At 46.5% G+C, this 141,956-nt stretch overlaps 5 protein-coding genes across 11 annotated transcripts in view; 3 read left to right on the forward strand and 2 right to left on the reverse strand.

The window, feature by feature from the left end:
* Positions 1–4,520, forward strand: part of TCF15 (transcription factor 15) — a 14,097-nt gene extending 9,577 nt beyond the window's left edge. The window contains exon 2 of the mRNA XM_081196768.1: positions 3,917–4,520. Coding sequence (XP_081052894.1) covers positions 3,917–3,994 — 78 coding nt within the window. The 3' untranslated portion in view covers positions 3,995–4,520. The remainder of the gene's footprint in view (positions 1–3,916) is intronic.
* A 36,856-nt stretch (positions 4,521–41,376) lies between these two features.
* CSNK2A1 (casein kinase 2 alpha 1) lies at positions 41,377–89,352 on the forward strand. 2 transcript variants are annotated; one of them, XM_081196541.1, is made up of 14 exons: positions 41,392–41,505; positions 49,939–49,980; positions 66,454–66,664; positions 67,209–67,320; positions 70,604–70,705; positions 72,402–72,452; positions 73,663–73,722; positions 75,827–75,910; positions 77,541–77,651; positions 81,254–81,355; positions 83,346–83,446; positions 83,931–84,079; positions 85,407–85,493; positions 86,338–89,352. In XM_081196541.1, exons 3-14 carry the CDS (start codon positions 66,564–66,566, stop codon positions 86,451–86,453), a joined length of 1,176 nt encoding a protein of 391 aa, XP_081052667.1. In that variant the 5' UTR covers positions 41,392–41,505; positions 49,939–49,980; positions 66,454–66,563; the 3' UTR covers positions 86,454–89,352. The 2 variants fall into 2 exon arrangements, with proteins under 2 accessions (XP_081052666.1, XP_081052667.1); XM_081196540.1 differs by lacking the exon at positions 49,939–49,980 and having other exon boundaries at positions 41,377–41,505.
* A 3,011-nt stretch (positions 89,353–92,363) lies between these two features.
* On the forward strand, positions 92,364–101,249 carry LOC308588081 (tigger transposable element-derived protein 1-like). 5 transcript variants are annotated; one of them, XM_081196320.1, is made up of 5 exons: positions 92,364–92,508; positions 95,025–95,135; positions 96,483–96,732; positions 96,836–96,943; positions 97,907–101,249. In XM_081196320.1, exon 5 carries the CDS (start codon positions 98,753–98,755, stop codon positions 100,376–100,378), a length of 1,626 nt encoding a protein of 541 aa, XP_081052446.1. In that variant the 5' UTR covers positions 92,364–92,508; positions 95,025–95,135; positions 96,483–96,732; positions 96,836–96,943; positions 97,907–98,752; the 3' UTR covers positions 100,379–101,249. The 5 variants fall into 5 exon arrangements, with proteins under 5 accessions (XP_081052446.1, XP_081052443.1, XP_081052444.1 ...); XM_081196317.1 differs by lacking the exon at positions 92,364–92,508 and adding an exon at positions 92,685–92,817; XM_081196318.1 differs by lacking the exon at positions 92,364–92,508 and adding an exon at positions 92,685–92,817 and having other exon boundaries at positions 97,916–101,249.
* Positions 101,250–101,689: 440 nt separating this feature from the next.
* LOC308588238 (immunoglobulin kappa light chain-like) lies at positions 101,690–115,331 on the reverse strand. 2 transcript variants are annotated; one of them, XM_081196668.1, is made up of 4 exons: positions 115,073–115,331; positions 111,709–112,065; positions 110,472–110,786; positions 101,690–103,842 (listed from the first exon to the last, which is right to left on the reverse strand). In XM_081196668.1, exons 1-4 carry the CDS (start codon positions 115,143–115,145, stop codon positions 103,721–103,723), a joined length of 867 nt encoding a protein of 288 aa, XP_081052794.1. In that variant the 5' UTR covers positions 115,146–115,331; the 3' UTR covers positions 101,690–103,720. The 2 variants fall into 2 exon arrangements, with proteins under 2 accessions (XP_081052794.1, XP_081052795.1); XM_081196669.1 differs by having other exon boundaries at positions 111,709–112,011; positions 115,073–115,330.
* A 6,773-nt stretch (positions 115,332–122,104) lies between these two features.
* Positions 122,105–141,956, reverse strand: part of LOC308587730 (signal-regulatory protein beta-1-like) — a gene marked incomplete at its 3' end in the record, with an annotated part of 22,841 nt that continues 2,989 nt past the window's right edge. The window contains exons 2-7 of the mRNA XM_081195498.1: positions 139,587–139,925; positions 137,890–138,204; positions 130,806–131,117; positions 129,180–129,313; positions 128,279–128,351; positions 122,105–122,190 (exon numbers count right to left, since the gene is read on the reverse strand). Coding sequence (XP_081051624.1) covers positions 122,105–122,190; positions 128,279–128,351; positions 129,180–129,313; positions 130,806–131,117; positions 137,890–138,204; positions 139,587–139,925 — 1,259 coding nt within the window. The remainder of the gene's footprint in view (positions 122,191–128,278; positions 128,352–129,179; positions 129,314–130,805; positions 131,118–137,889; positions 138,205–139,586; positions 139,926–141,956) is intronic.

Raw genomic sequence — 141,956 nt, forward strand, 5'->3', positions numbered from 1 at the left:
GTTGGTGAGTAGGGAGTTAATCCTGATCTCTGCAGGACTGCAGAGTGACAGCAACTGGTGGGCAGGTGGATGTGGTTTGAGAGGTGGGAATGGTCTCACCCAACCCCTGGCACAGATAATTATCTTTGCAGTGGCGTAGCGTGGGTTGTCAGCACCCGGGGCAAGGCAAGTAATTTGCGCCCCCTAACCCGTGGATTTGCGCCCCCTAACCCGTGGATTTGCGCCCCCTAACCCTAACCCCCAGATGTTGCGCCCGGTGCGGCCGGGCCCCCCTGCACCCCCCACGCTACGCCACTGTATCTTTGCATGCATTGGTTTGTAATTAGCTTTTTGCCTTTTTCTTTTCTTGCAGCTGCTGTTCATAAACGAAAGGAAATATTGCTAGGGGTTTTGGGGAGGGAGTGTCACAGTCAGGGGCGCGGACTTATAAAAAATATTGGGGGGGGGGCGGGAAAGCTCATGAATAATAAATAAGCTCATGAATATGCAGATAAAGTGGCGCCGCCTCCTCGTGAGCGAATAGGGGAGAGCGTGCTGCGCCTATTAATCAGCTCCGAAGGAAATTGGGTGGAGCTTTTGCTCGGGAGGGAGGGCAGGAGGCATGCAGCCCGACCCTGTGCATTTTGGGCTGGGGGAGGGGCGGCGGTGGCGCTCTGCTGGAGGGGTGCCCGAGATTATTGGGGGGGCGGAGCCCCCCAAACGAATTTTTGAGGGGGCTCGGGCCCCCTCAGGCCCCATGGAGTCGGCGCCTATGGTCACAGTACCAATCTGGATTGTCCCAAAATGTGACCCCTATTCAGAGTTCATTAGTTAAAAACCTCTTATGCAGTGCAACATGCAGCTTAGGGCTATATCTGCAGGAAGGTGAGCCTTAGCTGGGGGGGCAGGTGTAGCCCCCCCAGGCATATTTCTCTTGCCCCCAGGACTCTCCCCAGGTCACACCACCCTTTACCACCCCCATTTTGCCCCATCCTCAAGTGCTTTTCGCTTGCCTAAAAAGATGTTACGTCTTGCTTGCCTGGAAAGAGGATAAGTGAGTGTTGTGTGACGCCGCTTCTGTACAAAAGGCATTGATTGCCCTGCCCTCTTTGGCCCCTGGAACGTTACACAGATGGGAAGGTGGCCCTCCATCTAGATTATCCTCCACCAGGGCCAGGGCCTTCTCAGTGATGGCTCCGACCTAGTGGAATGCTCTGTCCCATGAGACCAGGGCCCTGCAGGATTTAACCTCCTTCCACAGGGCCTGTAAGGCAGAGCTATTCCGCCTGGCTTTCAATTTGAACTTAGTCTGATCTTCCCTCCCCCTCCCCATTTTATGAAGATTATCCTCTCTGGGATCCCACAACTAATTCTCCCCTGGTCTCCTTGCTGGCCCAAATAGGACTAATTTAGCCAGCTAGCCCTGGTGATCATCTAATGTTTATTGGATGGATTTCCCCCCTAAATTGATTTTTGAATTCTGAATTGATTGTTATTCATGTTTTATGCTGTTTTTTGTTGCAGCAATTAAGTGTTTAAAATTTGTTGTTAGCCACCCTGAGCCCGGTTTTTGAACCGGGAAGGGCGGGGTATAAATAAAAATTTATTCTTGTTATTATTGTCTGAAAAGAGTCCCCCACCCTGGCGTAGTGACTAAGAAGCTGAGGTTCAAATGGGGGAGCCTGCCGCAATTTCAGGCTTGTGAGTCCACCGGGTGAGTGGGTGACTTCAGGCCCCCTCCAACACGCGTCTAATAACATTGGCCTACCTTGGGGGGTTGTTGTGACTGTTGCAAGACAATGCAGGTGAATTGCTTTACTTGCTACGTTTCTGCTTCCTCTCCAGGGAGCTCAGTGTGGCATGGATGGTTCTCCCCACCCCCCACCCCCATTTAATCCGCACAACAACCCTGTGAGTTAGGTTAGGCTGAAGGGGAGTGATGCCCCTCCCCTCAGTCACTACCCATTGAGCTTCATGGCAGAGTGGGGGTGCAAACCCTGGTCATAGCTGTCAACTTACAGATTTGAAAATAAGGGACCAGCAGCCTCGAAAATAAGGGATAAGCAGCCAAAATAAGGGATCAACAATTACTTTGATAAAATACGTATTTTGTTGCGTGCAAATGGCTTTAGATACCTGTTAGTTCCATAAATTACCATATAGCATATATTCAACACAAAAAACACAGCAACAATTCGTTCTTGACAAAGCACAGCTGGACATAGAAAGGGCCCCATTACTTTCAGGAGCTTATTTAAGGGACATCACCAATAAGGGACAGCAGCGGGACATGGCGCTGGGATAAGGGGCTGTCCCGCCAAATAAGGGACGCTTGACAGCTATGACCCTGGTCTTCCACAGCTCCTAGTCTAGCACTCTAACTGAAACTGTTAGAAACTGAAATATAGAAGCTAATCGCCAAATAGCACCTTAGGTTACAGCTGCCACAACGGAATGTTTCCCGTTTTCCCCATTTTTCCTTGTTGAGATTTATTGCTATTATTATTCATTTCATTTCTATACAGCTTTGAATTTTAAGGGAAAAAATATTCAGTGCTGTTTACCTTAAAACATAACACAAAACAATCGAGAAACAACAAGCTTCAAGGAAAATATTTCAGATCCTTCTCTAAATGACAATTTGCTTTACCAATATTTATTTATATGGAACTCCTATTTGGGGACTTCCCTGGCTTTTTTCTGGCCCATGTAGGACCAGTCTGGATAGTTAGCCTTGGTGAAGACTTGACGTTTTCATCCCCAAAAAAGTTTTTGATTTGAGTTTCCACTGAAATGAGGCTGTGTTTTAATGTTGTATTTTAAACTTGTTTTTAAGTTGTATTTCAATCAATTGTTTTTATATTGGGTGTTAGCTGCCCTGAGCCCGGTCTTGGCTGGGGAGGAAAGGTAAAGGTACCCCTGCCCGTACGGGCCAGTCTTGACAGACTCTAGGGTTGTGCGCTCATCTCACTCTAGAGGCCGGGAGCCAGCGCTGTCCGCAGACACTTCCGGGTCACGTGGCCAGCGTGATGAAGCTGCTCCGGTGAACTGGCACCAGAGCAGCACACGGAAACGCCGTTTACCTTCCCGCTATAAAGCGGTACCTATTTATCTACTTGCACTTTGACGTACTTTCCAACTGCTAGGTGGGCAGGAGCTGGGACCGAACGATGGGAGCTCACCCCGCCGCGGGTATTCGAACCGCCGACCATGCGATCGGCAAGTCCTAGGCTCTGTGTTTTTACCCACAGCGCCACCCATTCACCCATTGCCTACTTCATTTATGTAGCTGCCACAGAGCAGAAGGACTCTAGGAAGGCAGTGTGGTGTAGTGATTAGAGTGTCAGACTTGGACCTGGGAGATTAGGGTCTTCGCCTACCTCACAGGGTTGTCGTAGGGATTAACTAAAGAGGAAAAGGCAGGGTATAAATTCAATAAATAAGCTTTTCCACTGACCTGCTTAAGAAAGCTAGAGGGGCCAGCCAGATGTCAGTCACTAGCCTGGCATCCAGAAATCTCCATGTGGTCACGATTGGGCCAGTGCCAGTCGCAAAATGCACCTGGTGCCTGGGGAATTTATTTTTTTATATATAATTTTTTATTAGTTTTTCAACGTATCATTTTCAACAGTAATTAAACATACTTTTACATCTTATTCAATTTTTTTGACTTCCACCAGCCCTGTCTGAAAATTTTCCAATCTAATCTCTTAGTATGCATTTCTTATTTCCCCTATTACATTTCAAACTCATAACCAATATGCCTATCTTTTCCTACTTTGTAACGCTTCGTATATTTCTTCTTCCAAAACTTCTTGTAGTCCTACTAGCGTAATTTGGTGTCTGGGGAATTCCTAGCACTGACTCCAACCACTGGACCCCACAGCCTTGGGCAGGTCCGGCACTTCTTTCAACGCTTTCTCTGCCTTCCTTCCAGGGCATCCGCCGGGATCTGGGCAGGGGCAACTGCCTGAAGGCAAGAGGCGTGAGCCACCTGAAGGTGCTGCGGAGATGAGACGAAGCAGAGACAACCGCCTGTCTGAGAAGCCATGGTGGGCTTGACGCCTGGGGCGGCTTGAGTTGGAAGTTCCTGACTGGGGCGAGAGGGTAGGGTGACTGGAACCAGGGTGGGCTCGGTGCTGGCGGGTGACAATCTCCAAGACGACGGGGAAGCTGGCCCTGCGGACTCGGGGGAGACGGGAGAGGGTGGGAACGAAACCTCCCCCCCCCCCGAACCGAGCTGCGGCGCAACGAGGGATTGTGGTTTGCCAAGGAGAGACGGACAAGCCATTCCTTGGACTTCCGCCCAGATCCAGGAGGAGTCACTCCGCCACCGGTGCTTTTCCAGTAGGGGAGAGGGCACGAGAACTTAGTGGATCCCGGGGGGGTGGCAGGGGCTCCTGAGACCTCTAGCCTACTTTCGAACGGACAACGTTGAAACAGAGCTTTATCCAAGATGATTGCTGGTCCGTATGATCGCTGTCGGTAGTTGTTGTTATTTCCTCATTCAGCAGGGCTCGAAAATAAAGTTATTTTTCACATCCTCGGGTGACTCTCTGTTTGCTGCTGCGTCCCGGAGTCTTCCTTTATTCTCAGAGGCTCATCCCACTAAGGAGAGCTTGGCTTGGCCCCCACCCCACTTACTAATAAAAATGAAATGGTTCTCAATAAAATAAAGCAAAGCTAAAGAGCAGAATGAACTGAAGCTGCAGCAAGCTGGAAGCAGCCTAAGATTGGGCGTTATCAGGGAACAGATTTCCGTAATGTTTCTAGCTGAGAACAATTCCAAAAGGGGTGAATGTGTGAAATCGTAGAACTACAGGGCTACAGGACTATGGCGGTCATCTAGTCCAACTCCCTGCAATTCAGGAATCTTTTGCCCAGTGTGGGGCTCGAACCCACGACCCACAGATTGAGATTCTAATACTCTACAGACCGAGACTCTGAAGCTCCACGTGATTCGAGCCTCAGGCTTACGAACTGAGCTATTTGATCCACATCTCCAACATTTATCCAAGCCTAACTTGCATATTAAAGGGACGCGGGTGGCGCTGTGGTCTAAACCACAGAGCCTAGGGCTTGCTGATCAGAAGGTCAGCGGTTTGAATCCCTGCGGCAGGGTGAGTTCCCGTTGTTCAGTCCCTGCTCCTGCCAACCTAGCAGTTCGAAAGCACCTCAAAGTGCAAGTAGATAAATAGGTACCGCTCCGGCGGGAAGGTAAACGGCGTTTCCATGCGCTGCTCTGGTTTGCCAGAAGCGGCTTAGTCATGCTGGCCACATGACTCGGAAGCTGTACGCCGGCTTCCTCGGCCAGTAAAGCGAGATGAGCGCCGCAACCCCAGAGTCGGTCACGACTGGACCTAATGGTCAGGGGTCCCTTTACCTTTACCTTTTAACTTGCATATTAACTTCACATTATAAGGTGTTAAATACCATTGATATAGGGCTTTTAAGTAGTCCTTTAAAGGTAAAGGGACCCCTGACCATTAGGTCCAGTCGCAAACAACTCTGGGGTTGCGGCGCTCATCTCGCTTTAAAGGCTGAGGGAGCCGGTGTTTGTCCACAGTTTTTCCGGGTCATGTGGTCAGCATGACTGAGCCGCTTCTGGCACAACACCATGGCAGAAACCAGAGCACACGGAAACGCCGTTTACCTTCCCGCCAGAGTGGTACCTATTTATCTACTTGCACTTTGATGTGCTTTCAAACTGCTAGGTTGGCAGGAGCTGGGACCGAACAATGGGAGCTCACTCCGTCACGGGAATTTGAACTGCCAACCATCGGCAAGCCCAAGCCATACAGTGGCTTAACCCACAGCGCCACCCGCGTCCCGTAGTAGTCCTTTAGGTCTGATGAAATTCTATTACGGTGGAAGTCATCCTGATTTTTTAAATAAAAACTCACAGCAGTGACCCTTTGCAGCAAATGATCCTTATGTTGACAGGTAGCACCGAGAGCTCAGGCAAATTTGCACACCGTGTCCCCTGGATTAGGGTACAATAGCTTGCAGTGGGGGACACCGCTGGAAACTCGCAACATGGGAAGGAGCATGCCTGATTTATCTGGTCTGGGAAAGGTGAAGGGTGTTGAGGGTGACTCTATGGCCCTGGATGACTCAGAGGCTGTCCAGCCCAGCTGTGGAGACAGGAAGCTTGGGATTCATTTCCTAATAGGCCTGCACAGATTCCCTTTTATAGACCGGAGCCTTCGTTGCCCAGCTTAAAGACCTTCCCTTCCCAGCCTCTTAAAATGGTCTTTATCACAAGGGTCAAGAAAGCTGCTTGGAGGTGCTCAGCAGAGCCAGCTTCGGAGGGTCAGGGACTGGCAGGAACCCCAGGTGTGGCCAACGGGAGCGGGCGCTGCCCCACCAGCACTGCTGCGCCCACAAAAGTCAGATAAAGCACATGAGAAGACAGGCTGCTCCACGTTTTTGCTGTGCTCAGGGACCCCCGAGCTACAGTTGCTGGTCAGGATGGGGTTAACCAGCTGATGGATATGCTTTGCTGTGAATCATGATGAGGTTTTGCTCAAGTTAAAGTTCCTTTTTTTCTTGCATGGACTCTCTCGGGCTTCTTTTAGGGCTGCCAGCCAATTTAAGGATGTTCAGCTTACTTTTGTTTGCTTGCTTGCTTGCTTGTTAAAATTTGTATGCTGCCCTTCATCTGTTGACCTCGAGGCAGTTCACACCATGAAAATGCAAGATAAAAAACACAAAATACATGACAAACCAATAATCCTCCCTCCCACAACACATTTTAAAGGGTATTGGATGTTAATCAGCCCAAGAAAGGCCTGGTTGAAAGAAACATATTTTTTTGCATTTCAAAGCTGTATAATGAAGGTGCCAGCAGAACCTCCCTGGGGAGAGTATTCCACAAACAGGGAGCTACTGCAGAAAAGGCCCCGTTCTTGTGTTGCCACCCTCCAGACCTTTGATCCTCCAATGAAGGAGACTCTACCCCCTTTCTGATCAACTAAAGGAGGGGCAGCCAACATGGTGCTGTCCAGCCAACATGCCCAATTGTCCGGGACGATGGGAAATGCAGAAGAACGTCTAGAGGACATTGTGTTGGCTACCCCTGACCTAAAGTGTCTTGGCCGCCTTCAGTGGCAATCTCACCTGCATTGCATCACACAGGAACATAGGAAAGTGACTATCTGTTTTCCTAGTCATACCTCAGGTTACAGACGCTTCAGGTTGCGTTTTTTCGGGTTACAGACCGCCGAAACCCGGAAGTACCGGAACGGGTTACAGTGGTACCTCAGTTTACATACGATTCAGGTTACAGACTCCGCTAACCCAGAAATAGTACCTCGGGTTAAGAACTTTGCTTCAGGATGAGAACAGAAATCGTGCGGCGGCGGCGGCAGCGGGAGGCCCCATTAGCTAAAGTGGTGCTTCAGGTTAAGAACAGACTCTGGAACGAATTAAGTGCTTAACCTGAGGTACCACTGTACTTGAGTTTTGGCAGTCGCGCATGCTTATAAGAGCTAAATTGCGCTTTGCACATGTGCAAAGCGCCAAATCGCAACCCGCGCATGCACAGACGCGCTGCTGTAGGTTGCAAACATGCAACCCGCACGGATCACGTTTGCAACCCGAGCGTCCATTGTATTATCTCCTGCAGGGACAGAGGAGCTGGGACTGTGCAGATGGACTGCAGCCCATCTCTTCCTTGACCCATTGGCCAGGATGGTTAGCAGGGGCTGATGAGAGCTGAGAGTCCCTCTACAGCGAGAGGATCACAGCTCTCCCAGCTAGCCTGCTCTGGCTGGCAGCTTGTCTCCAAGGTCTCCGGGTCTCCCTTTCCCATCCTCACTCAGCAAGGATGGAGCAGTCTGTTTGTTCCCTGATAGCATCTTCTCCACTTTTGGTCAATATGTTGTCCCGAGGAACGAAAAAGCTGCCAAAGCAAATTTGTCCCGGAAGAAGGAGGGTGTGAATCTGAGCGTGGTCCAAAAGAAACAATTGCTGGTCAAGCTGGATCTCTGATTTTTTTCCCTACAGCTCTGAATGTCTACTCAAAACGAACGTAAGGACAATAAGAAGAGCTCTGCTGGATCAGGCCAATCGCCCATCTACTCCAGCATCTTTTTCTCACGGTGACCAACTAGATCCCTCTGCTGGGATACTAATAATAATAATAATTCATTTATATGCCACCCATCGGACTGGGTTCCCCCAGCCACTCTGGGCGGCTTCCGACAAATTAAAGTTAGACATCAAACTTAAAAAAACTTCCCTAAACAGGGCTGCCTTCAGATGTCTTCTAAAAGTCAGATAGTTGTTTATTTCATTGACATCTGATGGGAGGGCGTTCCACAGGGAGGGTGTCACTACCGAGAAGGCCCTCTGCCTGTTTCCCCGCAACCCCACTTCTTGCAGGGAGGGAACCTCCAGAAGGCCCTCGGAGCTGGACCTCAGTGTCCGAGTTGAATGATGGGGGTGGAGATGCTCCTTCGAGTATACTGAACTGAGGCAGTTTAGGGCTTTAAAGGTCAGCACTTTGAATTGTGCTGGAAACCTACTGGGAGCCATGTCGATCCTTGAGACTGACTCAGAAACTCCAGCACGTGCAGAATGCCGTGGCGAGACTCCTTACGGGGTCCTCGCTGCGAGATCACATTCACCCGGTGCTATACCAGCTGCACTGGCTCCCGATGGAGTACAGGATCAGGTTTAAGGTGCTGGTTTTAACCTTTAAGGCCCTATATGGCCTAGGACCCTCGTAACTACAGGACCGTCTCTCCTGGTATGTCCTGCAGAGGACCTTAAGGTCCACAAATGACAACACTTTGGAGGTCCCAAGCCGCAAGGTGGTTAGATTGGTCTCAACTAGGGTCAGGGTCTTTTTGGCCATGGCCCTGATCTGGTGGACCTCTCTGTCCCAAGAGACTAGGGCCCTGCGGGACTTGACATCCTTCCGCAGAGCCTGCAAGACAGAGCTGTTCCACCAAACCTTTGGCCAAGGCACGGTCTGACCCCCTCCTTCAGCAATCCTCACAGAACTCTAGCCCAATGGTTGCCATTAATTTGATTCTGAATTGATTTTAGAATGAATTGATTTTAGAACGTATTTCAATTAATAGATTGTGATTTTATGTAAATTGTGTTACTTTTACTGTTGTTAGCTGCTCTGAGCCTGGCTTCGGCTGGGGAGGGCGGGATATAAATTATTATTATTATTATTATTATTATTATTATTATTATTATTATTATTATTATTATTATTAAGTCCTGGCAGCTGGCAAGCAGGACAAGGGCCCTCCACTCCTTCAGTTTCCAGTAACTGAAATTCAGAAGCATTTCTGCCTCCAACTACAGAAGCCCAGCATAGTCGTTGTGGCTAGCAGCCCTCTCTTTTAATTTATCTGATCATCTTGTAAAGCCGTCTGGGTCAGTGGCTGTGAGTTCCGTAGTTTAACTATGTGCTGCATGAAGCGAAACGGATTTTTAAAGTTCCCAGTACTTTTGCATGCAGCCTTTTGGGAGAAGTTCCCGTTTCCAGGCTGAAGTCAGTAGCAGCCAACCCCTTAGGAAAAAAAAGCATCTTATATTCCCATTGCCTCTGTTCTCCCAAAGAAAAACAAGCCCTGCTTTTAAAAGGGCTGGGGATATTTATTTACGGAACGCAGCGGCCATTCCCAGTCTCCCCAGTAAAGCCCAGTGGCCGGAATGCGGTGTTTTTTTAAGACTCTCACGGCTGTTTATTGGGGTCTGGGATGGATTAGACACAGTGAGAACAACTGCTCCCCACCCACCCTGGCCCCACCTGGGACTTTCGCTCACAGCTGCACAGAGCAATCAAGGACCATAAATCAAAACCCAGAGGGGGAGTTGTTGTGGAGGGGGAGGCAGGGAACTGGAAGGGAACCTTCAAGACCAAGGGTGCTGGGCTCCAGAGCGTGGGGCTGGGGGGGGGGAGGGAATTCCTTCTGGTTCTCTGTGGGGAACAGCAGGGATGGCGTTGCTCGTTCTTCTCCCACACAGCTTGTGAGTCAGCGTGGTTCGGGGTGGGCTGGACGCAAGGAGCAAAAGGAAGTTTTGTGGAGCACGGAGGGAGGCAGCTGTGCGCCGATTCCAGAATATAAAGGATGCAATGCTCTGGACATTTCTGGATTTTATTTCTCATAACCCTGGAGCTCGGGATCACCCTAACAAAACAGCCTTGGGTTAAATTCAGCCCAGAGAAAATAAAAAATGCACGTGGGACAGAATCGCACCTGGGCAAAAGCAACCTTCTTTTTCTTCTCTGATGCCTTCAAAGGCTCGGGATTTCCTCCTGGAATCACTGTCTGCCTCTTGAAATTACACACACACCTAAGCTCTTCCCTGCAAATGGAAAACTAGAGCAGCAGGCAGAAGACTGGCCTGAGCAGGTTGTGTACAATGGGTTAGCTTTCTTCTTGCAGGGAGTTTGCACTAGGAATGCAGGGCATTTTCACTCATTTCAATTTTGGGGACAAAAAAGGAGGGCCTTGGGTGTAATTTCCTGGACCTTTGAAGATCAACTTTATATATCTAATCTAAATTTATCAACCTTTCAGACAGTTACTTGTCTCCCAAAACAGCTCAATTAAAAAATGTTCTCTGTTTTCATTTTAAATCACGGTGAGGCAGGCAGAAGGTAGTTGGAGATTTATCTGGGCAATTTGCATCAAGGGTTTCTGACTTTCAACAATATACACAGGCACTCTCCATTTCAGTGTAGATTTAAACAATTGTACTCAGCAATGAGAAGTGCCCATCTCTGGGCTACAGGATTGGCCGTTTAAGAGACCCTTGTTCTCCAAAGATGGTGGAATTCGGAGAGGCAGACCGGGGACAGAGGCTCAGAAGGGCTCTGTTCACTTCCAGTCCTTGGAGGGACAAATTGCTCACTTTGCCTTTTGGTGCAAGTTGCTTTTCAGGAGCAAAACACGCCATGCAGTAATTCCAGTGTAGCACAAAACCCATCAATCACAGGAGTTTCTGTTGTTCCGGATCGAGGATGCTATGAAATCACGGATGTGTTCAAAAGAAAGTTTGTTTAAAAAAAGTGTTACAGTGGTACCTCGGGTTACATACGCTTCAGGTTACAGACTCCGTTAACCCAGAAATAGCACCTCGGGTTAAGAACTTTGTTTCAGGATGAGAACAGAAATCATGCAGTGGTGGCACGGCGGCAGCAGGAAGCCCCATTAGCTAAAGTGCTGCTTCAGGTTAAGAACAGTTTCAGGTTAAGAATGGACCTCCAGAATGAATTAAGTACTTAACCCGAGGTACCACTGTACATGGAAAAAATATATGAGAGAGAGACATTGCACATACCTTTGTAAATCAAGAAAATCTTTAATAAAAATACATTAAGAAAGAAAGAAAGTGTCTGCCACTTTCTCTCCCTCTGCCTATTTATTCATCGCATTTATATTTCACCTTTTTCTCCAGGGAGTTTGCCCCCTCCTCAATTAATCCCCACAACAACTAGCAACTCTACCAAAAGGAATTGTTGCGAATCACAGAATCTTAGAAGGGACCCAGGGGTCATCTAGTCCAACCTCCTGCGATGCAGGAATCTCAGCTAAAGCACCCATGACAGATGGCCACCCAACCTCTGCTTGAAAACCTCCAAGGAAGGAGAAATCCACCATCTCACAAGGGAGTCTGTTCCGCTGCTGAACAGCTCTTGCTTTTGGAAAACTCCTCCAAATGTTTAGTCGGAATCTCCTTTCTTGGAACTTGGAAATGAGAAATACCGTATTTTTTGCTCTATAAGACTCACTTTTTCCCTCCTAAAAAGTAAGGGGAAATGTGTGTGCATCTTATGGAGCGAATGCAGGCTGCGCAGCTATCCCAGAAGCCAGAACAGCAAGAGGGATTGTTGCTTTCACTGCGCAGCGATCCCTCTTGCTGTTCTGGCTTCTGAGATTCAGATTCCCCCCCCCCCTTGTTTTCCTCCTCCAAAAACTAGGTGCGTCTTGTGGTCTGGTTCGTCTTATAGAGCGAAAAATACGGTACTTAGGGACGGGGGCAGATTTTGTCCTCGCTCAGGGTGCCATGTTACCAAAGTCCACCCAGCAGCAACCCTGCGAGGTAGGTTAGGCTGAGAGGGGGCCAGGCTTCGCTGCTCAGAGTGCTGAGCTAAAATAATAAGGAGAGGGTGGGCACCAGTACAGGGCCCTGCCAGGGTTGGGGTCCTGGCCATCTGCCCCAGGATATCAGGTGTTGACGCCAAGGCTCCCCTTTCCCTCTGCATCTCTCCCCCCCCCCTCTCTTTCTTTCTCTCTCCCTCTTCCTGCTCTCAGAAACCCTCGGAACAACTCTTGGCTGCGTTCTCTGAGACAGGAAGGTGTCCCCAAGTCTCAGGAAGGAAAAACACTCCGTGCTGAACCCACAAAGACTGTCTCCGTGGGGCTGGGGTTGGCGGGGCTCCAATCCTGACATCACCTGGGAACTGGAACCCGGAGCACAGCTGCGTTCTTCGTCTTCATCTTCTTCTCTCCCGTTCTTTTCCTTTTTTTTGCAGTTGTGTTTTTCAGAATTCTTTTTATAGCTCTTTTCCCCTCCCAAATATTTCAGGCTCTTGAAAACATTTAACCCCCCCAAAAATCTAAGATGTTGAGCTGGAGAGAGAGAGAGAGAGAGAGAGAGAGAGAGAGAGAGAGAGAGAGAGAGAGAGATGAGGGTGGACCAGGCCTCTCTTGCCAGGAATCCACCAAGGCAAACCTTTTGCTGCTCCCCATTCTGCTGCAAAGGAAACAGCTCCCATTATAAAAACACAGCAATACTCAATTAAAAAAAGGGGGGATCCATAATGGTTGCATCCAACTTACAATGCCTTTAGAGCAGTGGCTGCCAAACTTTTGAGGGCTGCTGCCCCCTTGGTTCCACAAATTCGTCCCCAGTGCCCCCTATCCTATTAAAAGCATTATTCAGATAGTGGTTTGCATGACCTGCTAAGAAAAACAACAGCGTAATAAAGACCACTAACAATTCATTGCACATTTATCCAAAAATCCAGTTAAAGCTAATTTGTTTAATTCAACAAAATGTATAAACTTGAGTCCGCGAAACCAGCTTTTCAAAGTCTGATGCTTATTCACACCTCCTAGCACCCCCCCCCCCCGGTAATTCCACCCCCAACCCAGGGGCACTACCACCCACTAGGGAAGGAACCACTGCCCTAGTCCATCAGGAGGAATTCAAGTGAATACCGGGACTTTACAATTTTGCATTTAAAGTGATATTAAAATGTTCCGTCTCCCTAACGCAGTGGTTCTCCAAGGGTGTGACCCGCCATACTGGTGTGGCTGGGAAGGATGACAAGTGTGGCAGCAACATTCAAGGACAATCAAAGAAACATCTAAACATTTCAGTGTAGCATAGCATAGTATACTAGTTTGAATCCCTGTGACGGAGTGAGCTCCCATTGCTCTGTCCCTGCTCCTGCCAACCTAGCAGTTCGAAAGCATGCCAGCGCAAGTAGATAAATAGGTATGGTTGTGGCAGGAAGGTAAACGGCATTTCCATGCGCTCTGCACTTGTCACGATGTTCCGTTGCACCAGAAGCAGTTTAGTCCTGCTGGCCACATGACCCGGAAAGCTGCCTGTGGACAAACACTGGCTCCCTCGGCCTGAAAGCAAGATGAGCGCCGCAATCCCTTTGACTGGACTTAACCACCCAGGGGTCCTTTACCTTTGCCTCCCGGTGGTGTGCTATTTAAACAAGTCACTTCCAAAGAAAGCTGTGATTGTTGTTAAAACACAGGTATTCAAAAGTTACAATACAGCTGTGCCCACTGCCATAATATTACAGAATGATCACTGCAGTCCTCAATCCCTCATCACATTCACGCTGGCTCGTCCAGTACATTCAATAGGAACCCATTTTCCCCCCTTTCATTGAAGAAGAACATTTTAATGCCATCATATTCGCAGAGGTGTCAGTGCAGGGGATATATTAATTGAAAATGTCTAGTGAACCAGATCAGTAGAAAAGAAAGCAGTTTGGGGGGGCATCAGTGTATCTCCTTCTGCTCCATCAATGGCAGCTTACGAAAGAGACTCTCAGAAGGACCCAAAAGAAAGCAGGGAAAGTGCAACGATATTAATATATCCCCTATATTGGCTCCCAGTACCTTTCCGAGCACAATTCAAAGTGTTGGTGCTGACCTTTAAAGCCCTAAACAGCCTCAGCCCAGTATATCTGAAGGAGTGTCTCCACCGCCATCATTCTGCCCGGACACTGAGGTCCAGCACCGAGGGCCTTCTGGCGGTTCCCTCCCTGCGAGAAGCCAAGTTACAGGGAAGCAGGCAGAGGGCCTTCTCGGCAGTGGCACCCGCCTTGCGGAACGCCCTCCCTCCAAATGTCAAAGAGAACAACAACTACCAGACTTTTAGAAGACATCTGAAGGCAGCCTTCTTTAGGGAAGCTTTTAATGTTTGATGCATTAAGGTGTTTTAATATTTTGTTGGAAGCCGCCCAGAGTGGCTGGGGAAGCCCAGCCAGAGTGGCGGGGTGCTGTTGTTGTTTAGTCGTTTAGTCGTGTCCGACTCCTCGTGACCCTCTGGACCAGAGCATGCCAGGCACTCCTGTCTTCTACTGCCTCCCACAGTTTGGTCAAACTCATCTGGTAGCTTCGAGAACATTGTCCAACCATCTCGTCCTCTGTCGTCCCCTTCTCCTTGTGCCCGCCATCTTTCCCAACATCAGGGTCTTTTCCAGGGAGTCTTCTCTTCTCATGAGGTGGCCAAAGTCTTGGAGCCTCAGCTTCAGGATCTGTCCTTCCAGTGAGCACTCAGGGCTGATATCCTTCCAAATGGTTAGGTTTGATCTTCTTGCAGTCCATGGGACTCTCAAGAGTCTCCTCCAGCACCAGAATTCAAAAGCATCAATTCTTTGGCAGGGAATCAATCAATCAATCAATCAATCAATCAATCAATATTATTATTTTCCCCACTTTAATCTGCTTGCGTTGTTTTTCCTGCCGCGTTTAGATGCGGCCTGTTTTCCTCTCTGTTCTTGCGACTGGCCTGTGTTTCGATTTACCTGCTGTAAGGAGGAAAGAAGCGCAGCAGAAGCCAGCGGCCTCCCCTGACCTGGAGCCCATTCGTCATTTGGTGTTGAATCCTCTCTTTCCTGACGCAGCTTTCTGGAGCTCGGTGGCTCCTTCTGAGCCAAAAAGGGAGCCAGAGTTCTGCTCTGTCATTTTTGCTTACAGCTGGAGAAGCGGGGGGACCACAGGGAGAGGTGTTCTCTTAGACATCACAAGTGGAAGGCCATAGCTTTTGGGGAAGAAGGGCCATAGCTCAGCAGGTAGAGCATCTGCTCTGTATACAGAAGGTCCCAAGTTCAATCCTCAACATCTCCAGGTAGGGCTAGGAGAGATCCTTGCCTGAGATGCTGGAGAGGAGTGTCCCTGGAAAATATAATAATAATAATAATAATAATAATAATAATAATAATAATAATAATAATAATAATAATTCATTTATATGCCATCCATCTGACTGGGTTCCCCCAGCCACTCTGGGCGGCTTCCGACAAATTAAAACACATCAAACATTAAAAACTTCCTTGAACAGGGCTGCCTTCGATGTCTTTTAAAAGTTGGATAGTTGTTTATCTCCTTGACATCTGGTGGACGAGAAGAAGAAGAGTTTGGATTTGATATCCCGCTTTATCACTACCCGAAGGAGTCTCAAAACGGCTAACATGCTCCTTTCCCTTCCTCCCCCACAACAAACATTCTGTGAGGTGAGTGAGGCTGAGAGACTTCAGAGAAATGTGACTGGCCCAAGGTCACCCAGCAGCTGCATGTGGAGGAGCGGAGACGCGAACCCGGTTCACCAGATTACGAATCTACCACTCTTAACCACTACACCACACTGGCTCTCCACAGGGCTTTCCACAGGGCGGGTGCCACCACTGAGAAGGCCCTCTGCCTGGTTCCCTGTAACTTCACTTCTCGCAGGGAGGGAACCACCAGAAGGCCCTTGGAGCTGGACCTCAGTGTCCGGGCTGAATGATGGGGGTGGAGACACTCCTTCAAGTATACTGGGCCGAGGCTATTTAGGGCCTTGAAGATCAGCACCAACACTTTTAATTGTGCTCAGAAACGTCCTGGGAGCCAATGTAAGTCGTTCAGGACTGGTGTTATATGGTCTCGGCAGCCGCTCCCAGTCACCAGTCTAGCTGCCGCATTCTGGATTAGTTGCAGTTTCCGGGTCACCTTCAAAGGTAGCCCCACATAGAGTGCATGGCAGTAGTCCAAGCAGTAGATAACCAGAGCATGCACCACTCTGGCGAGACGGGGAGCTAGAAGAGACCCCTAACAAGACCTTTGAAACTTCTGCCCTTCAGTTTTGCCCACACAGGACTAGAGAGGTCCAACTCATTATAAGGCAACTTCCTAGGTTCCTATCATCAAACCTGCGCCTCTTGATCCTTCTTCATGTCTCACTTCCATTTTGCAGGAAAGAAAGGGAGATGAGGCCTTAGCACCTACTGACTTCACACTACTGTGCCTCTGTAATTGTACAACAGCCATTATTAGGTAGGCCATTATTAGCATCATTCCCATGATACCAGGAATGGAGACCAATTCACTTTGCATTTCTCAAAAATGTGCATATTAGGCAAAATCGCAGAGCAAGCTGTGAGCAGTGGGATAAATTCACACAAGAATGCTGACATGTTCTCACGAGAACTTGCACAAAAGGTACTACCCCAAATCTCTTTTCTGATGGGAGCAGCTTTTGCGTCTCATTTGGAAACCAAGGACCCAGAGTCTGGAGGAAGAATGGGGAGGCACACATTGCCAGATGCTTGAAGTCCAGTGTGAAGTTTCCACAGTCTGTGTTGATTTGGGGAGCCATGTCATCAGCTGGTGTTGGTCCACTGTGCTTCATTAAGTCCAGGGTCAACGCAGCCGTCTACCAGGAGATTTTGGAGCACTTCATGCTTCCTTCCGCAGACGAGCTTTATGGGGATGCTGACTTCATTTTCCAGCAGGACTTTGGCACCTGCCCACACTGCCAAAAGTACTAAAACCTGGTTCAATGCCCATGGGATTACTGTGCTTGATTGGCCAGCAAAGTCGCCTGACCTGAACCCCATAGAGAATCTATGGGGCATTGCCAAGAGAAAGATGAGAGACATGAGACCGAGCAATGCAGAAGAGCTGAAAGCTGCTATTGAAGCTCCCTGGTCTTCCATAACACCTCAGCAGTGCCACAGGCTGATAGCATCCATGCCACGCCGCATTGAGGCAGTAATGGATGCAAAAGGGGCCCAAACCAAGTACTGAGTACATATGCATGCTTCTACTTCTCAGAGGTCCAATATCGCTCTATTTGCAGTCCTTGTTTTGCTGATTTCATTTAATATTCTAATTTTCTGAGATTGTTAAGTTGGGGGTTTCATCAGCTGTACGCCGTGATCATCACAATTATAAAGGCTTGACATATCTCGCTTTGCATGTCACGAGTCTATCTCATATATTAGTTTCACCTTTTAAGTTGAATTACTGAAATAATAATAATAATAATAATAATAATAATAATAATAATAATTTATTATTTATACCCCGCCCATCTGGCTGGGCCTCCCCAGCCACTCTGGGCGGCTTCCATAAAAACCAAAAATACAATAAAATATCACACGTTAAAAACTTCCCTGAACAGGGCTGCCTTAAGATGTCTCCTGAATGTCAGGTAGTTGTTTATCGCTTTGACATCTGCTGGAAGGGCGTTCCACAGGGCGGGCACCACTACCGAGAAGGCCCTCTGCCTGGTTCCCTGAAATGAACTTTCCCCCCGATATTCTAATTTTCCGAGTTTCACCTGTACTTGGGCACAGATAGGGGGTTGTAAGGATGCGTTGATAGTGTGGAAGCAGAAATACTATCATGTCCCTGGACTGATCATTCATACCTGCATCTGGGCCCAAGTGCCACAGAGTTAATTTTAGGATGCATGTCTGACTGTACCGAAGAATGAACACATATTCATAAGAAACACACGTTTCCAACTCCAGCAAAATGTCCTAGACCTCTTGGTAGTGTGTGTAGGAATACCTGCAAGTGCTGGACACGGGTTCAGACCCACCCCTTGTGACAATGTCGGCTGGAGCTGATGTAGCACAAAACATCTGAAAGACAACAGGGTGGAGGAGGCTGGTTTAAACCTTTCTTTGCCTGTGCATGCCTGGAAGCACAAATCCTGGTTTGAGTTCTAAACTATGGTTAATACAAACGATGATTTGATTTGATGTGATGTCTGGACTGAGCCTCTGCTTTGCTTTCTTTCTCATGGAGACCATTTTTAATTCTTAACAGACTCCTCCGCAAGGCTAACTATAAATTCTTCTGCTTCAAGGATTTACGGCAGGTAGGGAACGTGAATTCTTTAAATTGCGGAAAATATTTTACCTACTCTGCACGCTCTTGGGAGAGAGGTTCGTTCTCTTTATTTCAAAGTCCCCTTGGCCGTAACTCAGCGATAGAGCATTTGGTTTCAATGAGCAAGGTCCCAGGTTCACGTCCTGCCACCTCCATATGGGCTGGGAAAAAGCCCTTCCTATGTTCCTGTGATGATGCCATCATCTGACAAGGCCAGGCACTGTCCACAGATGTTTGGAGGGCATCTGAAACACAGAGGCATGCTGCCACTGAATCTGTAGGTTCTCCTGGATCTTGTGGGTTATACAGTGGTACCTTGGTTCTCAAACGCCTTGGTACTCAATCGCCTTCATTCTCAAACGCCAAAAACCCAGAAGTGCTCCAGTTTTCAAACTTTTTCAGAAGCCGAATGTCTAATGCAGCTGTTGGCTATTGTTTCCGGGGCACCTGCACCAATCAGAAGCTGCCCCTTGGTTTTCAAATATTTTGGAAGTCTAACGGATTAAGTTTGGCGCTTTTGTTTTTGCTATTTATTTTGCATTTTTGTCTTTGAGGCTTTTTTGTTTAATTTGTTTTTGTGCGGAACCCAGTTCAGCTACTGATTGAATGTGTGACTGTGGAAATGGATAAAAGTCCCCCATCCAAACAATGACTATCATCAGTGCAGGTAATGTTTTTTAAAAAAATTATCATCTACAATGCTGTATTATTTATTTTATAGTACAGTGCATTGATTATTACGGGACACGGGTGGTGCTGTGGGTTAAACCACAGAGCCTAGGACTTTCCGATCGGAAGGTCGGCAGTTCGAATCCCTGCGACGGGGTGAGCTCCCGTTGTTCGGTCCTGTGATAGGAATTTTATGGTTTTAGATATATGGTAATGTTCATAACTGCACATACATAGATCAACACAGGAAGACCATCCTGGAACCATTTTGATTCCTAAACTGACCAAATGCTTTCTCTGCAAGGTTAACCTAGAAAAGCCTCCCCATTGTCTCAAGGATATGTCTGTTTGAATAAGGTGTGAGCCTGTGACCTGGCCCAGGAAATAAGTATTTTAGCACTACAAAAGAATGGCCAGGCTCCCCAGAAAATCCAATCAAGTAACCTGCTAGACAGGAGATAAACAAGGAGAAGAGAAAAACATTTAAATTTCTGTGATGTAGGTGGGATGTATCTGAGGGGTGGTCTTAGGTTACACCCCTTCTGTGATGTATGCATAATGTTTCTGGGGGTGGTCTTGATCTAGAGAATGGGAGTTTCAAAAGTCTTTATAAGGCCTTGCAGGCCATTGTTCTGGGTCCTCTTCCTCTCCTGCGTGTGAGGGGAGTACCCTGTTGCAACAGATCAATAAAGATCAAGCTTACTAGCTGCTTTGCTTCTCAATATTCTCTGGTTGGCCTCTGTTATTTTCTCCTACCAATAGGGAACCTATGTAAGGACTCTATATGGGCTCTTGGATACCCCATAAGGGAAAAGGGCATATTTTTATTTACAACAGATGGTGACCACGCACGAAGGGACTTTTGGTTACCCGGATTCTGGAAACGAGGAAGGACTGGTTATCCAGCGCGCACCAGGCAGTTTGCCAGGAGGAATAACCAGTCTTCCATCGGTCCCAGGGTCTGGCAATAACTTGGAGTTTCAGCGGGGCTAACCAGAGGAAGCAAAGCTTGATCAGGCCGGCCTTAAACAACCAGTCAAGAGATCCCGGAATCACCAGGACAGCGCTTGCGAAGTGAGTATGAGTAGGAAAAATGGGTAGTGGGGTGGGATTCTGCAAACCATAGCAAACCTATACTTCTCAAATCCTTACTTCTTTCCTCACTTTAACTCTTGAAAAAATTGCCTTCTACTCCTTTCTGTCCCCTCGATCTCAACACCAGCCTTAGCCCTTCGGAGTATGCCCAGGCAAAGGTTGTGTGTGATTTCTTCCACTTAATTCTTTATGCCAACCTATTCCTTCGGAGTTTTGCCCAGAAAGGTTGTGCAATTTCTTCTGCACTGAAAACTAACTTCCAGCGCAGCCGCACCTCTGCCATGGCGATCTTTGTTAGAAATGACCTGTGAACAGAGAACGCAAGGGCGCTGAATTCCTTTCCATCTTTCATATTCCAGAGTCTCAATCTGGCATTGCAGGTGTGCAAGCGTTCAGTAGGGACTCTGAGTTAGATTGTAAAAGGCAGGGAGGTTGCTGTGAGTTGTAGAATAGAGATTAAGTGAGGTATCCCCAGGTTTTTCCCCTCGGAGATTTGTCCAGGTATCCCCAGGTTTTTTCCCTTGGACCCCCAAGTTTTCCCCTCGGAGATTTGTCCAGGTATCCCCAAGTTTTCCCCTCGGATCCCCAGGTTTTTCCCCTCGGAGATTTGTCCAGGTTTCCCCAGGTTTTTTCCCTTGGATCCCCAAGTTTTCCCCTCGGAGATTTGTCCAGGTTTCCCCAAGTTTTCCCCTCGGATCCTCAGGTTTTCCCCCTCGGAGATTTGTCCAGGTATCCCCAGGTTTTTCCCATCGGAGATTTGTCCAGGTATCCCCAAGTTTTTTGTCCAGGTTTCCCCTTTTCCGGACCCTTCGGAGTTTTGCCCAGGTCCAAAACCCTTTTAATTGAAAATGGGTGCACCTCAGTCAAAAGAAAAATAGTCCCCAGACCCCTGGCGTGAAAGAAGCCCAGTTGGTGCTTACTTCCCGCCTGGACTCTGACAGTCCCCTTCAATTTGTGTTTAAGAAACGTTTTTCCTGTGTTTAAATTGTACTTAGGCAACATCCAGCAGCTGCTTATCTTAAATGTGCCATCTAAAATAAAAATGCAAGCTTGCTCCAAATTCTAAATCTAAGGAAGCCATGTTGAACCTTATCAGTCTTAAAAACAAGACAAAATGGAGAATGAAGTGTGCAAATGTTTGTTAAAGAGGCTCTAAAAGAGAGTTTTTCTCCCAAGTGGTAAAATCCTGTATACGTGCTACTTGTGTTCTGAAAGGAGGATTACCCCACCTCCTTTCTCTAGTTTCAGTGGGGAGGGTGATTTTAAGTCTAATGGTAAATGATGTTGTGTTGTAACTTTTGAGTTTGTGAGTACACCTGTGTTCCAGTTTAAGTTAACCTAATGTTTCTGCTGCAAAAGCCTAGTTGAGACAACTGCTCTCTCAAGCTAAAATGCAGTGTATGTATTTCATTAAGCATATGCCTATGAAAGTATGGTGTTCCTTCTAAGAAAAATATCTGAGTCCAGTTTTAACTTTGATCTGGTTGGACAGAAGAGTTATTGTAAGGCTCCTGATATCAGTCTCTATAAGACGTCCTGGCCTCTTTTCTTAGAAAATGCCCCCCCCCCCCGTTTCATTCTGTCTCTTTCAGGTTTTTTTCCCCCCCTTCTCCTTCTTATTCTGTGCCAGGTAAATTTACTCCCGAGTAAGCTTCCTTTAAAGGGAACTGCAAAGGGGGGGGCATAGATTAGGCTTACTATTCCTCTGCAAGTTCAGGAAAAATTGTCACTTTTGTATTCCTTTTAAATCAAATCTATGGCTGTTTTAACTATGCTTTATAAGAGATCCTCTCCCTATCTTAGGAAAAATGTTCACTTCAGTCTTTAAAGATAATTTATCTAGGAACTTTCACTCTTTAGTCTAAGGAAGTAAACACTCACTCAAACTAGCTTCAAGATCTGCTAAAAGGGTTGGGTACTTTTATTTTCCTCTTCCTTAGTACATGATAGGCGCATGGCTTGTGGTCTCTTCCCCAGTTGTGTCTGTGTACATAAGTATGTGTGTGTCTCTCTGGTAGTACAAATCTTGCTATGAACCCTGTATTTTAGGGTTGGACTAGATGACCCCAGGTCCCTTTCAACTTTCCCAATTTGTAGCTGATGTGTTGAAATTCAGCCCAGATTTGCTCGTGATGTTTGAAGCAGAACTGGTGATATCAGGCATTTAAGTGATTAGTGTTTATCATTTTGTCTATTATTTACAAAAATCAGACTTAAAAGTCTACTCAAAGTTTAAGCACATAAAAATTCATATAGTTAAGTAGAATTAGCCTTGACCATGACTGAGAATGTTAAAAAAAATAAAATAAAAAATCCTATGAATTCTAACTCTCTGGCCATTTTTACTCATAAATAAGAGAGCGGTTGATTGTTCCGCGAATGGCCAGAGGGATATTAGCCCTTTCCTGTACATAAAGGAAGCAGTCTGTTTGCTTGGGCTGAATGGTGAATACTTGAATTGCTGAGTTTCTCTTTTTTGTTTTAAAATCTAACCCTATTTTTAAAATCTACTCCTTACCTTTCCCTTCCTTATTCTAATTGAGCCAAGAGATGCAACATTTTCAATAGTATAAAAGGTTTGCTGAGACATGAACTCTGCACATGCACAGAGGCTAGATCAGCTAAAGAAGAGAGAAAGAGGAAGGGGGGAACTGTAAGGGGGGAGAGGAGGTTTCTTTCAAATGTAAAACTTGGAACCATTGAGGGAAATCATCCTTAATGTGTTTTGCTCCAGGAAGACAATAGTTAAGTACTGGACATGCCAAATTCTTTTCACAGGTAAATATCAAAGCACTCCCACTGTGAGTTCCTCTCTTGAGTAGTTTCTCCCCCCCCCCATGGGATTTAAATTTCATAAGTTTTTTTTTTTTTGTTGTGTGTGTGTGTATATGTGTATATGCCTATGCATTTTAGGAACAGCATTTCCTGACAGACCTCTCACATGAAATAATTTTCCCTTTCAACAGGTGTGTATATGCCTATGCATTTTAGGAACAGCATTTCCTGACAGACCTCTCACATGAAATAATTTTCCCTTTTAACAGAGTGTCCTTTCTTTTCTCCCACAGCACAAATGATAATGAAGGGATGCAAACAGTGATTTAAATACTCTATAAAAAGTAAATGCATTTGTTTTTCCTTTTGTCTTTCTTCACTTAAAGCCAAACAGTCACTTTCTTTCTGTTCAGCAAAACAAGTCTGAATCCCTGCTACATTAGTTGATTTCCTTCTATCTCTTTGTGGCTTTGACATTTTTTTTTAGGTTACAAATAATCTGTTTTTGTTTATTAAGTTCGTTTTATCAGTTCTTCCATTAAATTAATCGAAGCACAACCAAACATTGTTTGCGGAATGGTATTTGTTTACCTTTTTGCCTGAGCATTTCTTACTAATTCTGTCATTTTGGCTAGTGCAAGGTACCTGCACAACTTTAAATTGCCATTCATTTTTCTTGGTATTAACTCATTTCCCAGTATTAACATTACAGCTGATGATGTCACATCAAGAAACACTTTTATTTTCATTTGGGATGTTAGAATGCCAAAACAGATTACTTCAGGTTACTTCAGGTTGCTTATTAATTGTGTGTCTTAGCATTTATTTATTTTTGGTTCCTCATAGCTCATTTTGTGTGTGTGTGTGTTTTACTTTGGGGACATGTTCATCACATGTTGAAAGTCAGTTTCATGAAGTTCTTTTATCAGATAGCATATGGTGAATTTTAAGTTTTTCCCCATTGTTTTCCCATTTTTTCAGTCCAGTAGTAATCTGTGCGGTTTTTGATAATATCTTTGTATTATTTAATAATAATTCTTTTCTAAATCTGATGTCTTTGTGTCAAGTCTGTTTTCATCTAACTGGTAATCTAATTTTTTGCTTTCTTTTGTATTTTTTAACCTTTGTATTTTTTTTTCAGTCTAGTAGTAATCTGCGTGGTTTTGATAATATATTTAATAATAGTTCTTTTCTGAATCTGATGTTTTTGTGTCAAGTTTGTTTTCATCTAACTGGTAATCTAATTTTTTGCTTTCCTTTTTATTTTTTAACCTTTGTATTTTTTACAGTTCTCTTTCTATACATGTGGAGTAATTTTTTATTTTATAATATGAAAAGAACAACAACAACAAAAATTAAGTGAAAGAAAGCAAACAAACTTAGCAGATAATAACAGTAATTATATGGAAATGTGATAATAAATAATAATAAATAATAAATTTTATTTATATCCTGCCCTCCCCAGCCGAAGCTGGGCTCAAGGCGGCTAACAACAATCAAATAGTCCAATAATGATAATGAATAAAATGTTTAATCCACTAAAATTGTTATTATTTGCAGCTTCCCATGGAAACTGGAGGACATCCTTTTTGCCTTTTGCCCCTTTCTTGTCTAACTGTGTTTTTAAGTCACCCCAAAACCCTGCCCCTTACAGGATATCACTTCTACAGATGTGCAATGATGAGCAGCAACAACCCCTCAACTCAGTCAACCCATCACAAGACCAGCAACAACAGAGTTTTCAAAGTGCCCACAGCTATCTCTTTCAAAGGATATAGACTGCCAGGGGGGGGAGTGGACCTGACAAAGGGGGGAGGAGTTGAATTGCAAGGACATTTTCCCACTTTTGAACCTTAAGACTGTGCTCCAGGATTCAAAAGATACATACGTAAAAGATCACAATTGTGTCAAGATATGTAACAGATATTTAATTAGTTGTTTTTTTTTGTATTATGTGTTATTATGTAAGAATGTTGAAATGTGTCTGACAGTGTAATTTCCACAAAGGGGGGAATATTGTGTGTAACTGTTTTTATGTTTAATGTCTTATTGCTTACACACCAATGGAGAATTCCCATGCATTTTATACTTTCTAATAGCTCACACTATTGTGTAGTCCAATGTTTAGATAACCACATTTCATTGTCCCACCTGACACTATGCAAATCTTTCCCTATCCATTTTAATATGTGTTAAACCTCGTTTTGCCAAGGACAAGCTTCTGGATCCATAAAACACCAGGTACATGAAGGTGCAAATGCTTTGGTTTAGCAGGAATGATTTCTTATAGACTTAAATTGACTTATTTGGACAACTGCCCTTGTTAAGAATGGTTTTCTTTTAACAGATTGGTTTGAAGACTTGAGAACCATGGGGCAAGATAAATTCAAATTGGACTCAGTTTGAATTGGGCAAGTGTATCCAGGCTGCAATTAGCTTTTTGGTCCTTTAAGTGCAAGTGAGCAACTTCCCATTGTGCGAGTGCGAGACCACAGCCTATAATAAAATCCCATAGCTAAAGGCCAAGGGGAAGACCTCTCCCTCACGAGATGCCCAAAACCTGTGCCAGCTATGGGGAAGACCTCTCCCTCACGAGATGCCCAAAACCTGTGCCAGCTATGGTGAATGCCAGGCGACATGGTTAAATGAAAGCCCTGAGGGGATTCAACAGAAGGGATGTGTTGCTGTAGCACTATGTCAGTGTGAGACCACAGAAGAGCTACCTTGACACCTGAGAACACAAAAATGGCGGGGGGGAAGCAAACTGCACTTTTCAGTCACTAGTGGACCTTACCTTCCTGCTAGGTGTAAAGCATAGAACACTATTGAGTAAATGGTCTCTCCCAAAGTGTTAGAATGCCACAAGTAATTTAGTAGCAAAACGCAACATGTGTTATTTTTATGATATATTCATACAAAGATATCCATTTACAACATACGATGTTATTATTTGTGGGGCAAAAATTTTTAAGAAAAATTCTAGCCCCAAAGGGGGGAATATTGTGATAGGAATTTTATGGTTTTAGATATATGGTAATGTTCATAACTGCACATACATAGATCAACACAGGAAGACCATCCTGGAACCATTTTGATTCCTAAACTGACCAAATGCTTTCTCTGCAAGGTTAACCTAGAAAAGCCTCCCCATTGTCTCAAGGATATGTCTGTTTGAATAAGGTGTGAGCCTGTGACCTGGCCCAGGAAATAAGTATTTTAGCACTACAAAAGAATGGCCAGGCTCCCCAGAAAATCCAATCAAGTAACCTGCTAGACAGGAGATAAACAAGGAGAAGAGAAAAACATTTAAATTTCTGTGATGTAGGTGGGATGTATCTGAGGGGTGGTCTTAGGTTACACCCCTTCTGTGATGTATGCATAATGTTTCTGGGGGTGGTCTTGATCTAGAGAATGGGAGTTTCAAAAGTCTTTATAAGGCCTTGCAGGCCATTGTTCTGGGTCCTCTTCCTCTCCTGCGTGTGAGGGGAGTACCCTGTTGCAACAGATCAATAAAGATCAAGCTTACTAGCTGCTTTGCTTCTCAATATTCTCTGGTTGGCCTCTGTTATTTTCTCCTACCAATAGGGAACCTATGTAAGGACTCTATATGGGCTCTTGGATACCCCATAAGGGAAAAGGGCATATTTTTATTTACAACAGTCCCAGCTCCTGCCAACCTAGCAGTTCGAAAGCACGCCAAAGTACAAGTAGATAAATAGGTACCGCTCCAGTGGGAAGGTAAACAGCGTTTCTGTGCGCTGCTCTGGTTTCGCCAGAAGCGGCTTAGTCATGCTGGCCACACGACCCTGAAGTTGTTTGCCGGCTTCCTCTGCCAGGAAAGCGAGATGAGCGCCGCAACCCCAGAGTCGGCCACAACTGGACCTAATGGTCAGGGGTCCCTTTACCTTTACCTTACATTGATTATTGATTTCATTTTATGGATCAATGGTCTCATTAGATAGTAAAATTCATGTTAAATTGCTGTTTTAGGGGTTGTTTTTAAAAGTCTGGAACGGATTAATCCATTTTGCATTACTTTGTATGGGAAAGCATGCCTTGGTTTTGGAACGGACTTCCGGAACGGATTAAGTTTGAGAACCAAGGTACCACTGTATCTGTTAACATCTGTCATAAATGTTCCACTGTCAAACAGCTCTTACTGTGAGGAAGTTATTCCTGATGTTTAGTTGGAATCGCCTTCTTGCCATTTGAAGCTTGCCCCATCTTCCATAATAATAATAATAATTTATACCCCGCCCTCCCTCGCCAGAGCTGGGCTCGGGGTAGCTAACACTAGTAAAATTACAGTAAAAACATAATAGGAAAAAAGAAAACAATTTAAAATACAGGTTAAAATGCAATTTAAAATGCAGCCTCATTTTAAAAGTAGCCCATAGATCAAAACCAGAAGGGGAGGGAAACATAAGGGTCAGACCGAGTCCAAACCAAAGGCCAGGAGGAACAGCTCTGTCTTGCAGGCCCTGCGGAAAGATGTCAAGTCCCGCAGGGCCCTAGTCTCTTGGGACAGAGCGTTCCACCAAGTTGGGGCCAGTACTGAAAAGGCCCTGGCCCTAGCTGAGACCAATCGAACCACCTTGCGACTTGGGACCTCCAAAATGTTGTCATTTGTGGACCTTAAGGTCCTCCGCGGGGCATACCAGGAGAGGCGGTCCCGTAGGTACATGGGTCCTATGCCACATGTAGCACCCATTTGGATATTTGTAGATGGCTCTCATATACCTTTTCAGTCCTCCTCTTCTCCAGGCTAAACATACCTTGCGTCCATTAATTCTTTTGCAGAGAGTCCGGCTTGTTTGATGGTGAAACCAGAGAACAGATGAACACAAATAAATTGGTTGTTGTTGTTTCTTTAAAGGGCAGTTCCATGCATTGCTCCATTCCATCAGTTTGTCTCCCAAGGACCTGTTTCTCTCTTTCTCCTCCTTTGCAACCCCTCCCTGCTCCTTTCTCAATCCCCAGCAGGGACAGGGTGTGAAACCCAGGACTGGGGTGAACAGCAGGTTAATTTCCAGCCCTGGCTTCCCTCTGAAAACAATAGGACAATGCCCTGCCGGGGGCTGCCTGCGTAAACCAGCCCCAAGGAGGGGAAGTTGTAATATTTGTATTTAGCACTCAGTAAATTAGGAAGGGGAGAGGAGAAGGGGGGGAAAAACGGGGAGGCAATTAGAGCACTCCTTGGCCCAGTTCCTCGCTGAGCTGTCCAGGGGAAGTCTCCAGGGCCTATTCAGCCTTTGCTTGAAGGTCACCTGGACAACGCTCCGTAAAAACAGCCGCCACCTCTCTGCAGAAGCAAGAAAACAAGGGGAAGTGGCATCTCTGCATCCACCCAAGAGCCCGAGGGCTCGACCTCCATGTGCTCTTTCCCCCTCTTCCTGGCTCGGCCAGCCCTTGTGGATCAGGTCAGTGCTGTGCTGCGAAACAGCCACGGAAAGGGGAGCCCTTAGGAATTAAATATGAACCTGCGTTCACATTTTATTTTATTTTTTTGCTGCTGTTTTGCACAGGTCACTTCTGAGCATTTTCAGGATGGACAAGTATGTCCAGATGGGTGGGGTATAGATGATGATATGATTATTATTATTATTATTTAGTGCTTTTTCTAAAAAAATGTTTAGGGGTACAGTGGTACCTCTGGATGCGAACAGGATCCATTCCGGAGCCCCGTTCACATCCTGAGCAGAACACAACCTGCGTCTGTGCGTGCGAGGGTCGCGGTTCGCCACTTCTGCGCATGCAGTAACCCGTTCCGTTACTTCCTTCAGAATGGATAGGTGTGATCTTCTTGCAGTCCATGGGACTCTCAAGAGTCTCCTCCAGCACCACAATTCAAAAGCATCAATTCTTTGGCGATCAGCCTTCTTTACATAATAAAACATTAAAAAACCTTCCCTGTACAGGGCTGCCTTCCGATGTCTTCTAAAGGTCTTCTAAAGGTTTTAAAACTCAAAACCATGGAGAGACCTGGTCTGAACAAAGACATTGGATTCTTATCTCACTATACATGACTAAGCCATTTCTCACCTTCTCACCCCTTGCCTTTTCCTGTAAGACCTATTACAGTCATTAAGAGTCGTCAACAGGCTCATCTCAGCTATCTGCCAATCTCCCATTCCCACCACCCTTCTGAGTAATACCCCTCCCCACCTTCTCACTATATAGAAGGGTCCGGCAACTTCTGTTTCAATGTATCTGAAGAAGTGTGCATGCACACGAAAGCTCATACCAAGAACTAACTTAGTTGGTCTTTAAGGTGCTACTGGAAGGATTTTTTTTTATTTTGACTATGGCAGACCAACACGGCTACCTATCTGTAAAAGGTTGTATAGTTAGTTATCTCCTTGGCTCAGGGGTCACATAGCTCCTTACCCTCCCATGAAAATAGGAATGTCCTAAGGAAAAGCGGGACATTCCGGGATCATATCAGAAACCGGGACAGCTTCTGTAAATCAAGGACTGTCCCTGCAAAATAGGGACACTTGGAGGGTCCGCAAAAGTTCTTTTAAATGTGGAACAGGTATGATGTGGCACTTGTAGCAGTGCCAGTTTTGCCAAAGGAAAAAGTGGGTTGGTGTAAGGCGACCTTGTAGGTAAACTGGTCCCAAGTTGCTAAGAGCTTTATAAACTGCGTGTAACACCTTGAACTTGGCACAGGAACAAATCGGAAACCGGTGCAGATCTCTGAGCACAGGTGCTATAGCCTGACAAGGCCTCACTCTGGTCAGTCACCCTCCTATAGGTGTCTCTTCAATGCTGGGCCACTGCAATGAGGTCTTAAGAAGAAGAAGAGTTTGGATTTGATATCCCGCTTTATCACTACCCGAAGGAGTCTCAAAGCGGCTAACATACTCCTTTCCCTTCCTCCCCCACAACAAACACTCTGTGAGGTGAGTGGGGCTGAGAGACTTCAGAGAAGTGTGACTGGCCCAAGGTCACCCAGCAGCTGCAGGTGGAGGAGCAGGGAAGCGAACCCAGTTCACCAGATTATGAATCTACCGCTCTTAACCACTACACCACGCTGGCTCTCGTCCCCATGATGCAGTGCGACTGCTAGCCAAGCACCCTGGCCTTTAATTGAAAAGAGCCACTGGCTGGACCAAAGAAACAGCAGCCCACACAACAAAACTGGTTGGGCAGGTAGACGGGTTTCCCACGGAAAGGCACCACTAGGGATTGGGAGTAGCACAGAATTTGTTCTGGAATGGTTTTTGTTTTTTTGCAAATTTCCCTAGTGAATACAATAGGATGGGCTCGATGGAAAGGTTGATGGTTGAATGCAACCATGCTGGCCATGTTGTATTATCCCTTGACCCGTACACTTCCTGGCTTAGTCCTGGGTGGACAAAGGTGTCTTTGGGATAATGGAACAACAGAGAATCGTTTAAGGCTGTGGTCGGGTCAAAGAGGAGTCCGTCCAGCATTCCTCCCGGTCTTGGAGAAGCCCAGTGGAAAACCTGAGTCCCCCGGCCACGTTTCACCTTGTTTTCCCGTTTCAGCAGGAGCTTTGCCCACCCCCTGACGGCAGCTTTCCTGCCCTCTCCCAGGGTCATTGGCATTGGGTAAAGGAGCAGATAATCTCTGGTTTGCAGTGTCTGTCTGTCTCTCTCTCTCGGCTCCATTTTCCTTGCATTGTACACCTCCAAGCCATCGAGGAAATCTTTCGGGCCTTTCTGCAGCCGAGTGGTCACTGGGGGGGAAACCCAGCCCCCTTCCCCCCATTGTCAAAGTCCTGGCTGTATCCTCACTCTAAAAATAGGCCTTGTTATCAAGTGATTGTTCTGACACCTCAGCTTGAAGCCTTTGACGTGGGTCTCGGCCAGAAGGGCAGGTGGGGTCCGATGGAGAAAGGCCCATTGGGAACGACTTCGTAAAAAATAATAAAAATTAGCCAGTACTGAAAATTATACCAGTACGCTTCATGCTCCCGAGCCTGGGAGAAGCTGAAACACATTCCTGTATCCCCCTAAAAAGGTCTTTATAAGCACCTCAATTGGACAGGAGTGGGAAGAGATTTCTGGTTGCTGGCTTTCGTTAGGCAATTGGGTGTGCAAAACTCTTGCCAATATCCTGCAAATTGCATCGAGTTCTACCAGTACCACTTTCTGCCCACCCTTGGTGAACTTTCAGTAATGCAGCCACCATCAACAAGAACTTCTAGCATTTTATTGTATTTTTCTAACTCTAAAAATACTCTTTATTATACACCAATCTACACAAAGATTAAGCAGAACAATACATACAATACCTACATACATACCCAACATAGACACACCATGAATATTAGACTTCCAGCTATTCTCATTGTGCTGCTTTATAATTTGTTAATCGGTACGCATTTCACTTTTATTATTCTGCTTTCCTATTTTTTATCTAAACAAGTTTTGCTATATTTTCTCTGTTTTCAAGATTCATTCTAAATCTGCCAGGAGATTTACATTGTCCGTGTAATTTTTTAGGTATTCTTTAAATATTATCCATTATTGACTTTTTGTATTGTGTTTCCTCTTATTCTCCCTGTCAATTTTGCAAGGTGTAAATAGTCAATCATTTTCGCTAACCAGTCTGTTTCTGTGGGAATATCGTTACTTTTCCAGTTCTTGGCTATTAAAATCCTCGCCGCTGTGGTTGCGTACATGAATAGAGGTCTCCAAGTTTTCTTAATTTCCATGGACATGATACCAAGCAGGAAGGCTTCATGGTTTTTAGTAAAAGAGAATCTGAACATTGTTTTGAGTTCGTTATAAATAAGAAGTTAAGAGAATTTTGGGACATTATTTATTAAGAACTTCTAGCATTTTTCGTTTCACACCCACCCAGCGATACGTGTGTTCGGTGACTATCCACTGTGAACCTGATGGATTGCTAAAAGTCAGAGGGTGGGATGGTTGGGAGATTCAGTGCTTGACATTTCTCCAACAGGAGTTAATAACTGCCTTCCTTAATGATCTGGAATCTCTCTCCAGCCATTGGAGTGCAGCACCCTTCGGAGTATGCGGGGAAGGACAGAGGCACATCTGGAGAGAATTTTGGCGGTTAAAATTTGGACACGGAGGGAGCAGAGTGGTATGAATTTCAGCTGTACTGGAGGCATGCTGGGGAACCGTGAAGGTATAAGTTGCTGGTCTCGGAACCTGATGCAGGAGAAGAGGTTTTGCTATCTGTCTATTGATTCTGCTCGTGTATAAACTCAAGTTTGTAGTGCTTCCTCTAGGGTTTCCCACAACTGTTCCTTGAACTTCTCTGCCATTAGAACAAATGGGTCCGCCATCATAATCTCTCTCTCTAGCCCTGCCCAACCCACAGTCAATCTACCCAGCCTGAACATCTGGCGAAAGCTATAAATCAATGGGTTGTTGGAACCTATCTGTCTTGAGAGACAACAGAGTGTGCCTTCAGGGTGATGTCAAATAGATGCAATAGCAGCACCAAAGTGACCTACTGGGTGGAATCTACACACTTATAAAAAACAATGCTGTAAAAATGCTTTTTTAAAAAACATTTTGAAAAATACATTGAATTTGGCATAGCTCACTGTCGCCATCTAGTGTCACATTTGTATATTGCACTTTGCAACACATTTAAATCATTTTATTAGCAGCTGTGTAGCTGAGACCCCGGGTGAAAGAGGAGAGCACAAAATATGGTTTGAAGCTCAACATCAAAAAAACGAAGATCATGGCCACTGGACCCATCACCTCCTGGCAAATAGAAGGGGAAGAAATGGAGGCAGTGAGAGATTTTACTTTCTTGGGCTCCATGATCACTACAGATGGTGACAGGAGTCACGAAATTAAAAGACGCCTGCTTCTTGGGAGAGAAGCAATGACAAACCTAGACAGCATCTTTAAAAGCAGAGACATCACCTTGCTGACAAAGGTCCGTATAGTTAAAGCTATGGTTTTCCCAGTAGTGATGTACGGAAGTGAGAGCTGGACCATAAAGAAGGCTGATCGCCGAAGAATTGATGCTTTTGAATTATGGTGCTAGAGGAGACTCTTGAGAGTCCCATGGACTGCAAAAAGATCAAACCTCTCCATTCTGAAGGAAATCAGCCCTGAGTGCTCACTGGAAGGACAGATCCTGAAGCTGAGGCTCCAAGACTTTGGCCACCTCATGAGAAGAGAAGACTCCCTGGAAAAGACCCTGATGTTGGGAAAGATGGAGGGCACAAGGAGAAGGGGACGACAGAGGACGAGATGGTGGGACAGTGTTCTCGAAGCTACCAGCATGAGTTTGACCAAACTGCGGGAGGCAGTGGAAGACAGGAGTGCCTGGCGTGCTCTGGTCCATGGGGTCACAAAGAGTCGGACACGACTAAACAACTACAGTGGTGCCTCGCAAGACGAAAAGAATCCGTTCTGTGATTCTCTTCGTCTAGCGGTTTTTTCGTCTTGCGAAGCAAGCCCATTGAAGGATTAGCGGATTAGCGCTGTTAGCGGCTTTTAGCGGCTTATCTGCTGATCGGATCAGCTGATAAGCGGCTTAGCGGCTTAGAAAAAGGGGGGGGGGAGGAAAAAAAACAGCAGGAACTCGCAAGACATTGTCGTCTTGTGAAGCAAGCCCATAGGAGATTCGTTTTGCGAAGCACCTCCAAAACGGAAAACTCTTTCGTCTAGCGAGTTTTCCGTCTTGCGAGGCATTCATCTTGCGGGGCACCACTGTAAACAACAACCATGTTTCTATATATGTTCGAAGTTGTCCATTGTGGCTCAGGCAACCCAGTCAGATGGGTGGGGTAAAAATTAAATCATCATCATCCCTACTTAGGAACTCCCTGCCTATTGATATCAAGCAGAGACCTTCTCTGTACAGTTGTACCTCGGAAGTCAAACAGAATCCGTTCCGGAAGTCCATTCGACTTCTGAAACGTTTGGAAACCAAGGCGAGGCTTCTGATTGGTTTCCGATTGTGCAGGTGTGTCGGAAACAATAGCGGAAGCTGCACTGGACGTTCAGCTTCCAAAAAAACCATCACTTCCAGTTTTCGATCATTCCGGAGCCGTTCAACTCCCAAGGTGTTTGGGAGCCAAGGTACAAATGTACTCCTTTCAGCACCTGCTAAAACCATTCCTACTCAGGCTTAGAAAGTCGATGAGTTTTAATCTGTTTTTAGTCTATTGTTATCTTCACTTTTCAAAAGTTTTAAGTTATTGCTAACTTTTCCTACTGATAACGTTTATGTCTTACCTTTTTCCATAAACCGCTTTGAGGATTTACGGTATTTTTTTTACAATCAAGCAGTGTATAAATGTTATCAAACAAACAAAGTTGGGCATCTTCCAAGGCCCAGATCCCCAACAGGAGACCCACTGCCAAACACCCAGGCCTCGCCTGAGCCTGCTCTCCTCCACCTTGCCCTCACTGACTGATCACTGGCCATCATTTGCCCTCACTTAGTGAGTGAGCAAGGGACGCGGGTGGCGCTGTGGTGTAAACCACTGAGCCTAGAGCTTGCCGATTGGAAGGTTGGCGGTTCAAATCCCCGCGACGGGGTGAGCTCCCGTTGCTCGGTCCCTGCTCCTGCCAACCTAGCAGTTCCAAAGCACGTCAAAGCGCAAGTGGATAAATAGGTACCGCTCCAGCGGGAAGGTAAATGGCGTTTCCGTGCGCTGCTCTGGTTCGCCAGAAGCGGCTTCGTCATGTTGGCCACATGACCCGGAAAAGCTGTCTGCGGACAAATGTCAGGTCCCTCGGCCAGTAAAGCGAGATGAGCACCGCAACCCCAGAGTCGTTCGCGACTGGATTTAACTGTCAGGGGTCCTTTCTCTTTACCTTAGTGAGTGACCATTGGCACCCTCTGCTCTCTCCCTCTGGGTGCTGACTTGACCTTGAGGGACAGGACAAGGAAATGGGCAGCAGCAACTGCCAGGAGGAAAAAGTGGCATCTTTTGTCAGGAGCTCTCGAAACCTGGCCAGCACCCTGCAACGTGAATGGAACTTGACCTGGGAATGCTTGGAAGTGGTCTGATCACACTAGGGTGGTCGGGTGGCAGGGAGGGCCTCAAAGTTGCTCTCCAGCTGTTAACATCTGGACAGCAGAATAAGCAAGCACACAGGCCTGCTATGGTGAGATGTTTTTCTGTTTCCATTGCAGTCCAATGGCTTCTAAATTTGCATCTGTGCATATAAATTAGCCCATGCAAACTTTACGCATACCTGTCCACTGCATCTTTTGCAGCGATTCACACAACCACATAATTCACACAACGACTTGGATGGATGCTAGCCTTCAGAAAGGTTATTGTTGTTTGGCACAGAAATGGAAGCAAGAAGAATTACCGACGAAAGATGAATGGCAGACGAAATTAATGGACTATGCGGAATTAGATAAGATGACAGGAAGGATTTGAAACCTGCGGGACCAGAGATTCTCAGAAGACTGGAATAAATATGCGAACTATTTGAAAAGCAACTGTAATCAACAGATTACACTAGTATGACTGCAAGAAGTTTTGTAAGGAGGAATATATGAAATATTGCAAGGAAGGCTATGATGAGAGAGTTAATAGATAAGATAATTAAAAGCAATAGTAAAATTAAGAAATGTAAATTAAGTGAAAAAAAACTCAGAAGTCCAAAAAATTGTATAAGATATGAACTAACGGTATGTTGAATGACTGTTGAAAATGATATATTAAAAAACTAAAAGAAAGAAAGAAAAGAAATGTTATTGTTGTTGCTGTAGCAGACTGAGATGGCTAGGATTTACGCGTCCAGGCTACATTGGTACATTTATCCTTTTCAGGAATGGGTGGAAGCTGAACCATCCGTTCGTATGCAGTCCAAACTCCCATTCTTTTAATATACAGTGGTACCTCAGGTTACATAGGCTTCAGGTTACAGACTCCACTAACCAAGAAACATTGCCGCAGGTTAAGAACTTTGCTTCAGGATGAGAACAGAAATCGTGCTTTGGCAGCAGCAGGAGGCCCCATTAGCTAAAGTGGTGCTTCAGGTTAAGAACAGTTTCAGGTTAAGAACGGACCTCCGGAACGAATTAAGTACTTAACCCGAAGTACCACTGTAGAGACAAAACTCTTTAACCTGAAAGCACTTTCAAAGCACAGGGCAATACACAATTCCTTGCACTTTGTCAAGTCAGCTGTGCACTTCAACACAGTCACTATTTTCAGATGGAATTCAATCAAATGCTGGCAAATTCAGATCACGCAGCTATAGTTGATCCGGAGGACTGGTGCAACCACCCTGATTTAGCTGCATTGCATGGGGTTGGAATAGATGACCCTCAGGGTCCCCCTGTAACTCTACTGTTCTATTATTCTATGAAAGACTGGACTTCTTGCAAGGAGGAAAGAAAACGCACTGGAAACTGTGGGTTAACGCTGGCTTTTGACACAGCATCGTCCAGCCTTCCCACAACTATATCAAAATGAATGAATCATAGAATTGTGGGATAGAAAAGGGTCCTTCAAGGATCATTTAGTCTAACCCCCTGGAAGGCAGGAATCACAAGTGAAGAATCCCTGACAGATGGCAATTCAACCTCTGTTTAGAAAACCTTCAGAGTCAGCCACCTTCCTTGGTTGGTCCTTAAAAATCTCCGTGCCACCATATCAGGATGAACAATCTGCTCTCTCTGTTTCTGCACACTTAAACAACAGGGGTTTTTTATTTTAAAAAAATCTGGCTTGCTTGTTCTGTTGCAAGAATCCAAGTCACTTTTCCCAGCGATATAAATCTTGCACCCAGTTTGGTTTAAAAACAGTGCATAAGCGAAAGGATTAGCAGAAGCCTCACCAGTAAAAAACAACAACAACAATCACTGTTATTCAACAGGAAAATTTGAAATGTAACACGTTTGAGGAGTAGATCTATTTTGGGCTCAGTATGGGAATGTTGGTTGGGAATGCGCTATTTGGGTTGGCGAATAGCACGCAAGGCTATCAGGCCCCCTAGTGGTGAATGCTCATTTGGCGATTGGATCCCATCAGTTACGATGGCCGAGAAAGTTCCCTGCTTATTGGGCAAAATAATTCTGTTCATCGTTTATAGATTTATGAACCACCTTTTGCATGTGTAGGAGCAGATGGGGCTCGTCAGCCTGGGAAGGCAGCCCATCTAGGAACGATACGATAATCTTTATTGTCATTGTCCCATACAGATAAACAAAATTGAAAAATCTACATCAGACATTCAAAAACCAACAAGCCTGCTATCCCAGCTATCCCAGCCTGGTTAGCCCCTAAAAACTCTGATACCCCATTTTTAAATACAATATACTCCCATAGAGACTCCTTACACTGCGTTTAAAACCAAAATCACATTTGGATAGAAACTGTTTCTCAGGCGGCTAGTCCTAGTCTTTATAACCCTGGACCTTCTTCCAGAAGGCAGAAGCTGAAAGAGATCATTTCCGGGGTGCGCACTGTCCTGCGCTATCTCTGCAGCTTTCTTATGGCACCTGGAAGCATAGATTTGATCCAAGGTGGGAAGAGTGCACCCAATTATTCTCTCTGCAGTCTTTACAACCCTGGACAGCATTGTTTCTTCCCTGACCCTGCAGCTCCCAAACCACACACACAGACCATAAGTTAATACACTCTCCACAGTACAATGGTAAAATGCTGTCAACAGGTCCTTTGAGAGATTATTTTTCCAGAGGATTCTCAGAAAATATAACCTCTGCTGTGCTCTCATCATTAGGAACAGGAAAACTCTGATCCTAAACTTCCTCTACCTTCCTTGTGGCTCTACTCATTCGTGAGAAAGACTTCAGGAGTAAATTCCAAAGAAAAGTCTGTACCCGCTGCCTTGCAGGAAGGACATCCTCGGGAGAAGAAAAGGCTAAGGAGTATATGCTCCACAAATCCAGAAAACCCGGAATGGAGTCTCTAAGATGGTTGGATGGTATCTCGTAGGCCTCCTTCCTGCAACTCATCCACCTGAGTTGTTGTTGTTGTTTAGTCGTGTCCGACTCTTCGTGACCCCCTGGACCAGAGCACGCCAGGCACTCCTGTCTTCCACTGCCTCCCGCAGTTTGGTCAAACTCATGCTGGTCGCTTCGAGAACACTGTCCCACCATCTCGTCCTCTGTCGTCCCCTTCTCCTTGTGCCCTCCATCTTTCCCAACATCAGGGTCTTTTCCAGGGAGTCTTCTCTTCTCATGAGGTGGCCAAAGTACTGGAGCCTCAGCTTCACGATCTGTCCTTCCAGTGAGCACTCAGGGCTGATTTCCTTAAGAACGTTTGATCTTCTTGCAGTCCATGGGACTCTCAAGAGTCTCCTCCAGCACCAGAATTCAAAAGCATCAATTCTTCGGCGATCAGCCTTCTTTATGGTCGAGCTTTCACTTCCATACATCACTACCGGGAAAACCATGGCTTTAACTATATGGACCTTTGTTGGCAAGGTGATGTCTCTGCTTTTTAAGATGCTGTCTAGGCTTGTCATTGCATTTCTCCCAAGAAGCAGTCGTCTTTTAATTTCATGACTGCTGTCACCATCTGCAGTGGTCATGGAGCCCAAGAAAGTAAAATCTCTCACTGCCTCCATTTCTTCCCCTTCTATTTGCCAGGAGGTGATGGGACCAGCACCCGAGTTGCAGCCAAACATATTGCTCTGCTTTCCTTTGGACCACAGCAGCGAGGCCAAGGCGGGAAGGGGAGGTCTTGTCGTCTGGGCAGCCCAAGATTTGCAGACACACTGCCCAGACTTGCGTCCAGGGAGGTCACTTAGGTGCCACTAACGCAGCAAAAACAGCGCGGGAGGCAGCAGTTACAAGTTCCCGGTCTCTACAGCCACAGCAGGCGCTGCGATTCTCCAGGAGTTTGACTTCGCTCCCAGAGACACACTCCATGGTCTCTCATTGTATGCCAACAACCTTTACACATGTGTCCTTCCAACTAAATAGTTCTATGATTCTAGGAACATACCATAAAAGCTTTGGTAAGCTTTTTGTCAGGTGGTTCAGACATTTTTTGTGGGGTAGGAGGTGCCCAAATAATGACTAGTTGAAAGTAAACAGGGAATTTAATCAGATGTGATTACATTTATGACTTATACAGTGGTGCCCCGCAAGACGAATGCCTCGCAAGACGGAAAACCCGCTAGACGAAAGCGTTTTCCATTTTGGATGTGCTTCACAAAACGAATTTCCTATGGGCTTGCTTCGCAAGACGAAAATGTCTTGCGAGGGTTTTTTCCTCCCCCCCCTTTTCCCAAGCCGCTTATCAGCTGATCCTAAGCCGCTAAGCCGCTTAACAGCTGATCCGCTAAGCCGCTTATCAGCTGATCCGCTAAGCCGCTTATCAGCTGATCCGCTAAGCCGCTTAACAGCTGATCCGCTAAGCCGCTTATCAGCTGATCCGCTAAGCCCGCTAAGCCGCTAATAGCGCTAATCCGCTAATGGGCTTGCTTCGCAAGACGGAAAAAACCGCAAGACGAAGAGACTCGCGGAACGGATTCTTTTCGTCTTGCGAGGCACCACTGTATGCATAAAGCCATATACAGCTTGGGACCAGGATTCCTGAAAGATCATCTCACCCTTTATCTTCTTCTTCTTTGGTGATCACTCGTAGCTGAGTAAGATTGTCTTCCATAAACATGGTTTAACAATGAGTCCGGAAGTAGCCATGAAGGCCAATTCTGGATCCACACGTCCTTCCACAGTGGAGACCTAGGCTTCTGGGCGGGAGTTGATCATGGTGTGGATTTGCCAAGCGTGCCTTCCTCTTAGCACGTTTCTCCCTTGCGCCCTGAGTTTCCCAATTGTTGGTGTTTATACTACATTTTTAAAATTTGCCTCGAGACAGTCTTTAAACCTCTTAATGTTTAGCACTTACTGTCCCCAACCCTAACCCTGTGGAAAGCCATCTAATTAGACTTTAATTTGATTTTGACATGTTTTTAGGAGGTAATTTAATTATTGTTTCATTTTATACCAATATTATGTATCTGATGTTAGCCGCCCTGAGCCTGACTTCGGCCGGGGAGGGAGGGAAATAAATAAAAGATTATTATTATTATTTTGACCACCAGCATTACACTTTCCATTTTTAAGTTCGGAATAGAGTAATTGCTTTGGAAGACGATAATCAGGCATCTGCACAGCATGACCAGTCCAACAAAGTTGATGTTGAAGAATCGTTGCTTCAACACTGGTGATCTTTGCTTCTTCCAGTACAATGGTACCTCTAGTTGCAGACATGATCTGTTCTGGGGTGCTGTTCACAACCCGAAAAGTCCGCAGCTAGAGTAGTACTTCTGCGCATGTGCGAAGTGTGCAGAATGCTTCTGCATGTGCGTGCGTGCGCAGGGAAACCCGGAAGTATACACTTCTGGGTTTGCTGCATTTGCAAACCGAAAAGCCGCAACGTGAAGCAAACACAACAAGAGGTATGACTGTACACTGGCATTAGTTCGCCTGTCTTCCCAAGTATTGTGTAAAAATTTTCAGAGACACCATTGATGGAATCTTTTGAGGAGCTGGAGATGGCGTTTATAAGTAGTCCATGTTTCACAAGCATACAGTAAGATTGGTAGTACAATAGCTTTGTAAACAAGCATTTTGGTTTCCCTGTGAATGTCCTGGTCCTCAAGCACCCTGCACTTTATATACGCAATTTATCACTGTGCTCTGCAAGTGAGGGAATCCTGCAGATGCCATCTTATATAAGGAGGTCTATCTCATGCAGTATAGGAATCACAGAACTGTAGAGTTGGAAGGGATCCTAAGGGTCATCTAGTCCAACCCTCTGAAATGCAGGAGTCACAGCTACTAATCAAGGGGAGCGAACTGTCTCTGTTGCCTTTTCACTGCCTACTGAAGATCTTCCTCTTCCAAAACGCCTTTCCAGTTCTCTCTCAGTCTACATCTGTACTGGACTTATTTTTAAGATATTCTGAATATGTTTTCATCACTTTGTTTGCTGCCCAGGGCTCCTTTGGGAGGAAGGATGGAAAATAATAATAATAATTATAATAATGCTCTTGGAGCACCTAGGAAAAACACTTTTTTGGTGACTAATTAGCAGGAACACTCAGACTAATGGGTAGTTAGGGAACAGACAAAAGAGGATTAACATTCCTTAGGTCATTAAGGAATCAGAGAGTTTTCCTTAATGGCCTGAGCAAATTCTCCTGCCTTTGGAATGTGAGATGGACCACAACTCATTGCAAGTTTCCAGCTAAATAGGTAAAATAATAATGATGATGATGATGATGATAATAATAATAATGATGACGATAATAACAATAATAATAATGGTGATAATAATAATAATAATAATAATAATAATAATAATAATAATAATAATAATACTCTCCCACCTCTGAACAGTTGCTAGTCAGAGTCCCCCAGCTCGGTCCCCAATCCTGCCTTTCAGAGAACTACACCTCCCAGAAGGCAACGCCTGGAAAGCGTCCTGCGCATGCGTCCCCGACAGTCAGCGCACAGAGAAGCCTCCCGAGTTCTAGAGAGGCCCGAGAGCGCGGCGCGGCAGCGACTTCCGCTTCCGGCCAGCCTCGCTCTGGGCCCTGCGGCTGGCGGCCGAGCCTTGTGCCTCCGCCATATTGTCTGTGTGAGGCCGGCGAGGGAGGCGCGGTGGTGGCTGCTGCCGCCTCCTCCTCAGGTGGGTGGCCGTAGGGGCGCGGGGCGCCTTCCCCGTCCCGAATGGACCCGGTGGGGGGGAGGGGAAAGGGCCCAGAGGCGGGAGAAGGGGGAGGGCGGGGCTTCCTCGACTCCCCCTCCCCCCCTATTTGGAGCCTCAAGGGAGGGGAGGGGGCGGCGCAGTGGGGGGGGCATATATATAATATGAGAAAATGAGGGGTCTCTGGTTCTGGAAGTGCGGGTTTTGCTTCTTCGCCCCCCCCCCCATGAGGCAGCTGCATAGTATGGCAGCCTATGGGGGGGGAGGCTCCCTATCCTGGGTGAGGCTGCCAGTGGAGACGCCCCTGGGCCTGAAGGGAGCAGACCCCGCCCACAGAGCCCCCCCCCCGTGCACCAGTTGACCACTGGGACGTTTCGTTTTGTTGGGGGGGAGGGGAAAGAAAGAGCCCCCCTGCCCAATTATGTGAGTCTGGGAACGAAGCAGGACAGTCCTTTGAAAGGTGCCCCCCCTCCAATGTAGCCCTTCTTGCACTCTAGCAAAAAAAAAAAAGGTTATCTTCTCTCGCCCCCCCCCAAAAGATGTGTGTTCTGGCATATTCTTTTGCATATGATGTTGGGGGGGGGAGGAAGGAGGGGTCCTGCTGTGGGTCTGCAGTGATTCTTTTGGGGTGGGGGCAGAATGGAGAGGGTGTCTCCCTCCAGGGGGGCAGGGAGGGGTAGATCATGGTGGATTTGTGTGTGTGTGTGTGTGTGTATAGGATATTTTGCCCCCTTTCCCGGCTGCATAGGTGATCTCTTTCTGTGTCAGAGGCTGAAGGGTACCTGTAAATCTCTTTATTTGTGAGGTCCGCAAATGCTTGAGCCTGAGCACCTTTCAGCAGGGGCTGTTGGACTTGTGGTTCTGGGAGCCTGTTGGGCTTGTGGTTCTGGGAGCTTGTTGGACGGTTGAGGATAGCCTAGGGTGGGGTCATTCATACATGCTAATCTGCATTTCAAAAACAGAAGCAAAGGTATTATCATTTCCTAGGATTGTTTTCTCTTTGAGTAATTGTGGTTAGGACAGTTTAGAAATCTAGGGTAAATATGTGAAAATTGCTGGTTCCTTTGCCCATTATGGGGGATTTAAGAATTACCTGGTTGGATCAGACCAAGGTCTGTCTAATTTAGCATCCTGTTTCCAACAGTGGACAACTGGAAGCCTCTACAGGGAACTTGTAGAGTCCTGACTGAGGTGCTCTTCTCCCAGCTAATTCCCAAGACAAGCCTCTCTGTCTTCTTAGGACTATGGTGGGATGGGAGGTTCTGATTGCCTTGTTCCAGCTAAATGTAGGAACATTTTCTGCACAGTTGAAGAGTGCTCTCCCCAATTACTGTGGTGCTGATACTGTGGGGATTTCTCCCCATCCTGCAACCATCTGTATACAAAGACCAGACTAGATAGGATAGGACAGATATGTGTACCTGAAAACAGTAAAGTGTGATATTTTAAAATTGACCCTTGATCCTACAAACTTGATTTCTTGCTGTCTGGGCTTCTGAAGTGCTTTCTTCCCTTGCTTTTTGTTTTATTTTAATGATTTGTTGTTTCTCCTTTTCATGGATCATGCCCAAGAAAGCTGTTCCTTCCTTGGTACGTGCAGTTGATGTAAAGGGATGTCTTTTTCCACAGTGATAGACAAAAGGTATTAACTCCACACTAGGAAGTCGAGAAGCTGTACGTAAATTAATGGGCTTAGAAATAAGAGAATGTGAGGAGCCAAAGAAACATTTCCAGTGAAAGTTTCAGAGCTTCTTACAGTGTTCTAGATTCCAGTCCTCATAGCAGTTGGGGGGGGGATGAATAAAAAATATTAGATGCAGGCATAAAATGTTCAGACTTTCTGATATTTTCCCCATTGTTGGGTATGAATATATTTAGCAAGTGTCCATTTTAGTTCTGTTCATCTTCAGCTGAATTGGTTTCCTCCTTATCCCCATGAGAATGTAATATTACTAGGTAAGAAACACTTTTTCCCCATTACCTGACAAGTTGCATCATCTCAGTTTGGCTATATATTGGAACACTTTCATTTATTCTTGTAGGAATAGCGGGTTGGGAAGTGAGGGGATAGCCTGAGAATGTTGCATGCTGCATACTGGAGCTTTTAAATCTTGGGTCTTTAGGGAGGACTTCTCCTTTCTTTACCACTAGAATAGGGAGAGATTCCTTCCCAGATTTTATTGTCAGCCCTTGCAGGAGTATGATCCCACTACCAAGTGTACATCTGCCCTGGCTAAGTGGGCATGAGGGATGCTTCCTCAACCAGCAGCATATGCAAATGTCTGCCTGTAATTTGGTGATGGTGGTCAGGAAACTCCTGGTTCCAATAAGCTGTGGTAGCTGATCTCTTATCTTCTACTGTTTTTCTTCCCCTTGTGAGAAGTTGATCTCTGTTGTTGGCTTGTTAGAGCAACAGGATTCTCTGCACATGCTTACCTGGTAGTTGAGTAGCATTGAACTCAATGAAACTTGCTGATCAGTAGACGTGTATAGGATTGCACTGCTAATTGTTAATCAACTAACAATTTCGCTGGTTGATTGCAGAGACACACTTTTAACTGATAAAGGCAAATTTTAATTTGAGGTTGAGGGGCATCCCTGTTCGTGTAAGTCTTTAGGCTAGTTCGAGTTTGTGTTGCTGTATGTCAAGAAAAATAAAGATGGCCTTGATATCAATGAATGGTATTTCATGAGGCTTCCTATATAAAGGATTTAGTGACATACAGACTTACTTAAAATTAAAAAAATTCCTTCCTGTAGCACCTTAAAGACCAACTAAGTTAGTTCTTGGTATAAGCTTTCGTGTGCATGCACACTTCTTCAGGTATCTGAAGAAGTGTGCATGCACACGAAAGCTTATACCAAGAACTAACTTAGTTGGTCTTTAAGGTGCTACAGGAAGGAATTTTTTTATTTTGACTATGGCAGACCAATACGGCTACCTATCTGTTACTTAAAATTATAAGCAATACAATGACAGGCTTATCCCCAATACTTTGGCTGGCTCTCCATCCTGAAGCTGGCGGCTACTATTTTATTTATTAAAATTGTGTACTGCTGTGGTGGGAAAGGCAGGGTATCAATAAATTCATAATTAAAAAAAAGGATACTGCCTTTTATCCGAAGATCACGGGGCAGTTCACAACATAAAAGTACAAAGAGAACACAATATACATAATAAAAAACAAACCAATAATCCCCTTCCCACAAACACATTTAAAAGGCCATAGAATGTTAATCAGGCAAAGGCCTGGTTGTAGAGAAACATTTTTGCCTGATGCCTAAAGATCTATGATAATGGTGCCAGGTGAGTCTCCCTGGAGAGACTGTCCCACAAACAGGGAACCATCACAGAGAAGACCTTGCATAGAATCATAGAATCGTAGAGTTGGAAGGTACCATGAGGGTCATCTAGTCCAACCCCCTGCAATGCAGGGGTTTTTTGCCCAGTGTGGGGCTTGAACACACAACCCTGAGATGTAGATCCTTTGAAAACATCTCCATGTAAGTCTTCAGCACCCTAGCTATGGTTAGGAGAAGCAGAATAAATTATGCAAAATAAGCTGATTCAAATGCACTTGGTTCACAGAATTTGGACAACAGAACACTGGCTGCAAATCACAAAGTAGTGAGATCTGCAAGTGGTACCGTCAGGGGTTCCTCATCTCTCTTTTTTACCATTTTGATAAGAATGTACCTTTTGGCCTGTGCAACCTTGCAAGAAAAAACTGATTGCCCTGGGGAAAGTATCCCAAGCTGTTTGTACAGTAGAGGTTTATGCCCCGAGGAACACTTTCTTTCTTGCTGCTGATGGAAGCTAGCTTTCAAATTCTTGATTAGAATCATTAGTCGCCGCCAGAATGGAGTTTCACAAAACAATCTCAGCTTTTAAAATCCTCCTGTGCAGACCAAATCAAGCTTGAGCTCCACATAAAGCTTGCAGTGCGTTACACCCTGTGTGTAATGTAATGGATGACCTGCTAATAAACATGGGAAGCTTTCGTGTTGACCCCGCTCTAAAGCAGTGTTTGGGTGAACATTTCTGTGGCCATTGGGCTGTCGTAGAAGCAGACAGAATAAAGCCAGTAGGGCTTGGAAATGTTGCCAGCTCCATATTTTTGCTCCACCCACTTTTCTCAAAAGCCCCACCCTCCAGACTTGGGAGATTTTTTTTGTCATTCAGTGCTTGGATGGATGTGTGATACCATGGCATGCACACTGGCTAGAGCCTGTTATCAAAATGTGGGTGTGCCTTTCTTAAATTATTCCAAATGAGAATTGCTCCTTTTGATGAGATGTGGTGCAGATATAGCCCGGCTGATGCTTTGAAATTCAATATGCTTGCCTACCTACCCAATGGAAGAGTGACTTTGCATAAGGGTCTGCCTTTGCTCCCCATCTTTAACATAGTTACACCCTTTTCTTCAGCTTAAATGCTCAGGTGTCCTTGCAGAAACACAAATTCATTCTTCCCCACAGAGAGGACCCAGGTGTTTTTCTTTTCCTTTTTTATTATGCTGCCCTTCAGAATAAATTTTTCCAGCTTACAAAAACAGAATAAATAAATAAATATGATAACTAAATGCAAGAATAAAAACTCCAGGCAAGTGTTAAAAGGCCTATTGCGAAAGTTAACCTTTTTGAGTTAGTCACCTGGAAAGAATGGCTAGTCAGCCATTACTGGCGGGTAGCTAACTGCAAGGTTACTTGGGTCCATGTGATCTCTGCTCTCAAACTCCAATCTTGCACTTTACGAATCTGATTTATGTTGCTCAATAAATCATGCAGATTATCTTTGTGCTCACTTAGCTGTGCTTTCTGTCAATATTTAGCATTTCACCATTGAGGCAGTGGTGGTATGGCAATAGAGGATTGAGGTGGTTGAATGTTGGAAGGCTCTAGAGAGAGAAGGTTAGGACTGGGGATGGGTGTTGCGGATGGGGTGGGGATGGAAGGATGCTGGAAAGGTTCATGGAGGTTCTGCAGCTTGCTAAAGCCCAGGTTAGTCAAACCCTGACTGGAACCATTGCCCGTCCTTTCTGAGCTCTGTATTTTCTTCACATGCTGAGATTTGCAAACTCAAATCTGCTGCAAAAACCAAAGACTCCTTGCGAAAAGCACACATTAGACTCTGAGACTGGTGGCTGTTTGTGTCTCATTTCTGTTTTGCTCTGTTCATGTGATGTTAGTTCTTGCATTTAATTGCAGAAGTGGCATGCTGGGCTCTCAGCAAGTGTGTTTAAATTATTTGCCACTGTGGATCATAAAGTGTGAGAAATAGGGCGAGTGAGAAAATGCCCCATTGAGATGAGTCAGGACAGTTTGCATTCCTCTTAGAGATACAGTTCACACTCTCTGGGGAGCTGGGTACATGACACCACATCGTCTTTGCATCTGCTTTATGGTACAAATTCAGAAGTCCATTCCTGAAGCTATTATGGTAAGCGATGCACTTTCTAAATAAAAATTGTGGGTTGAGGTTTTTATTTTTAGTTGGGGTTCTTGCCTCTTCCATCCCAAAGGCAGATAGCTGTACAGACAAATGCCAAATCGGATATTATAATATTTGAATACTGTTGTTGGAACTTGGTAAGGAAGGAGGGTGATCTTAAGAGAGGTTTCTTCTAAGGTAATCCTTATTTTCTGAGCTTCCACTAGTGGGTCAGGACTAATGAGTGGACCACATGAGCAATGCTTACCACCATTAATAAAACAACTTTTGTAAGAGAAAGGGGGGAGACATCAAAAGATGCAGCAGAATGCACCTTTGCACATTTTACTCTGACTTGCTTCAGCTATGAACACTGTTAATAGTTACAAAAAAGAGAGAAACTCATCAGTTATGACTTCTCAGCTTTGCCTGTTAAGATGCAGGGACCACTTCCTTGCTTTTCATCTGGTCATATTAGGTCTTAAGAACGAGGTTATATGTGGTAAGTAAGTCCTATTTTGTAGTATGTGGGGGTTAAGACTGTGTTCTGATTCTGAAAGACATGAGCACTGGATTGAGTTGGTATCTTGCCCTTAGGAAATACAGTGGTTCTCAACCATAGTGGCAGCTGGAAAAGATAGCCTTATCAGCTGGGTGGGAGTAGGCTGTATGCCTGAGCTCCCTTCTAATTCCTGCATGGATCCAGCACCGATCCTGGAATAGTGGAAGTAGCTTCCTGGTGAGGTAATAGCCCTCTAAGTATGGGCCATTAAAGTAACAAAGGAAGTGTCTCTGTGCCGGATACCAAATGGGTGGGCTCCCTCCCTCAATGGCTGGTAGTAAGAAAGACAGACGCCAGAGTTGGGAGTTGGGTTATGTGAGCTAGAAGCAAGGCAACTGATGTGAGCTGGGCAACTGGGAGACAGAACCATGCTTGATTTCAGCTGGGATCCAAGGCTATGGCTATGGGAGAAGCAATACGTTCTTGGATGTTCATGCTGCAAGCTCAAGTTGTGTGTGTGTGTGTATGTAAATAAACCATCTATCACAGGGGTCAGCAAACTTTTTCAGCAGGGGGCCGGTCCACTGTCCCTCAGACCTTGTTGGGGGGGGCAGACTATATTTTTTTTGGGGGGGGGAATGAATGAATTCCTATGCCCCACAAATAACCCAGAGATGCATTTTAAATAAAAGGACACATTCTACTCATGTAAAAACACGCCGATTCCTGGACCGTCCGCTGGCCGGATTTAGAACACTGAGGTCCAGCGCCGAGGGCCTTCTGGCGGTTCCCTCACTGTAAGAAGCAAAGTTAAAGGGAACCAGGCAGAGGGCCTTCTTGGTAGTGGCACCCACCCTGTGGAACACCCTCCCACCAGATGTCAAAGAAAAGAACAACTACCAGACTTTTAGAAGACTTCTGAAGGCAGCCCTGTTTAGGGAAGCTTTTAATGTTTAACAGACCACTGTATTTTAATACTTTGTTGGAATCCGCCCAGAGTGGCTGGGGAAACGCAGCCAGATGGGCGGGGTATGAATAAATTATTATTATCAAAGGCGATTAGGCTGGATCCGGCCCCCGGGCCTTTGTTTGCCTACCCATGATCTATCATAAAGACACCACAGTCTCTGCTGTCCCTCATTCTGAGGAAATCAATTCCTGGGTAAGCACATGGAACCTTCTGGAATCTCACTTGGAGATTGGGGTGGCTCACAACCGTGTGGTCTGAGAGGCACATACCTGGAAATGTGGTTGACGTTCCTAAAAATATGGTCCGGTTTGCATGAAATAGTAAGTAATACCCAAGAATGACTATTTAGTTATAGTCGAAAGCAGATGCATTTTTGGCATTTGGAGTCTTGTCCAGAAGGTACAGAGCACATTTCTCTTAGTAGTAGCTAAGATTTGTACATTGAAAGTAGGGAAATTGGCAGCTGTCCCAGATATTATTCTGTGGTTGAAGAAAAAAGAAAGTATGAGACCTTGGAGCAATCGAGAAATTAAACATTAGTCAGATAACAAGACAGAAGATTGCATTTGGACAAATGCATTGCAGTGGTTGCACAGTTTTGTCTTCAGGAAACATTGTAAGCATGAACATGGGTTTGTAAAAATAGCCTCAGAGTGTGAGATGTTTGTGTTGGTATTTGAATTTTCAATAATTGGGATATTTTGAGTATTTCAGATTCGTTAGGAGGTTGTGATCTACCTATATATTTGTGTTGCATAGCATATTTGACTTTTCCACATTGTTCTGCATTTTATAAGTTAACAACGTGTGTGTGTGTGTGTGTGTGTGTGTGTGTGTCTCCATTTTCCTCCTTTCAGCGTGCAGTTGTTCATGGGAGGTGTGGCTTTCTCCCTGCACCCAAAGTGCTTTCAAGCTTGGAACACCTGTGGGATCCAGGCATGCCTTTGCTTTCCCTTCAGGTCTGAACTGTTGTGGTTTAGTTGTGTGTCAAATGAGTGCGCACTGCACCTGGCAGAGGCAGAGCAACTCTCTGCCTTCTCTCTCCAGCTCTAAGCTACTGGGGGAGGAGTGAGGGCTTATTGTCTTCCCCCTCTTCATAACTCGAAGCTTGGAAACAGAAAGACGAGCATATATCTCTCTTCCCTCCGCCATATCCCATCCCATGCTGTGCTTGAGACATAGCACCCTGCCCCTTGGGAAAAGGAGGTTCTGATGCCAAAACCTGTTGAGCTGTGATCCTCAGGGTTTGCGCTACTCCCTTCTACACCACTGCTTTATACATGGTTTGAGACCCGGTTGTCTTGAAGGATCACCCACTCCAACATAAATTTGCTTGTTGGTTTGAGATGGTTTTTTCAGGCCCTTCTCCTGGCGCCTTGCTGTTTGTAGGCCAGGGCTGCTCATCTCTCCGTTCTCCAAGGCTTTTAATGCTCCATAGTCAGTTCTGCTGCTTTAAGGTCTTATTAATGATTTTGCTGCCGTTTTTCACAATGCTCTCTCTTGTTCACCTAGGTTTTGTTTGTGAGCCATCCTGAAAATGCCTTAAATTATAAGGTAGGGGAAATTGTTCTTTAAAAAATGAACTTTAGAGTACGGTAGTATTTAGGAACTAGAACTTATGTGAATCACCTTTACAATGAGCCATTGCAGAGTTTGACAGACCAGTTGATCCACCTTAAGTTGCGGGTGGGCTAGTTAGAAGCAGATATGTTTTTCAGAGGAATAGGAAGCAGGATTCCAATGCCAGCCAAGGCAATAGATCAGGCTGTTTCTCAACTGATGGAAAGTGAGAAGATTTTTTCCCTTCTCGGATAATACTTTGAACTCTGGGCCGTCCAGTGAAGCTGAATGTTGGACAGAAAATAAAAGACAAGATAAAGTGGCGCATAAACTGTGGAATTAGCACCCACAGAAAGTAGCAGTGGCCACCAACCAGTGATAGAAACTGATATATAAACTGGGCACTAAATGGCTCCTTTAACCAGGGTTACAGTCGCCAAAAAGGAATGCCTAGTTGCCATTTTGGGGCCAGACAGCTTTAGAGTCATATTTTTCAATATGATTTTTTGGTTCCTGAGATTCATTCTGATGGTGCAGATAAAATACTGCATTTACTTGAGTCTAATTCACCATCAAATTTAATGCGCACCTCAATTTTCAGAACCTTGAAACCAAAAAAAGTATTTGCTGGCGAATGTCAATGTGCCATGGAATCTAATGCATACCTTAATTTTCGCAACATAATTTGGCCAAAAAAGGTGCACATTAGATTTGAGTAAATACAGTGTAACAGAATTCTGCAGGATGTGTTGATAGGGTGTGAAAACAGTCAAGGATCCCCAAGCATGCACCTCCAGGTGGTAGAGATGTTAGGTGCCATCCTTTAATCCAGGCATCTTCACTTGATCACAAGTGGCCAATAGCCAGGTGCAAAATGCGCCCGCTGATATCCTCCCCTTAGCTGGGTCGTTCCTTTTCCTTTCCATAAAACTTACACGATGCAGTCCACTCATTTCTAGTTCCTGCCAGTGTACCTTGAGGCTTGACTCTCCAGGCCAGACACAAGAATCAATTCATCGGGTCAGTTTGGGGAAAAAACCCTGCTTAACTGTGCTGCAGGAAGCTTTCCTCAAATCAGGGCAAAGCCTTGTGTTTAAGCGTTAGTCTCACAGCCATGGGCAACAAGGAATTGCATGCATGTTGAGTGAAGGAAAAGGAGGGATCAAGTACTCTGTCCCTCCCCTTAGAAGCACGTGAACTATTAGAGGAGAGAAACTCCCTTGTTTGCAACTGTGTAGGAACGCTGAAGGTTGTTGCAGGAGAATCAGAGCTCTCTGTTTCTGCCTCTGCCAGCCCCCGGCAGTCTAGCACAGATGCTGGCAGGTTAGTAAGTTTTGTGGACTTTAAAAAAAAAACACAAGGATGCTTTTAGATGGAGCTGTGAGGGAGCGATATTAGGATATCTTCCCAAGGAACAACTTTTCTCTCTTCTCTGTTTGGGAGCACAGCCTTTCTGGGATGTTCCAGGGTCAGCAGGTGCTTTCAAATGTGGCAATGTCCTACTCTCCAGAGGTTATCCAGTTTCATCAGCACCACCCAGCTCCCAGGCTTCCAGGCAGTTGTGGCCTCGCAGGGATCCTACTTGCCAATATGCTAATACTCTGACTTTGTTTCAGGCCCTGGGCCTGTTTGCACTAGCACGGCAGAGAGAGGAGGTTTCCAGATTGTACATTTCACTCTGTTTCTAGCGCCAGGTTGCTAAAGCGGTTGTGCTTAATTTTGAAAATGAGCTGATTGAGCACCAGTTTCTCTTTTAAGTACTGGAAAAATCCTGTTTGTTTGGGTGACTAAAACTTTGATGCTGCTACCTAGGAATTCTGAATATTTCTTCAGCCTTGGTTTCCTGCTCAGGATATTGGCTCACTCAGGGTAATGCTACAAGATTTAGAATAAAAGGTTCAATGAAGAAATTGCTATATTGCTGGGAAATCACGGGAGAGTTATTTCATCAGCTGAATTTTCCAGCTTAGTAGCATTAGAGCGAAGCCCCTGGCGCTGGCTACCAAGGCTGGCACAGTACTTACCAGGAGACTTGTTTTTTTCCTTTCCCCGAGCCAACTTGGGGTTGGGACAAGAGGGTCAAACATAGCATTAAAAGGAACCCCCTGGAGTTCATTCTGAGCCAGAGGGACAGGGAAATTGTTCTTCTTCCGCCCTTCCAATCTGCTTTGGCAGTTGCATGTTAAGGCTGAGGGGAGGAAAAGACCAGGTGTCTGACTGGAAGGAGGAAGAAATGGGGATGAGGAGCAGCACAGCAGCGGCTCAGGCCGGCATTTGAGGAAAGAGAAGCTGTGAAGCCTTGGGTAGCAGTGTTGGCTGCCTTGCTCAGGGCTGGGAGCCATCAGTAAGAGCTCGGCTTGAAAGGCAAATCCTACACAAAAGAACTTTAGAGAACTGGTGATGGTGTATAAAGGAAGGGAAGGATTGGTCAGTAGAGAGCTGGAAAGCAGGATAGTCATTCACTGTGATCTCTTAGGACAGGGATTGGCAAGGCTTACCGCGCAGGGGCTGGATCACTCCTGCGGAGATCCTCCGTGGGCCAGGCCAGTGCAGCGCGATGCCGGAAATCATGTCTGCGCATGTCCGCGGCACTGGCAAATGCTTCTGCGCATGCCCAGACATTGCGCCTGTGCAGAAGCGATTTTCGGTGGCTGGACTTTCGCAGAAGCAATTTCCGGCACCGCGGACATGCGCAGACGCGATTTTTGACGTCTGGGCATGCGCAGAAGTGATTTCTGGAGCCGCAGAAGAGAGTCCCCGTGCCACGCTGCGCTGGTTTAGCACAGCGCACGGGAACTCGCCGAGCGGGCAGCTCGGTTTGGGGGTGGCTCATGGGCCAGTTAAGCCGCTTCTGGCCCATGGGCCTTAGGTTGCCGACCTCTGTCTTAGGAGAATCCTTGGTTTGATTTGGGGGTGCTTGGATATCGTGCTGCACCTCTCCCATAAAACACTGACTCCACAAATATTAGGCTGGAGAGAACAAGCCTAACAGCTGTATGTTCTAAGAGGAGAAGCTGAAAGGCAAAGATTCTTTTCTGGCTTCAACAGAGGAGCGGACAGATTCATGGAGGAGAGGGCTATTGAAGGCGGCTAGGCATGATGGCTCTGCTGTGCCTCCACAGTTGGACGCAGCAATACTTCTGAATACCAGTTGCTGGAACCTGCAGGAGGGCCGAGAGCTCTTGTTCTCGAATTTTTCTTGTAGGCTTCCTGCAGGCATCTGGTTCGGCCACTGTGAGAACAGGATCCTGGACTGGGTGGACCATTGGCCTGATCCAGCAGGCTTCTATGTTCCCTCCTCCCCTGGCTCAGCTAGAGAAGCCTCGTTGACAGCAGTCAGTGAGTAAAAGACTGGCTCCGAGGCACAACTCTTCAAGCGCTGTGATGGCGTCAGTAGAGTTGCTAACGGGGGCCAGAAGAGTTTCTTCACTGGGAATAAAAAAATTCCTTCCAGTAGCACCTTAAAGACCAACTAAGTTAGTTCTTGGTATGAGCTTTCGTGTGCATGCACACTTCTTCAGATACCAGGTATCTTCTTCAGATATCTGAATATCTGAATATCAGATATCACACTTCTTCAGATATCTGAAGAAGTGTGCATGCACACGAAAGCTCATACCAAGAACTAACTTAGTTGGTCTTTAAGGTGCTACTGGAAGGAGGTATCTGAAGAAGTGTGCATGCACACGAAAGCTCATACCAAGAACTAACTTAGTTGGTCTTTAAGGTGCTACTGGAAGGAATTTTTTTATTTTGACTATGGCAGACCAACACGGCTACCTATCTTCACTGGGAATGCTTTACTGTGCAATTTATACAGTCTTATCTCCAGCTATCTCCCTCCTGCAGAGTTTGCCCTGTGTGAGAAGGGCCACATTCTCCCTCCCCAACCCCTGCTGTTTCCATGGGTGTAAATATTCAGTATGGATCTGTCCCGAGGTCAGGTGGGGGGGCATAGCACTTAACTGTTGTCACCATGTAGATACTCCTCAAAAGCTAAGGCAAGCTGTGGCGCATGATGTGCCCTAGCTAGAGTTATCTGCAAACAAATGGGGAGGGTGTGGTTAGGGTGGGGAACACAGTGATATCTCCTGGTCCAGAGGATTTCAAGATTTGCCAGTAGCTGTTCTGTCATGAGTGCTTCAGATATGGAGTGGGAGCTGTGAATGCCTCCCTTCTCTTCAGTTTTATGATTTTGCTCCCTTGAAATTAAAAAAGTAATGTGGTGGAGCAATGGACAAGAAAGGGAATAAACATTTAATTTCTAAATTTGTGGCCAGAGTAAAAAGGAGGGAATGGGATAATAATAATAACAACAATAATAACAATAATAACAATAACAACAACAACAACAGGCTTCGGCATGCTGCCGCTGCTGGCGGAGAGGTCAGCGCGCGCAGGCTTCGGCATGGCGGCAACCCTCCGCCAGCAGCGGCAGCGCTGCCGCTGCTGGCGGAGAGGTCCGCGAAGCCTGGGAGCGCTGATGTCAGCGCGCGCAGGCTTCGGCATGCCGGCAACCCTGCAAAAGACGTCCGGGGGAAGCGGCTTCTTCCCCGCTTCCCCCGGACGTCTTTTGCAGCAAGGGGCTGCAGGGAGATAGCGATCTCCCTGCAGCCCCTTGCTGCAAAAGACGTCGGGGGGCAGCAGGGAAGAAGCGCTTAGCTTCCCGCTGCCCCTGGACCTCTTTTGAAGCAAGGGGCTGCGGGGAGATAGCGATCTCCCTGCAGCCCCTTGCTGCAAAAGACGTCGGGGGGCAGCAGGGAAGAAGCGCTTAGCTTCCCGCTGCCCCTGGACCTCTTTTGAAGCAAGGGGCTGCGGGGAGATAGCGATCTCCCTGCAGCCCCTTGCTTCAAAAGAGAAGACCCGCTGTCCCCGGGGCAAGCTTCGTCTTGCGAAGCAAGCCCATAGGGAAATTCGTCTTGCGAGGCAACTCGAAAACGAAAAAACCTTTCGTTTTGCGAGTTTTTCGTCTCGCGAGGCGTTCGTCTTGCGGGGTACCACTGTACCCTGCCCATCTGGCTGGGTTTCCCCAGCCACTCTGGGCGGCTTCCAACAAAAGATTAAAGACGCATTAAAACACCAGTCATTAAAAACTTCCCTAAACAGGGCTACATTCAGATGTCTTCTAAACGTCAGGTAGTTGTTTATTTCCTTGACATCTGATGGGAGGGCGTTCCACAGGGTGGGTACCACTACCAAGAAGGCCCTCTGCCTGGTTCCCTGTAGCTTCACTTCTCACAGTGAGGGAACCGCCAGAAGGCCCTCGGTGCTGGGCCTCAGTGTCCGTGTTGAACGATGGGCGTGGAGACGCTCCTTCAGGGATGCTTCTCTGTGTGACGACTGTTCTGAGTTTGCAAGACCAGTACGAGTGCTCCATCCTGAAAGCCGCGTGAGATTTGGAAATGGCTAAGCCCCCAAGGCCAACTCTCTTAGCAAAGAATGTGAAGAAACATGGGGAAGGGGTTTTCTTTTCAGAAAAGGCGAAGCCCAGCAAATGGCAGGTTGAGGGCGATGACAGTAAAGGAAGAGGCAATTGTTTGCGTTTCAGTGTAACTGAGGCACACGTACCCTTGGCGGCAGGGGAACTTTGGCATTCTGATCTCTCGTTTTAGAATCATAGAATCATAGAGTTGGAAGAGACCACAAGGGCCATCGAGTCCAACCCCCTGCCAAGCAGGAAACACCATCAGAGCACTCCTGACATATGGTTGTCAAGCCTCTGCTTAAAGACCTCCAAAGAAGGAGACTCCACCACACTCCTTGGCAGCAAATTCCACTGTTGAACAGCTCTTACTGTCAGGAAGTTCTTTTAGTTCTTACTGTCAGGAAGTTTTAGTCTCCTGTTCTGCACATCACAAAAGTTCTTGGTCTAATAGTTTCGGAACTGGCCTTGACAGCGTGTGGGCAAAGCCTCTGAGCAGGATTTCCATAGAATCAGGGAATTGTAGACTTAGAAGGGACCCCAAGGGCTCAGCACTTCAGCTGCTTGCCTTGTTGTTCCTGCCCAGCCTACCTACCTCACAGGGTTATTGGGAAGATAAAAGGGAGGAAGAACCAGCTTTGACCCCCCTTTTAGGCGAAATCTTGACTCATTTATATGCCTGGGCCTTTGGGGCTTAATTGGGCTTAGGCTCCAGAGTGGCATTATTAGCTACTGCTTTTTTAATATTGAGTCAGCATTTTAAATGCTTTTATGAAAACTGTATTGTTTTATGTTGTCAGCTGCCCTTTGATCCCTTATGGAAGGAAATGGGGGATTTGAAGATGATGTAATAGATGTGCCCTGACATGAGCAGCTTGGAGGAAAGCGGGGGCGGGGGAGGGATATAATGCAATAAGGATAAATTTTGCAAAATAGTCAAACAATTGCAAAATTGCTGAACTTATACTGGTCATAGAATTTGGTTTTTCTTGGTTCAGAAGTCATTATTATTACTGTAGAAGCAGTGCCGAGTGGAATTGGAGTAAATATCCAAATGGTGTTGGTGTCAGAAAATTGGGGTTCCCAAGCACTGGAAGGTTTTGACAACCTTTTCAGCCTCTCAGCCATTTTAATATTTACGGAACGTGACATTTCATTTCAGCTGCTTAAGTGGAAGCTATTGGGTCCAAAGTTCAGATGGAGTTGGCCTGGATTGGAGAGTGTCATGATCTAGAAATGTTTTGCTTGCAACTGTAACTTGACACAGCCCGGGAACTTTTAAGAGAAGGTGTGCAGAACAGTTTCTTTCCAGGTTGCATTACAATTTAAATTTTAGCATCTGAAAATACATGGATTGGGTTGTGTCTTTTGTTGTTTGCGTAGTGACTTTATTGGCCCCAAACTGAAATATATTAGCCTTTCAAGGTTTGCTTTGAATTGATCTTACGTTTTGATATATGCTGGAAGCCGCCCAGTGTGGCTGGGGAAACCCAGCCAGATGGGCGGGGTATAAATAATAAAATTATTATTATTATTCATATTATATTCTTTACAGAAAAGGTTTCTGTGCTTCATCTATTCAAAGCCATCCTTTGACTGACATAATGGATTGATTTAAATAAAGGACAGTTTTAAGTCAAGCTTGTACTTCCAGATGCTCAATAAGAAAAGGACATATTTATTGCACAATATCCTTAAAACATTCTTATTGTACCTAGAAGGGCATTAACTATATCATTCAATAACACACAATATTTTTACTAATTTAAAAAATGGTGCACAGCACGCTTACTATTGGATAACATAACATTCACATGCCCATGATTTATGTCAAGCTATATTAGTGTAATTGATTTGCAGGGCCTAATTTCGGGCAATGACCTAAGCCAGTGTTTCCAAAACTTGATTCTCCAGCTGTTTTTGGACTACAGCTCCCACCATCCCTAGCTAGCAAGAGTGGTCAGGGATGATGGGAGATGTAGTCCAATAACAGCTGGAGGCCTAAGTTTGGGAAACCCTGCTAAACCCTTTGGACTCTTCCCTAGCCACACCCACTTCTGGGCCCTGTTTTGCATCCTCCTGGTGTGTTTTCATCTACCTGCAATGTGTGCTTGAGCTGCGGTATTGCCTCTTGCTTCCTCGGATGGAGGGCAGAGAGGATACATGTGTCGAAATTGGTCCAGTGTACAAAGGCAAAATTTGCCTTCTTTGCTCCTCCCAGTTTTGCCTCTTTGAGAGCCAGTGTGGTGTAGTGGTTAAGAGCGGTAGTCACGTAATCTGGGGAACCGGGTTCGTGTCTCCGCTCCTCCACATGCAACTGCTGGGTGACCTTGGGCCAGTCACACTTCTGTGAAGTCTCTCAGCCCCACTCACCTCACAGAGTGTTTGTTGTGGGGGAGGAAGGGAAAGGAGAATGTTAGCCGCTTTGAGACTCCTGAAGGGGAGTGAAAGGCGGGATATCAAATCCAAACTCTTCTTCTTCTCTGGCCCCAGCCTCTGAATGTTGTCCTTCAAGCTGAAAGAGGTTCCCCATCGCTAATCCAACTAGAGAGGTTAATTGCACAAAATGAGAGAGGGACCTGGTTCAAACATCACATTCAAACACAGTGGGCAATATCAAACTAACTTGTTCCACCAGCCCAAATATTTCTACATGCACTATGGAATGCCCCCCCCCCACTTTGCTCCGGAGGGTTTGGAAAACCTGCTCCTTCCCCCAAAACAGATTTTGGGGGCTTACAGGGGAGGAAGTTCTGTTGCACAAGTTCAAATCCTTACTCTGATGAAACGTGTTAGTTGGGGTACCACCCAGCGAAAACAAACTATGGTTTAGTGTGCATGAGCAGTGTGCTTGTGCAGAAACAGCGGGTTCTTTATTCCTCACTGCCTCACACTTGTGGGTAACAAGTCTGATCCGAACCTGAGCTTATGGTTTGTTTCCTCCAAACAAGCAATAAGCCAAGAACACACTTTGCTTCTGCTCATGCTTTAAACAGTGATGAACAAACCATAAGCCCAGGATAAGCCAGACAGTGCCTGGTTTCCTTGAAGCAGGAACGGGGAAGAACGAAGAGCCTTTAGTTGCAGAAACCTGCTACTCATTCACATTAAAGCAGGGTTAATAGACTACAGTTTAATGTGACATTCCAAGCAGGCTGCTCACACACACGTATATTGTACCTTTATTTCAAAACATGGATTTCTATTCATCCCTCTCTGTCTATTTACAGAAGCAGAGCAAGGCAATTTGCCGGCCGGCCGAAATGCCCAGGTTCTTGTAGAAACAAGTAGTTAGTAAGCAGAGCAGCGTTTCCCCCATTAAACGGGAAATAAATGTTCATGTTTGGTCATAAATATTTATTATCTGAGTGCTGAACAAATTTCCAAGCTTTTGGTAGAGTCTGCTGCTAATACAAAGAGAGTACATGACTGCAGATGAGCTCAGTGATTCTGGAGAAATAGGTGGTGGCCTCTCCCAAGGCTGGTGATAATTAGTGATTGCAAACTCCATTTGGCCTGACTTGGAATTGGGCTTGGCAAAATATTAGATGGGAAATTACATAGTGGTCTCTCCGCCCCCCCCCAACTCAGTTCTAAGATCCAGGCCCTGTTCTGATGATACAACCACCCCCTTCGCTTTCCACTCTTGCTAGCAAGGATTGGGATGGAGAGCAGAAATTAACATATATGAGTACAGTTGTACTGGTAGAGCAATTAATTCAGAGAGATAGCAAAGATTCCATGTTCTGTAGAGCTGCTGAGTCATCCAGATGTTTTCCTTGCTGGCAAGAGATGCTCTGCAGGTGTTTCTTAGCTCTTGTGCTGTCTTCAAAGGATGGTGCAAATGCAGCTCCATAACAATCTAGGTTACCCTTGTATTGTGCGTAGAGGACAATAATTACTACTCTGGACTACATCAAGTCAAAAAACAGAGGCAGGGCCCTTACCCAACAGTGTTTGCTGAAATTTTGCAAGTCCTGGACAGATGCCTGGATATTCTTCTTCTTCTTTGGGGATCACTCGTAGCTGAGTAAGATTGTCTTCAATGAACATGGTCTTAACAATGAGTCTGTAAGTGACTGTGGAGGCCAGTTCTGGATCCACACATCCTTCCACAGTTGGGACATTGGTTTCCGGGCAGGAGTTGATCACAGTGTGGATTCACCAAGCATGCCTTCCTCTTAGCACGTTTCTCCCTTGCGTTCTAAGTTCGAGTGTCTTCAAAGTCCATGACACCTTTGGTAAAGGCTGTTCTCCAACTGGAGCGCTTGCAGGCCAGTGTTTTCCAGATACAGTGGTGGGCTGGATGAGGGCCAATAAGTTGAATTAATTCTGATAAGATACAGGTCCTCTGGATGACCACACTGATTGGCCGAATTGGCCAATCTACCATTCTGCATCTGCAAGAACTCGACAGTTCAGTGTGGCAGCACCTGCACTTTGGAACTCTCTGCCTATTGATATCGGGCAGGGGCCTTCACTGTACTTTTTTCAGCGCCTGCTGGAAACATTCATGTTTAGACAAGTCTACCCAGATGCTTAGAAAGTTGAGGCAATATTTATCTGTTTCAGTATTTTAACTTTTGTATGTTTTAAAGTATGGCTGTCGTGTTTCTTGATTTTCTTGTGTGTGTGTTTTTGTAAACCACTTTGAGGTGGTTTGTTCGTTTGCTTGTTTTGCAATAGAGCGGTGCATAATTATTATGGAACAAATAAATACATGAGTAGTTCCCAGCTGAGAACTGAGTAAATTGCTTATTCTGGGGCTTGGGGGATTGCACTCACTATTAAAGAACAGGTGTATAGTCTGGTAGTGCTCCTAAAACCAGCACTCACCTTGGAGGCTTAAGAGGCTTCTGCTACTAAAAATTTCTTTTACCGGCTGCAAATATTCCTGAGCAAGAAGAGCTTTGCCGCTGTGGTCCAAGCACTGGTAACCTGGAATCGGCGTTCAAAATTCGCCAGGCACATTTTGCACCTGACTTATCGGCCACTTGCGACCAAGCGAAGGTGCCCAGGTGCCAGGATGGTACCTAACGTCTCCGCCATTTGGAGGTGTGCGCCTGGGGACCCTGGATCTTGACTGTTTTCACACATTAGCAACACATCCTGTAGAATTCTAGCCGTTATATTTTATCTGCACCATCAGAATGAATTTGAGGAAGCAAAAAGTTGTGTTGAAAAATACGATCTTCGAGCCGTCTGGCACCAAAATGGCAACTAGGTATTTTGTTTTGGCGACTGTAACCTTGGTTTAAGGAGCCATTTGGTGCCTAGCTTATAGTATATATCTGAGTTTCTAACACTGCCTTGAATTGGATTGTTGTAATGCGCTTTACGTGGGGCTGCCTGTGAAACTGGCTTGGAAACCTCAGCTAGCGCAGAACTCTGTAGCTAGGCTGTAGTCAAGAGTGGCCTCATACAAGTATGTAACACCAGTCCTGAAAGAAGAACAATGCCAACAAGCATCCTTCAAGGTACTTGTGTCGGTTTGTAAATCCATATGCAGCTTAAAACTTACAAAATTATATCGAGGAATGAGTTTAGGGTGCTATTTTCTGTGCCCAGTTAGTTATCATCGTTGCAGATTTAAACGGTGACCGCGACTCTCTCACTTTTGGCAAGGAGAAACATTTTCCAATTTATTGGCCTTAATTGGGTGCCCAGGCCATGTTGCTTCTGGAGCTGGGAATTTGTTAAACTTTTAATCGAGTTTGGCCTGTTTGTTTTGCTAGAGTAAATAGCAGATGTTTGTCCGCAGGGTTGGTTTGGGATCAAATTGCCCTCAGCCTTTGAGAGAGAGAGAGAGAGAGAGAGAAAGAAAGAAAGAAAGAAAGAAAGAAAGAAAGAAAGAAAGAAAGAAGGAAGGAAGGAGATAAAGGGCAGAAAATCAAAACAAACACATTACCTCCAGGGGAACACCAGTTAACCTGACACTGGCAGGGAGTCTCGCTGGAGTGAGGTTGCTCTCCCTCCTTGGCATCTTGAACATTGCGAAGGAGCCCTGAGACGTGTGCTGTCCAGGGAGTCTGTTATCCAAACTAACAAACAGGGCGCCCTTGGGGGGCAGGGAATGCATCTCTCAGCATTACTGTATGTTCCTGCTTTTGCCAAGTTCAGAGTGCTGGAATGAATTACGATCTGAACCAGGGGAGAACTTTGGAGATGAACGGTGCTCAGATCCTTCCAGGCAGCAATATCTCCCATCCGCAACCACCCTAAAACTGACCCAACTTGCTGTGTTGCTATCAGAATGACAATATAATGCACATGAGGCACACTGAATGATGAAAAGCGTATAAATGCTGCTATTACGCATTTCTTGATTTAGATTGCATCAGCAATTAGAGAAGTTGTTGCTGTTTGTGTGGAGTGTGGCTCTTAATATTGTAATTGCAATGGAGAAGTGGGAGGTTCAGATCACGTGTAGCAAACCTAGTGTGATGCTATATTTACAACTTCGAAGGGCAGTTAGGGGTTCCATACTTCAGATTTGTAGTTCAGAGCCAAATGATACATTAAATGTGTATTTGTATGTATGTGCCTTTTGAAAAATTGCCACGGTGGTCTCTTAACACAAATCAGGACCACAGGTGTGAGGGGGAAAATTAAAATCACCCGTTCTCTAAAGTGGCTATTTTCCCCTGGCGGGAAGCTGCAATTGTCGTTTTTTGAAGAAGAAAAAACCACACCATGCAAATGCTCATTTCACATAATGTGTAGTTTGGCTCTCAGTCCCATTGCCATTATGCTACATTAACTCTCATAAGGACCATGCAAGAAGAGGATACCACCCCTCAGCTTAAAAGGGGAACGTTCCCTGTGATCATGTGGGGTCAAACCTTTGCAGAATCACACGCTGTCTCCATATGCCTGTGCTAGTGGCTAAATGCGTGTCTTTATCCTCTCATGGGGTAGGGAGTGTTATACTTGGGTGGTTGCCATCGCTGGGAGATACAAAGGAAGGAATGCTCCGCAAACATCTTTGCTTGTGTACCATATGTCTGCTTTCAGCCACATGACATGACGAAAAAGATTCCACGGTAGAGCTTTCGTTTCTTTCAGTAGCGTGATTCACCCACTGTCTTCCACAGACCAACATTCTTTCCCCTTTGTAGATAGAGCCAATATGGATGGAGCTTTAGAATTCTTCTCTGATAGTGAAATCTTTTGAGTGTTCATAGCTGGAAAAGGACTCTCCTCTCCCCACCCCTTCCAGCAAGTCTGTCAGGTATATCTGGGTATTGTTTTTGTTGGATATTATGGTGCGATATTTTTAGGTTTTTATATTGTAAACTGCCCTGGGATTTCTGGATGAAGGATGGTTGTTGTCGTTTAGTCGTTTAGTCGTTTAGTCGTGTCCGACTCTTTGTGACCCCCTGGACCAGAGCACGCCAGGAATTTCTGTCTTCTACTGCCCCCCTCAGTTTGGTCAAACTCATGCTGGTAGCTTCAAGAACACTATCCAGCCATCTCGTCCTCTGTCGCCCCTTCTCCTTGTGCCCTCCATTTTCCCCAACATCAGGGTCTTTTCCAGGGAGTCTTCTCTTCTTATGAGGTGGCCAAAGTATTGGAGCCTCAGCTTCACGATCTGTCCTTCCAGTGAGCACTCAGGGCTGATTTCCTTAAGAATGGATAGGTTTGATCTTCTTGCAGTCCATGGGACTCTCAAGAGTCTCCTCCAGCACCATAATTCAAAAGCATCAATTCTTCTGCGATCAGCCTTCTTTATGGTCCAGCTCTCACTTCCATACATCACTACTGGGAAAAGGATGAAGGATGGTATATAAAGTTAAATAATAAAAAACCCACAATAATTTCATGTGACAATTTCTGGAGTTAAGACCTTGAGTCTAGGAATTGCCTGAAGCTTTCACAAGACTTACACTGCAACCCCTTGTGTGTTTGTTTCAGAAGTGGATCTTTACCCTAAGAAACCCGGGGGTAGATTTTTTTTAATGGCAAGGGCTGCCTTTGAATCCATTGAAACGAATGCGTAGGTTTGAAAAGCTAGCCACCAAGCTTCCTTTGGTGACTATGAGTTATGTGCTCACAACTGGCTGCCTGATGAAAGCATGATGTGCGAGATCCCCTCTCCTGAGTTTGTTGTGTGTTGTAGCAATCTCAGAGGGGAAACTTGCTTTTGTCTAGACGGGAGAGTGAACAGCCCTTCTGCTTTCCTGAGTTCCAGAGGTCTTTGAGCAGGATTGGGGTCATCTTCCCTCTGTGCACCAGGATTCGTGACCACTGTTGCAGCAGCTGTCGTCCTTTCGCTTTCGAGCACATTCATGCTTGAGCCATGCTGTGCTTTGGAGATGCTGCAAAGCGAAGGACACAATACGAATTCTTGCTGCTTTTAAGTGTCTACAGATCCCAGTGCAAAGTGGCCTCCCTTCTCTTTGGGAAGAACCGAGCAAAGTAATTTCGCCTGTACCATAGAAAGAGAAGACCACATGCTACTGCTTCTAATCCCCTCTACCAGGATGTGGATCATTAGTAGAGTACCCATCTCAATATGCTAACATTTGGGGGAGGGATTGGTGATGGCACACCAGAAGAGGGATGCTAAGGTCATGGCACATTATTCAGTTTAAGAGGCTGACCCAGTTTTGAAAAAGGCAATTCCATGCTAGGAATCACCAGGAAAGGAATCGAAAATAAAATTGCCAGCACTGAAGAAGGTTTATGCAAATCTGTGGGGCACCAACATTTTGAATACTCTGTATAGTTCTGGTTGCTACTAGAAGGATATTGTAGAACTAAGAAAATGGCAGCCCAGTGATCACATGGCTGAAACAACTCCCTTGTTTGAGAGCCAGTGTGGTGTAGTGGTTAAGAGCGGTAGTCACGTAATCTGGGGAACCGGGTTCGCATCTCCGCTCCTCCACATGCAGCTGCTGGGTGACCTTGGGCCAGTCACACTTCTCTGAAGTCTCTCAGCCTCACTCACCTCACAGAGTGTTTGTTGTGGGGGAGGAAGGGAAAAAGGAGATTGTTAGCCGCTTTGAGACTCCTGAAGGGGAGTGAAAGGCGGGATATCAAATCCAAACTCTTCTTCTTCTTGTTTGGAGCTATTTAGTTTGGGGGGGGGAGATAAGGGGGACATGCTAGAGTTGTATACAATTAATGCTTGATGTGCAGAAAGTGAACAAGGGAGAAGCTTTTCTCTCACACATATTTCTGGATCCCAGGGCATCCAGTGAATCTTAATGGTAAGAGATTCAGGGCTGCTGCACCGTGCTGAACACGCGGAAACTCCTTTGCCTCTCTTGGGAGGGATACTTTTGTGTGTTTGGGGAAACATGAAAAGCAGCGTTTGTATGAAATGCCCCAGACACAGTGAACATGTAAATCGCCAGCCGACCGATGTCCATGTAGAATGATCCGCTACCTCTAGAAAACCGATTTGAATGCCAGAAATAGTTGTTGTGGAAGGAAGGCTTGGACATTCAGGAAATGCTTATTGCAAGGCTTCCATGGAAGTGTGTCATGTCTGTGAGCAACGTATGTATTATAATCGCATTGTTTTAGGGTGTTGTTTTTAGGTATGACTCTCTAGACCAGGGGTCGGCAACGTGCGGCCCATAAAGACTGCTTTACCGGCCCACAATCTGCCCCTGAACCGAGCCGCCTGCTCAGCGAGTCCCCCTCGCCTTGCATTAAACTGGCATGGCACGGGGACTCACTGAGTGGGACGGAAATTGCATCTGTGCACGCGCAGATACTGGAAATCGCGTCTGCGCATGTCCAGACACCAAAAATCGCTTCTGCACAGCCACGATTTTCGGCATCTGGGCATGCGCAGAAGCAATTTCCGGCATCACGCTGCGCCAGTCCGGCCCACAGACGGTCTCTGTGGGAGTGATCCAGCCCATGGCGGGTAAACCTTGCCGACCCCTGCTCTAGACCATGCTTCTATCCAGATACAATATGAAGAGTTGGCATTAGGCTCACCTAAATCGTATTTTATTCTTCCATTAGAACATGTACATGTTATAGGACAAGTCAAAAAATACAATTGGCATGTTAAGGTTTGAAACAAGTAAATTCAGTAATAGGCTATCTTGTTCTTCTAATAGCTCTGACACTGAATAACTGTTTTGGTGACTAAAACACAGCTTGATAAACAAAATTATATGCATACATATAAAAAAGAAGCCATTAACACTAAATTTATTATCATTATATGATATTATATTTCAGTATGTCAACCTCTGGTAAGTGGCATCTTGTACCATTGAATGGCACTGTAAAAACCAGTTACTGGCACTAAATAAACATATAGAAACATCAACTGTTTAAATCAAAGGCACCTCATGTGCTGTTACACATAATTGTATAGGCCTAGGTACTTTAAAGTGTGTAAAGCATTAAAGCGATTTTTGTAAAAACAATAACACTGTATGGCCAAGGGTATAGAATTGCTTAGAATAAGGTTACACAAAAATAGAAAAAAGGCTATTACATATAGTTGAAATACATACGAATTCAAGTGTTCATCAAATTAAATGAATAGCATTTTTAAAGCTTAAAAAAAAATGTTTTCTGTAGCTAACATTTCAGAACTGCCAGTGGTGAATGACACAATACCCAGTAATGTAGCTGGATAAAAAAAACAAAACCCCAGCAACATTATTCATTACTTACAGTGGCAATATCACAGCTTGACTTATTGTTTACTAGATTTTTTAATGTGGGTTGTAAAACTGGTTCTTACATTAGAATTTACAGTTTGCGGAGAATATTCTCCGGAGAATTTTCTAGCAGAGAATATTCTCATTCTCGAGAATGTTCTCCGGAGAATATTCTCACCTCACATCACTAGTGATAGCATTGATCTCACCCTGGAAAGGAGAAGCAGTTGAGATGCTTGCTGCCAACCAGTTAAAGTGTTACTTGGCATTTGGACCGAATTCGCGCCTGGGAGAAGCAGCCGTGCCATTCTCCACCCCACCCCACCCCACCCCAGGGATCCGTGCAAACTACCTTATTAACCGTCTCAATGTGTTGCCTCATTTTAACAATAGTTCGCTTTGTGTCCACAGTTGGAAAATTCTGAGTTCTGCCTGAGGCCCACCACCACGATTTGCACTGAAATTGGAAGCGGCGTGAACACCAGATCCTTAAGCTAGCTCGGCCTGCCAATCTGCCCACAATGTCGGGACCTGTGCCAAGCAGGGCCAGAGTCTACACAGATGTAAATACACACAGACCACGAGAATACTGGGATTACGAGTCGCACGTTGTTGAATGGGGGTAAGTGCCCACATTAGTTTACTGGCCGTGTACGGCCCATGTTGGGTTTGGGGGATTGGCCCTGGTTCCTTCTGTATTTGCAAAGTGCTGTTTGTTTCAGTAGATGTAACATTGGGCTATTCCCCACATTTTGTTGTGGGGAGGAGAACCTGGGAATTCTCTTGTTAGGGGGAAAAATAAATCTGTAGAGAGAGGGGCTACTTAGCTCTTCAAAGGAGAGTCTGTTGCTCAGTGGTGGGGTACAAACTTATCACATTAAGTTCCTGGCATTTCTGTTAAAAGAATAATTGGAGATGAACATCTGCCTGAGACTTTGGAGAATTGTTGAGCAGCTGGTACTGGTCTAGGCTGGCCAGTGCTGTGACTCTGTTCCAAGTCGCTTTGTTGTTAAAATAGCATTTTATTATTCTTGCACCATCAATCTGTATGGAGACTGCAGAAACATTCTCTAATGTGTCCACCTTTGTGAATAATCTGGCGACACGTTTTGAAATAGTGATTTTGGAGTGGTGCATAATGGATTTTGTTGGCTTTGTCTTTACAGTAACCAAGATGACTACCAACTAGTCCGGAAATTGGGCCGGGGCAAATACAGTGAAGTCTTTGAAGCCATCAACATCACAAATAATGAAAAAGTAGTTGTTAAAATCCTGAAGGTGAGCCTCTAATGCTTTGGTGGCTGCTGCTGCAAGGATAAATATTTTTGTGCATTATGTCCAATTGGTTCTTGATAATGGGTAAGGGTAAAGGGACCCCTGACCATTAGGTCCAGTAATGACCAACTCTGGGGTTGCGGCGCTCATCTCGCTTTACTGGCCGAGGGAGCCGGTGTACAGCTTCCGGGTCATGTGGCCAGCATGACTAAGCCGCTTCTGGTGAACCAGAGCAGCGCACGGAAATGCCGTTTACCTTCCCGCTGGAGTGGTACATATTTATCAACTTGCACTTTGACGTGCTTTCGAACTGCTAGGTTGGCAGGAGCAGGGACTGAGCAATGGGAGCTCACCCCGTCACGGGGATTCGAACCACCGACCTTCTGATCGGCAAGCCCTAGTCTCTGTGGTTTATCCCACAGTGCCACCCACGTCCCACATGATAATGGGTAGCCACTTGTAAAGGACGTAGAGTTCATATTTTTGAGGGACGTGTTACAGCCAGTTTGCAAGACCTTGAGTCATTTGACTGTTAAGGGCAGGTTTCTAAATGTTGTCTTGTGATGGGTGGGGTGGTACTCTAATGACTGGCCTCTGCCCTGACACATTAGTGTGGGTCGCCATTAGCAGCCCCATATTCCCCAGCATTTTCTGTAAGTGTCATGTGGATGTACTCTGGGTATATGGTGGAATGACTGATGTGATTTTATACTGTAAACCAGCCTGTGATCCTCAGATGAAGGGTGGTATATAAATTTAATAAATAAATTGAAGTGAAGTGAAAACCCCCTTGCCCAATTTATAAGATTTTAAAGCTGCTCTACATTTATAGGATATATGAAAGGCATACAGAATTAAGAATATACACGTAATATAGAGCATGAAACACTACAACATACAAGCCAACAAGAATTAGAATAGCCTAATTTGAGAAGGCATGGGGGAAAGGAATGAAATACTCCCGTGCATAGGGGTGCAGGCTTTCAAAACTAAGTGGGTGGTTTTGAGAGATTTAAGGGAAATAGGGGGAAGTTGGAACTAATTTGGACAATGTTCCAAAAATGCTCAGAATAGTTGAGAGAACATAAGCAGCAGATGGGCTTCTGGCAAAGCAAATGTTTCAATGAGACTGAAAATACAACAACACTCTAGTATTTTCAACAGTAGTTGAAAACCCCTCTATCTCCCTTTGGGGAATAACAAGTTGTTAAAGTCTCCGCTCCTTAGGTTGACACCAAATGGCCGTTTAGAGCTGCTTGCATAAAGCCCAGCTTTCTCTAAAGTAGAGGCAGTAATGAGCTTGCTGAATGTTAATGATGCCCTGGCCTTACTCGTCCTCTGCAAATGCTCACCATCTGGTTTTGAGTGGCTTTCTTAGCGGCAGATGTTGGCTTTCTGTAGCCATTGTTCTCTTTGGCTAGTAGAACTTCGCTTGCAACTTCAGACTGGAATTTCCCTACAGTTGTTGGTTTCCAGCCTCTCAGAGAAGTTTTAGACATGATCTGAAAGCTGCTTGAAACATAATTTGGCAAACGGCACAACATCGCCTGCGGTGCAGCTGAATCCTAAAATTCCTCTCCCTGCTTGTAGGTTTCAAGTGCTTTCTAGGGTTCCACCTGGAAGGTGGCGTGTTTGTGTGCATGCTAAATGACTGCGAAGGAGTGGGGAGGGGGAGATGCTACTCACTGTGTGTGCTGAGAATGGGATAAAAAGCAACAGATTTAAACCTTGAGGAGATGCATGTGAAACTTTAGGATAAAGCAGAGCAGGAAATCTCCTTTTAGATTGCTGACAGTTTATATTCCTATTTGTGTGAGCTTGATCAATAAAATTGGAGTAGGTAGTGCAAACAGACTCAAAATAGGCACACAGGCCTAAAATTGCAAAACATTTCAAGCAGCAAATTTGGGGTCTGTGTGCTCAAGCCTGGGCATCCCTGAGTGCAGGCAGCCAGTAACCACAATGATGGGTTAGCACAAGAATGGAATAAAGTCGCCTTGCGTATCTCTGATGAAGCTTAGGCTTTGACCAAGGTTAAGGCAGATGGTGAAACAGGTGGCCTGGCTTAGCTTCCCCCAGACACGACAGCTGCCTCGGCAAGAGGTTTGACGTTCACCACTTGGTCGGCCAAGCCGCTACAAGCACTTATGGTTTACATGCAATATCTTGTGAGTGGCTGAGGTGACCTGTTTTAGTGGGAAGGACAGAGAAGAGCTAGAAATGAGCAAACAGGGCAGGCAGGTCAGTATCCCATGTTCTTATGCAGAAAGCTTCATGCAAGCTTTCAGTGAACTCCAAACTTTCCAGATGTTTGGGACTCCAAACCCAGCGGCTGCGCTGGCTGGGGCTAATGGGAGTTCCTGTCCAAAACATCTGGAGGGCATCAGTCTGGGAAGCCTTGAACTATTTGGGCTCCTGAGTATTTATTACACGGTTTGTTAATTACGAGTTGGAGGATAGCAATTAAGTCTTATTCACCAAGATCCAAAGAGTCTCTTTCGATGTTCTCAAGGGCTTGGGGCTTAGCATGTTTTTCTTCATAACCTCAGCCTTCCACGCAATATTCCAACTGTTTTTCAGTTTCCCCTTCATTTAAGAAGTGTTTTGTCATGCAACAGGTGTGTGTGCGTGTTCTGCAGTTTTGAGAGAAACAAGCCCAGATCCCCTAAGACGTGGGTCTTTGTGGCCCAGCCATTGAAATTAAAGGTGGCATTTCTTCTTCACATGCTGCCCAGCTTAGTATATAGGTTCATGCGATGTTGCAATGGCTGCTGGGCCATTCAGAAAGCGTTGGGCAAATACTTGAAAGCCCTTATTTAGGGCTACCAGCTGTGGGAGGTGGAAATGACGGTAATCTCAACACTGAACTTCCTGGTGTTGAATGAGATGGTCATCTTATGCTGCTTGTGAACTTCCTGGCTTGCCTCATTCATTCCATTCGGATCAGATGCTAGGAGCTGATTGAAGTATTCATCTGGCCTGGTATAGGAATCCATGGTGTGTGTGCATAAGATAAACACACACACACACACACACACACACACACACACTTTAACCCACATTTTCAGGTGCGACACAGGCTTCCAAGTTGCAGTCAGCAGTTTAAAATGAAAATTGGGTAGGAACTCAAAGCTAGATTGTTCTTTGTAAAATTAAAAAGATCTAATAATAAAAACCAGGTGCAGCAGTACTTTCAAAGCTGCAGTGGGATTCTTTCCCCGCACTCTCACTGGCTTCACTTGGGCTTGAAACATTGCCTTGGGTAAACAGGCATTTCTCTCACCAGCCTGTGAAAAAGAAGAAAATCAAGCGTGAAATCAAAATCTTGGAGAACTTGCGAGGCGGCCCCAACATCATCACCCTTGCAGATATAGTGAAAGACCCTGTGGTGAGTAGCTCTGAGGTTCTGGAGCAGCTCCAGGACTGCGCGGTAAGCGGAGGGGAGAGAGGAAGCTGTGACAGTTGGTTCGTAAAAGGGCTGGAGAAACTCTGGGGAGAGAGATCCATCAGTGTTTCGGAGTCATCATAGCAGCCCAGTGGGACCTGCTTCTGCAGAGAGAGCCTGCCTTTGAGTGTCAGGTGCTGGAGATGAAGAAGAGGTAGCTGCCATTTGCTGGAAACTGAATGCTAGACTGGACTGGGCCTTTGGACGAGTACTAAATTCAAAGTGCTGCTTTTGACCTATAAAGCCTTAAGCGGCTCAGGACTGCAGTACCTCAAGGACTTCCTCTTATCATATGAACCTGCCCAGACCCTGCAATGATCACCGGAGGCCCTCCTTTGTGTGCCCCCTCCTCGAGAGGTGTGGAGGGTGGCAACATGAGAACAGGCCTTCTCTGCAGTGGCTCCCCATCTGTGGAATGCTCTCCCTAGGGAAGTTCGCCTGGCACCTTCATTATACACCTTTAGGTGCCAGGCAAAAACGTTCCTCTTTAACCAGGGATTTGGTTGTTCCAACTTACATCCTATGCCCTTTAAAAAAAAAATTGAGGGAGGAAGGGGGTTATTGGGTTGTGTTTGCTCTTATTTTTATTATTATTTATTTTGTGTTTTTTTACCTTGTATTTTTATGTTGTGAGACCCTTTGTTGTGAGCCTTTGGCCCTCCAGAGGTCCATTGGACCTCAACTGTTGAGTCCTAACCTGTTGGGCTAATAGACAGGGATGATGGAACGTGAGGGCCAGCAGCAATCGGAAGCGTCACAAGTTCCTCGCCTCCTTTCCGGCAGGATGCCAAGAAAGGTGTTCGTCTTCAGATGTCAGTAGGACAAGGCAGATAGATTGTCAAAGAACAGCTTCTTTGCTTGTGTCTCTGACACCGATGACTTTCTCTGTGTGTGTGTCTGGTGCTCAGCGCTGGGAGTGCAAGTGTGCAGTCAAGCTGTATTATCTCGGCATTTCCGGTTACGCGGTCCTTTTGTGGAAGGGAGGAGAGGTAATGCGCCCCTGCTTGAATAATCTGTCCGCACTCACAGAAAATGTGGGCTGTGAAAGAGCTCTGGGGGGCTGTGCTTTTAGTGGGTAGAAAGCCTGCCGAGTGGGCCAGCTTGTGAATTACAAACCCCCCTCTCCCCGTTTATCCATCTGACTGTGAGAAAGAGGTAGCAAATGCTTCACTCGAATGGGGTGGCAGGTTAAAAAGAGCACAGAATTGTGTACACGTATGAGCTGCTTTTGTCGTCCCAAGTAATGACACAGCAGGAGAACTCCTAGCACTTTATGAAATATAAAACATGCTGGCATTTCAGGCATCTATTGATCATAAGATGCAGCATTACTTCCGCACAGCCCCGCTCCCTGTTTGCTCTCTGGTTTTCCTCTAATCCTTTTTTCGAATTGCTTAATCAGATCAGGCCTTTTAATCAGATTAGCTTCTCTCAGAGGAAGCTCCCCCTCCCTGCAGTTCCTTCTAGATTTTGTAGAAATGTGGGCTATTGCATTTGGTGTAACTACAACTAGTCAGATGCTTGAAACCTTCTACAGAGGATGGTGGAGACGTGAGGGCATGTTTGTGTTGATAAGTATTAGGCCTATAAAGCAAGGAAGGTCCCAACATGACTGACTGTTTTGGTTTCCTTCTCCTAGTCTCGGACCCCAGCCTTGGTTTTCGAACATGTAAACAACACAGACTTTAAGGTATGGTTTGTCACTCAGCCTTTGGGGTTTTAGAGTATTTAAGGATGGATGCATGCCTGGTTTGGGGGATGCTGCCATAGTGAACGTCCTATATCGGCAGAGGGTTCAACCCAAATGACCTTTTGTGGTCCCTCCCAGTTCTGATTTTAATGAAAAGGAAATTAAAAATGTAAGTCGTTTTTGGTAAAGTGCGATCAAGTTACCCAAGGCCAATTACTTCCACCGGATAAAAGTTTGTTTATTCCAGCAGATAACAGTAACACCCCCATGTTCAGTCTACAAAAGGCACTTTGTACATGGCATTTCATTCATTTATTTTATTGTGTGTCTGTCTCTCCCTCTCATGGCAGCACAGGTAGTTCTCCCCCTCCTTTCCTCCATTTTTATATTCCCAGCAACCCTGTGAGGTAGGTTAGGAACTCTGTTGTTCATCTAGAGCAGGGATTTGTAACAGGTTGATCACAATCTACTGGTAGATCCCTGCAAAGTTTTGGTAGATCGCGGTTGATCGCTGGCTCTCTTTCCTTAGCATTGGTAAAATAGAATCCGGCCCCCTCACCCCACCCTCCATTGTTGGTCAATCTCCAGCTAAAAAGCTCAACAACTTTGACACCTGAACCTCTAAAAAAAAAAGAGAGGGATTTTCCTCCCTAAAAAAGCTCAACAGTTTTGCCCTGATCCCCCCACAAAGGGGTAGATCCCTGCCAGTTTTTTATTCTGTGAGTAGATCTCAGTCTCTTAGGAGTTGGCCGTCCCTGATCTAGAACCAAGAGCACATGAACACAGCAAGCAGGTAGTTAATGTGCATGCATGCAGGTGCACATGTGTTACTTACAGGTCCCCTCATTAGGGAGTCACGATTGGCTGCAGCTTTGTCCTGAGTGTACACTTGGTAGCAATCCAGCTTGGTCTCCGCCAGTGCCTTTTTCTAGAACGATAGGTGCTGGTACTCACCATGAAGTTGTTACAGTAAGTGCCACACTTTTTAACAGCAACAAAAAGAGGTGCCGGTACTGTGCACCCTTGAATACCCCTTGGGAAAAAGCACTGGTCTCTGCATAATGTGTGACAGAGCCTCAATAATGTCCCCAAATACTGAATTACCCTCCTCATAGCACATCCCGTAGTGGGTGAGAAAAAAACAAGCAAAGCCCTAACCCCCATAATTTGTTGCTTGAAAACTTAATTTTTTAACGTTGATGTCTTACAGCAATTATACCAAACGTTAACAGACTACGACATCCGGTTCTACATGTATGAAATCTTGAAGGTGAGTTTGCCTTTCCCCTTCCTGTTTGGGATTTGGGGGGGGGGGGTGTGAAGAGCATGAGGTTGGCTGAGAAATGGCAACCAGCCGCCCTGAGGAGTTGAAGGATTTCTCTCTTCCATTGGTTATTCTGAGGAATCTTTGTGTTCCAGACGTAACCTAACATTGCCCAGGCAGATCCTGCTTGCCTCGTAGCCGTCACTTGTTCCATCAATCCATTACCGTGATTACCAGAAGTGCTAGTAATATTTAGCACTGGTAATGTTTAGCATGGATATTGGCGCCTGTTCTTGATGGCTGTCAGTACTTCGCTCCAAGTGCCATGCGGACTGTGCATGTGATTTATTAGAGCAGGGTTGCAGAGCATAAGCCCAAGAGCCTTATCAGGCCCTTTGAGGTCCCTGGTGCAGCCTATGGCATGCACATGGTTGAAATCAGTGTTCGAAATTAGCTAGGCGCGTTTTGCGACTGGCGTAGGTCCATTTGTGATGACATGGAGATCTCTAGATGCCAGTTTGTTCAGCGGACATCTCCATCTGCCTCTGGCCTCTCCAGATTTCTTATGCAGGTAAGCAGAAGAGCTTATTCATTGCATTGTCCTCCCACCTTTTTCTCCAAGGAGTCCAAGGTTTACCCCTCCTCCTCAGTTAATCCCTACAACGACCCTGTGAGGTAGGCGAAGAGGCTGCGACTGACTCCAAGGTCATCCAGTGAGCTTCATGACTGAGTGAGGATTTGAACCCTGATCTCCCAGGTCCTAGTCTGACACTCTTAACCTCTACACCACACTGCCTTCCTAGAGTACTTCTGCTGTGCTGCAGCGATATAAATTAAGTAGGCAGATCAATATGGGGAAAGCAAAATGCCACTTAGAGAAGGGTCTGAAATATAATCCTTGAAGGTTGAATTCGTTTTATTCTGGACTGTCTCGATGTTTTAATGTGTGGGAAACCACTTTGAGATTTTTCTTCAAATTATAAAGCGGTATAGAAATGAAATGGATGGTGATAATAATAATAAAGCCCACTGCAATAAAACATTGCTGCCTAGACATTCCGTTGTGGCGAACATAACCTGGGTTTAAGGTGCCATTTGGCGATGAATATCTGAAGTTCTAACGCTGATTGAAATCCCTTCCACTTTTTTCAGGCCCAGGGCTCACTTTTAACTCAAGCATGCATTTGAGGACCCAGTTCTTAATCTTCTACCATATATTTGCAGGGTGGTGGTGCTCCTGTAGGTGAAACCTGCCTTGGATCAGGCCATGACCCACTAGCAGGTCCCAGCTCCCAGCAGTTGAAGACCAGTGCCTTGGAGCTAGGAAGTTGATGCCTTACATATAGTGCAATGGGGCAGGCTTGGCAATAGATGCTGCAGAAGCTTTTGGCCTCTCCCAATATTCTTAGTTAATCAGGCGTGGGGAACCTGTGCTCATTGACATGTTGTTGGACTCCAACTCCCATAATCCCTGACCATTGCCCATGCGTGGTGACTGGGGCTTCCGGCGGTTGTAATTTAACAGTGCCTGGAGGGACCACCTGTTCCCCACTCCTGCTTCACAGCACAGCTACCTACTGTAGCTTCCAGTAACGTGGCAATCTGAGAGGCTTTAAGTGGGAAGGAGGGCTAACTTTCAATGGATCCTGCCTGCCTGCTCCAGTCAGCCTCTGCAGCCTTGTTTAGCATCCCACCTACAGCACAAGCATTTCTGGTTGGAACCTAAGACCTTTCTGTTTTGTGGTGTTGTAAGTTGTGCAACTCCCTCTTGAGGGAGGTTTAATTAGCTCCCTTCCTTTTCGACCAGCTATTGGGAACGCTTCATCTGACATTCCCTTGTGAAAAGGCTGTGTCTCCCCACTCAACTGGCACTCTTGCCCTTTGATTCCGCTCCTGCGACCTTTGGGAAGGCTCTGTTTAGGGCTGCAAAGCACCATGCGGATTTCCATACAGATAAAGTTAAAACGGGCGAGGTGGGGATCTGATCTCTGATGCCCGCGGGCATCTGGTTATAGCCACTGTGAGAACTGGATTCTGGACTAGGTGGGCTACTGGCCTGTTCTGATGTTCTTAGGCTCTTGTTCGTGATCCACATGCCTCTTTTCCCCAGGCCCTGGATTATTGCCACAGTATGGGGATAATGCACAGAGACGTCAAACCCCACAACGTCATGATTGACCATGAGCACAGAAAGGTAAGGCTTGGGGGGTCTTTGTCCTCTGTTTCTAGTTGGGATTTAATTGTGGCAGAAGCAAAATTCCTCTGGTGCGCTGCTGCTGCTGCTGCTGCTGTTGTGTGTGTTTGTGGCCTGTTAGTGTTGGGATACTGCCAGGGAGACAAAGTCCATCATGGCCCCCAAGCCGGCTGCCGGACGATCCATCGATCTCCCGTAGATACAGTATCAGCAATTAGCGACATGAGTTTATAGAAGTAGCTTGCCACATTCCAGAGCTCATGCACACTTCACAGCAGAAGTTGCACGCAGGAGAGCATTATTTACAAGTTTTATTCACTGTTGATCAGAACAAAGAAAAACATGACTGCCTGCATCAGTGTCTCCAGACACAGAGAGAAAACGAAAGCAATAGGAAACATAAACATTCTGTGAACAGGAAATACGCAGACTCTGTGACTCTCAAAGCCTGCTCCCTTTTAAGGTGGAACGGAAATATCCTAACAGTTAGTAGCAGGAGTGGAAAAGAGATTTCCAAAAGAGATTAGTATGGAGGGTAGGAGTGAAATCTTGCACGTTTAGCTTCTTCAGAACTCCTGTTGGCGTTCAGACATTTTACCTTCATTGAGTACTTTACGTACCAAACCTTCTCTGGGTATGTGCTGCAAAACCCTTTTGTGTTACAAGCGTTCTGGAGCATGTCCCAGAACAGAGTTGGTTCATACAGGATACTGGTCAAGCCTATTGGACTTCACCGCCATTTTTTGTGAATTGACAGTAAGTTCTAAGATATGTTCCTTATGACTACACCTCAAAAGGGGAGGCTGGTGATGGTGGTCGGTTTGTCGTTCGGGGAAAAACATGACCACTCATTTCAAGGTACAGTGTAAAATGTTAAAGATACTGTTATTTTTATTATTCTCGCTATTTATTAAATTTGCACACTATTCATCTGTAGATTTCAGTTCACAATATATCGGTAAGGAGCAGCAGGATTCCCCAACGTGGTTCCTCCTGGACATTTTGGACTACAGCTCCCATAGCCCCTGAGAATTGGCTGCCCTGGCTGAGACTGATGGGAGTTGTAGTCCATAACATTGGGGAGGACACCAGGTTGGGCAAAGGCCGGTGCATGGTGTGCCGAGAAGGAAGAAGGATGTTTTCTGCATCTCCCATTTCAACTCTTCAAGGGTCAAATTGATTTTTTTCAGTTTCTTCCGTTTTGTATTTTTCTCTTCTCCCAGCCTGCTCGTCTAATTTACCCTTGTGTGAACTTTGAGCCGAAGCTATTCATTGCTGTAATTATTGATCTTTCATCTGAGAAACACTGCTTTTTGGTGGCTTGACTCCTATTTTCCAGGCCTTGGCTACTCATCAGAGCAGAATTATCCTCTGCCCTCCTACTCCTCCCTCTCACTCACAGTTCAATAGTTCGATTGCACTATTTTTGTCCCTGACCACGCCAGATGGTGTCAGTTACGTTTTGCGCTTCCGCTCAATTAAATCTTCGCATCATTTCATAACATCCCATTTATTTCTGATGCTGTTATTTCCTGCAGCAAGCAATCTGCACAGTCACTGGAAGATGCAGGCCAAGGTAAAGAGTTTTCTCCTCCTCCTCCTCAATCTCCTTTCCCTTTTCCCTTTTTAGCTCCGGCTAATAGATTGGGGTTTGGCTGAATTCTATCATCCTAGCCAAGAGTACAATGTCCGAGTGGCTTCTAGATACTTCAAAGGCCCAGAGCTCCTCGTAGATTATCAGGTAACTGTCCCGGCTACGGAAATAATCAGCTTTGTGGAAAAGCAGTACAAAAAAATTAAAGAACACAAGCAGGCTCAAGTACTTGCGCGTTCAGCCCTACGGTTAGAAAAATCAGTTGAACGTTTCTCTTTCCCCCTTCCCCTCCAGGTAGAACTGCATTTCCTTCCATTCTCATTTTAGACACCCCTGGTGCTAACTGCATCCTTACCTATTTAGCTTTCAGTTTGGGTGTGGAATTGATGGAGGGTTCATTTTGTTTACTCTGCTCCAAAGAGTGTTGGCTGCTGCCCATCTGGGGCTTGCAGGGGTGTAAGGCAGGAGGCTGCCAGCAGGTGGAGCCACAGTCAACTAATTCTGGTTTTGCCTGCACCGAGCTCCTCCTCGCTGAGTTCTGCAAGGTCAGCACTGACACTAAAAGAGGAAGAAGGTGACGCCCATTGCCTCTCTCTGGTTGCCAGAAGGCAGGCAGGCAAGTTGGGGCTGGCTTGGATGCAGATTGAGGTTGGTGGGGAAGTGCCCCATTCTTCCCAATGGACCAGTCTCTGGGCCTGAATCAGGTATGGATTGTCCCTGTTTGTAACATGGCAGTGGTCTCAGCAGATGAAAGAATCTGCTTCTCTCTCTTGGGTGTTGTTCCTTGAAAGAACAATGATGATGATGATAATAATTTATTTAAACCCCGCCCATCTGGCTGGGTTTAATCAGCTACTCTGGACTGCTCCCAACATAATATTAAAAACACGCTAAAGTATCAAACATTAAAAACTTCCCTAAACAGGGCTGCTTTTAGATGATGATGATGATGATGATGATACAGTGGTACCCCGCAAGACGAACGCCTCGCAAGACGGAAAACCCGCTAGACGAAAGGGTTTTCCGTTTTGGAGGCGCTTCGCAAAACGAATTTCCCTATGGGCTTGCTTCGCAAGACGACAGCCCATAGGGAAGTCTCCGGGACAGCGGGGAAGCGCAGCGCGTCTTCCCCACTGTCCTCGGACCTCCTCCCGCCGCCGGACATCGGAACGAAGCTCCGATGCCCCGCGGGGGGGGGGAACGTCTCCTCCCGCCGCCGGACATCGGAACGAAGCTCCGATGCCCCGTGGGGGGGGGAGAACGTCTCCTCCCGCCGCCGGACATCGGAACGAAGCTCCGATGCCCGGCGGGGGGGGGGAGAACGTCTCCTCCCGCCGCCGGACATCGGAACGAAGCTCCGATGCCCGGCGGGGGGGGGGGGAGAACGTCTCCTCCCGCCGCCGGACATCGGAACGAAGCTCCGATGCCCCGCGGGGGGGGGAACGTCTCCTCCCGCCGCCGGACATCGGAACGAAGCTCCGATGCCCGGCGGGGGGGGGGAGAACGTCTCCTCCCGCCGCCGGACATCGGAACGAAGCTCCGATGCCCGGCGGGGGGGGGGAGAACGTCTCCTCCCGCCGCCGGACATCGGAACGAAGCTCCGATGCCCCGCGGGGGGGGGGAACGTCTCCTCCCGCCGCCGGACATCGGAACGAAGCTCCGATGCCCCGTGGGGGGGGGGAAACGTCTCCTCCCGCCGCCGGACATCGGAACGAAGCTCCGATGCCCGGCGGGGGGGGGAGAACGTCTCCTCCCGCCGCCGGACATCGGAACGAAGCTCCGATGCCCGGCGGGGGGGGGGACGTCTCCTCCCGCCGCCGGACATCGGAACGAAGCTCCGATGCCCGGCGGGGGGGGGGAGAACGTCTCCTCCCGCCGCCGGACATCGGAACGAAGCTCCGATGCCCGGCGGGGGGGGGAGAACGTCTCCTCCCGCCGCCGGACATCGGAACGAAGCTCCGATGCCCCGCGGGGGGGGGAACGTCTCCTCCCGCCGCCGGACATCGGAACGAAGCTCCGATGCCCCGTGGGGGGGGAAACGTCTCCTCCCGCCGCCGGACATCGGAACGAAGCTCCGATGCCCGGCGGGGGGGGGAGAACGTCTCCTCCCGCCGCCGGACATTGGAACGAAGCTCCGATGCCCGGCGGGGGGGGGACGTCTCCTCCCGCCGCCGGACATCGGAACGAAGCTCCGATGCCCGGCGGGGGGGGGGAGAACGTCTCCTCCCGCTGCCGGACATCGGAACGAAGCTCCGATGCCCGGCGGGGGGGGGAGAACGTCTCCTCCCGCCGCCGGACATCGGAACGAAGCTCCGATGCCCCGCGGGGGGGAACGTCTCCTCCCGCCGCCGGACATCGGAACGAAGCTCCGATGCCTGGCGGGGGGGGACGTCTCCTCCCGCCGCCGGACATCGGAACGAAGCTCCGATGCCCGGCGGGGGGGGGGGGGGAGAACGTCTCCTCCCGCCGCCGGACATCGGAACGAAGCTCCGATGCCCCGCGGGGGGGGGAAACGTCTCCTCCCGCCGCCGGACATCGGAACGAAGCTCCGATGCCCCGCGGGGGGGGGGGGAACGTCTCCTTCCGCCGCCCGGCATCGGATGGCTTTCCTGAAGACTTGGGGTGGGAGGAGGGTTTTCCTTCCCACCGCCAACATTCAGAATGCTGTTCTGAATGTTGGCGGTGGGGAGGAAAAACCCTCCTCCCACGCAAGCCCCGGGAACAGAGGGAAAGCGCTGCGCGCCTTCCCCTCTGTTCCCGTACCTGTCCTGAAGGCTTGCGGTGCGGAGAAAAGCCCTTCTCCGCACCGCCAACCTGGCAAGCGGTTTCCCTAGGAACGCATTAATTGATTTTCAATGCATTCCTATGGGAAACCGTGCTTCGCAAGACGAAAAACTAGCAAGAAGAAAAAACTTGTGGAACGAATTAATTTCGTCTTGCGAGGCACCACTGTAATTTATAACCCCCCCCCCCCAATCTGGCTGGGTTTCCCCAGCCACTCTGGGCTGCTTCCAGCAAAATATTAAAATACAATAATGTCTTCTAAAAGTCAGATAGTTGCTTATTTCCTTGATATCTAATGGGAGGGCGTTCCACAGGGCTGGCGCCACTACTGAGAAGGCCCTCTGCCTGGTTCCACTAACACAGAATCGTAGAATTGGAAGGGTTCAACCCTCTGCAATGCAGGAATCTCAACTAAAGCATCCATGACAGGTGGCCAACCAGCCATAAAAACCTCCAGTGAAGGAGAGTCCAATCCTTCCAGTGAACATTCAGATTTGAGTAACCCCTGAAGAACTACAGGGACTCCTCACCCTGTAGTGTGTATTTTCTTTGTGCCAAGCTGGTTGCTGTCAACTTGTCATGGGGATGTGTTTTTCTGTCAACTTGTCATGGGGAGAGCCAGTGTGGTGTAGTGGTTAAGAGCGGTAGTCTCGTAATCTGGGGAACCGGGTTCGCGTCTCCGCTCCTCCACCTGCAGCTGCTGGGTGACCTTGGGCCAGTCACACTTCTCTGAAGTCTCTCAGCCCCACTCACCTCACAGAGTGTTTGTTGTGGGGGAGGAAGGGAAAGGAGAACGTTAGCCGCTTTGAGACTCCTTCGGGTAGTGATAAAGCGGGATATCAAATCCAAACTCTTCTCTTCTTCTTCTTCACACGCAACAGGGCTTTGTTTGCAGTCTTCTTTTTGCCCCTTTCACGCCTGCTAAGTGCACCAGACTGATGGGCCTACTTTTGCTTCCTTTGCAGATGTACGACTACAGCTTGGACATGTGGAGCTTGGGCTGCATGCTCGCCAGCATGATCTTCCGAAAGGAGCCCTTCTTCCATGGTCATGATAACTATGATCAGGTGAGAGAGAGAGAGAGAGAGAGAGAGAGAGAGAGAGAGAGAGAGAGATGATGGTGATGTTCAGGCACAGGGCTTTCTCTTCCTCTGTGACGTCTCTGTTCTGCATGTTCTCAGCTTCCCAAGGGTTGGAAAAAATCAAGAATTCACTGGATTGGCTCACATGCACGTTTCTCATTTGATCGCCGCCACCTCCAGTTAGGACCTGCACATATGAATGGTGCTACCATGGGTCACAGATATAAATTTCAGTTTCTCTTTCAGTCTGGTTTCTGTGGTTTCCAGTAGATTTTAGCTAGCACGTATTGGCTGCAAGGTGACATGAAGCAATGTACATGGGTGGTATTCGGCTAAGCCAGACTCAAGAGTTAGACGTCACTGGGTGTGCTCTGAGTATGGCAGCCTAATGCCAGCCCATGTTCATCCAAGGCTCCCTTGCCAAACAGATCTCTTGACCAGAGGCGTAGCAAGCCCAGGTGGTACCCGGTGTGGAATATTTCTTGTCACACCCTCCCCCCACATCGACAGCTCGGGGTAGGCTTGGGAGTCACGGGCGGGTGCCGAATGTCCACCCCCCCTTCCTACTTCTCTGCGCCCCCACTCCCGCAACTCCCAAGTACCCCGAGCCGTCAGAGGAAAGGGGGGAGCTATGTCGCTTTGCTGGGGCACTGGCAAAGCTGCACAGCTCATCCTCTCGGGAGCCACGTCTCCGGTCCATCCTCCTCCCTCCCCCCCCCCCAGCTCGCTGTAAAGCAGCAAAGCGGGAGCCGCTTACAGTGAGCAAGGGTGTAGGGATCCCACTGCCGTCTGTACGGCGCTCCAGTGGCACCGGTGGCAAACCGCTATGTACAGCACATGTGCGGCATCGCTACGCACAGCGCATGCATGCAACACCGCGCATGCGTTGTACGTAGCGGTTTGCCACCGGCGCCGCCCGAGAGCCGTGCAGACGGTGGTGGGATCCTCTGCTCGCGGCTGCAGCCGCAAATGGAGGATCTTCCACGTGCGGCTGTGGCGGCGCGATGGCTGCTCGCACCTCCACGCCCGGGCAAGCACCCCACGGGGTGCCTTCTTGTCACCCTCCCAGGCGTGGAACCTGGGGTTCACCGCCCCCGCCCCCACCTTGCGACGCCACTGCTCTTGACTTGCCCTGCAAATACTCTTTGATGGGGAAACAAAGAGCAGCTGCCAGGGATTGTCGGGTGGGTGACAGTGATCATATCCTGTTTTCTAATATCTCACAACTGCCCCGAGAAGCTCGTGTTTCTGCCAGGGGGGAAGTTAACCTCCTGGTGCCTGAAGTGGCTGTGATCACCGTCTTCCAGCTGAAGCTGCTTATTTGGGGAAATCACATTTCACCAAAGTCAAGATTGGTGTTCCCATTGTAAGGTTTTTTAATGGCACTTGGTGTCACATGGGCCTGTTCTGTGGCTGACACAGGGAGGCTCTTTGTGTGAATTTAGAGAACTCGCTCCTTAATGAAGTACATTTTGCCCCGTCTCTCTATAGTTCAGGCACATCTTTTTCAGCAGGCATTTGGAGAAGGAGAAACCTGATGGCTGCTGCTATTAGCAGCTGTTCCCTATTGATTTGCTACTTGTTTTTTAAAAAAGCATTAGTTGCTTTATGGATTTTTTTTTAAAATCCCATTTGCTTGTTGTCAACCATCCTGTGGCTTGTACACAGGGCGGTAATCTCAAAATATAAAGATGAGCTGTCATTATAATTAACACTCATATAGTGCTTTCAAGGGTTTAGAGCGCTTGGCCTTTATTACCTAGCTGTGATCCTTACAGTGACCCTGTAAGGGAACTCAGTAATGTTGTTCCCGGTATTGGCGGGTGGGTGGACGGACTGAGGCCGACCGGGAAGAGTGCCTTGCCCAAAGTGAGATCGTGCCAGAGGCAAGACTTGAACAGGGGGCCTCCCCGATCCGTTGCTCCGTCTCCCAGCCGCTACATTCCACATGCTGGCTTACGCCTTCTGTTCACAGTTGGTGAGAATAGCTAAGGTGCTCGGGACAGAAGACCTGTACGACTACATTGACAAATACAACATTGAGCTTGACCCCCGTTTCAACGACATCTTGGGCAGGTAAGATGAGATTGATTTAACACAGTGCTTCCCAAACTTTTTGAGGCCATCCCCTCCCCAGTTCCATAAACCAATAATATAATAATAATAGTTGGCTGCCCAACTGACTAGGTTACCCCAGCCATTCTGAGCGGCTTCCAACAGATAAAAGAACACAATATAGCATCAAACATTAAAAACTTGCCTAGACAGGGCTGCCTTGAGATGTCTTCTCTTTTTGTCTATTTAGAGGTCTGGAAGGGACATGTCCTTTTCGCTTCCTTCCACCTGCATCTCTAAAACGATGCAGTGTTGAAACTGCTTTGTAAGGCGCTATAGAAACGGCAGGCGACTTGACTTTGAGTTACTTGTGTGCGTTCCTCTTTCCATTCTTAAGAGTCGCTGACAACGTGCAGAAATACTTGTATGCTGGTAAGGTTAACAGAGGCTGTCCAAGGGGGACTCATCCATTCACTCTGTGTTCTCCCCCCCGCCTGGCTCATAGGCATTCCCGCAAGCGATGGGAGCGCTTCGTCCACAGCGAGAATCAGCATTTGGTCAGCCCCGAGGCCCTGGATTTCTTGGACAAGTTGCTGCGATACGACCACCAATCCCGTCTGACGGCAAGAGAAGCCATGGAGCACCCTTACTTCTGTGAGTCTGGCCCTCCATGGGCCTAGCTTTTCAGACTTTCAAAGGGGCAACTGTCAGGGAGGAGGGAGAGGTACACCATAAAGGGCATTCTGAGCCCGTTTCTCCTTCCTTGAAAAGCCATGTTGGCACACAAAATAACTTCAAAATCTGTGAGCTGCATATGGCAAAATCTCATCGGAGCCGAGCTTGATTTGGGGCGGTAAAAGGAGGTGGGGGAAAGTAAGCTGCCCGTTCTCTCCCATCCCTGAGCTTCCGAAACAGCCCAGCTGAATCCTGCAGTTCTTGTGAAAATATTCCACATTCATGAAGAATCTGCCTCTTGACTGTCAGGCAATTTTGCAGCCGAAGATGCTGCTTTGTGTCTCAATATTACAGGGTGAGTCTTTTAAAAGAGGCCCCGTGGAACGTGTGTATTCTTTTAAAGGACTCGCCCTGTATATGTCCTGTTGTCACAAGCACTTGTGGGAATAAAAGTGTTTGGGGATTTTGCTTCCCCCTTTCCCATCCCCGCCAGTGGGAAGCTCTCTTGGGTATAGTGAAACCTGTTTAGATCGCACCGGTCCCAAATCACACTCCACAATTGATCTACCAGTGAGTTGCCATCCTGATGAGGGATGTTTTTAAGAGGAGGCAGACAGTTTGCCTTGCCTTCTTTTCCTCCATCCGGATAACCTCCAGCTCAGGGATGAGATTTCTCTGCGCTGCAGCAGCCCTGGCTTTTCGCACCTACCAACAAAACCTGGGTTCTGCAACTTGTGTGAACTATAGCTGTTAGGAAACAGAGAGTAATTCAGCAGTTGTCATGCCAAACCCAAAGCACCAAGCTGCATCTCCAGCAATACTTGCCTTCCCAATATGCAAGGCTGCATGTGTGACATGGGATTCTTGCCAGGCCTTCCCATCCATATTCCAGCTTCTCTTCACAGCCTCCGTGGCTGGAGACTTCCCTGCTTAAATAAATGAAACCTGTGATCACCAGCTGTAGGGCTGGGTGATACCTGGTTTTCAACATTGTGATATACCAGCAGCTAAATACCACAGTGTGCTGATATATCGTGATGTATGGAATGTTTCTCAGCTGCTGCTTCCTCCCCACCGTCTGCGGGCAATTTGGGCAGGGAATACATCATGGCTTCCCGGCCACCGCAATGCATTTCCAGCTCATAATGTCTGAAACCGGTATTGCCATACTGGTTTCAGACAATTTACCAATATATCACCCAGATCTAATCAGTTGAATGGCATGCAATATGTGTGATTCAGAAATAACGGGAGTGCACCCACCCCCTGTATTAATCAAGATGCCTGGTTTGTTTGTGTTTTGCAGACCCCATAGTGAAGGACCAGGCTCGGATGAGCTCAACCAACATGCCGGGCAGCAGCACCCCCGTCAGCAGCGCCAGTATGTTGTCAGGTGGGTCCACAATCGGCCACGCTCGTGTCTGCACGGGCTACTGGGCCTCTGCCGGGCAAGCCTCATCCCACAGCCAGAGGTGGTACAGTCTGGGAAATGCTTTAAACCCCACTGTTCCAGCTGTTTGCATGAGTTTGGTTGATTGATTTGAGTTTATTCTGCTTTCCCACAACAAACTGCTGCCAAATCAGTTTCCAGAAAGCATTCGGAACACAGATACACAAAAGACAGAGCCCAAGTGTCAGTGCCATTTTCCCCACTTGCTTTCAAAGTGCCAGGACTCTCAAAGGGGCTGGCTGGCACATGGCTCGCTTATCACTTTATAGCTTAATCGTCAGGTGGTGGTACATGCGAAAGAACCATCGCAGATTGATTTTTGATTTTTTAAAGCATTGCTTTGATGCTTTCTATGGGGTGAGCTTGCGTTGCTCGGTCCCAGCTCCTGCCAACCCAGCAGATTGAAAGCACTCCAAAAAAAGTGCAAGTAGATAAATAGGTACCGCTCCGGTGGGAAGGTAAATGGCGTTTCCGTGTGCTGCTCTGGTTCACCAGAAGCGGCTTAGTCATGCTGGCCACGTCACCCGGAAGCTGTACGCCGGCTCCCTCGGCCAATAAAGCAAGATGAGCGCCGCAACCCCAGAGTCGTTCACGACTGGACCTAATGGTCAGGGGTCCCTTTACCTTGATGCTTTCTCTGTGTGGCTGGCTTATGTGTTCAGCAGTGAGTTAGCAAGCGTTTCTGCAGTGGCCCAAAGGTGCTGGGCTCTGACAGGGCCACTGGCCCCACACTCTGACGCGAAACTGCCCCCTCTGTGGCTCTAACACTCTTCTCCTTCCCATCTAGGGCTTTCTTCAGTGCCAACGTCTTCACCCCTGGGGCCTCTAGCGGGCTCGCCTGTGATAGCTGCTGCCAACACCCTAGGTATGCCAGTTCCAGCTGCCGCGGGAGCCCAGCAGTAGAGGAGCACACCCCGTCTCCCAGAAGCCTGACCGGAGCCGGGTTGGGGCCGAGGTCGTTCCTCCACCCCCTTCCCCAGGACAACAGCAGCCGCTTGTGGCCGGCGTTGTGGGGAGGGAGAAGGGAGGGGATGGAATGCTTTGGAGGAGTTATGTCTGAACAGTTGCTTGTGGATTTATAGTAGTTCAGTCATAAAAAAAGAAAAATATATAGGCCGATTTCCCCCCCTTTTTTACTTGAACTTTTCGTATCTCAGGGGGTTCCCTGACAAAATCTGCAGATGGAGTATTTCGTGGACAATTCTCCCCGCCCCCAACACTTTCCCTGTTCATTTTATTATTTTTAAGATCCAAGGCGATACGCCTTTGTATCTCGAGGGTCTCGGTTCTTGCCGGAAAGCTCTCCCTCTTTCCCCATTCCTTTCTGCTGGCTGATGCCGCGTCAGGGATAGGGTGAGGGGTGAGACTTGCAAGGACATTTCGCTTTCTCCCCCTTTTGGGAATTCCTGCGTTGTGCTCCTCAAAAGGCAGCCGGGACGGACGAAGGTCTTTAAGCAGCGGTTGCGCCGTTTTTGCCTCTTTGCGATTGACAGCTAGAGTGGGAGGAGTTTCCGCTACCAAAAAATAAATATTCTAAGTTGCAGCAAAAGGTTTGTGGGACGGCAGCTTCCGTGTAGGAATGGGGTCTTCTCCTGTGAGCCCCCGTGGCTCACCGGCAGCACCTCCCCCCTTGCACGTGTCCTTGTTCGGAAGTTTTCACGTTTCTGATCCAAGTCAGAAGGAAGCTGCCTTGTCCCTTTGAAAGGAGTCTTGGCATCTTCCCATAAGTCGCTCTCTCTTTCCCGCTTCCCCCTGGCAAGATCCATCAATGTCTTCTTGGTTTGGTATTTTGGAAATGCATTTGTCAGTGGGTATCTCTCTCTAAAAGCAACTCAAGCTTCTGGTTGGCTGGTTGGTTCCGCCCAAACTGGACCATGCAAACTGACAGTGGGACAATTCACCTACTCACCTTCCTCTCACGTGCCATGTGGCGAGAGATGCCGCTGAATGCTGGGGTTTCGTTTTTTGCTTTTCGTTTTATTTTTAACCTAACTCGTGGTCTTGTAAATAGAAAGCGGAGGGGTGGGGGAGGTATGAACAGCCTCGAGACTTTGACAGAGAAAGGAAAAGAGAGCAAGGAACAAGATGGTAGACCTGTCAGAAACCCTAGCCGTGGAGAGCATCTGCTTCCCCCTGTGAGCGTGTGTGTATATAACTCTTGTTCTTCCTATGCTGAAAGATCCAGTGTTGGAATTCCTTGATGTAAATAAAACTCTTGGGGTTTTTTTTTTAATTTATCAAAAGGTTAGGTTTTACGTTTCCTGTGCAGAGGTTCTCCCTGAGCCAGCGCCACGCTTCTTAAAACTCAGCTTGCGGCCCTCCAATCCACGAAGCGGGGGGGGGGGCTTGGGGGTAGGTGGGTGAACAGGGTCAGGCCGCTTCTCCTTCACTGTCTATTTTGCACCGTGCACAGATTTGGTTCTAGTAGCAAACAGCGCTAAGAAGCCTTACCAGAAGCATCTCACAAGCCAAAGCATCGCTCGGACCCTCAGCATACGTTTTTCCTTTTGCACCTCGGCAGCGCTGGAGTTTAGGATGGACAGAGGGGTGGCTCTCTGCGTGCTGCTGTTCAGCGCCTGATTCAAACCACTGATGGGGGAGACTTGGAGGCGCAGCAGCCCCTCCCCGTTTCCTCCAGAGTTGCCTCCTCGTTCGACAACCACTTCAAGAGGCGGTTTGCCTCCGGGGGAGCACCGATCACTTGATTTTTCAATAATATATGCAACTTTTGGGGGTCGGAGTTAGGTAACCACGTATTTCTTCCTGTTTTTATTAACTTTGCTTTCCCCCCCGTTTTTGTTCTTCTGGGTTGTGACACTTTTGAGGGTGTGGTCGAAGCATGAGTGAATTGCATAGCGAAGAACACGAGACCCTGAACTGCGTTCTCCGTGGCCTCCCCACCACCACCTTGGAAAGTTAGTTCGGACTTAAAAATTCACGCGGCAGTAGCTTATTGGAAAATCTGGTGGGGAATTGTGGTGGTTCATGGCCTCCTCTGGATGTGAAAGCTAGGCCCACGCTAGACAACCTCTTCTTGGCAACAGTCGGTGGCTGTGAAAGATTCAGCATTCAGAGATGTTGTGCCCATCTTTGCACCGGCATGGAGAGACCTACAAAAAACCTCTTCAAGCAGGCGATAATTTTCCCTCCTGTCACCTCCTTAACTTGGCAAAAGGGTATCCTAACGTCGCAGACCAGTTGAGAGGAGAGCCCACCCAGGGCGCAAATTTCAGTAAGCATCCAACCTTAAATCATGAGAAGGTGAGGGGAGAGCAGGAGGTTTCTGATTCAGGGAGCGATGCAAGCAAATTTCCTTCTCCGTCCTTAATGCCAGTTTTGCTGCGCACCCAAGCAGCAGTCTTGAAAGGAGCGCGAGGAAACTGCAGATTGTTAACAGCATCTGTGTTGTAAATTACCTCATCTGTATACCTTGTATCAGAACACATTTTTTAAAAGGATTTCTCAGCACTTCCTGGTTTCACCGCCCCCCCCCCTGCATTGTGTTAGATGGCAGGAAAATCAATTGCCAATACAGATAGTCTTGTTGGCAACTAAACTTTAAAAAAGGTTTTTTTAAAAAGAAGAAAAGAAAAGGTTTTTTTTAATCTTGCTTGAAGTGATCCTTTTTATTTTTATCTGTTGAAATTTAGATTATTATTATTATTTTGTTGTTTTCCTTTTGAATTTATTGGTTGTAATTGTATTGTACTTGTTCAGAACTAACCCTTAACTGTGCTGGGAAGAAGTTGTGCCATGGAGGTCTTTAATTTTTTTAAAATAAAATAATTGAAACTAAACTACACCCCAGCCCAGTAGTCGCTCCATTTTAAAAGCAGGCGGTAGTAGGGAATCCTCAGGGATTTTGTGATTTCCGCACGTGTGGTAGAGGGAAGTGAGGGGCAGGTGGAGGTTGTCCACCTGGGAACAAAGCCCATCTAGGAGAAAGAACTCTCTGACCCTAAACCTCTGCAGCCTTGCAAGATATCCTCAGGAGAAGAAAAGGCTCAGGAGTAAACCTCACACAGATCTGGAGTGGAGTCCCTAAGATGGTTGGATTGCACCTTGTATGCTTCATCCTGGCAACTCCTGCAGCCAAGCTGGTGCCAAACTCATTGTCCTGCTTCCCTGTGGATCCCATCAGTGAGGCCGAGAGAGAGGTCTTGTCATCTGGGCATCCCAGGACCTCCATACCTACCGCCCAGGCTTGCACCCTGGGGAGGTCCCTTCGGTGTTGCAAACATAGCCAAAACTATGCAGGAGGAAGTGATGAGTTACCGGTCTCTGCAGCCGCAGCAGGCTCTGATTCTCCAGTGGTTTCACTTAACCTCTGGAGGTGCCCTCCATTGCCTCTCGAGACAGACGGACGCCACACAAAAAAAGCTCTTGCATCCAAGATTTGCAGCAGTATTGACCAGGCCAAGTCACCAGCCAACAGGTTGTGTTCTTTCTGTGTCCTGCTAATCAAAGAATGGAATGGCGATGATGTGCCTTCTTTCTTTGGACTGGCCAGCAGAGGGTGATGAAGCTCCATCTGCTTTTTTCCCTTTTGCTGTAACTTCGGTAAAATTTATTTGGTGTCTCCCAGCTCTGGAGCTATAAAGAGTCCTTTCTGGGTCGTCCTATATGACTAATGTGACCCAATCTGAGCGGTTTATCATCTTCACTTTTCCACCCTGTCCATCTTCAAAAAGAGGATGGGATAGAAATTATTTTTTAATTGTTCAGTCACTCCTGCCTTCCCTTCATTTTAATTTTGGTTGGAACCCTTCTGCTATTTCCAAGATACAGAGATCGCTTTCAAAACATTATATGCTCTCAATGAATTGTTTGGCGAGCATTTGCATGATGAGTTGACGATTTCCATTAATTCCTGTGGGGAAATCTCAAATAATAATAATAATAATTTATTATTTATACCCGGCCCATCTGGCTGAGTTTCCCCAGAAAAACTGTTCCTGACCCCAGAATTTTGACCTCCAAATGATGGGGAAGAAACCAGGGGAACTCTCTGAAACCTTGCAAACAATGGAAGGGGAAAAAATGCTCTCTTGCATGTCCGACCTCTCCCCCGTCCTCCCCACCATAATTTCAGGCAAAATGACTGCCGCAGACCAGCAAAACAAAAAATAAGGCTCACTTAAGCCTGCTTATTTTTTTTACAGCACAACACAAAGGTTCAGCAGAATGGACATTGAATATGCTGCGTGTGTAGTGAGGTTTGGGTACTGATTCCTTGTGTTTGGATAAGTAAATTTTCATATAACGAGCGTTTGGGTAACAGGGCCTCCGCTTATAAGCAACTTCTCGAGGCTTCTTGTTGTTTAGTCGTTTAGTTGTGTCCGACTCTTTGTGACCCCATGGACCAGAGCATGCCAGGCACTCCTGTCTTCCACTGCCTCCCGCAGTTGGATCAAACTCATGCTGGTAGCTTCAAGAACACTGTCCAACCATCTCGTCCTCTGTCATCCCCTTCTCCTTGTGCCCTCCATCTTTCCCAACATCAGGGTCTTTTCCAGGGAGTCTTCTCTTCCCATGAGGTGGCCAAAGTATTGGAGCCTCAGCTTCAGGATCTGTCCTTCCAGTGAGCACTCAGGGCTGATTTCCTTAAGAATGGAGAGGTTTGATTTTCTTGCAGTCCATGGGACTCTCAAGAGTCTCCTCCAGCACCAGAATTCAAAAGCATCAATTTTTGTCCATGGAGTTTTCTTGGCAGGGATACTGGAGTGGCTTGCCGGTTCCTCCTCCAGGTGGATCACGTTTGGTCAAAACTCTCCACTACGACCTGTCCATCTTGGATGCCCTGCTTGGCATAGTTTCATAGCTTCTCTGAGTTATTCAAGCCCCTTTGCAAGGCAGTGATCCATGAAGGGGTTATCGAGACTATTTACGGTAAAATTCAAGTAAGACATCAACTTGAAAACCGAGACCTTGCCCATGTCTCCATCTAGTTGGCATTTGCTCTCACAGGAGGTAGCGTTGGCCGCAGACATGGATGGCTTTAAGAGAGAATTGGGACAGATTCACAGGGAAGAAAAGGGCTTTCAATGGCTCCTAGCCACCACAGGCTTTGCTCTGTTTCCTTCGTGCAGGGGCTTCTGAATGCCAGTTGCTGGTGATATCGCCCTGGTTGGGGGGCTGCTGTGTGGTGGCCCCAGCTGGGACTGCCCACCCACCTTCCTCTCTGCTCAGTAGCCCCAGGAGGAGCAGCAGACAGAAAAGGGGGATTTTGCGCTCCCTCCTTGAGTTTTTTTGTCTGGCTGGGCAATGGGTGGAGGATAGAGAGGGTTGCACAAGCCTTTGTAGGATTGAGGCTACTGCACCCAAAGGGAAATGCTGCTTTGGTTGCCCTGCCCATTTTTGCCTCTGGCCCTGCCCACCAATGACAATGTGGCCCCCGAAAGCTTGCCCAGAAGGCAGTTTGGCCCTCGGCCGGAATAAGGCCCCTGGACTTAATAGATGCACAGAATTGGCCAGAACTTTACCATTTTATGTTGCAAACTGCCCTGTGATGAAGTATAAATTATATATATCTATAGGGATATAGATATATGTAATAAATGTAATAAGCTGATACATTGATTTATCAAACAATTTTAATAAATTGTATATACTTGGACTGAAATGAGACTTTAGCAGCCACGTGGGCCATGTGTGGAGAACCTTAATCCCCTCAGATGCTGCTGAACTACACTTCCCATCATCCCCTGCCATTAGTCTTCCTTGCTGGGGCTGATGGGAATTGAAGTCCAGCATCGACGTGCGGGGCCAAAGGTCCCCGGAGCCCCCGCCCCTTGGCTGCGTTGCCTAGCGCCAAGCTCCGCCCCTCCCTCTAACGTCCGCTTCCGGTTGATCGGGGCGCAGGTCGAAGACAAGAAAGGCTCGAGCCCTAGAGATAGAAAAAGGGAAGAGCTGCGCGCGCAGCTTCGCTCTGTAAGCCTGCGGAGAGGCGATTTCTGAGGTAACCGAGGCCAGAAAAACGGGGGAGAGACCTGGAGGTAGGGAAGAGGGGGAGCTCGGCCCTTATTCTGAATTTCTACCTTGGGGAGGGGCGGCGGGGTGAGCAGAAAGGGAGAAATGCCCTCCACAAAGATGGCGCCAGCGGTTTCCTCCCAATGGCGGTCGAAGGCGAGCGGGAGCGCTCTCCCGTCGCAGGGGAAGTGACGCACCAGCCCGCGCGACGGCCCTTTCCGGTTCCTCCTTTTGCCCTTAGGCGCACGTGTGCGAAGCGGGGAAAGGAGTGAGGGGCCGCCGGGAAAGACGGAAAGAGGTTAGTCCGGGTTCCCAGATCCTGGGGAGGTTTATTTCAATTTATTGACTTTTAATTTATTTCGTATAAGCTTAAAGGGCGAAGGGAAAACCGGCTGGGCGGGAGGGGAGCCGGGATTGGGGCCGCCCCGCTTTGTCCTTGGCGCGGGGCCGCCTCGCCACATCCACCAGCCCCCCGACCCCTTCTTTTGCCTTGCTGCAAAGGGGCCACCGGGAGGAGGACCCAGAAACCTCTTTCCGGATTTCTGTGTAAAGCATCTCCAATGTCCGTTTCCGGGGCCTAATCCGGCCTGCCGGTCGGTTTAATCCGGCCCCTGTGGCACTCTATCTCCTGCGGTAAAATCCTTAAAAAAGCTCATCAACTTCAATCCTAAAAAAAGTTCAGCAACAGGCATAGGCAAACTTGGCCCTCCTGGTGTTTTTTGAGACTACAACTCCCATCATCCCTAGCTATCAGAACCGGTGATCAGGGATGATGGAAGTTGTAGTCTTAAAAACATCGAGCAGGCATACACAAACGTGGCCCTCCTGGTGTTTTTTGAGACTACAACTCCCATCATCCCTAGCTATCAGAACCAGTGGTCAAGGATGATTGGAGTTGTAGTCTCCCAAAAACACCTTGAGGGCCAAGTTTGCCTATGTCTGCTCAACAACTTCAATCCTAAAAAAAGTGCAACAACTTTGGGGTAAAATAATAATAATAAAAGCTCAGCAACCTCATTCCTAATAAAAAACGTCAACAACTTTGGTCCGCTCTCATGCATGTTCTCTTCATGCAATCTGGCCCTCTTTGAAAAAAGTTTGGGCACCCCTGGTGTAAAGGATCAGATGTGGCGCTGGGAGTTGGCAAGTGGGAGAGCAGCTGCCTGGCACCCCGTGGCCCCTGCAGAGGAGGGCAGCTTTTGAATCATGGAATCATAGAGTTGGAAGGGACTTTGAGGGTCATCTAGTCCAACCACCTGCCATCCAGGAAACTCCACTAAAGCATCCATGAGAGAAGACCATCCAACCTCTGCTTAAAAATCTCCAAGGAAGGAGAGTCCACCACCTCTCATGGGAGACTGTTCCACTGTCAAACAGCTCTTCACGTCAGAAAGTTCTTCAGTTTGTTTAGCCAAAATCTCCTTTCTAGTAACTTGAAGCTTCTGCCTTCTGGAAGAAGGTACAGGGTTATAAAGGCCAGGGCTAGCCGCCTGAGAAACAGTTTCTACCTAAATGCAATTCTGGTTCTAAACGCAGCATAAGGGGTCTCTATAGTAAGTGTATTTTAAAATGGGGTTTTAGAGTTTTAGGGGGTTTTGAATGTTTTATGTAGTTTTGTAGTAGTTTTATGTAGTTTTTCAGTTTCATTGTTCTGCATGGGACAATGACAATAAAGATATCGTATATCGTATTGAAGCAATCGGTTACAACAATCTATGCTGGGATGTTTTTGCCTCTGCACATGAGTCTGAGAATGTTCTGAACAGTTCCCATTGAGTTCATGAAACAGTGTACCTTGACCTGTTCTTAATGCATTGTTGACCACATCTACGGACTGCGATTGTTATGTTCTTTCAAGTCATGCAATATCAATCATTAGTAACCATGTGTTCCCTTTCCCAACCTTCATGATTAATGCCCTTATATTGTATTCATGTTAACCAATCAGCAATGAGCGCACCTGTGGCAATGTTGTAATATTCAATAAAAGAGTCTCCTCGGGACTTGCTCGAGAGATGCCTCTCACGTGACACTTGCTACTCGTCTGTCGTTATTTCAACCCAACAAATCTATATGGCTCCTGCCTCTCTTCTCCTCTCCACCAGGGACCTCGGTGCAGCCTCCAGCGCTAAAGTTGGGGTGGTGCAGGATAAAAGCTATTTATTTCATATTTTTTATTACATTTGACTAGTTGCTCTTATCTTGCCCATTGCAAACCAGTGACTTAAAAACAAACAGAAAGGCGTTAATTACCTTACAAACACAGTTCTGTTGTGCAATGAGGTTAATGTGCTTCTGCTTATATTATTTGCTTAATTCCACACATGCAACTTGATTATCTCTATCGCAGAACTGGGAATAAGGTATATTTCTTTGGCATAAACTTTTTTAAAGAAATAAACTTTTTAAAAGGGTTTCCTGTTAGTAACCTCAGCTATCTTTCTAAGCACCGTGGTAATCCTCTGTATAGATGTTTAAAAACTAAACTGTCTTCATCTTTCTCAGGCTTGGAGTGCACAATAATGGGAGACCAGAACAAGCTCCTGCGTGACACAGCAAATAAGAAAGATGTGTTTTGATCTTTATGCCTAAAGTGGGATGATCCGGAAGAGCGAGGTGAGAATTGATACAACCCAACACAAGATGGATTTGAATGAGGATCAAACAAGCCTACAAAGTGTCCCAAAGTTCAGAACATGCTCGTTTTAGGATCTGCTTCCAGTTTGTCCCATTTTTCTTTTGCTTGTTGTAGTGACCAAAGCCTAATAGTACACAGCTACTCCTCTTAGCGAGTCTGACTCTGCCCTCTGCAGCTGTGTCAAATTCATTGCCCGCCTTTTCTGTGGTGGGGAGTGGTCCAAACAGCTGCCACAGCAACAATCTGCCGTTCATGGGCTTCAGAACCCTTTGTGGGCTCTGGGGACAGTTTTTCTGCAGACAATGGTGCCAGACTCTCCTGCCCCTCTAACCCTTTAGTGTTTGCCTCCCCTGACAGCCCCCCCCCAAAAAAAAGCCCCTGAGTGGAGCCCTGTTACTGAAGAGATTTGGAACAGTCTGGATTTCTCATTAACTCATTCACACAAATGATTCTGGTGCAGTTGATTTGGAGCAGGCTCATACTCTAGGGATGCTTCTGGATTCATCTCTGGACTTGGGTTATCTCATTGGCTAAGACTGTCTTGTATCTGTTTTGGTTGGTAAGATAGCTAGGTCAGGTTTTGGGCCAGGAGAGCCTGACCACGGTAACCCATTTGCTTGTTACCTCCGGGTTGGACAGTTTCTATTTTTTAAAAAAATAATAATTCATTTTTCATTTTTGTTCATTACATACATCTCAAATTCTTAATGTTTACTATATATTCCTCGTTCCCTCCCCTCCAAGGCTTCCCCCAACTTGCGTTTCTGGTTTGTTTCTATTTTCACCCGCTTTGCTATCTCTCAACAGAAAAAGTTATTAATAACATAACATCAAACCTTAAAAACATAAAAATAAATACATCTTATTTCACTATCTTTCAAACATTTTCTGATGCTAATAATGTGGATGTTTATTTAAATCCTGCCATCAAGTCTATTGACTTTCTTTGTTTCTGCAAATATACTATGAATGGTTCCCAATCTTTTTCAAAGTCTCTGTTGTCTTTTTCTCTTAGTTCTTCTGTCATTTTTGCCAGTTCTGCATAGTTCATCAACTTCTCTTGCCATTGTTCTTTAGTTCAGGTTGGACAGTTTCATTGCGAGATGTAAACTGATTCAAACTGGATTTAAAGGAGGATCAAACTGGTTTACAAGGTTTCCCAAAGGGAGTTTATGAGTTGGTATCCTACAGGTACCATCTCATCAGAGGGCCTATCTCTTTGGCATAAACCTTTCTTTTAACTTTGTGATTAGTAACCTTATCTGCCTGAGCACTGACATCTCTTTATCTGCCTCTTAAAAATTTCCCTGTCTTCTTGTGCCCAGATTTCTCGTGTTTGGAATGCTGCCCTTTGGTTAACCTTCTCAAGGACCTTCATTTAGACACAAAGAATTCTAGAGTTGGAAGGGACCTTCATGATCATCCAGTCTAACCCCCTGCAGCACAGGAATATGCAGCTGTCCTATAACAGGGATCAAACCTGCAACCTTGGTATTATCAGCCCTACGCTCTAACCAAGTGAGCTATCCAGGATGACAATTTGATGGCAAATAGAGCAGAGCAGGAGGTGTGCTGGTGAGTAGAGCACTTGACTTCCAAGGTACTTCCTAGAGATGTGCAGGCCATGAAGAAAAAAAAAAGACAATGTCATCACCCCAATTTTGCTTCTTCCCACTAGGCCTTCCCTGGCTAAACACACAGCTGCCAGCACCATGGATATATACCAAATGCATGGTGATGCTTCTGCCTAAAGAGGAGTCTCTCCAGCAGTTGAGGTGAGAACCAGGTGAGAACAGGTACAGTCCAGCAGTTAAACTGGATTTTATAGGAGGCTCAAACTGTGGGACGCGGGTGGCGCTGTGGGTTAAACCACAGAGCCTAGGACTTGCCGATCAAAAGGTCGGCGGTTCAAATCCCCGCAACTGGGTGAGCTCCCGTTGCTCGGTCCCTGCTCCTGCCAACCTAGCAGTTCGAAAGCACGTCAAAGTGCAAGTAGATAAATAGGTACCGCTCCAGCGGGAAGGTGAGCGGCATTTCTGTGCGCTGCTCTGGTTCGCCAGAAGCGGCTTAGTCATGCTGGTCACATGACCCGGAAGCTGTACGCCGGCTCCCTTGGCCAATAAAGCAAGATGAGTGCCGCAACCCCAGAGTTGGCCATGACTGGACCTAATGGTCAGGGGTCCCTTTACCTTTTGCAAACTGATCTACATGGGGGATGTCATGCTTGTTTTAACGTCCCCTTCCAGTTTGTCCTGTTTTTGCTCTGCTCATTGGGGTAACCAGAGTTTTTTCGACCTACACAAATTCTCTTCTTCCTGGCTCAACCCATGAAGCTCTTTGCAGCTGTGTCAAATTCATTGCCCGCCTTTCCTGTGGCAGGGAGTGGTCCAAGCAGCTGCCACAGCAACAATCTGCCGTCCATGGGCTTCAGAACCCTTTGTGGGCTCTGGGGACAGTTTTTCTGCAGACACTGGTACCAGACTTTCCTGCCTCTCCGAATCTGAGGGCATGCACCCACCCACCCCCAGCTATAAATAATAATGTATTTATATGTATTTATATGTCACCCATCTGACTGGGTTGCCACAGCCTTTAAACACTGCAGATTTTATAAAAAGAATTTAAAATAAAATAAACACTTCAGATTTCGATTAGGAATTCCCCAAGGGACTGCTTTACTTTGCCTATCCCAGTCTTTTGAAACGGATGCGGAATGTACAGCATTAACATTTCTTTCTTTTTGTAATAGGTTCAGAAGATTTCATGTTTAGATTTGGAATTCCCAGTATTTCAAAGCTTCATGAAAGCACAGAACTGTTGAGTGAGTGAGCGATGCACGGCCTCTTATGAATATACCCTGCTGGCAAATAATCGTTTTCTTGTCAGACTACCTGCAAGGAAGAACAAAGTCAGAACACATCTGGCAGCTTTAATTGGATTTCAACAGTCAGACTGGGGAGTGTGGCTTGTTCATATTTCCTCAACACCATCTCATTACAGTGGTACCTCTGGTTACGAATGTTCAGGTTACGAACACTTTTAACCCGGAACTGAGTGTTCCTGCTTGTGAATTTATTTTGGCATGCGAACGAGGCCTCGGTAGGCCCAGCTGTGGCCCAGACCTAGGACCTGGCACCTACCGAGGCCTCTGCTACTGGCTTCTGGCCACGGGAGGTCTCAGGAGGCCTTGCTGCGGCCCAGAGCTAGGCCTCCGCTACTAGGCTCCGGCTGCAGGAGGCCCAGCAGGTTGCACCCCAGCCCCAAACATTAGGTAAGGAACACTACCTAAGAGTGAAATCCAGCGGTGAACCTAGTGAGCCTGGGCCAGAAAACATCAGCCCTTTACTGGCCCTTGCCCCGCCCCCCAAGCTGGTAGCAAGGTGGGTGGCACCTGGCCAGGTAAACCCACCCACCAGGTGGGAGGTGGGAGTTGAAAATTTTGCAAGGGATTTTGGGATTTGTTTATGTGAGTCTGCCTTGTGCCTTTGTCTCGGCCTTGCTCCTTCCCTTTGGGGGACTCCGCCTTCTTCCATTGTTTTGGGGGTTGTGTGGGACCCAGTTCAGCGTCTTACTGGTTGACTGGGGGACTTCAGACATGGATAAAAGCAGCAAAGGCAAGAGAACCGTGATAACGGTTGAGGTAAAGAAGCAAATCATTTCCAAGCATGAAAGTGGGGTCCGTGTAAGTGATCTGGCAATGCAGTTTGGTATGGCCAAATCGACAATTTGCAGCATGTTAAAAAACAAGGATGCCATTAAGGGGGCCAGCGTTGCGAAAGGTGTTAAAACACTCAAGCAACGAACACAGACAATGGAAGAAATGGAAAAATTGCTTTTAATATGGATAACCGAAAAGCAGTTGGCGGGCGACCGCATTACTGAGAGCATAATTTGCGAAAAAGCTTTACATTTGCACGCCCAGCTCGTCGCAAACACTCCTGGCGCAAGTGCTGAGATTGAGAGTTTCAAGGCGAGCAGAGGGTGGTTCGAGAAATTTAAGAAGAGAAGTGGGATCCACGGCAAACATGCTGAAGCCGCCAGCGCCAACAAATTAGGTGCTGACCAATTTGTTTTGGAATTTAAAGATTACGTTGTGTCGCTGGGCTTCGTTCCCCAGCAAGTTTTCAACTGTCATGAGACAGGCCTCTTTTGGAAGAGAATGCCAAGGAATACGTACATCACAAAGGACGAGAAAGCGTTGCCAGGACACAAGCCCATGAAAGACAGACTGACCCTTTTATTATGTGCAAATGCAAGTGGAGATTTCAAGTCGAAGCCTTTGCTAGTCTACCATTCTGAGAACCCCAGGATATTTAAGAAGAACAATGTCCTAAAAAGCAAGTTGCATGTGATGTGGAGGGCAAACAGCAAAGCTCGGGTAACCAGGCAATTTTTTATCGAGTGGGTTCATGAAGTATTTGGGCCGAGCGTGAAAAAATACCTCCAGGACAAAAATCTTCCAATGAAGTGCCTGCTTCTTATGGATGATGCTCTAAGTGACCCTCCAGGCTTGCAGGACGAGTTGATGGAAGAGTTTGCGTTCATCAGTGTAAAGTTTTTGCCTCCCAACACAGCTTCTCTCATCCAGCCCATGGACCAGCAGGTCATATCTAATTTTAAGAAGCTTTACACCAAAGCAGTCTTCCAAAGGTGCTTTGAGGTGACCTCAGACACAGAGCTAACCCTAAAAGAGTTCTGGAAGAATCATTTTAATATCCTCCATTGCTTACATATGATAGACAAAGCATGGAGGGATGTGACTCAGAAAACTCTGCAGGCAGCATGGAAGAAATTGTGGCCAGATGTTGTCCCAGAACATGCAACGGAGGCTGTTGAAGAGGATGTGCCTCTTGTTGAGGATATTGTGTTTCTGGGAAATTCCATGGGCTTGGAGATGAGTGGTGCTGATGTGGAGGAGTTAGTGGAGGAGCACGGCGCTGAGCTCACCGCCGAAGAACTTCAAAACATTCTGCTGGAGCAGCAAAAGGCGGCAGCTGAGGAAATGTCTTCGGAGGAGGAGGAGAGCAGAGAAAGTGTACCTACAGCAAAAATCAAAGAGATGTTTGCAAAATGGGCTGAAATGCAAGCTTTTGTTGAAAAATACCACCCTGATAAAGCTGCTGTAAGTCATGCCACAAACACTTTCAATGATTTCGCTATGTCTCACTTTAGACAAATCTTAAAACTTCGGCAAAAGTCTCAAGGGAAACTCTTTTGGTAAGGAAGAGATCTAGTGAGTTTGAACCAGGTAGCGGTGGTGTAGGTGGCAGTGGTGTAAAAAAAAAAGAGGAATGGCAGGAGAGGAATCGCCGATTGTGAATCTTGAAGAGGACCCCAACCCCCCTACCCAAGCAATGACTATCATGAGTGTAGGTAAGAAAAAAACCACGTTATCATTTTTTAAAAATCATCAGTACTGTTTTGTTGATTTTACAGTACAGGACATTTTTATTGCTTTCATTTGATGGGTCAGTGGTCTCATTAGATCAGGAGTCAGCAAAGTTTTTGTGGCTTGGGCCGGTTCACGGTCCTGTAGAAGCCGCGGTGGGCTGGAGTGCACGCACGCATGCACAAACGCTATTTCCAGTGTTCCTTCTGGCACGGAGGAGGCGTGCACAGCTTCCCATTGGCTGCAGGAGCTTCCTGCAGCCAATGGGAAGCCGGCCAGCATCGCGGAAGGCGGTCCCCACTCTGCTCTGTGCTGGTTTAGCACAGTGCACAGGAGTCTACCAAGCGGGCGGCGGGGGTCCATGGGCCGGTTAAATGACCCCCGCAGGTTGCCGACCCCTGCATTAGATAGTAAAACTCATGTTAACTTTTTGTTTTACGGTTTGTTTTGCATTGTCTGGAATGGATCAATCCATTTTCCATTACTTTCTGTGGGAAAGCACGCCTCGGGTTAAAAACGCTTCGGGTTAGGAACAGACTTCCAGAATGAATTAAGTTCGTAACCTGAGGTACCACCGTATTTCAAAATGGATATAGATATGACACAGAGAGAGGCATATCAATAAGCACACACACGTTTGAGGCTTACATTTGTTAATGCATTAAAGTTGATAATTTAAAAATAAAAAATATTTCAGATTTTTTGCTGGGTTTTCATATTTTATTGTTTATTAACGAGGGGTTCGTCAGAGTAGGCAGTGTGCTGCTTGATCCACCATTCGGCTGCGGTTGCAGACTTTTCCAAACACCCGAAAGAGGAGTTCCATCCACAGACGGGGCTTTGTGTCAGCTGTTTTTGCCACTGCTCCCTTCCCCATGTCTCATGAAAATCTGCTTTGGGAGGTTGGAGCAGCACAGAGGGCAGAAGCAGTGAAAGGGGGGGAAGCATCGCTTTCTGTAAGTGGAAGCATCTGCTAAAACATGGTGCCTTCAGGCAACAAAAGGAGCGCCCCTTCCATCAATGGAAGCTACGTTGGGACAAAAGTAATAGAAACATTTGGATCACTTGTGAAGTTCATTGGCTGATAATGTTAGAGGCAGTTTTTCTTCTGGTGGCCGACGACAGGACTACGAGACCAGTGTCAAAATTCAAACAAAGGTTTTATTACAGCTATACAAAAACCAACAAACACAAAGCATGTGGGTGTTTTCTCTCTGCAGGCAAAATTCAAACTGCGACTTCTTTTCTTTTATACACATCATCAGCTGTGTCTAATCAGCCTAGAAAACCACACCCAGAACTCACAGAAAAGGTTCTTAAACTTGCAATCATCTTTTCTGTTTCTTTGCAGAATGACTCCTAACAGATAACTGCTGCATATAGCACACCTTACAGAATAACGTATTGAGGTATGCATAAGAATAAAAAATGTCCCTAACAGCAAAACAGGAACCTGATTCAAAAGGCAAATTGTGTCTTTGGAACAGCAGCTGCCCCATAATGAGATCTAAGTGTTTCTGCAGACAGTGGCTAGACTTTGCCCGTCTTTGCAGTGTGGTGAATTGACTGCAGCACTGAAGTGGTGTCAGGGCACAAAGCTGGGCAGTGTGTATGGAGCTCCTGGGCTGCACGGGCAGGAAAAAAACCCTTCTCTCTTTCTCGGTGACGTTCAAATTTGCTCCAAGAATTTATGAGCAGGGCAAGGCGTGAACTTCTTTGCAAAATACTTGCCAAGTGCATCAATGTTGAAGGTGCAGTGCAGTCCAAACGAACCAAGGCTAAGCACAGTGAACCGGTCTAGGTTCAAAATGTGATGCAGAGGCAAACTCTGCAAAAGTCCAACAGTCAATGTTGCAGGGAGTTCAGGGAAGGGTGCTAGACTCAGGAGCCAAAAATCTGTTTCCAGCATTTGTAAGGCTCAAGAAGTAGATCCTATCTGCTTCCTAGATCACAGCTGCTGGTAATAAAGGGAGTTTCGGGGCTTCCTTAAGCGGAGACCCCTTTCACAAAAGTCACACATTGACTATGGGTCCATAGATGCATGTCATGTCTTGCTTCAGCCTGGACCCAGACCATTTGGCATTCTGAAGATGGGTTGCTCCACAGCTGGCGGGTTTCTTCAGCAGGTCTCTCTAGGCCAGCCTCTTAAGAAGATCCTCGACCTTGGCTCCAGAGGATCCTGCCAACAACTTAAGGGCCTAGACCTATGGAGTGTTTGATTCATCCTCCAAGGGGTCTGTGTTGGTTCTCAGCCTTGTGCGGCAATCTTCTCCAGCTCACCAGAAAAGGATGCTGTAGTGTCACCTAACTGTGCTCTGTGGCTGGCTATCAGATTCTTTTCAACAGCACTTTCCATAGTTATTTGAGCAATAGTCAACATGGTTATGTGTTTGTGGGTGCTAGACATCCTAAATTCTTGGGTCTAGTAAGTGTTAGAAGTTAATCAAGCCAAACCTTAAAATATAAGCCAGGCCACTCTCCTGACCAGGAAATCGCCTGGGGTGATGGGCCATTAGGAGGACAAAAGGAATGTGATGAGCCCTCAGATTAGAGTGAGTTAGAAGAACCAAAGCCAGGGTTTGTGACCTGGAGGGAAAAGGTTGCACTCTGGTAGATGCGGCTAGCTGGAGAAAGGCTCAGAGATCTGGCTGATGCCTGTCTGAATTAGCTTGGCATGTTAATGCTGTGAGCTCCTCCAACATAGGCTCAAGTCATATATATGTGTAAGTAAACCCCCTATAATAAAGGCACTGTAGTATCTACTGTCTCTCCCTCATTTCCAAAATAAAACACGAACCCCAGGTAAGTGCCTAGAACCACTGGAATCTTGCAGTGCTCTGAAAGGGGGGTGGCATGCAACAATATTCTGTCAAGTTAAGTTGAAAAGCTGCATATTCACATCCTATTTTGTCATTCCTGTAACCATTTTTTTTTTTTGCCTTGCCTTGCAGATCCCTCTTCCCCAAGTTTCATTTATGTATAATGTGCTGTTGAGCTCCCTGTAACATCACGCTTACAAATTGTCACAAACAGAAATGCTTCAATAGCTTTCCACTAACAGCTCTTTTTAAGTTTGCAAACTGATTTCAGCTGCTTCTTGTGTGTTGGTTACAACCTTCTCATCCACTGCAGCAAATAAAGGCCTGGTGTTTTCATTCACTCCCATAATGTTTGTTAGGGATTCCTCTTGCGATGCTGTTTTCTCAGGAAAAGACATAGGAGCAAGAAAGCAGCTATGACCTTATTTACAATAAATCCAATCCAGAAAGCAGAACTGGAGAATAGATGTCCTTCACCTGTTAAGAAAGAACGGCAGATCAGCTCTTGTTTGTTATTCACAATTATAGGTTTCTTTTCCAGGAAACATTTAAAAAAAACCCCTCCCTCCCAGCACCAACACCGTTTGGGATGCAAAAACTGAAATAAAATAATATTCATTGGAACCCTACAAAAAGTACTTTGGAGAAAGTACTTTATTCTGGGATTGTGGGGCTATCAAAAGGGTGGTGATTAATTGCACGTTTATTCAAAATCCAGTGAAAACTACTGTATTTTTTTGCTCTATAAGACACACTTTTCCCCTCCTAAAAAGTAAGGGGAAATGTGTGTGTGTCTTATGGAGCGGGAGGCTCTGCTCAGCACTGCCTTTAAAGAGCCGCGTGGAACGTGTGTGCGGGTCTTGGGGGCTTTTCCCCGAGGAGGGAAAATGGAAATGGAAGCTATTTATCTGCCCCTTTCCCCTCCTCTCTTCTTTGCTCAGTCATTCCATTTCCCACTCTTTGAATCTTCCTTTCAAAACAACCATGCCTGTTTTGAGAAGATTTAGGAACCGGAGTGCAATCATTTGATCTCTTTGCTGTTCCTCCATACTCCAAGCACTTCTCATTTGCACAGCCCTGGTTTCTCTCCCTGACTATTACCATTCTTGATTGATAACAGTAAAATGCTCAAATTTTAGTTTATGTGACCGCTGCCAATACTGACTTCCCAGTGATAATGAAAACATTGTAATGGAATGTCTATCCTTTCCCCATTCTCTTCATTATATACCGTGGCTCGCTTTAAAGCAGCAAAGCGGCAGGAGCCATCCGCTTTGTTGTTTTAAACAGTTTAGTACAACATTTGAGTCAGAATCCCTCCCCCTTGTTTTCCTGCTCTAAAAACTAGGTGTGTCTTATGATCAGGTGTGTCTTATGGGGCGAAAAATACGGTAGATTGCCATGTTGGCACTTTGCGATAAATAAGTGGGCTTGGGTTGCAGTTTGGGCACTCGGTCTCTAAAAGGTTCGCCATCACTGCCCTAGATAATCCCACTGTCCTCCAGGGGATGATCCTGACCAATTGGGGAAGCGTGACAGTCTTTAATTCACTTTAAAGTGCACACCTAAAGATATGGCCTGTGCTCATATCCTTCCTGCAAAATCATGACGGTCTGGAGGCCCCCAATCAGGTCCACCCTGGTACGGCTGGCTGGTGGCAGGGAGAGCTGATACATTTATTTGAATCCCAATTCCAAGCAAAACCAAAAGGGGAAGAGGAGGAAAAGTCTGCAGTGTTGCAGCTATAGGACAATAAGGTCAGAAAAGCAGTATGCGGGCAGACAAGGGCATCTTCTGCGTGGAGGCGAGCTGCTGGTTCTTGCAGGCACAAGAGGCCGCGGTTGTGTTGCTCTTCACAGTTTTGAAAGTTGGCATGAAGTGTTAGGAACTGGCAGGCTTTCTTATCTGATTTCTCCCTTGATGGTTCTACTTACATGTGTTATTCTTAATTGCCGTGCTAGCACAGGGGTCGCCAGCGTGATCTCTGTGGGAGCCAGTGTGCCCACCAGTAGAATCATAGAATTGCAGAGTTGGAAGGGAGTCCCAAGGTCAATCTAGTCCAGCCCCCTGCAATGCAGGAATCTCAGCTAAAGCATCCCTGACAGATGGCCACCCAACCTCTGCTTAGAAACCTCCAAGGAAGGAGAGTCCACCACCTCCCAAGGGAGACTGTTACACTTTCAAGCAGCTCTTACTGTCAGAAAGTTCTTCCTGATTTCAGTCAGAATCTCCTTTCTTGTAACTTGAAGCCATTGGTTTGAGTCCTACCCTCCGGAGCAAGAGAGAACAAGCTTGCGCTCTCTTCCATGTGACCGCCCTTGTGTCAGGTGTGCGTGCAGGAGCCAGGCCCTGTGACCAATAGGAGTCTGCAGGACTGGGGCCTTCCTAAGTTTGTTCTGAAGAGGCAAGGTGAGGCCGATTGGTAACTCACAGCACCTGGTGGCAAGAGCCGGGGATGGTTATAAGGTCAGCATTTCCCTTCAGCTTTTTGCCACAGCAACACCTTTCCTGCCTTGCTGCGTTTGGCTTCTTGCTTCCTGATCCTCTGACCCTTGACTTCTTGACTCCTTGCTTCCTGATCCTTGGGCCCTTGGCTTCGTGACTCCTGGCTCTCTGACCCTCGGACTCTTGGCTTCCTGACCCCTGGCTTCTGGACCCCCGTTCCTGCTCCCACCCCGCCATCTTGCCCTGGTCCTGACGTCCCCTGCTGGGACTTCGATCACCCGTGAACCGACCGTGACAGAATCTCCTTTCTAGTAACTTGAAGCCATTGGCTTCGGAGCAAGAGAGAACAAGCTTACTCCATCTTTCATGTGACAGCCCTTGAGATCTTTGAAGGTGGCTATCACATCTCCTCTCAGTCTCCTCTTTTCCAGGCTAAACATTCCCAGCTCCCTCAACCGTTCCTCATAAGGCTTGTTTTCCAGACCCTTGGTCATTTTGGTTGCCCTCCTCTGCATACCTTCCAGCTTGTCAACATCTTTAAATTGTGGTGCCCAGAATTGGACACAGTACAGTGGAACCTCGGGTTACGTGCTGTCGTCCTTACAAACGCGTCGGGTAATGAGCTCCACTAACCCAGAAGTAGGTCTCCTGGTAACGAACTTTGCCCTGGGATGCAAGCAAAAGTCACGCACCAGCGGCACGACAGCAACGGGAGGCCCCGTTTGTGAAAGCTTGCCTCAGGTTAAGAACGGTTTGGGGTTAAGAACGGGCCTCCAGAATGAATTAAGTTCATAATCGGATGTACCACTGTATTCCAGGTGTGGTCTGATCAAGGCCGAATAGAGTAGTACTGCAACTTTCCTGATATGCAGATGACACAACCTTGATGGCAGAAAGTAAGGAGGAATTAAAGAACCTTTTAATGAGGGTGAAAGAGGAGAGCACAAAATATGGTCTGAAGCTCAACATAAAAAAAACCCAAGATCACGGCCACTGGTCCCATCACCTCCTGGCAAATAGAAGGGGAAGAAATGGAGGCAGTGAGAGATTTTACTTTCTTGGGCTCCATGATCACTGCAGATGGTGACAGCAGCCACGAAATTAAAAGACCCCTGCTTCTTGGGAGAAATGCAATGACAAGCCTAGACAGCATCTTAAAAAGCAGAGACATCACCTTGCCGACAAAGGTCCGTATAGTTAAAGCTATGGTTTTCCCAGTAGTGATGTATGGAAGTGAGAGCTGGACCATAAAGAAGGCTGATCGCCGAAGAATTGATGCTTTTGAATTCTGGTGCTGGAGGAGACTCTTGAGAGTCCCATGGACTGCAAGAAGATCAAACCTCTCCATTCTTAAGGAAATCAGCCCTGAGTGCTCACTGGAAGGACAGATCCTGAAGCTGAGGCTCCAATACTTTGGCCACTTCATGAGAAGAGAAGACTCCCTGGAAAAGACCCTGATGCTGGGAAAGATGGAGGGCACAAGGAGAAGGGGACGACGGAGGACGAGATGGTTGGACAGTGTTCTTGAAGCTACTAACATGAGTTTGACCAAACTGCTGGAGGCAGTGGAAGACAGGAGTGCCTGGCATGCTCTGGTCCAGGGCATCACGAAGAGTCGGACACGACTAAACAACTAAACAACAACAACAGCAACTTTCCTTGGTCTGGACACTATACTTCTATTGATGCAGCCCAGAACAGCAGCAACTCTCATGGCACCTGCGAAAGTCCTCAGTAAATATCCACAATGCACGAAAGATGGTTTGCTGAAACCTTTCCATCTCCCTCTCCTTCAGATATAAGACGGGAGAAGGGCTGAAGCGCTGGCCATGTGCTTGGAGAGACTTCGTGTGCTGCTGCAGGTGGTTGCCGTTCGCCAATGGGATTGCACAGAGCTCTCCGTCAACACTCGGCGGAAATTGGGATTGTGCCAAAAAAGTTGCCTATGGAGACGGTTGCCTTGGCGACATGTTACTTTGCTGGAAAGTGTTGGTGTTGGCAACAGAAGACACTTTCCATGAACCCTTGCGTTCATCATGAGTCACTTGCATTGGGCAACCTTCAAGGAGTTTCCACAGAGAAGGAGCCACCACACACTTTGCTTTCAGAAGGTCACAAGTTCGGCAGCGGTGACTGGTGCCCTTTTGGATTGGTGGCGTGGAAGGCAGGGGTACCAGGGCCAATGATGGACAGAGCCAACTCATTCTCTTCCCCTCTGAGTTCAACCAACGAGCAATGCTGAGCTTAAGAAGGAGGAAGCTGAGAGACAAGGCCAAACCCTGCATTGGTTGTAAGGAAAAAGGTAAACAGATGGTGGCTGGCTGAGCTCAGATTCAGGGGTGGTCTGAAAGTGCCGCATTCTTCCCAATAGACCAGCCTCCACTGGCTCAGTTCAAGCATAAGAGCATCTCTAGTAGCCAGCTTAAAGCCAAAACCTGGAAAGTCCCCACAAGTCAGATGTCACAGGCCAGTCAGTAATCACCCAGTTCAAAGTTGGAGTTGACTTTTTACCTGCTAAAACAGGACCTCCATAGACCTGGCTGAGTGTCAGAGCAGTGTATTCCAAGTGGCCTTTCTCCTTTAAAATTAGTTGCTGAGACTGAAAGTCTCTGCTTCCCTACAGTTGTCTAAGTTCTCTCCAGGGCTTTTTCTAAGCAATCAGAGACTGCGCCAGCATGCATTGAACCACCCTTTTCATGCCTCTTCCGGTTCTGGGGAACAAGTGAGAAGGGGAGCTTGTCACAGCAGAAGGAAGAGACACTCTTGCTTCTTCAACAGCCAGACTCATCTCTGTCTCTTGGCTTCAATTCCCTTCTGCTTCAGCTTCTGCCTCTGATTCTGGCCTCCTCTCCACCACAGACACCTGGCTTGAGAGCAGTACATGTGAAAAGGATCTAGGAGTCTTGGTTGACCACAAACTTGACATGAGCCAACAGTGTGACGTGGCAGCTAAAAAAGCCAATGCAATTCTGGGCTGCATCAATAGGAGTATAGCATCTAGATCAAGGGAAGTAATAGTGCCACTGTATTCTGCTCTGGTCAGACCTCACCTGGAGTACTGTGTCCAGTTCTGGGCACCACAGTTCAAGAAGGACACTGACAAACTGGAACGTGTCCAGAGGAGGGCAACCAAAATGGTCAAAGGCCTGGAAACGATGCCTTATGAGGAACGGCTAAGGGAGCTGGGCATGTTTAGCCTGGAGAAGAGGAGGTTAAGGGGTGATATGATAGCCATGTTCAAATATATAAAAGGATGTCACATAGAGGAGGGAGAAAGGTTGTTTTCTGCTGCTCCAGAGAAGCGGACACGGAGCAATGGATCCAAACTACAAGAAAGAAGATTCCACCTAAACATTAGGAAGAACTTCCTGACAGTAAGAGCTGTTCAACAGTGGAATTTGCTGCCAAGGAGTGTGGTGGAGTCTCCTACTTTGGAGGTCTTTAAGCAGAGGCTTGACAACCATATGTCAGGAGTGCTCTGATGGTGTTTCCTGCTTGGCAGGGGGTTGGACTCGATGGCCCTTGTGGTCTCTTCCAACTCTAGGATTCTATGACTCTCCCAGCTCACTAAGCCCTGTTACCTCTTCAGCTTCTGACACTTGCCCTTCTCTGTCTTCTCCCTTTGACATTGTCCCACCACCAATACTTGGACTCTGAGTCTTCTTCCCTTGTTGGTTCCCCAGCTGATTCCTCCCACCATTCCTCTGTGCCCAACCAGCCCATGACATCAGAAAGACAAAGTAGCTTCATTCCAAAGCAATCTGCAATTTGGGGGAAGGCCCCAAGCCACACTGGAAGAGTACATGTGTTGCATTAAGATGGTGCCAGGTTGTATATATGGGGTTTTAAATGGTTTTAATTTTGGTTCCCCTGTTTTGTTTTTGTTGGGTTGGGGTTGGTTAAATGTCAGTTGGGGTTGGTGGTTATTTTAATTTGGGTATAACTGTAAACATTATTATTATTATCATTAGCCCCAAGATGTGGTGAGGACCACTGGCTTAGATGATTTTAAAAGGGGAGAAGACAAATTGAGGGAAGTGGAGATAGCTACGTGGGTCCTCCATGTTTAGGGAAGCTTTTAATGTTTGATGTATTACGGTATTTTGTTGAAAGCCACCCAGAGTGGCTGGGGAAGCCCAGCCAGATGGGTGGGTTATAAATAATAAATTATGATGATGATGATGTCAAGAGGAAGCACGCCACAGAATACCAGCAGCTAGGAAGCATCAACAGGAGAGGACTATTGGCCACCTTGCTCTGCCAGTATGTGTCTCAATAGCATCTGTTCTGCACTGTGGGGGGAAGGGAATGGGACTAAATCGGCCTTTGCCAACGTGGTGCCCTCGAGATGTTTTGGACTACAACTCCCATCAGCCCTGGCCAGCACAGTTTGGCTGCCTGTGGCTGATGGGAGTTGCACTCCAGAGCACCTTCCTTGAAGGTGAAGGATGAAGGAGATGAACATTTGATACAATACAAGCAGGGCTCTTCTTACTAATGTCCTTATTTCTGGCTAGTGGGAAGTCCAGTAGCAGGACTGGGAAGCCATGGAGATCCTCAGCATCACTAGGCAATGCTCAGCAAGCTATTGGTTTGATTCGGTAGAAAGCAGCCTTCACATATATCCAGATACTTCTGGGGGAAATGGGGTTCAGGCTTACCTGTGCTGCTTAAGACTTTTAGCACCGCAGATTTGCTAATGGGGGGCTGGGAGTTGTGCACAACCCGGCAAGTGAACACAGAAGAGCTGTTCCGCTTAGTTGCTGTCACTTCCAGGGAACTCCGAAGGGAGAAGGTCCCATCCTGATTCAGGATTTCGAAAACTGGCGCCTCCAGCGGGGTTTCCTCCCGGTCCTTCAGCCAGTTAAAAATGATGTATCTGGGATAAAAGCCTTCCACGTAGCAGGTGACTGTCACAGTGTCATTCACCTGGACAGGTGAGGGAGGGTCCATTTTCAGCCACACTTTGGGCGGAACTGAGCAGACAAAGCCAATTGTTAAAATGTGGACTTTTTGTGCTCTGAGCTTTTAAGGAAAGATCAAAATTAATTAATTAATTAATTCATAGGACTTATATCCTACTCTTCAGCCAGAAAGACTCCCAAAGCGATGTTCATATATTTTTTTTTTAAAATGCAGTAACTAGCAATGACTTCAATCTGAAATGTTACAACACAAATGGAAAAAGGGAAGGGAAGAAGAAATCAACCAAAGTTGCGTCACCAGGGTCTCCTTTTGACTGACAGGGTGCTGACGGGGATGGAAACAGACAGCTTATAGTCCTAAAAATAAGCCTTGCTGGTCCCTTGAGAAATAGCCTGGTGACCCCACCTTTCCTAAGGTATCCTCCTGGGGGAGAATTACAGAATCGGTCCCTTCCAAACTACAATTCTATGATTTTATGTATTCACTGTGGGTTAAACCACAGAGCCTAGGACTTGCAGATCAGAAGGTCGGCGGTTCGAATCCCCACGATGGGGTGAGCTCCTGTTGCTTGGTTCCTGCTCTTGCCAACCTAGCAGTTCGAAAGCATGTCAAAGTGCAAGTAGATAAATAGGTACCATTCCAGCGAGAAGGTAAGCGGCATTTCCATGCGCTGCTCTGGTTCGCCAGAAGCAGCTTAGTCATGCTGGCCACATGACCTGGAAGCTGTACGCCGGCTCCCTCAGCCAATAAAGCAAGATGAGCACCACAACCCCAGAGTTGGCCACAACTGGACCTAATGGTCAGGGGTCCCTTTACCTTTATATGTGTAAATAAAGACCCAACAGTCCCAGCTGATCTTCATTCAAAGGAAATGAAATTCTGGAAAAACACAGGAAGGCAGCCCTGAAGGCTCTCACTGCTAGGAGATAATGTTCTTCCCCACCAATGTAAGACAATTTGTCAGTCACTTACCAACCACAGAAACCACACTGCCTTTCCCCTTGCGCTTCATTCCAAAGATTTCCTTCGTACAGTAATAGGTCCCAGCATCCTGGAGTTCTATGTTGGGGATGAGGATGGAGAAGTCTGTTTGCGAGTCAGGATGGAGTCTTCTCACCCGGGAATCGGTTCCTGTGTCAAGAGCTTGGGACTCCTTGTACCATTTCATGGTAGGGTGGACAATTGCCCGGGTCAGTTGGCAGTGCAGGGTGACGCTCTCTCCAACGGTTGTGTATAGAAATTTGGGCTCCTGCTTGACCTTCACAAGGGTGGCATCTGAAAGAACATCATAGAGTTCTGGTTCCTCTCCAGATTCTGCTTCTACCACCCCTGTTTGATTGAAAACATTTTAATCACTCTGGAGCCAGCCTTTGACCTCCAGTTCAAAACCATGGAAGAACAACCCCCAACCCCACTTTTTTTGGGAGAAGAAAAGGAATAAACCCTGCACAAATCTGGAGTGAAGTCTCTAAGGTGGTTGATGGCTCCTTGTCCACCTCATTCCAGCAACTCCTGCAGCCAAGCTGGAGCCAAACGCCTTGTCATCTGCCACCGGGATTAAATTTACGGCATGCAATGCCTTAAGAGGGAATATTATGAAAATGGTATACAGGTGGTACATAACCCCAGTCAAGCTTGCAAAAATCTATCATTTGCCCGATAATAAATGCTGGAAATGTAAAGAAACTGAAGGTACATTCTTTCACTTTTGGTGGACGTGCCCAAAGATTAAGGCTTTCTGGGAAATGATCTATAATGAAATGAAAAAGGTATTTAAATATACCTTCCTGAAGAAACCAGAGGCCTTCCTCCTGGGCATAGTTGACCAATCGGTGTTAAAGGAGGATAGAACTTTCTTTATGTATGCTACAGCAGCAGCAAGAATTCTCATCGCAAAGCACTGGAAGACACAAGATTTACCCACTCTGGAAGAATGGCATATGCAATTAATGGACTATATGGAAATGGCGGAAATGACTGGCAGAATCCGAGACCAGGGAGAAGAGTCGGTGGAAGAAGATTGGAGGAAATTTAAAACTTATTTACAGAAACATTGTAAAATTTTTGAATGTTGATGGCATTGAAATGAATTGAAGGGGTTCTAGCAATAAGGTAAAATGTAAGATGGGATTGATAATAGATAAACAAAATTGATTATGAATTTGCTGAACCAACTTTAAAAAAGGGATACAAAAAAGGGAGGCGTGAGGAAGTCAGGAAAATAAGTTAACTAAAGAGGAGTTAAGAAAAAAGAGGGAGTTTTGTTTTTTCTTTATGTGTTTTTCATTTTCTTCTTTTTTGTATTTAATGTTTGTATTTTTGTATTTTGACTTTGTATTTTTCTGTATCTCTATTTTTTCTTTTTTCTGTTTTTGTACTCTTTTTGAACTTCTTTATTGAGAAAACTTAATAAAATATTAATGTTAAAAAAACACACAAGAGGGTCTTGTCATCTGGGGAGCAAAGGACCTCTATACACACTGCCCAGGCTTGCACCCCGGGGAGGTTACTTGGGTGCTGCTAATGCTACAGAAATAACTGTGGGGATACATCCATAGCAATCACCAGAGGACAAATGACCGCTGGGAGGAGCGCAGAGAAGAAACGTCCTGGTGCATCTGCGTCGGCGCAACCGGACGCCTTCATCTGCCCCAGCTGCAACAAAACATGTCTCTCCCCTATTGGTCTCTATGGGCACAGGAGGTGGTGCAAACTTCCAACAGTTTGGCTTCGCCCTTAAAGGCACACTCCTCCACTGTCTCCCGAGACAGGCAGATGCCAATGGTATTGCTCCCTAACCGGTCACTAGCAACTAATGTATTGAAAGAATTACTTGTTGATGGCCACCAACTTTGCAGGCTTTTAAAGAGGGTTAAACAATTTCTTGCAGGATAAGACTACCAGTGGCTACTAGCCCTGATATTCTTCCTCTACTCTTGGAGGCAGCATGTGTCTGAATACTAGTTGCTGGAATCTGCAGGAGGGGGGAAGGTCTTGTGTTCAAATCCTGTTTGCAGGCTCTTTTCCCCTAAGTAGCTGGCCGGCTGCTGTGAGAACAGGATGCTGGACTAGATGGGTCACTGGTCTGATCCAGCAGGCTGTTTAATAATAATAATAATAATAATAATAATAATAATAATAATAATAATAAAATTTATTATTTATACCCAGCCCATCTGGCTGAGTTTTCCCAGCCACTCTGGGTGGCTCCCAATCAAGTGTTAAAAACAATACAGCATCAAACATTAAAAACTTCCCTAAACAGGGCTGCCTTCAGTTGTCTTTTAAAAGTAAAATAGTTGTTTATTGCCTTGACATCTGATGGGAGGGCATTCCACAGGGCAGGCTCCACCACTGAGAAGGCCCTCTGCCTGGTTCCCTGTAACCTCACTTCTTGCAGGGAGGGAACTGCCAGAAGGCCCTTGGCACTGGATCTCAGTGTCTGGGCTGAACGATGGGGGTGGAGACGCTCCTTCAGGTATACAGGACCGAGGCCATTTAGGGCTTTAAAGCTCAGCACCAACACTTTGAATTGTGCTCGGAAACGTACTGGGAGCCAATGCAGATCTCTCAGGACCAGTGTTATGTGGTCCAAGTGGCCACTCCCAGTCACCAGTCTAGCTGCCGCATTCTGGATTAGTTGTAGTTTACGGGTCACCTTCAAAGGTAGTCCCACATAGAGCGCATTGCAGTAGTCCAAGCGGGAGATAACCAGAGCATGCACCACTCTTGCAAGACAGTCTGCAGGCAGATAGGGTCTCATCCTGTGTACCAGATGGAGCTGATAAACAGCTGCCCTGGACACAGAATGGACCTTCACCTCCATGGACAGCTGTGCGTCCAAAATGACTCTCAGGCTGCGCACCTGGTCCTTCAGGGGCACAGTTACCCCATTCAGGACCAGGGAGTCCCCCACACCCATCCGCCCCCTGTCCCCCCAAAACAGTACTTCTGTCTTGTTAGGATTCAACCTCAATGCACTTATGTGTTAACGTAGTCAACAAGACCAGTAGCCCTTGAGAAATTGCTCCTTCTAGCATCTACCCCTATGGAGGCCCTAATTTCCACCCTCTGAGTCTCAGGTCCTAATCTTCTGGAGACCCGGTGGCAACCCTATCAATAAACTATTGAACCCAACTCTGGAAGGATCAGAAATGGACCACAATGAAGAGACCTGAAAGGTCCTCTTCATCTGGGTTTCTACTGCACGCAAGCAGCGTGAAGCCACAAATCACTTCCCTCCCTAGAGAGCGTGTTTCACCGGGATTCACTAAGCTCAGAAAGCAGATCCTAGTCGATTTAAAGGCATTTACGAGTTTGTTTGTTCCAGACTCACCAAGGGTTTGCAGGAAGAGGTGGAGCTGTAGGAAGAGACGGATCAGCCACAGCAAAGAGTTGAAAGCAGCCATCAAAGTGGCAGGAAAACCCACATTCCCGTCTGTGTTGTGTCTTGGGAACTCTTGTTTCAGTTGCAGAAGAAAGGCTTTTCTTTTCTTTTGGCTGTGACATTTCCTTCTGCAATTAATACAAGCCAGTTTCACTTCCCCAAATTTGGAAAGCCTATTTTGCTTTCAGGCTCCCCTGCACAGAATGATACCCACACACCCACATACTAGGGGCTGCAATGCCTGCTTGCCTCACTTGCCAACTCCACTGTTTGACTGTAAACAACAAAAACGACAAACATGAAGTCATTTACAACAAAAATAAAAGTCTCAATAATAATTAATTTACCCCCTTGCCCGTCCTCACACTTGACCAACCCTTCTCCATTTGCACTTCACCCACCTCCTCGCCTATCTCCCCAAAGTTTGCCCCAAGCCCCTCCCCTCTTACCTAAAGCCCCTCCCCTCTCTCACTCCATCCCACCTATTTTAAAAGGGAGGAGGGGCTTCACCCAGCTAAATGCTGGGCAAAGTGCCTTTCCCCTCCGTTCATCCTCACTGCAGACATCATCATCATCATTTTTTATTTGTACCCCACCCATCTGGCTGGGTTTCCCCAGCCACTCTGGGCAGCTTCCAACAAAAGATTAAAAATACATTAAAATGTCAGACATTAAAAACTTCCCTAAACAGGGCTGCCATCAGTTGTCTTCTAAACGTCAGATAGTTGTTTATCTCTTTGATATCTGATGGGAGGGTGTTCCACAGGGAGGGAACCGCCCGAAGGCCCTCGGAGCTAGACCTCAGTGTCCGGGTAGAACGATGGGGGTGGAGACGCTCCTTCAGGTATAATGGACCAAGGCCGTTTCGGACTTTAAAGGTCAGCACCAGCACTTTGAATTGTGCTCGGAAACGTACTGGGAGCCAATGTCGGTCTTTCAAGACTGGTGTTATGTGGTCTCAGTGCCCCCTCCCAGTCACCAGTCTAGCTGCCACATTCTGGATTAGTTGCAGTTTCTGGGTCACCTTCAAAGGTAGCCCCACACAAAGCGCATTGCAGTAGTCCAAGCAGGAGATAACCAGAGCATGCACCACTCTGGCGAGACAGTCCGCAGGCAGGGAGGGTCTCACCCTGCGTACCAGATGGAGCTGGTAAACAGCTGCCCTGGACACAGATTTGACCTGTGCCTCCATGGACAGCTGTGAGTCCAGAATGACTCCCAGGCTGCGCACCTGGTCCTTCAGGGGCACAGTTACCCCATTCAGGACCAGGGAGTCCCCCACAACTGCCCGCCCCCTGTCCCCCAAAAACAGTACTTCTCTCTTGTCAGGATTCAACCACAATCCTGGCAATGCCCCTGGGCGCAGGGCATGCACACCTCCCCAGGCGCCCAATCGGCTTGCTCCACCGCTGCGTTGATTCACAGTTTCTCTCTCCGTTTCCCTTGGTTTCTCATTTTTCTAATCTTAAATTCAGTCCACCAAATTCCTTCGTCCACTAGCAGATTTATTTCTCTTTTTTTAAGTACAGTGGTACCTCAGGTTACAGACGCTTCAGGTTTCAGATTCCGCTAACCCAGAAATAGTACCTTGGGTTAAGAACTTTGCTTCAGGATAGAACAGAAATCGTGCTCCAGCGGTGCGGCGGCAGCAGGAGGCCCCATTAGCTAAAGTGGTGCTTCAGGTTAAGAACAGTTTCAGGTTAAGAACGGAACTCTGGAATGAATTAAGTACTTAACTCGAGGTACCACTGTAATCCATTTTATTCTGTCATTTTCCACCAACATTATATTTTTATAATTATATTTTCATAACTGTTGTTTTTTTTTACTTGTAAAGTGCTTAGAAGCCATTCTGGAAAGCAAGCAGTATTTAAATTAAATACTACCTCTACCACTACTACTAATAATAATGCATTTTGAAGCCTATTGACTCCTAATATATACATTTTTTAATACAATGTTATTGTACAAATAATTATCCTCCCCTCCCTTTTGGGTGGGATAATATTTATGAAATTTTTAAAGCTATATATTTTAGTTGTGTTGTTTCCTAATGTTGTATCTTGCTGTTTTGACATATTCTATATGATTTGCATTTTGCATTTATTTTGTTTACAGATATTTATTTGTCTTATATGCTAATGTATGTTGTTCTTGTTTCGTTATGTTGCTTAAAATGTGCCCTTTTATTTTTTTTTAACTTCTTTTTATTCATTTTCTATTACCAAACAACAACAAAAAAAGGAACAATAACAAACACAAACCAAAAACAAAAGAAAACATCAGCCAAATCAGAAACACCTTAACCAACCAAAAAACAAACATTACAATAAATAACAGTTGACTTCCCTCCATCTCGGTCTTGGGTTATGTGAATGTTAAATCTAAAATGTGCCCTTTTAAATATTAGTGTTATTAGCAGTCGCATTGAATGTGGAATGTGTGTTTTTGTTGAGATGTTGAGAGTTCTGCTGGAATGTAAAGCAGGATGCAAGTTGGTTAGATCAATAAATAAACATTATGGCAAAAGCTCTTAAGGACACACCTGAAATGGGCTCATAACATAGTAGTAAAGGAACCACCAGCTAGAGTTGTCATATTTTTAAAAGTACAAACCAGGACACCCCAAATGTTGTTGAGCTTTCTTTAGAAAGACCCCAAGATCTCCAGATTACTGTATTTTTCGCTCTATAAGATGCACCAGACCACAAGACGCACCTAGTTTTTGGAGGAGGAAAACAAGAAAAAAAATATTCTGAATCTCAGAAGCCAGAACAGCAAGAGGGATCGCTGTGCAGTGAAAGCAGCAATCCCTCTTGCTGTTCAGGCTTCTGGGATAGCTGCGCAGCCTGCATTCGCTCCATAAGACGCACACACATTTCCCCTTACTTTTTAGGAGGGAAAAAGCGAGTCTTATAGAGCAAAAAATACGGTACATTTTGCGTTGCTGCTTCGTCAAAGCTGAGTTTTAAAATGAGCAATTTGTTGTGTCCGGCTGCTAAAAATAACATGACCAGCGGTCTCTGCTGTGCCTCTTTCCAGAAGGGTATTATCTGATGTGAATCATGCACAGTTGCTTAAGAAGCAGTTATTTAACCAGGAGAACTTCCCCAAATGGGGTTTATTGTTCAATGGAAGCTGCAACGCAGAAAGCAATTGCCCAGATTTAGAAAGTTGCATAGGCCCACTGAACGTTGAGTGTTGTTTCGCTACAGCGTGAGTCTGTTTCACACAGGTTACATGATGATTTCCTTTGGGGTGTGTTCTCATGCACTATTGCTGTAATATATTGAACTGTTATATCAACAGATTGCATTGATGGCCTTTTATACCAGCGTTTCCCAAACCTCTTCAGGCCAACACCCCTTTGGTTCCATAAGCTCAAGCCCAGTGCCCTCTACCCTGTAGACAACATTATTCAGAAGAGTGGTTTGCACAACCTGGATAGCACAGTTGGTCAGAGAATGGTGCTGATAACGCTAAGGTCACAGGTTCAATCCCCGTATGGGGCAGCTGCATATTCCTCCACTGCAGAGGGTTAGACTAGATGATCCTCAGGGTCCCTTCCAACTCTACAATTCTTTTATTCTATGACCCACTAAAGAAGATAATGGAGTTTTCTTGGCAGGGATACTGGAAATTACAAAATTAAAAGACGCCTGCTTCTTGGGAGAAAAGCAATGACAAACCTACGCAGGATCTTAAAAAGCAGAGACATCACCTTGCCAACAAAGGTCCGTATAGGTCAAGTTATGGTTTTCCTAGTGATGTATGGAAGTGAGAGCTGGACCATAAAGAAGGCTGATCACCGAAGAATGGATGCTTTTGAGTTCTGGTGCTGGAGGAGACTCTTGAGAGTCCCATGGACTGCAAGAAGATCAAACCTCTCCATTCTGAAGGAAATCAGCCCTGAGTGCTCACTGGAAGGACAGATCCTGAAGCTGAGGCTCCAGGACTTTGACCACCTCATGAGAAGAGAAGACTCCCTGGAAAAGACCCTGATGTTGGGAAAGATGGAGGGCACAAGGAGAAGGGGACGACGGAGGACGAGATGGTTGGACAGTGTTCTTGAAGCTACCAGCATGAGTTTGACCAAACTGCGGGAGGCAGTGGAAGACAGGAGTGCCTGGCGTGCTCTGGTCCAGGGGGTCACGAAGAGGCGGACACAACTAAATGACTAAACAACAACAAAAGAAGATATTAACACAATTAAATTCAAAACAGCAACTTTTTGTTCAAAATCCAATTAAAACTATTTAGTTGCATTAATTCAACAATGTGGATGAACTTGATCCAGGGCTTCCAGCTATTACCAGTAACTGGAGATCTTGTGATTTCCACAAGTACAGTGGAATCTCGGTTGTCAAATGTAATCCGTTCTGGAAGACCGTTCGACTTCCGTAATGTTCGACAACCAAGGCTCAATGGGCGGTTGGCAAAGCCCATTGAGAAAATAGAGAAATTGGCCTCGGAAGCCATTCTACTTCCAAAGCATGTTCAAAAATGGAAGGAATACTTCTGGGTTTTTGGCGTTTGAAAACCGATTTGTTCGGCTTCAGAGACACTCAAAAACCAAGGGTCCACTGTACAAACAAAAGTGAGCAAAGGAAGTAACTTTGAAAGCAATAAGAGCAGTAAAACTTTACAGTGGTACCTCAGGTTAAGAACTTAATTCGTTCCAGAGTTCCGTTCTTAACCTGAAACTGTTCTTAACCAGAAGCCCTACTTTAGCTAATGGGGCCTCCTGCTGCCGCCACGCCGCCAGGACATAATTTCTGTTCTCATCCTGAAGCAAAGTTCTTAACACGAGGTACTATTTCTGGGTTAGCGGAGTCTGTAACCTGAAGCGTCTGTAACCTGAAGCGTCTGTAACCCGAGGTACCACTGTATTTATAAGGACACTGGACAACGATGGGCCCAGGACAGAACCCTGCAACACCCCACTTGTCGCTTTTCTCCAGGACGATGAGGAACCATTAGTGAGCCCTCTTTGGGTTTGGTCAGTCAATGTCCTGAAACCCAGTGTCAACCTAAAGCACACTGAGTCGCAACTTCCATTCCCTGTCCAACTTTCAGTGCTTTTTGAATATCTATATTGGGTTCTGTCAATAAACATCACATGAGCATATATCAGCAATATCTGGAGGACCACAAGTTCTGGGTTCTGAGTTAGCGGAGTCTGTAACCTGAAGCATCTGTAACCCAAGGTACCACTGTAAATACAAAGCGAGGAAGGTGCTGTGGGGATCACACAGGGTCCCCAGACATTTCATCGTCTATTGATCCCTGTGCCACCACTTTATTTCTCGCTGCCACCACCCAGGCCCTACCTGGTACAATACTGAGTCCAATCAGGGTTAAATTGGAACATAAACTTCTGTTTATTTATTGCAGTTTAACAAGCATGTGGTTTCATAAACGGTATCGGTCAATTACAATCATGGGGTGCCTATCCAGACCTATAACTTCCGCTACCTGCTCTCACTCCCTAAACCACCTCTCAGATATTTACGCGTCTTCCTAGCTCCTAACTGTTCCTGACTCAGCTTATTTCGCTACACTAACTCAGCCTACCCACAAACTCTATCCCAATTCACTCCCACTCCAACCAACCACCCAATGAACTCCTCCCTTCGCCCCTCCCAGAGCTGGTTTTATAGTCCCTCTGACTCCACCCCCCTGGGTTCTGATTGGGTAACCTGTTTAACTATTTCACCTCCAGCACTCTCATATGTTAACGTCACAGGTGTTTCGCTCTAGCCTGGTCAATCATTGATAAGAGATGAATGCATCCAGAAGGGTCCATCTCCAGCACCCCCCTGCTGCCCCCTGCCTCTTAGCACCCCTTAGCCAATCCCACCCCATATTCAGGGGCAATACCACCCACTGTTTATATATGTTCCACAGATCTCACTGACTTTGCCTGTGACTTTAAATGCCCTTCTGGGCTCCAATCAGGATTACCAAGTTTCCACAACAGCCCCTCCAAGTGTCCCTGTTTTCCAGGGACGTCCCTGATTTAGAGAAGTCATCCCGGTTTCTGATTCAATCCTGGAATGTCCCACTTTTCCTAAGTATGTCCCTATTTTCATTGGAGAAATGTTGGAGGGTATGGGGAGTTATCTGACCCCCCAGCCGTCTGAAGGCAGTGCTGTATAGGAATTTAAATAATAATAATAATGTTTTATTACATTTTTATATACAGTCATACCTTGGTTTCTGAACAGCTTAGTTCTCGAATGTTTTGACTCACAAACGCTGCAAACCCAAAAATTTGCAAACTATTTTTAGAAGCCAAATGTCCGATGGGGCTTCCGTGGCTTCTGATTGGCTGCAGGAGCTTCCTGCAGCCAATCAGAAGCCGTGTTTTGGTTTCCGAATGTTTTGGAAGTCGAACGGACTTCCGGAATGGATTCCGTTTGAATTCCAAGGTATGACTGTATGTTGGAAGCTGCCCAGAGTGGCTAGGGCATGGGTAGGCAAACTAAGGCCCGGGGGCCGGATCTGGCCCAATCGTCTTCTCAATCCGGCCCGCGGATGGTCCGGGAATCGATGTGTTTTGACATGAGTAGAATGTGTCCTTTTATTTAAAATGCATCTCTGTGTTATTTGTGGGGCATAGGAATTCGTTCTCTGTCCCCCCCCAATATAGTCCGGCCCCACATAAGGTCTGAGGGACAGTGGACTGGCCCCCTGCTGAAAAAGTTTGCTGACCCCTGGCAACCCAGTAAGATGTGGGGGGTAAAAATAGTAAAATTATCATTATGGAATGGGACGTCCTATTTTCATTGGAGAAATGTTGGAGGCTTGCCACTGCCAAGGCAAGCAAAGAGTCCTGCATTTCCCTGAATGAGTACTCAGGGTGAGAGTCTGTTGGTGGAGAAGGGCTTAAACTCTACTGGGGAGAAGTCAAGAGTGTGTCTGGATTGCTCCAGGCGAGAGATGCTTGGAAATGATGATGGAGCAGGGAGACGGGACTTTTCACCTGATGTGGGAGACAACCACAATGCCTGGAGACAGACGGCCAGGTCGTGTCTCCACAGCAGTGACCAGAGGAGAAATGACAGCTGGGAGCAGCACAGAGAGAAGAAACACCAGGGTGCATCTGCAGCAGCACAACCAGATGCCTTCACCTGCCCAACTGCAACAAAACATGTCTCTCCCCTATCAGTCTCTACAGTCACAGCAGGCGCTGTAATGAAGGAATGGGTTTCCCAAACCCAAAACTGACTGTGCAGGCAGTTTTAAACTGCACCAAAATCCCTATTTTTCCTTAGCTAAAATGCATAAACTTGAGCCGTTGAGCAAATGCATAACAAGAACATAGCTCTCTCCTTTATCAGTTTGTGACGTCAAGGATGACCCTGACTGTACCAGTAGAACAGAGAAAACACGTCTGTGCCTTAACTTATGTTCTAACCACAAAGACGCACAGACCCAAGTCTGGGAACAATGCCAGAGTGTGTTCTCGGAAATGGTGACCTCTGGCTCCAAGATAAGAGTAGGAACAGGAATATCCTTTTATGGTCAGGAGTGCAGGAAGGAAATCCCTTTTATGGTTAAGAGTGCCAGAGCAGGAACATCTGTGATGTCAACCTGCGTACATAGGCTGACGTGGTTGGATTCCTGGCAAAGGAGGGAGAGGGTGCCTGGAGGATATATATACTGCATGTAATCTCTGATTTCTTTGGACTTGCTGTGGACTCACCACGCAAGTGCCTTCTGCTATCCGGAGAGCAGAATAAACTCTTTCTTTGAACCAACCTCGGTGTCATTTACTTCCTTCCTCCTGTCCCGGAGCAACGCAGACCCAATCGGTATCGGTGAACTCCAATAAGGCTACAGTAACTCTCCAGTAGTTTGACTTCACCCCCAAAGACACATTCCTCCACACTTGTCTCTTGGGGCAGATGGATGCCAACTCCGGACTTAAAAATGGAATGCTTAATGGTGGTGGTCAACAAAAGAGGTTCAAAGACTTTGCATGGACAGGCGGAGTCCCCCGAACCCTGGGCGCCCCCCCCCCGTGTGGAATAATGACTCAAGACCCTGTGCTATGGGATTAAAATTGGCCACAACTTTATTATATTTGAGATGTGGGTAGGCCTTGGCTCAGGCCTTGGGTGTTTATCCCTCCCAGTCCCTTGCCGGGGATCTGGGGAACATCATGATTATCCATTGTGGGGGGGGGGGAATGGGCTGGCTCTGGAGAACATATGTTCAAGCAGAGAGAGCCCGCCCCCGTTACGCCGCCGTCGCAGGGGAGAGCAATGACGATCTCTAGGTGTACGGCCAAAGCCTCCCCTCAAAACAACCCCTTTAACGGGGACCATTGGTATCGACACTGCCAAGAGGAGGGGGGCGTGGGTCACCGCTGCACCCCCCCCCCCCATTCAGGAAAGAATAGACTAAAGGATTCTGCCCAAGGCCTGATACCGCCAAAGTTGTGACGTTTTGCTACGGGAAAAGCAAACCTGCCAATGCAGGGAAATTCCTTTCCAGCCCTTCAACAGCGACCTTGACGTAGCAGTGCCCACGTACCTGTGGAGAAAAGGTTAACTTGCAAAAGAATTCCATTGGAAGACACAAGACCTACCCACCTTGGAAGATTGGCAGATGCAACTAATGGAGTACATGGAAATGGCGGAAATGACTGGCAGAATCTGAGACCAGGGAGAGGAGACGGTGGAGGAGGATTGGAAGAAATTTAAAATTTATTTGCAGAAATATTGTAAAATTTATGAATGTTGAGGACATTGAAATGAATTGCAGGGGTTTTAGCAACAAAGTAAAATGTAAGATTGGATTAACAACAGATAAATTAATAGGATATGAATTTGCTGAATTAATTTAAAAAGGGATACAGGAATGGGAGACGTGAGGAAGTCTGGAAAATAAGTTAATTGAAGATGAAAATTAAGAAAGAGGGAATTTTTTGTTTTTTGTTATTATATGTGCTTTTATCTCTTTTTCTCTTTTCCTTTTGATGTGTTTAATATTTGTATTTTTGCATTGTATTTTCTTTTTTCTTTTTTTCTATTCTGTGATGTTGTATTTTTTTCTGTTTTTGTATGTTTTTATTGTGAAAATCTAATAAAATATCTTATAAAAAAAAAACCTGCAAAAGAATTCTTAACTGAGGGTGGGTAGGGTGGGAGAAGCTCTGGAGCCGATTCCCAGGTAAGAACCTCCCCCTATTGTGTGGGCAGGTGGTCCCTCCCCCTATCTGGCCTGGTCACCTTGGCAACGCTTCCCCAGGCAGGATTGGGCAACTGACTGAGGTAGACGGAGACCTCCAGGTATCCCACCTGGGGAAGGCGAAGCCAAGCCTGTGCTAATGGTGCTGCATAGGGTCCCAGGGGCTGCATGTGACCACACAAAGGGCACCCCCCATTCAATGTGGGGAGCTGTCACTCACAAGGCAAATCGAAAAAAAGTAGTATAAACACTCGAACTCAGGACGCAAGGGAGAAATGAGCTAAGACTTGGCAAATCCACACCGTGATCAGCTCCTGCCCAGAAACCAATGTCCCCACTGTGGAAGGACATGTGGGTCCAGAATTGGCCTCCACAGTCACTTACAGACTCACTTTAAAAATTGTGTTTATGGAAGACCAAAGAAGAAAGATTAGTTGCTGAGTGTTCAAGTGTTTTATTGAAGTTGATAAAGCAATATGGTTGGTGCAAAGTGTGTTTGGGGAAGACAGCAGGACTCCCGAACTGTATCTTTACATGTGAGGGTGTTTTGCAATATTTATGAGGTATATATATATAACGTTATACTCCAACGCTTAACTTGATGTATTTATTTTTCTAATATCATTCTCTCTTGTTTATTTTACTTAAGTACTCGGGTGTATTTGTGCAGAGAGATGTATTGCTTAATTATCCAACTTAAAATATGGACTCTTATTATTAGCAGCTGCGGTTGTATTCAGTGTGGTGTCTTTATATAATAAATGTTGATTTTTGTTTCATGAAATGCACCCGTTCCATTAGCAGTAGGGTTTATGCTTGTGCAGCAGATTTCTCCCCTCTCTTCCCACCCCATGTGTGCCCCACACCCTCTCCAAATCTTATCTGGTGGACAGCAGCAAAAATGGGGGGGGGGGTGTTTCATCCAGCGGGTGCAGAATGCCACGGCAAGGCTCCTTACGGGGTCCTTGCCGCAGGATCACATTCACCCGGTGCTATACCAGCTGCACTGGCTCCCAGTGGAGTACAGAATCAGGTTTAGGGTGCTGGTTTTAACCTTTAAAGCCCTATATGGCCTAGGACCCTCGTACCTATGGGACCGCCTCTCCTGGTATGTCCCACAGAGAAACTTAGGGTCTTCAAACAAAAGCATCTTGGAGGTCCCAGGACACAGGGAGGTTAGGCTGGCCTTGACCAGAGCCAGGGCTTTTTTGGTTGTGGACCCCAATCTGGTGGAACGCTCTGTCACAAGAGACCAGGACCTTGCGGGACTTGACATCTTTCCACAGGGCCTGCAAGACAGAGTGTTCCACCAGGCCTTTGGCCAAAGCACAGTCTGACCCCCTCTCTCCTTCGGTAATCCTCATAGAACTCTAGCCCAATGGCTGCCATTAATTTGATTCTGAATTGATTTTAGAATGTATTTTAATTAATTGACTGTGTGATTTTATGTATACTGTGCTATTTTTACTTGTTCTTAGCCGCTCTGAGCTTGGCTTTGGCTGGGGAGGGTGGAATATAAATAAATTATGATGATGATGATGATGATGATGATGATGATGATGATGATGATGCAAGTCATGAATCCTTGCGCTAACACAATTTACACAGCAGTGCATTTGATTCAACCCATAATCCACAAGTTTATTTCATACACACACACACACACACACACACACACACACACACACACACACACACAATGTATATACGGCCTGGGTCCAGTATACCTGAAGGAGCGTCTCCATCCCCATCATTCTGCCTGGACACTGAGGTCCAGCACTGAGTGCCTTCTGGTGGTTCCCTCACTGTGAGAAGCCAAGTTACAGGGAACCAGGCAGAGGGCCTTCTCGGTGGTGGCGCCGACCCTGTGGAATGCCCTCCCACCAGATCTCAAAGAGAACAACAACTACCAGACTTTTAGAAGACATCTGAAGGCAGCCCTGTTTAGGGAAGCTTTTAATGTTTGATGCATTACTGTATTTTAATATTTTGTTGGAAGCCACCCAGAGTGGCTGGGGAAGCCCAGCCAGATGGGTGGGGTATAAATAATGAATTATTATAATATTATTATTATGCTCCGGGGCATTGCATGAGCCGTGTGCACCCAGCACGCCGAGGGGTTGGGGCTGATGAAGCTCGTTTCTCCACGCTGCATATAGACACTCATTTCTGTGACTGACATTGTCACAGCCTCGATAACTTGGCCAAATATGGGTCGTGATTTGAAGGAACAAATTGGAGAAGAGGAGACTGTGAGCCATCTTCAAATATCTGAAGAGCTGTCACATACCGGTAGCTTCTTTCCTGCTGCTCCAGAGCGTGGAAACCAAGCCAAAGGGTTCAAGTTACAAGAAAGGCGATTCCGACTAAACAATAGGAATATTCTTTCTGATTGTAAGAGATGATTGACAGTGGAGCGGTCTCCCTCGGGAGGTGGTTGGACTCTCCTTCCTTGGAGGTTTCTAAGCAGAGGTTGGGTGGCCGTCTGTCAGGGATGCTTTAGCTGAGATTCCTGTATTGCAGGGAGTTGTGCTAGATGACCTATGGGGTCCCTTCCAACTGTACAATTCTATGATTTTACTGGTGGGTACATTGGCACTCACAGATATCACGCTGGCGACCCCTGCGCTAGCATGGCAATTAAGAATAACACACATAAGTAGAATCTGTGCATAGAGGATAATCAGAGGAGAAATCAGATGATAAGGCCTGTCAGTTCATGTACCATTTTGTACCATATCTCCTTATTTAAAAAGTGAATAAGAAGTGGCCTATTTTTAAGGAATGCATCAAAATTTATGTGGAAAAAGTAGAATTTCTGACAGATACTGCGTGAATCCAGAAAATGATTAGAGTGAAAGGAGAGTAAAGAGAAAAGAAGAGATTAAAGAAATAATGAAATGCGTTTAAGCTAGTTGGAAAAATAAAGTAGCGTAAAAAGAACAGCTGGAAGTCAAGTCACTTGGTGGGTGTCCGTGTGGGGCAGGTGTGTAGGTATGTTGATATGTATAGTACAGGTAGATATTATATAGAGTAATGTAGGTATCACCTTGAGAGACATCGCCTTGTAGAGACATCACCTTGCCAACAAAGGTCCGTATAGTAAAAGCTATGGTTTTCCCAGTAGTGATGTATGGAAGTGAGAGCTGGACCATGAAGAAGGCTGATTGCCGAAGAATTGATGCTTTTGAATTATGGCGCTGGAGGAGACTCTTGAGAGTCCCATGGACTGCAAGAAGATCAAACCAATCCATTTGGAAGGAAATCAGCCCTGAGTGCTCACTGGAAGGACAGATCCTGAAGCTGAGGCTCCAAGACTTTGGCCACCTCATGAGAAGAGAAGACTCACTGGAAAAGTCCCTGATGTTGGGAAAGGTGGAGGGCACAAGGAGAAGGGGACGACAGAGGACAAGATGGTTGGATAGTGTTCTCGAAGTTACTAGCATGAGTTTGACCAAACTGCGGGAGGCAGTGGAAGACAGGAGTGCCTGGCGTGCTCTGGTCCAGGGGGTCACAAAGAGTCGGACACGACTAAACAACAACAACAACACAATGTAGGTATGTTTTATGTTATGAAAATTAGGTAGTGTGTTGTGTACGTGTATTGTCCTAATAGCTGCAACACTGCAGACATGCAGACTTTCCCTCCTCTTCCTGATGCCTAAAGATAAAGAGGGTGCCAGCTGAGCCTCCTTGCATCTCCCAAGTGTGGAGGCACCACTGAAAAGGACAGTTCTCCTGTTACCCCCTCCTGGCACTCCCACAGAGGGGAGCACACAGAGAAGGGCTTTAGATGGCAGTCGCAGGGTCCCTGTAGTCTCTCACTAGGCCATGGCTCACTAACCTGGTGCCCTCCAAGTATGACATCCATCAGCCCCAGCCAGCTGCTGGGAGTCAGATATTTGAAGATAATTATCCTATCTCCTCTCAGTCTTTTCTTTTCCTGGCTGAACATACTCCACTCCTTCAACCGCTCCTCATCAGGCTTGGTTTCCAGACCCTTGATCCTCTTGGATGCTTGCCTAGTATCCTGATCAAAGAGAGTGTGACAAAGAACTCACATGGTGGAACTTCATGATGTTTGCAAACACACCAGTAAATGAAAGATCTCTCCCAAACGTTCACGCCAATTTGTGTAACAAACAATTCTTTTTATTTGCTTCTTGCTATCATATAATGCTGTAAGAGAATAACTAGGTTCACATGGTGGTTTCTCCAGGAACAAAGTTAATACAGTTGATTAGGCATGAATAATTTATGTTGCTCTAGCAACAGGTTCTGAAATTCTGTTGCTCTGACACCAGGTTCTGAAATGCTGGGAAAGAACAGTTAAGAACGTTTAAAAAATAATAATAATGAAAAATGTATTTGAAAACGATTTCTAACCCAATGGACATACAGAGCAGGGTAAAACTCTCCAGGGAAAAGGCTTGTTGAAAAAAGAATGTCTTCAACAGGACTGGGAAAGGCACCAGGGAGGGAGTTTCAAAAGGAAGATGGCACTGTTCCCACGTTGTACAAAATGGACCTCATGAGGCGGTATCTGCAGGAATTGCTCTCTGGCAGAGGAAAATGACAGACTGCGATATAAGAGATATAAGCAGTGAGATGATCTCCTACGTATCTCAGCTACTTAGGGCTTAGGGCAGGCTTCCTCAAAGTTGGCCCTCCAGATGTTTTTGGCCTACAACTCCCATGATCCCTAGCTAGAAGGACCAGTGGTCAGGGATGATGGGAACTGTAGTCTCAAAACATCAGGAGGGCCAACTTTGAGGAAGCCTGGCTTAGGGTCACCAACTTGAAAGGTAGACAATTTCTAGGCTGGTCTGTCCACCGGCTCCTGTCCCTAGGTGCTCACAGGTGTGTTTCTCAGGTTCCCCTTGCCATGTCCTTTTTTGAGGAAGAGGTATAAGAGGAAAGGAGCAACAACAAGGAGTTTGCTGGCCAGAATAAGTCCGATACAGAGACCGAAGGGGGACAGCTGAAAAGGACCTGCAAGGGAGAAGACAGGAGATTTAACACCAAGCACAAAAGTCTGTCCGAAGACGCTGGCAAGGTAATCTTCAGAGAACTTACAATAGAAAGGCAGTAAAAAGCAAGCTGCTGATCTTAACACTTCACTGTGATTGGAGAGTGTTGGGTGAGATGCTAGCCCTGAATTGGACGCCCGAGCTATCAATCCAGCTCCCCGCTTCCTGGTGTTCTCCTTATATGGTGTCATTCTGCAAGACTTTGGTGGCAGGCGGTCTGGCTTTCTTAGAGAGTGTTTTGAGCCCCAGATTGGTCTGAACTGCCCTGGATTGACCCATCTGCTTCAGATCAATCCAGAAATGCACTGAACTGAGGCCAGCATCAAAATGTCACCTTGAACTCTGATAATGACTCCTGCTTTCCTGGATGGGGGTTAGAGTTGGGTATGTGAATGTGTAGAGAAAGTATTATATTTTACAAAGGCTAATTTGTTGCTCCACAAACATTTGCCTCAGGCCCCTCCTGCCAATGGCATGTGGCCCTCATAAAGTTTCCTGGAAACCAATTCCACCAAGGGCACCCCAAACATTTTTGGTTCCAAGGCCAGATTTGGAAAGCTAAGAATGTGTGCTGCAGGCAACAAAAGAATCTCAACGCATTTCACAAAAGAAAAACTGGTGGCGCTCAGGACCGCCCTCTAAATGAGAAGAGGCAAGTGAGTCTTATTGGGCATCAAGGTGGGCATAGCATGAAGGGATCCTTTGATCTATTCCAAGCAGGAAGCACCTTTGGCCCTCCAAACATTGCTGAATTTCAACTCCCATCACCCCCCCACCATCAGTCATGTTCGCAGGGGCTGATGGGAGCTGTAGTTCAGCAAGCTCTGGAGGACCAACCAGCGCCCATATCTGGTCTACACTAACTAGCAGGGCCTCTCCAGGGTCTTGGGCAGAAGCCTTTTTCCTGGGAACGATTGCATGGAACAAAGGGACGTGGGTGGCGCTGTGGTTTAAACCACGGAGCCTAGGACTTGTCGATCAGAAGGTCGGCGGTTCAAATCCCCGCGATGGGGTGAGCTCCCGTTGCTCAGTCCCTGCTCCTGCCATCCTAGCAGTTCGAAAGCACGTCAAAGTGCAAGTAGATAAATAGGTACCGCTCCAGTGGGAAGGTAAACGGCGTTTCTGTGCGCTGTTCTGGTTCGCCAGAAGCGGCTTAGTCATGCTGGCCACACGACCCGGAAGCTGTATGCCGGCTCCCTCGGCCAATAAAGCGAGATGAGCGCCGCAACCCCAGAGTCGTCCGCGACTGGACCTAACGGTCAGGGCTCCCTTTCCCTTACTGCATGGAACATGGTTGCTCTTCCGATGAGCTGTAGATCCTCACCTTTAGGTGTGAAGTGGTCTGAAGATAAGACCAGCACACAGACAGACATAGGTGTTGACAAAAAAGCAAACATGGATTGAGGGGTGGGGGCCAAAAACCACAAAAACATGGTGTCAGGACCCACATTTACCTGGCACCCTGATGTTCAGCACTGATGTTTCAGTCGCTACAGGCTGAGAGTTTTGCGTAACCAGGCAAGTAAGTGCAGACTGGTTCCTGTCTTCCGTGGCATTCAGCTTCAGGGAGCTCCTGAGGGTGAATGTCCCATCCCAGTTCTGGGCCATGGGCTCAGCCGTTCCTGTTTCACTCAGGCTGCCATTCAGAGTCAAGGCCAAGGTTGTGTCTTCTGGGTAAAATCCTTCCGCGCTGCAGCTGAAGGTCACCGATTCGTTCAACGGGACGGGGTTGGCTGGGTTGGCTTCCAGCTTCACTCTGGGTGGAACTGTGTGGACAAAGGCAAAGAAATCTGCATCAGGACCATGCTGTTCCTGAGTATCCTGTTGGGATACTGCCAGGGAGATAAAGTCCATCATGGCCCCAAGTCGTCTGCTGGACGATCCATCGATCTCTGGTAGGCACGCGGTATCATCAATTTAGCGACATGAGTTTCTAGGAAATATCTTGCCACATTCCAGAGCTCATGCACACTCTTATCAGCAGATAATTGACAGCAGAAGTCGCACTCAGGAGAGCATTATTTACAAGCTTTATTCAGCGTTGATCAGAACAGGGAAAGACATGACTTCCTGCGTCAGTGTCTCCGACAGAGAGAGAGACGAAAGCAATAGATAACATAAACATCCTGTGAACAGGAAATACACAGGCTGTGACACAAACATCCTGCTCCCTTTTAAGGTGGAACGGAAATATCCTAACAGGAATAGCTCCTGGAATCTCAAATGTGCTGGAATTGCATTCCTCCTCACAGAGGTATATAAGATTATGCACAGGGTGGAAAAAATGTAGGATTGGGCTTCTCATGCCTGCTACACAGCTTAAGCAAATGTGGCCTCACCCCCTCCTTGAGATCAAGACCCTTAGACATGGGCGTAGCCAGGATTTTTGTTAGGGGGGCAGAACCTCAGTTAGCTATATATTTTTATTGATTTTTATTTAGGGGGCAGCTGCCCTTCCCTGCCCCCCTTGGCTATGCCCATGCCTCTAGAGGTCTTGGACATTGAAATATACTTGGAGTCGAGAGTGGATTTCATGCTCTTTATTCAGCTCATAGTGGTGAGGAGGAATGGAAGTTCCCCCAGAATGTCTGCTTTATAGACATTATTTACACAATGGGCCCCACGTGATTGGCTAACTCCGGGATTGTCCTGTAGGCCAATCAGGTTGCAGATTCACTTCCACCTGGAGCTGGATTGGGTGGCTCCTGTGGACCAATCAGACTGCTGCATTCTGGATCCTATTGTTCTAGGGCCAATCAGACTGCTGCATTTTGGATCCTATTCAACTCAGTACCTAACAGACATCAAGAGCTGTGCTGGCTGGGGCAGATGGGAATTATAGTTCAAAATGTCTGGAAGATACCAGGTTGGCAAATGGGTGATCTATGGAGGCCATTAAGATATCAATATCAGGTGGTCTTGGTTGGATGCTACTGTCCATGTCTACAGTGGAGTCTGGGCAGGCATCAGTCAAACATCTAATCTCCTTCAGAATTGGTGTTTGCCTGAGCCTTGGCCTCTGTCTTAGTAGCAGGAATCGCATTTCCCTTCATAGAATCATAGAATCATAGAGTTGGAAGAGACCGCAAGGGCCATCGAGTCCAACCCCCTGCCAAGCAGGAAACACCATCAGAGCACTCCTGACATATGGTTGTCAAGCCTCTGCTTAAAGACCTCCAAAGTAGGAGACTCCACCACACTCCTTGGCAGCAAATTCCACTGTCGAACAGCTCTTACTGTCAGGAAGTTCTTCCTAATGTTTAGGTGGAATCTTATTTCTTGTAGTTTGGATCCATTGCTCCATGTCCGCTTCTCTGGAGCAGCAGAAAACAACCTTTCTCCCTCCTCTATGTGACATCCTTTTAGATATTTGAACATGGCTATCATATCACCCCTTAACCTCCTCTTCTCCAGGCTAAACATGCCCAGCTCCCTTAGCCGTTCCTCATAAGGCATCGTTTCCAGGCCTTTGACCATTTTGGTTGCCCTCCTCTGGACACGTTCCAGTTTGTCAGTGTCCTTCTTGTACTGTGGTGCCCAGAACTGGACACAGTACTTCAGGTGAGGTCTGACCAGAACAGAATACAGTGGCACTATTACTTCCCTTGATCTAGATGCTATACTCCTATTGATGCAGCCCAGAATTGCATTGGCTTTTTTAGCTGCCGCGTCACACTGTTGGCTCATGTCAAGTTTGTGGTCAACCAAGACTCCTAGATCCTTTTCACATGTACTGCTCTCAAGCCAGGTGTCACCCATCTTGTATTTGTGCCTCTCATTTTTTTTGCCCAAGTGCAATACTTTACATTTCTCCCTGTTAAAATTCATCTTGTTTGTTTTTGCCCAGTTCTCTAATCTGTCAAGGTCGTTTTGAAGTGTGATCCTGTCCTCTGGGGTGTTAGCCACCCCTCCCAGTTTGGTGTCATCTGCAGATTTGATCAGGATGCCCTTGAGTCCATCATCCAAGTCGTTGATAAAGATGTTGAATAAGACCGGGCCCAAGACAGAACCCTGTGGCACCCCACTAGTCACTCTTCTCCAGGATGAAGAGGAACCATTGATGAGCACCCTTTGGGTTCGGTCAGTCAGCCAATTACAAATCCACTGAGTGGTAGCATAGTCAAGACCGCATTTCCCCAGCTTCTTTACAAGAATATCATGGGGCACCTTGTCAAATGCCTTGCTGAAATCAAGGTAGGCTACATCCACTGCATTCCCTTCATCTACCAGGCTTGTAATTCTGTCAAAAAACGAGATCAGGTTAGTCTGACATGACTTATTTTTCAGAAATCCATGCTGACTATTGGTGATCACAGCATTCCTTTCTAGGTGCTCACAGACTGTTTGCTTAATGATCTGCTACAGAATCTTCCCTGGTATTGATGTCAGACTGACTGGGCGGTAATTATTTGGGTCCTCTCTTTCCCCCTTTTTGAAACTAGAGACAACATTTGCCCTCCTCCAGTCTGCCGGGACTTCGCCTGTTCTCCAGGAATTCTCAAAGATGACTGCCAGTGGTTCTGAGATCACATCTGCCAGTTCTTTTAATACTCTTGGATGCAGTTCATCTGGCCCTGGAGACTTGAATACATCTAAACTAGCCAAGTATTCTTGTACTATCTCCTTAGTTATTCTGGGCTGTGTTTCCTTTGCTGAATCATTTGCTCCAAATTCTTCAGGTCGGGCATTGTTTTCTTTATCGGAGAAGACTGAGACAAAGAAGGCATTGAGGAGTTCAGCCCTTTCTGTGTCCCCTGTTTGCATTTCACCATCTTCTCCTCTGAGTGACCCCACTGTTTCTTTGTTCTTCCTTTTGCTATGAACATACCCATAAAAGCCTTTTTTGTTGCTTTTAACCTCTCTAGCAAGCCTGAGTTCATTCTGTGCTTTAGCTTTTCTGACTTTGTGTCTACACGTGCTGGCTATTTGTTTGAATTTCTCTTTGGTGGTTTCCCCCTTTTCCATTTTTTGTACACATCCTTTTTTAATCTTAACTCAGTTAAAAGTTCTTTAGATAGCCACCCTGGCTTCTTTAAGCACCTTCCATGTTTCCGTCTCATTGGTATTGCCTGACGTTGTGCTTTTACTATCTCCCTCTTAACAAACTCCCAGCCATCATGAACTCCCTTTCCTTTTAGTATTACTGTCCATGGGATCTCACCCAGCACTTCCCTAAGTTTTATGAAGTCGGCTTTCTTAAAGTCAAGAAATTGAGTCCTAGTATGCTTGGCTGCTGCTTTCCGCTGTATAGTAAACTTCAGAAGACCATGATCACTCGCGCCTAATGATCCTTCCACTTCTACCCCACTAACCAGGTCATCAACATTGGTTAGGACCAGATCTAAAATGGATGTTCCTCTTGTTGCTTCTCCCACTTTCTGGACAATGAAGTTGTCTGCAAGGCCAGTGAGGAATCTGTTTGACCTTAAGCTCTTGGCTGAGTTTGACATCCAACAAATATCCGGGTAATTGAAGTCCCCCATTACTACTATCTCCCTTCCTTTTGCATGCTTGGCCATATGTTCCAGGAAGGCATCATCTATGTCCTCTGTTGGGCTTGGGGATCTATAGTAAACTCCCACAATGAGATCTCTGTTATTCTTCTCTCCCTTAATTTTGACCCAAATGCTCTCACTTTGGCTTTGAGGTTCTAAATCTTGGATCTCTTCACAGGTATACACATCCCTGACATATAACGCCACTCCTCCTCCTTTCTTGTCTGGTCTGTTTCTCTGAAATAGATTGTATCCCCCCATTATAACATTCCAATCGTGGGACTTATCCCACCAGGTTTCAGTGATGCCTATTATGTCATATTTAGTTTGCTGTACCAAGAGCTCAAGCTCATCTTGTTTATTTCCCATGCTTTGCGCATTAGTGTACAGACATTGAAGTCCATTAATCATTCCCCCGTGTCTCTTATTTAAGGATTTTTTCCTCCCACCACTAGGTCTGCGTACTGTTTGCTCCATTTGGTCTATGACATTTGGATGATCATCTTCATCAATTGATAGACCCCTACCTTCAGGAGCACTGTCTCCCTCCCCCACATTAGTCAGTTTAAAGCCCTCCTGATGAGGTTTCTGAGATTTTTGGCAAAAACATTTCTCCCAACCATTGTGAGGTGCAGCCCATCGCTTGCCAGAAGTCCATCTTCAAGAAACTGCAGTCCGTGATCTAAGAATCCAAACTGTTCCTGTTTACACCATTTGCGAAGCCAGCTGTTCACTTCCACTATTTTTCCCTCTCTCCCTGGGCCACGTCGTTCAACTGGGAGGACAGATGAGATGACAATTTGTGCATTTAGTTGCTTCAATTTCCTGCCGAGAGCCTCGTAGTCTCTTTTGATCTTCTGGAGGCTATTGCTTGCAGTGTCATTGGTTCCCACATGAACCAAGAGGAAGGGGTATTTGTCAGTGGGTTTTATGATTCCTTGCAGGTGAACATATCTAAGGACCAAAGTGGATGCTGCATACATAACAATGGCTCTTTTTTCTTAGTCCTTTGTGAGGAGCGATTGAGAGTGAAGAAGCAGCATGGTAGAGGCAGAAGGGGCACCTGACCCCTTGCCCTGCCACTTTGTGGGATGTAATCCACTGGGAGCAGTCAAGTACAACATTCCTTGTTTTCCTAGAGTGGACACGCAAGGGAATGGTTGGTCCAGCCAGTCGAAACTTTCTGTTCCTCCTGGGCTGGAGCATCCTTCCTCTTGCATGTGACTAGTGGGTGGGCGTGACCTTTCCAGACCTGGTAAAAGGCCAAGGCGTGCTGCCACTCTCCCTCTTTTCCATCTTCCTTTCGTCCTACAAACTTCCTGGAATGAACTGCTGGACTGCTAGTCTGCAGTCACTAGGTAAATCTCCCTTATGGGGTAAACCTGTTAGTATAAGTTTGTAACTTTAAGCCTTAAGCCTGCCTTCAGGGATCACACTGTGCTGTGCCTGATCGTGAGTAAACTTTCTTTTTATTGCTTATCAATAAGACTGTATTCTTTTAGGAGGGATTCAAGGGGTCTTACCAGGAATGTATTAGAAGACATTTCAATCTGGACAAGCCAGATTGAATTGTGTATTGTCTTAAGAAACTCACACGAGTTTGCATCTAGTTTTCTGCCGTGTAAAGGGGAATGCACTCTGTTAAGTAAAGGAACTTGCTAATGCAAGTTAGGAAGGATATTAATAAACAATATACCCTCTCCTGCCACCCTGAACATTTCCACAGACTTTTCCCATTTCCCCCCCTGCAATGAAGCTTCTCCAACAAGGGGACTAATAAGGGGCCTGCATGTAATGTGTCACTTGACCCAAAATTCCCACCTATACTTTAGAGAAAAGGTTCATCTGTGCATAATGAAGACATGGAGAATGTTCTTTGCCAATAATGTACCCTGAGGTCCCCAAGTCTCCTGGCCAATCAGTCCAGGCAACTCACTGGGATCAAGTAAGAGTTATTGGCAAGCCAGGTGAACCGGTTTATAATTACAGAAATCCCCCATGTTAGGCATGAATTGTCAGTCTTACCAAGAAGTGTCAGGGAAATATTGTGGTTCAGTACTCAATACCCTGTGGATTCAGCTTGGACAGCCAATGAAATCCACACTCCAGAGGTCAGCAAAACAGGACATTTACTTAGGTGTTGCAAGGCCAGTGTGACACAACAACCATCAAGGAGTGAGGGCTAGCACACAGGATATGAAAACGGCACAAACATTTATACACTTACAAGCAAGAGGAAGCAAACAAGCATATCCACATATGGCAATACTTCCTTCTGCTAGCTTCTGCTGGTTCAATCTTCCCCTACAACAGTTCCTAATAACCAGGTCTGGCTATCACCCTCCTTTGTCCTTCTCTCATAGTTTCCTTGCAAACACAGCCTTCAGATTCCAGCCTCCACTTCCTCAGCCCTTCTCACACGTATTTCAAATTTCACTCCATAGTTCCTGTAGTTTCAGTAATTTCTCTGACGGAAGGAAAGCAAATCAAGCCACACAGTCCAGATGAGAAGCAGGATCTGAGCCTTCATGCTATCCCATTTTCATACCAAATCTTGCTCAAAGTCCTAGTAGACTGTTCCTGATTCTTATAGGGTTAAGTACTTAATTTGTTCCGGAGGTCCGTACTTAACCTGAAACTGTTCTTAACCTGAAGCACCACTTTAGCTAATGGGACCTCCTGCTGCTGCCGCGCCGCCAGAGCACGATTTCTGTTCTTATCCTGAAGCAAAGTTCTTAACCTGAAGCACTATTTCTAGGTTAGCAGAGTGTGTAACCTGAAGCGTATGTAACCCGAGGTACCACTGTACAAGGATTACCTTGTTGGATCAACCTGACTCTAGCCAGATACTCTTGGGAAGCTAGAGAATGCATAATGGAGATAGATTTATGTATTGAATTTATACTCTACCCTTCCTCCCAAAGGACCCTGGAGCACCAACCTGCTCATCTCTCGTTCCCTCTGGCATCCAAGACCCACAGCTTCTTGCCCTTCCTTGCAATGATCTGCCACCCCACAGCCAGACCCCCACCAGTCTCTGTACCTCGTAGGATATCTCCAAGTTTGAAAAACTCCTGCAGGGGACTCCGCAAGGTCTCGTGTTCAATCTGGCAGATGAGCTGGGACTTCACATCGTCTCTTGTAAGTAGCACCTGCGTGGTGCTCAGCACTTGGTAGGAGATGCTGTCTCCTTCTGGCAGAACGGTGGGCTCTGGGGACACGATCCTGGTGTTGTCCTTCAGCCAAGTGACTTTGATGGCTCGGGGGGAGAATCCATCCGACGTGCAGCTGAAAGTCGCCGAGGTCCCAGATAACACTCTGCTCGCGGGACCCTTGATGGATGGCTGGGATGGCGTGGCTGTGGGAGGAAGCATCGACACATCACCTGGTGACCCTTGCAGAATAGGACCCATCACCAATCCCAAGGGAAATCCTTTTCTGGGCCAGTGGGCACATTTGGAATTTTGAGAGTGTGCTGCGGGCGCCAGTCACAAAATGGCTGCCTGGGTGCAGGGAGGGAAGGAGGCACAACACAGAATGTCTGCCACATCTAAAAGCAGAAAAAGAGAGAAGACCACAAAATGATGTGGGCATAGAGTTGGAAGGGACCCCGAGGGTCATCTAGTCCAGCCCCTGCAATGCAGGAATATGAGCTGTCCCCTATAGGAAGTGAACCTGCAACCTTGACATTATCAGCACCATGCTCCAACCAACTGAGCTGTCCAGGTTGACAATGGTTCTATCAATAGTAAAAAAAGGTCCTTTCATTGGCCACCACTGTGCTTCATCAGAGAGCGATGCTCTCTGCCCCTCTCCCTCTTCCCTCAAATGCCCAAATTATTAACAGATCAATTAGGAAATCAGACCAGGCTGGGGGGGTGGAGTCTTTATTCCCACGGAGAGCAGGAGTCCTGAGAGCAGGACTTGCTAGAGGGGAAACATGACTACCTGGCCCCTGGGACTCCCTCAGGCCACACCCCTTCTTCCCAGGCCATGCCCTCATTGGTCCTGATTTGCTGGCCTGGTAAAATTTCACATTGGTCGCTCTCCCACTTTTTGACTCTATCCCATCCACTGGCATGACCAATTCAGCCAGCTAGCCCTGGGGATTATCTAATTGATTTTTGAACTTTATTGTTATTCATGTTTTTATACTGTATTTTATGCTGCTTTTATAATTAAGCGTTTTAAACTGTTTTAAATTTGTTGTTAGCTGCCCCGAGCCCGGTTTTTGAACCGGGAAGGACGGGGTATAAATAAATAAATTATTATTATTATTATTATTATTATTATTATTATTATTATTATTATGTGTCCCTTTGAAATTGACCAGTAGGGAATAGAGTCCTTAGGATGAAAAAGGTTGTCATCTCCACCCCCCACCCGCCCTACAACAGGCTCTTCATTGGGTTGTGGTTCTGTACCAGTTAAATTTACGTTGCATGCAAATGCTTATAAGTGTAGATTTTCAAAGAATGAAAAGCAGCTTTGGGACCCTTGGGGAAGGGGAAGGAAATAGATTTTTGTGCAGAAAACCCCCCAGCAGGGCAGGAGTGATGTGCCCTTTCTCCTCTCATCACTGCTTCACTCAAACATGCCACCCACCAAGCCTATTTTTCACTTTTTAAAAAGGTCTGAGCCTCATTAGATGCCTTTGCTTTTCTACATAATGTGGAGCTTCTGGGGCGAGGGGGGCAGATAGTCCTCCTTGGAAACAAGGAGAAATTGAGGGATACTTACCAATCACGGAAACCTCAGTGCCCACTCCCGATTTCAATTCTGTTTCTTGGGATCCTGCCCTGTACTTGACACAGTAATAGGTCCCGGCATCCTCAGGTCGGATGTTGCTGATGCGGATGCTGAGGTCTGTTTCTGATTCAGGAAGAACCCTGGTCACGCGTGGGGGATATTGTCCTCTTTCACTATAAATGGACTGTTTTCTGTCCGACCCCTTGTGCCATTTCACGCCTCCTGGTGGACCAGTTCCTCCTACTGTACACGTCAGAGTGAGGGTCTCTCCTGCGGACACAGACAAGGGTCCTGGGGGCTGCAGAACTTCCAAATCTTGGCCTTTGGCACCTGCAGCAAAATGAGTAGCACGTAACCTCCTACATTTCTCTGATGAAAAGAGGGACTTCCTATTCCTTAATAATGATTTTACTATTTATACCCCACCCAACTGACTGGGTTGCCCCAGACACTCTGGGCAGCTTCCAACATATATAAAAACATAATAAAACATTAAACATAAAAAATACCTTCCCCATACATAGAATCATAGAATCATAGAATCATAGAATCATAGAGTTGGAAGAGACCACAAGGGCCATCGAGTCCAACCCCCTGCCAAGCAGGAAACACCATCAGAGCACTCCTGACATATGGTTGTCGAGCCTCTGCTTAAAGACCTCCAAAGTAGGAGACTCCACCACACTCCTTGGCAGCAAATTCCACTGTCGAACAGCTCTTACTGTCAGGAAGTTCTTCCTAATGTTTAGGTGGAATCTTCTTTCTTGTAGTTTGGATCCATTGCTCCGTGTCCGCTTCTCTGGAGCAGCAGAAAACAACCTTTCTCCCTCCTCTATGTGACATCCTTTTATATATTTGAACATGGCTATCATATCACCCCTTAACCTCCTCTTCTCCAGGCTAAACATGCCCAGCTCCCTTAGCCGTTCCTCATAAGGCATCGTTTCCAGGCCTTTGACCATTTTGGTTGCCCTCCTCTGGACACGTTCCAGTTTGTCAGTGTCCTTCTTGAATTGTGGTGCCCAGAACTGGACACAGTACTCCAGGTGTGGTCTGACCAGAGCAGAATACAGTGGCACTATTACTTCCCTTGATCTAGATGCTATACTCCTATTGATGAGGCCCAGAATTGCATTGGCTTTTTTAGCTGCCGCGTCACACTGTTGGCTCATGTCAAGTTTGTGGTCAACCAAGACTCCTAGATCCTTTTCACATGTACTGCTCTCAAGCCAGGTGTCACCCATCTTGTATTTGTGCCTCTCATTTTTTTTGCCCAAGTGCAATACTTTACATTTCTCCCTGTTAAAATTCATTTTGTTTGTTTTTGCCCAGTTCTCTAATCTGTCAAGGTCGTTTTGAAGTGTGATCCTGTCCTCTGGGGTGTTAGCCACCCCTCCCAGTTTGGTGTCATCTGCAAATTTGATCAGGATGCCCTTGAGTCCATCATCCAAGTCGTTGATAAAGATGTTAAATAAGACCGGGCCCAAGACAGAACCCTGTGGCACCCCACTAGTCACTCTTCTCCAGGATGAAGAGGAACCATTGATGAGCACCCTTTGGGTTCGGTCAGTCAGCCAGTTACAAATCCACTGAGTGGTAGCAGAGTCAAGACCGCATTTTACCAGCTTCTTTACAAGAATATCATGGGGCACCTTGTCAAATGCCTTACTGAAATCAAGGTAGGCTATATCCACTGCGTTCCCTTCATCTACCAGGCTTGTAATTCTGTCAAAAAACGAGATCAGGTTAGTCTGACATGACTTATTTTTCAGAAATCCATGCTGACTATTGGTGATCACAGCATTCCTTTCTAGGTGCTCACAGACTGTTTGCTTAATGATCTGCTCCAGAATCTTCCCTGCTATTGATGTCAGACTGACTGGGCGGTAATTATTTGGGTCCTCTCTTTTCCCCTTTTTGAAAATAGGGACAACATTTGCCCTCCTCCAGTCTGCCGGGACTTCGCCTGTTCTCCAGGATTTCTCGAAGATGACTGCCAGTGGTTCTGAGATCACATCTGCCAGTTCTTTTAATACTCTTGGATGCAGTTCATCTGGCCCTGGAGACTTGAATACATCTAAACTAGCCAAATATTCTTGTACTGTCTCCTTAGCTATTCTGGGCTGTGTTTCCTTTGCTGAATCATTTGCTCCAAATTCTTCAGGTCGGGCATTGTTTTCTTTATCGGAGAAGACTGAGGCAAAGAAGGCATTGAGGAGTTCAGCCCTTTCTGTGTCCCCTGTTTGCATTTCACCATCTTCTCCTCTGAGTGACCCCACTGTTTCTTTGTTCTTCAGGCCTTCCTTCAGACAGCTCGGGGGTTGGAGAACTCCAACCCCTCCAAAATTTATCCAATGGAAA

The sequence above is a fragment of the Podarcis bocagei genome (assembly GCF_964188305.1).
Source record: "Podarcis bocagei genome assembly, chromosome: 5".
Classification (NCBI taxonomy): domain Eukaryota; kingdom Metazoa; phylum Chordata; class Lepidosauria; order Squamata; family Lacertidae; genus Podarcis; species Podarcis bocagei.

Bases quoted from the DNA above. Each gene is read 5' to 3' on its own strand.
- CSNK2A1 (XM_081196540.1), top strand. From the start codon at position 66,564: ATGTCGGGACCTGTGCCAAGCAGGGCCAGAGTCTACACAGATGTAAAT. The intron at 83,447-83,930 runs GTAAGATGAGAT...CCTGGCTCATAG, and splicing joins TTCAACGACATCTTGGGCAG to GCATTCCCGCAAGCGATGGG. The intron at 84,080-85,406 runs GTGAGTCTGGCC...TGTGTTTTGCAG, and splicing joins CATGGAGCACCCTTACTTCT to ACCCCATAGTGAAGGACCAG.
- LOC308588081 (XM_081196320.1), top strand. From the start codon at position 98,753: ATGGATAAAAGCAGCAAAGGCAAGAGAACCGTGATAACGGTTGAGGTA.
- LOC308588238 (XM_081196668.1), bottom strand. From the start codon at position 115,145: ATGGCTGCTTTCAACTCTTTGCTGTGGCTGATCCGTCTCTTCCTACAG. The intron at 110,787-111,708 runs GTAAGTGACTGA...TTGTCTGCTCAG, and splicing joins CAGTGTGGTTTCTGTGGTTG to TTCCGCCCAAAGTGTGGCTG. The intron at 103,843-110,471 runs GTAAGCCTGAAC...CTTTCTTAACAG, and splicing joins AAAAGTCTTAAGCAGCACAG to GTGAAGGACATCTATTCTCC.